Genomic DNA, 144179 nt, shown 5'->3' on the forward strand with positions numbered 1-144179 from the left:
AAATATGTTCTGTAGAATGATAGTTTTCGTTGAGATGTGATGAGGCTACTTTGATGGCTGCACCTGCTGGGTAAAACAGAGGGCTGAATAGAGTTTCAGACTCAGTATCTACGCAAACTGTGAATCTGCTCCACAGTCCATAAACCCAGCAAAGACAAGCCAGATACACCTATTGACTTGAAATCTATTCTGTGTCTAAGTGCTTTTCTTTGCAGGGGTATTTTCCAAAACAGTTTTCTCGCTAAGTTACAATATCATGGACAGAAATAACTGCCATGGGAAGATGGTAATTGTTTTTTATTTTGGTGATTAAATCTTTTCCTAACCATTTAAAAATTCAGCTTGTTCTGAATTGAAGATTTTGTATTTTGTGTGTCCTAATTCAATTAATTTTGAAGTAAGAAGAAAAGCGTTTTCTGCTTATTTTTATCCTGATGCCTACGTCAGGGCTTGAAGCATGACCAGCAGCTCACAGAGGGGTGAGGTTAGTGGGCAAATTACAAGGTGCAGACAATGTAGGAAAGGCCAGGGCTGTGATTTGTTACAGTTTTCCTCACATGAACATCATCATGACAGATGGGTGAGGAAGTATTTTCACACTGATTTGAAGGAGCTTTGAGTCACCATATCTTACCTTAAAGAGAAGATGACTTAAAGAATTTTTGTTGGTGGTGTGGTGGTTTTTTTTTTTCTGTTTTATAGGCAGGCTATGTAATTCTGCATTAAAGTACAAAAGAAACTTAGTGATGTGGCACAATGCCGACTTTTTATGACTGTAGGCTTTTATTACCTAGGAATAAGCTAAGGAGAACAATGAACAAGCTACGTAGCTCTCACCAAGTGACATCTAATAAAGGCTTTATATCTCACTAAGATACCAGTCAAACAAGTTTAAAGAGAATACTTTACTCTTGCACTCCCATCCTGTACTTTTACTAAACATCCCTACACCACAGAAAGGAAAGGTCAGATTTCTCCCGGATGCTTCTGAGGGTGGTTCCAGTGTGGGCAGAGCCGTGCTCATTCCCATCACCTGAGATGGGTGTGAGGGAAACCATCTGCACCAAGCACAACCACCGCAGCAGGTCGGCCGCAGTTTGCAGAATGTCAGCTAAGTCTTTGTGGCACGCAGAGAAGCCCTACCATGTGCTGAGGCCAAATCTGCAGAGTTTAATTCTAATAGAGTTAACTTGCTTATATTTTGAACATCTGTGAAGTCTAATGTGAATTGAATGTTAAGTAAATCAACTTAGTTTATTAGCAGAGCATGGCATACTGCCATTTATTTCGATTCAACTTCTTTTCCACATCACATGCCTTTTGTGTATTTCACACATGCTTGAAAGATACTATTTTTGGAATAGTTTTCAAGGGGGTTGCTATGTTTATGGAACTGATACGTTTTTCCTGAAAATCTGGGTAGTTAGACCCTTGTGTGCAAAGCTCTCACAAACAGAAAAAAATCAAATCAATGAAAGTAAAACAAACCAGAAAATACATCAGTTTAATTAATTTAAAATTCTAACTTTAGGCTGTATTGGGAAGTCTTTTGGGTCAGAAAATAAGAGCTGAAAAATAATAGTAAGAAAAAATCTCCTATTTCTCAAACAATTAAAGCACATGAGCTCTTATTACTGGAGAGCTGAATGTTATGTAGTCTGCATCTCAGACAGAAGTAATTTTAGGAAGAAACTTAGGAGCTTGGGAGTAAGAAATATTTTCTCGCTATTCCTCATATTAAGAAATGAGCAGCTGCTTAAAAATGCTCAATGGTTCGGAATGTCAGCCCTAGCACAGGGATGCAACTTAGTGGAAAGACTCACAGTGAAAATCATCCAGTGCACATCTATGCTTCCGAACCAGTCCCTCCAAAGGCACGCCAGGGTGTTGTGTCACCTGCAAATGGGACATGTTAGCAGGATACAAGGACTTGCTTTTTGCTGGTAGGTCTGAGCGTGCAGACACTTCCAAAGTCTCATTAGGACACCAGTCTTTGGAAAGCTGTGATTACAAACACAGTGTAGTTTGATTTGCTGGCCCGCTTCGCCACAGGGCTGTGATCTTCAGCTCGCTGCTGTTTGGCATGGTAATATACACCTAGAGCTATAGGTTCAATAAATATATCAGAGTTAGATTGTGCCTCAGGGCAAATATTCTGTTGAATCTACTGTCCTTCCTGTTAGGTCTTGTGATGTTTTGCTGTACTCATCTACTCACCCCATAAGACATCCATGTGAGCAGCTCTGCGGTTTTATTTTCATGTTTAAACCAAGTAGCTGTAATCAGCCTTTCTATAACCTAAATTGCAGTTGTTATGACCATATTAAAGTACAACTTTACAGGCTCAGCCTGTAACTCTGCTATTAGAGGTTTAAACCTCAGCGTGGAGAAAGTCTATAATAAAAATGAAGCTGTCTTTCATATCCTGTGATTCAGCACAGCTATATTGGAGAATCGCTGGGTTTTGCATCCTGTGCTGTGACATTTGGGACCTGCCCTGTGAGCGCTGGTGGAAGGCTGCGCTCACCAGCTCAGCATTACAGCTGATACCGCAGGGATGGTGAACCACTGCCTCAGCACTGGCTTGGAGGCAAAGACATGCCGAGTGACTGTGGGGTGGTTGTTAAGGACTCCGCTCATGAACCTCATCAAAAGTGCATTGATTTCAGAGGGAATGTGGTTTTTCAGTTTTTTAGTGTTACTTAGATTAATCCCCAAGACATTCTTATTGTTTAAAGTGATAGTGAAAATATTAAGGATCATGGCGTAAGAAGGTACTAAATGCAGGAACAGAACCTTTTGAGGGCAATAACTTGCCTTATGGCAGCTAGTAGAGCACTACATTACTACTTAAATAAAGATACAGGAATAAATGTTTTATCCCTTATATGCTGTAGGAATAACACTAAGAATGATGTAGGAGTGATCTTTTTAACAGTTTGTTTCTAAAGCACATTTACTTGAGGGTACTTCAGTTTAGTAATTACCTCTCAGTGGTAATTCCTACATTTAAAAGTCACCGTGAATAACCTCTCTTCCTTCTGTTCCAAATATAAGAAGCACAAAACAAGCTTTGCAGTCTGAAAACCTAGGAACCAAACTCTGAAATAGCTCCAGCTGTGACGCCCAGGAAATCAGCCAGTCTGCTTCCAGCTCCTGTGTCATTAAAAACTCCAGCCTATCAATAAAAGGAACAGACGCTTTATTTATCTTCCCAGAGAGTACTGATACACATCTTAAATATCTCTTATTACATCAATACACTGTCAAAGTGAATCCCTTAGTAGTAGTCACTGAAACAGTGACACTGCACCAGTTACTAAAGATGTTCTTAAAGCTATTCTAAAAGTGACACTTGAAAGCAAAGGTCTGATAGCAATTTTTAAATTAGATCAGATTTTTGAACAGGTGGTTGGCAGGTCTGTCTCCCATGCTGATGGAGTTAATGCCTTTGATTCACTAGGCACTATTTTTTCAGTCGTCTTAGAGTAGCATGAAAACTGGTGATTGTTTCTCATAGATCACTTGTTTGCTTGGATTTGGGGGATTCAGGTTTCTTTTTTTCCACTTGCTTCAGGGGTTATGGTAGGAAAGACTTCAGTCATAAGTTTGCTATTTCTTGGTACATCTGGACAATGTATTATTTGATTCAAAAGCTAAATTAAAAATGAGGGGAAAAAAAGCTTCAGTTCAAGTGAAATGCAGGTTTTTTCTGTTTTTTCTGAAAAATAAAATCAGTTTATGTTAATGCAAAATATTTTATTTAGCCTAAATGTTTCACTTAGTAGTTATTTTGTCCTCTAAAATATTTTTAAATGAGAACTTTATTTTCAAGATAAAAACAATGTTTTGATTCGGAAATGTCAAAATAAGCTCTAAATTCTACTTGTTTTTACCCTTAAAGCTATTTTAGCTATTCACAGATTTGAAAAATAATTATTATTTCTCTGAAAATGTTGATGTGAATTTAGGATTTGCATAAAATGCCGTTTTAATGCCTTGCCCTCACGTTTCCAACATAACTGCAGATACACCTAGTATAATAGTAGGGGACTGAATCTTATTTTCTGTCTACGTAAGGCTTGCAAAATGCACATTTCCTAATACATTGCAAGGAAGCATCATAGAAATTGTCCTGATAGGTATCAAATTTAAATGATCTTCTCTTCGTTATCTAATTTATACCATGTACCTCAATTCTATGTCCTGTTTTTTCTCCTCCTTTTGTTTTTATTTTATTTGACACGATTATCATTCAGACTTACCTATTTTAAAAGATCATTTTTAAAGCTAATTTTTTTTCAGATTTTTCTTCTGGTTTTGTAACATAATTTTTTTGTAATAAATATATTCTAAAGCTAAATGATGGCAAGCAATATTTGGACTGACAGAATTTGAAAATACTGAAGTATCTCACCTATGTGTAAGATCATGCTTCTGCTTTTTTGCTTTTTCTAACATAACTACTACTTCAATATAAAAGATATTCAGTTAGAATGTTTCTGATTTGCCTTCAAACTGCATTAGGTTAGCTTTATAATGTAATCTAAAGTCTAGTCTCTGTATACTTATCTCTTTCCTTATACATAGCTATAGCTTTTAAAAAAGACTAGGGAATCTGAATATTAAAATTAAGGTACCTTTATGAGGACTTCATTTCAAAGGCTTTAAGGTTGTCCCATAACTCAAAAATACATTCATAAGTGTGTTATGTATACATAAACAGATATAACTGATATAGAGATTTTAACAGAGGGTGTTTTAAATAATGCTATGAAACAACATAGATGCACAACGTTATTTACTTTTTTTTAAAAGTAATCATAGTTGTGTGTTGGCAGGATTTATTTCACATGATTTTCATAGCATTCCTGGTTATAATTCAGATCAAGATTGCACTTTTATTGTATAGAAACACTTCGGGTTTTGTATAAAACTGGTTGGTTGGACAGAAACCAGCACATCAGACTAAGAAATTATGCTGTGAACTCCAGAATTAGAGAAGCCTGTTACCCTCCCAATGTGTGTCTCTTGGTTGACTGACTTCGGCTTTAAAAAAGATGCAACTTCAAAATAAGGCTTTTCTTGTGACTAATACATTCACCGGGTTTCAGTCTTGGGTGGCTGATATGGGATTCTCTGGTGGCTTATAGGGGGTGGTCTCTTGCTGTTACGTCTCCTTTGATTGTTCTTGCAAGGTCTTTCTTTCTCCTCTCTCTCTCCAACTGTCTATTTTTACAAAACTGGTAGGAACATAATTATTGTTGTAAACTCTCAGGCTGTGTCAAATCTGGTCGAACCAGCTGGCTAGTTTTCAAAAGTCCATGCAGGACAGGAGACAGAGGCACACAGAGACAGGACGATAGCATAAGCTTTCTTGTGTTGGGAATCAGTGAAATCAACAATAGCCACAAACTTTATTTCCTGAGATCCTGTGAATTCTGTAAAGCTGTGTCAGAAGTACTCCAGTTATCCAGCTGAAAAATGCAGTGATGGACTTTTCTGTTCCAACAGATTTCAGTGGCATGCTCTTATAATGGACCCCCTGCCTCTTTGTCACAGCAGCATCTGCTTATTATGCTTGAGAAACCTGGCATGGTCTTGAGCCACCATTTCACACAATTCTACAACGTGGTAACTTCTTTCTTCCCTTGTTCTTTTTCTTTCATGAATTTGCCAATGTGGCAAGCGCCTCAGATGGTTTGGATGCTTCAGGAATGGGGCTTGTAAGGTGAGGAAGGTCTCAAGCGTCTTCTGTTCAGCCTTCCTGGCCATAAAGACTTTTTTTAGTATAGGTTTGAAATTCAACTGCAAATGTTTTACCTTGAGGCTTAGGACATTCTGGAGATTCAAGACTTAAGAGATTCTTCTAATTTTATCTCTAATGTGTCTTGGACCTTTAATGTAAGGAACCCCCCTTAGTTTGCAAAGACCATTAGTAACGTGTGCAGGCAGGCCAGCTGTGCTCAAGGCATTTTCCAGTGGTGTTCCACTGCATTTAACATTTGTGGTTCTGTGGCCAGGGTATGTGGTCAGGGTATTAATTCACAGCATTTCTGGAGAACAGCATCCTGGGTGGGCTGTAGAAGGAAGTGATGGAACTAGTCATTAATTAAATTCTCCCTTCTGCAGACAGCCCTAGCCTTGAAGGACCTGTCTCTTAGTGAACAAGCAGCAAAGAAAATACTGATTTATGGAAGTTAATCCAGCAAGCTGGACACTGATGTGTTATTCACTAGATTGACCCCTCCCTGGAGCTTTGCTTGACAGACTTGTTTGGGAATGGGAGAGGGCAGCTCTCCTATCCTGGAGCTGCTTCTGTTTCTAAAGTTCCACTTCATATCCCATGTTTAAATTTTGCTGTGGCGTAAGTATTACCACAGTGAGAGAGAAGCAGGCAAGCTGAGGACTTGAGTATTGACACCTTGTTAATAGCACTGCTCCGTGTGAAAGCTTTCTAACTAAAGTTTGCTTGCAACAGTGTAGTTTTTACTTACTTGCACTAAAAATAACTCTTGTTAGGATTTGTACTAACAGTAATTGTTTTTCTTGATCGAAGTGCTAGTTATAGGATACGTATTTCATATTAGGCCTATAAAATATATCGTCTTCCAGTAATGGGAGAATTGGGGAGGCTCAGAGGTGGCAATAGCAGGAGAAACAAAAAACAAAGCTGTAGGATTACAGTGTTGCTGTCAGCCCTTTCAACTTGAACTACTGTATTTTTACCAGCTGCTTCTTGAATGTGCTGGGGAGCAGTTTGAGGGAAGAGAAACAGAACCTGGAGCAGGCACGAACTTACCCAAACCACTGTGGCTCCAATTTTAGAAATGAAAATAAATATCGAACATACATATAATCATATACAATGGCAAAGACAGACACAATGACGTCTCAGGCTTTCTCTGTGGTGCTACTGGCATGCAGTAGAGTAATTGCCACATTATCCAGCTCAATTTGAATGGAACTGAGTCAAATTTAATTAGCTCCTGTCTTTAGAGCATTTCTTCACCCACAGTACTTGCAGTCTTTAGGGTCCTGCTGTGCAACTGTCATGTTCTGCACAAAATGCAAGCTGTTAGGGGAATCCCATTATGAAACCTGCCCTAGTTTACCGTTATGTACTATGACTCCTACACTAGCAGTGGTCCAGTTTTTGTTTGTCTCTTTCTTCTAGGATATCTTTACATCCTTATTTCACATGGTACTGCATGGCAGCCTGGCTGGCCCAGCCCTTAAGCCTTGGAAATGTCCTTCATGGATTAGACCATATTTAGACTCTGAGTGTTTTCTTGCAGATTTTTGTTCCATATCTGTCCACAGTCATTGCCACACTGCCTTTACCAAATTACTTGTCACCTCATCTACTCAGAAATTTTTTGCTTCTCATTCATTGATCAAATGCTATTGAACAGTAAATACCATTTTGGATTTTAGTTCTCTTATTTTTGTGAAGAAGTGCTACAAAGTAATAAGTTTAAAATGCTACTTTATTATTTTAGTTTTATGTTTAACCTAAGTACAGTCTTCTAAAATTACAGAACGCTTTCCTAATTCTAATGATAGACGTCACAAAATTGCCCACCAAACTTAAGGAAGGTGCTCTATTTCAAATTCAAAATCGCTGTTCAAATTATACTGAGTATGACTGGAATACTTCCAGAACATTTTAATTACACCTAAATGATAGGAAAATATTTTTTAAAATACAACCTTAAAAATCTACAGAAATAGTTGTGGAACTTTGAATGCTTAATTATTCCTTCTATTCCTGGCTTTTTGCAAAAGTATAAAAAACCCCACTGATTTGTTCTACTTAAAGCTGCTGATGTAGCTCATGTTAAACAGATTAAATACAAATTTGGTGTGACTGCATTTCAAATCACATGGTAAAACTAAAATGTGGATAGAGCAGATAACTGTTAAAGACTAAAACTTCAGAGCATTAAGTTGTGCAATGAATGCTTGAGGTGTGGTTTTGTCTCATGCAGGGCTCTTCAGCTCGGCTGGTCACCAGCTTTAACAACGTGTGACTGTTCCCCCGGCTGTTGAGCCCTCCTTGCTCTGGGAGGGACTTGTTCCTTCTCGGCTGTGTCCTGCCTGGTCAGTTCCAGCAATGGAGAGAGGGAGAGCTTTACCATCCAGCCCCCAGCCAAAGCATTGCTTGCTCAAGTTTTTAAGTTTCTAAAAAGACCTAAGACCAAAATTTTCATGAGTTGATTAAACTATGTTAATGGGGTGATGAGACCAATTTCAAACTTGTTTGGCATAGAACATGTACTTAATGGTTTCTTATCCTCATCTTGAATGAACAGCAGAAATGGAATCCTCCAGTATCAATAAATATTAATTCAGACTATTAAATACATGCCCCATTTTAGCTACATGAATTGTTAAACTGAAGTCTAAAAGGATGGCTGTCCTTACAAGCTGAAAGAATATAAACCATTTAAGAAATAACAGTTTATCTAAGCTCATCTATTTACATATTTATTGGATCTTTCTTACAGTATAATCTCACACCAATAACAGAATATCACTCTCATCCAGATGTCTTGTGAGTCTTTTTCCTTGCTCAGTTCTGTTTTAGACACTCTTTTGAGGTACTCATAGGGAATGTCTCTTGTTCCTTTGTCAACGTTGCCCCCAAAACATAAGTACAGGCAAGTGAGTGCAATAGGAGAGGGATTTGAAACAGTTAAGCCAATACAAGAGTAGTCACAGGAAAATTGTTTCTTTCAGAAGGTGCTTAATCACTCTCTGATGACCATTGAAATTGATTCCGTTTGCACAAACGTGGCTCTAATCAGAGCGAATACTGAAATAAACTGTACCTCAGTGGCCATTTGTACAACTGGCTTTGCACAAGTGCCCTTGGTTTTATTTTTTTTTCTTGGAAACATTTTCCTTTTTGTCTGTCTTAATTAGATTTATGAGGTCGTATACTGCAACACTGATTCCCTTTTTTCCCAAGAAGATTTTGAGCTGCCAAGGTACACCTTGAAACTCCTATTTTTTTATGAGCTTAGATGACACAATGTAGATGCTTCTTGCTCAGTGCAAACCATTTACTTACTCACCGTTGTTTCACCATCTTTCAAGGAAATCACCACAGGCTGAATGTGTCAGGTACTCTTCCCAGGTTTTATTGCAGTTATTTGCTATGATGAAATCATAAAGTACGTCACCTTCTTGCTCAAATTCTGTAGGTCTTTATCTTGAATTCTTCTGATCTTTTAAATAATTTTTTCTGTAAACAATTCTATTCTTTCTTTCACATTGGTTCACCTAGAACGCAATTCAGTCTTTGCTCATTAGAAACCAATCGAGCCTCATAATAGTTGTCCTTCCTAAGCAGCATGGCTAGCCAAAATAGCCTACATGTTTTCCTAGTTAGGATAGGAAATTGTAAGGAAATAAGAGTCCTTTGATGCCATTAAATCTGTTTTCAGGATCTGTGATTGCAGTTCCTGCTTTCTCAAGCATGGGAGAATTCAAAACACAAGAGTATCTTCCTGTTGCAGCCTCTTTCAGCCAGCACCCAGTACAAAGGCCTCTGACTTTCCTGGGCAGGCTTCAGCGCTGCTTTGAGCTTTGTCATTATGTTGTTCCTGGGCTTTGCCTTTATTTCTTCTGAACTGTCTCCTACCTACTGCTGAGCTCCGTGGGCAGCCTGCAGAACCTTCTCTGCTGGTAGTGTTCAAACTGCTGAGCAACCTTGTATTTATCTTTGGTTTGCCAAAGAAACATTTGCTAAGTATTCTTTTGCAGTCCTTATTACTGAAAGATGGTGGTTAAGTCCCGCAATTTCAACCCAAGTGACAAACACTATATGAAGGACTATCTCAGGAGGATGTGGGAGAATGATCACTTCTACTTGTTCCAAATAAGACCTACATATTCTTAACATAAGAAACTTGTTGCTCTTACAGTGAAACTATTTGTATTAAAATTTTATTCAAAATGGTGTTTCCAAGTGCATCTAAGACAGCTAGTGGCAGGTCTTAGTGAAATGCCATTGTCCCTGCAATGTTTGAAAACATAGAAGAAAGCTTCAACAATTTTGTCCCTGCTTTGTATTAGAAAAACAAAGCGTTAGAAAAAAATGTATCATTAATAAGATTTTCTTTTTATTGCAAAATCATTATTAAGGCCAATGTGAAACTGTATCACAGATTTTGAATCAAGTTGTGAGATATTCTGGGTGTTGTAATTCCCAGTTAAGCCAAAGTCAATTGGGATGTTTGGGAGAATGCATAAATTTCACCATTGATTTTAGTAAGAAATCAGTGAAACAATAATTTTAAAAGAGTTAAGTATTTAGACTTCTAAGTAATTGTTACACAATTTGGAAGCAACAGTTACCAAGTATCAGAGCTCTTTAGTGCTCTTCTCATTATTTTGTGTGCTTTTTACATAAGCTCTGTGGAAATAGCTGTGCTAGAACTGGACAGTCATCCAAATTCTGTCTTTAACAGATAAGTTAGAGCCAGTGCTTTTATTCGAACCAACAAACGAGAGAACTGGATACACGCAACACTGCTTGCAAAACTGCAGCTCTTACCGCCTGAGGCTACCGATGACGGGCATCGTTTCCTCCGTCTGGAGGAGCCGCCGTGAGTTACAGCCCGGGGGTGTGCGCGGGAACCCGGCGGGCTCAACCCGGGGCCCTGTGCAGACGTGTGGAAAAACCACGCACTTGCTGGCGGTGCGGGGAGCCGCGCTGCGCGTTTCCCGCGCGGAGGAAGCGGCAGCAGGGGAGTGCGGGCAACCCCGCTGCGTCCCTTTGGTTGGGCTTGATCTGTACCTGATCGGGAGGGGTTAAGAACATGATTTTTAAAAGGAAGAAGGGGGGAGAATTAATGTTTGGCATTGCTGTTGCTTCCGGCTGTCAGAGCCACGATCTCCACCCGGGATCTGTGCTGCTCTGCGGTGAAGCCGTGGCTGTCGCTACCTCCGCCGCGTTAGCCGCCCGGGGTTTGAAAATAGCGCGCAGCGCCGGCAGCTCGGCGCTCACGATCCTTCGGGGACCCGTGTCCCTCCTTCAGCGCCCACCGCCAGCCCTCATCCCGGCGCCCACAGCCGCGGCTGTTCCCCCGGCGGCGGAGCCGGTGAGTGACCCGCACCCCCCGGCGCTGCGCCGCGCTGCCCCGCGCCCACGGCCGCCAGGGGGGACCGGGCAGCGGCTGCCGGCCCCGCGCCCGCCCGCCTCCCGACATGGTATCACCCGAAACCCGTATCCCGCCGTGGCGTGGTATATCCCGGCGCGGGAGGCGCTTCCCCAGGCCGGGCGCGCCCGCCGCCCCCCAGCCCGCTCGTCCCCCGCGCCGAGAGGAACAAGGGCGCGCCCGCCGCTCCCTCTCTTTGTGTGCGAGCAGGCAGCGCCGCGCGGGCGGGCCCGAGACACAGCGCGGCGGAGGGCGCCGGGCAGCGTGAGAGGCGGCGAGCGGCGCGGGCGGGCGGGCGGGCGGCGGTTTGGAGGGCCGCCGCGGGGGCGGGCGGAGGGTGGAGTGAGGAACGCGGGGCGGCGGCGGAGGCAGCGGCGGGTCGGGGGGCGGGGAGGGAGGCAGGCAGGCCGGCCGGCCGGCGGGCGGATAATGATGGCGTGGTGTACGCGGCCGCTGGGCGGCCGGCAGCGCTGAGGGGAAGGAGCAGGCGGGACCCCCGCCCCCAGGTAGGCTGACTCGGGAAGTTTGGGGCGAGGTGCCGGGGCGGCTCTGCCGCGCGCCCCGCAGGCCCCGCAGCGCTGAGGCACCGCCACGGGGGAGCCCCAACTTCGGGCCGAAACTTGGGGCTTCCGCGCAGCGCGGAGGCGCCCGGGCCCCTGCGCCCCGCCGAGCCACCGCTTGTGCGGCGGGGTCCGGCCCGGGCCCAGCCTCCGTGGGCAGCAGGAAGGGCCGGGCGCTGTCCCCCCGCGCTGCCGGGCCCGAAACGGCCGTTGGCGGGAGGGGCGGGCAGCCGGGAGCCGCGGGGGGGTCGCCCGCCGCCGCTGCATCCCGCGCCGGAGCCGCCAGGTCGGTGCAGCTGGGGCTCCGCGTCCCGGCGGACACAATGGGCTTTATCCCGCGGGCAGGTCTCGGGCGGCGTTTCCCACCCCGAGTTTCGGATTCGTGTCACACGCCGGCGAGGCCTCGAGTTAATGGGAACTCTCTCTTTCTGCAGATGGCTTTCCGGATACCGCGATCCGCACCGGGGATAATACCCGATGTGGCCATTTACACGCTTTGATTTCTTTCTCTCCACGTCTGCTCCCCAGCGCTCCATTTCCGTGAGGGTGGGGAGGCTGGCCCAGTGAAAGGCTGCTTTCCGCATCTCCTGGGGGATCGCATCTGCCTGGTGTTGGAGGGTGAAGGCTTTGTGCCTGGGAGCCGTCGTTGCCATTCTTCTTCGGGAGTCGAGGGAGCTTTCTCTCTGACAATGATGAAAACCGAAGGCAAAGGGGAAAGGACTTTAAGAAGTGCTTCCCCACACCGAAATGCCTATAAATCTGATTTCCATGCTATCAAATGCTCTTTTGATGGCATAAACAATCCTGAAAATGCTTCCAACAAAACAGGCTTGCATCAGAAGCTGAGCACCTCTGCCAATGGAGGGGGGAATGACCCACACAGTCGAGGCAGAGCTGCCACTTATGGCAATAGGGTACACAAGATCAAAAATATGTTTCTGCAAATGGGAGGCTCTTCTTCCACACCTTCTTGTGAAAGCAGTCCACCTGCTGAGACCAAGTTAATCAGCCGGGCCACGGCAGCAGAGTACGGACCTTCTCCAGGTAGCCCATCTTTCCTCATTGTCCAAAAAAATAATCTTCTTAATACAAGTACCAGCCCCTGCGGCAGTCCTGTGGATTCGTTGTCTGTGCCTTCCGCTGCTGACAAGGTCATTCGTAGCAACAATGAGGCAGACTTGGACAAAGTTGCCTTGGCAGAAAAGTTTTCAGAGACCAGGAAGCTATTTGAGAGAAATATAAAACAACGCAGCTCAGTGGATAGATACTCCCCCAGCAAATGTGAAAGAAGTGAGGATAAGCGAAGAAGTGGTTCAGCTTCTGATTCCAGCAATGTGGTGGACCACTTCAGTTTTGATGAAGAAGCGAGTCTTCCAGTTACACTGGAGAAAGTTGAACATCAAGGTAATGAGGAGTCGAAGCAGCAACATCCCACTAGTGGTTCCAAATCCTCCTTCCTGAATGCAGGGCCCATTTCAAGGAGGCTGGAAAGCTTTCTGGGCGACAGTGATACTGAAGAATCCAAAGAAATTTCCAAAAATGATAGTCCTTTGAATCAGGACCCTTTGAAAGGCCACTATAGTTTGGATTCATCTGCTGTTGCTGAAGGTTGTCCGGAGGAGGCTGTGTCCACCAAAGTGTCAGTGATCCCCAGAGATGAGCTGAGCGAGGTCCTTGGCAAAGACAAAAGAGAGCAACTGGTACTTGAGAGAAGCCTGTGGGATATGGGCGGTACACCTGGTCAGGAGGCTCAGCGGAGATCAGGTACTGTTCTCTCCCAGGTTTCCCCTGTGGCAGGGACTTGCGCAGAACTGGTTGCACGAGATGAAACCTCAGGGCATGAAAAAGGTTTGGAGAAAGATCACATTGTTCAAGAGGATCAACCACTCAGATGTCAAGTACAGGAAGGCAAGAAGAGCGACTACTCCTTGGATGTAGTAGAAGAGTTTACAGAAGGCAGCGAGACCAATTGGGAGGAAGAAAGAGAGGGGATGTCTGTGAAAGATGGTCCAGTTACACGAGTTCAGGATGTTCTAGAGCAGGAAGGGGATACTGAGGAACAGGAGCAAGTGGTAGAAAAGCAGAGTGAGAACTTCAGTGCTTTCGGCATAGAGAATGCAGCTTTTGATGATGACAGGGATATAGAGCCAGAAAACCAAGGGCCTGAAGGCAAAGAAATTTTAGAGGGAGAGGAGGAGGAGTATATGTATGACAGTGAATATGAGGAGTTTCCTGGACTTTCTGAAGAAGAAGATCCTGAGCCAGACCGAAAAGTCAAATTCTCAACAGCTCCTATAAAGGTAAGGACCTTTGAATTTTTCTTATTTTATTGTTTCACAGTCAGAAGTACCCAGGAAATACATTTTTGTGGTGTTTTTTTCAAAGCCCTAAAACCCCTTAAAATATAAGTTTATAGCTTTTATTCAAAACTAAATGAGAGGGAAGTTATAACCTCTCTGCAAAATTTATAAGTTAGTCACAAGTGATTTGTGAGTCACGGCAGCTTCATGAGCTAGTCAGTATAGCGAAACACCTGAGATTTTACTTAATGGGCATTTGCAGGAACATTAAACTTTTAGGAATAGATGTAAACAAATGTGGTCTTTAATACTTGCCTTTGTTTGTTCAAAATTGAGGCACTCCATTAGGAAGGTTTTTTCCAGTTTTGCTTGTACAAAAGTTCTAAAAAGAACAAAACAAAAACCTCATAGCAGACCTTCAGATTCAACTTCAAACTGGTTTTCAGAAGTAACTGTGAGAAAATATCAAATGTTTTATTCCTTTTATGTAAGATTTTTAGAATTCTCTCTAATAATAGCCATACATGTGTTGTTTGTTTTTTTTACTGGCTTAGTGAACAAGCTGTGTGAGTGTTAACACAATTACTTCGGAGCTATGAAGTTGCAGAAGTAGAACTTACAGGGCAGACTGGATAATGGGTACTGTAAGTTAAAACACTAACGAGTTAGAAAGACTTAGGTGTCTGATCTTCCTCTACCAAAAATACCCACAAAATAAGTCATTCCACAATTCAAACCATGTTTACCTATAGTCTCATTGCAGACTTCAGTTATTCTAGTCCTTCTTAACGTTTGTGAGGAAATTTGGGAGATGCACACCACGATGGAATTGGAAACTGTCCAGACTTTCTCAAGCATGCTTCTCTTCTTCTAGTATTACATGGATGAAAAATAGTGTCTTTAGTAAACAATTTTTACACTTTGTTTCTACGGAGTCAGGACTCATTTTTACTGATCACAGGGATGTAAAAATTCCAAGTCCTGTACTTCCTGCAGTGGAGAGCTGTAATTTCCCAGTTTGTTAAACACATGCCTGTTCTGTACCCCAGAAAATGTTTTGGGTGTGGCAAAATTAAGAGTTTTTTTACGTGTGGGTTTTTTATAGTCTCTCCATAGCTAGACCGACTTTAAATGGGTTTCTTGCAGTTGATGCTGCTTTAGTGGTGACCTGGAGCGCTGAAGAAGAGAGTGCCACGATGGGGAAACTGCATAATGAGTGGTGCGGGCTGTGAGAGAGCCGGAGGGGCATCAGTCCATTTCCTCTCGCATTTGTGCACTGAGTATCTGAGGAGAGTGCTGTGTAGAGTCTACTGTAAATGTGTGTTCGTTGAGTGACTGCTGGTTGCCTGCTGTAGGCAGGGTTTTACTGATCACTGCTGAAATCCTACTGAAGCAGTGGCTCTAACAGACTTTTCCTGCCTTCTCTGTTACGTCTGTGCTAGACTTAGTTCAAACCGTTAGCAGAGATCTCTGTGCCAACTGTGATGGAAGCTCTCCTGGAGACAAACCTCACTTTCTGGTAACTAGCACTGTTCAATTACAGCTGCTTCTCTGAAAGCCACAGGATCCAACCTGTACCAGATCAGCAATTACACAACCAAGAGATGAATGGTTAGTAGAAACTGTTAGCAGTTTTCCATTAAAACTAACATAGTTCTTGCCATAATGCCCCACTTGGATTGGCAGAATAAACTGTACTTAATAGCAATATGATCAGTGAACTTTCTTTATAAGGCCCTAAAATTGAAGCTTGTGCTAGTTGCCTTTATCCCTTTTCAGTGAAACTTGACTATATCTTTTCTATAATGGGTGTAGGGATCTCTTCCTCTATGTCATTTTCAATAGCTTTTTTCCCTCTGTTCCACATGCCGAAGCAATGATTTATTTTCCCTTGTCTGTCTCTTTGTTTCATATTTTCTATGATACTTGGTGGGAATGAGTCCTGGTATATGGTTTTTGGCTTTTGTGTTCTGTAAAATACATCATTCCAACTTCTTGTGCACTTCCCCAGAATTGTTTTTAGTAATGTACATTTAATATCTCATTAACTTTTTAGAAAAATCCCACTCTTACTTCACAGAAGGAAATCTCTCATTTGACTTTTTGCATAGATTTTAGTGCATCTTAAATTGGAAGAGGAAATAAAAATCCTGAATGGTAGCAAAAGATTATTCCTAGTCCCCACCATAGGTCAGAGCAGTACCATAGTGAGAAAGTAGCTTCTTTCTTCAGCTTTATTTAGACTAATAAGTTGGACTGAAATGTGAGTGCCATTCCAGACATCCATAGCCACAGAGAAGGGCTGTGTTTCTTCTCCTCTTGGGCACTCCTGAGAGGCCAGGCTGGCCTTGGCATTCTTGCTGTTTTCCTTCTGCACCTCTTTAGTGATTATGAAGAAACCATCTCTGTCTTTGGCAGTTGCTGTTCAGCAGGTGTCTGGTAGAGTTGGAGAATTCAAAACATGCAAAAGGTGTTTGGGCAAGAAAAAACATCTCCTCAAATCATCAAAGTTCTGCAGCGATGGAGCTCTGATATTTGATGTACCCAAAAGGGAAGCTGGATATGTATGTAGGTAATGGATGTAATTTACACACGGGCACCCTAAAAACAGTGTTTAGGCTGCAGCAGCAAAGAGAACTTGATTAATATCTGTGTTTGGAAGTTTCTAGTTGGTTGTGAAATTGGCAGGGCTTTTCAGTGGAAGGAGACTGTGGAGCTCCCAGGGGATGTGTGAGGGAGCTGTAACACTGTTAGCCCTGCATCTGACCTGTGCTGGAGATTCGTAATTGTTGACATCTGTAGCAGGGCTTAAGAACATAATTTAATCTGATAATTTCAGGAAAGACAGAACATAATTACGCAAATACTCCATTATTTTGAGTTGCTCTATGCCTGTGAAAATAAGCATAGATGAGACTTTTGAAAATAAATGTTTCAGTTCTGTAGAAGATGGTGATAAATGAGGTCTGGGAAGATTTCGTACTTCCAGTGGGTGACCTGACTCTTTTGAGTTCCGCTGCTGTTTGATCTCTGCAAACCTTAAGGAACATTATGTCTCGGTTGCTTGTTTTTCCTGCGGTAGTGAAGAAAGTCATACTGTACAGTTATTAGCAGAACTTCACAGACTGGATTTGTGTTATGGTACATGAGCTATTTTTAGTCTCTTGTTGCCACATATGAAGCCAGTAAGGAATGTAAAGCACACTCAGCTGTCCAAGATATTTGCAAGGGAACTGATTTTGTCTTGAAGTTTTCTAAGTAAACTGTGTAAACAATCAGCATTACAGACAGTGCAAATAATGTCAGGTAACTGTGCTGTCATCCCTTTATATTTGACTTTGCTTTTGTAATGTAAAGGTTAAACTCACTTTCAATTATGTGATTACCTTGAAAGGCTTTAATTAACATAAGTGTAATGACTGACTGCTGTTTGACATTTTTAATTTTGAAATTTTCCATTGGGAAAACAAATGCCTGTTTCCAGTTTGACTTCTTGAGATGATTTTGCTTCTGACTCTGTCAAACTTTGTCCTCAAAACCTTTAATAGCACTGTGACTAAGTTCTGCAATGATTTATGGTGGTTCTTAGAAATTCTGTAGCCCAGGTGAACTGAAAAGATAGTACAGCTGCTATTGGCTTCTGTGTGTTTAATTAGCAGCGTTATCCAGTTTATGTTGCATGGGAGTGTCTGTTCCCACCTTTTTGTGAATGATACTTTCTTTTAAGATTATTAAGCTAAGAACACAGGTTTGGTTTTTTTGTTTTGTATGTGGTTTTGTTTGTTTTTAAAAGGCAAAGAAAAAACCCAAACCTTCCTAAAGCCTTTACTTTTCTATGTGTCACAGTTGAGCTACAAGTTTAAACTTAAATAAGGAAACTGAAAGCAGTTTCATAGCTCTGAAGTTCTGAAGCTCAGTTTATCCCTTGCATCAACATTACAATGTCTGTAACTTAACAGCATAACAACTTTTCTCCATATTTTTATCTCAAACTCTCCATGGTACTTTTCAGCGACTTTTCACAAAAATAACCCTGTTATGTTGTGCTTGCATCTGAGAGTATGACATTTCCTGCTGGCTGACTGAACAGTATGAGCAGGATGTTAAAAACACAGATATTAACTGGAGGAAGAAACATATTTTCATACATGTGAAAATCTTGTTATTTTGTTGTCTTGTGGTTTTTTTGAGGAAAGATAACATTGAAACTCTTATTGAAGTTCCAATTTTCATAGAAGTAAAAAGTTTATTACAGCTGAATGCATTTAATTTTACTATAGATTTACCTTGTTTTAGAAAGTTCTTCATCCCATGTTTCTGATGCCTTTCTGGTCCTTAATATGATTCCATGACCTTTGTTCACCTCTCCAGAAAGGCACTTTCAACTCAAACTTTCTTTGGATTTTTTTTTTTTAATCATGCATCTTCCTTTTTTATTTTTTAGCAAATATTTGATATGCAGGTAGATTGATTTGGCATTTCCAGAGGTTTTGGATGAGAGTCCAGAGGCAGGATATGGGGCTGTAGAGCAGAAATCTAAACCAGAACAGAAAAAGCAAAGAATTTCTTTTTCTATCCTGGCTCACTCTGGAGCAGCTCGACATTGATATCTCAATGTATTTCTAAACAGAATATTCCCTGAGTGCAGTTATATGACATACTAGCTGCCCTGTTTTATGTACTTGATGATACTATAAAACTACAGACAAATAAGAAAACACTGAGGTTATGGGTGCCAGGTGTGGGGACAGTGAGGACAGCAGGTGATAACCTGCCGTCCTCTCTCCTTTTTTTAGTCCCTCCACCTGATAAATTCCTTGCAGTTTCACCTCAATGTGACAGGAAAGAGAGAGATATTTTTAAAGGTAGTCTTAAAATACTGCTTAGTTTGCATCAGGGTTGCAGATTTGTGCCCTCACTGATGGCAGAGCTGCACCTACAGCTTAAAGTTACTTACTCTTTTTGACTTAATGTTAGCTGATCACTTTGCATGTCCAGCCTGTGCTGTTTTGCTCTGAGAACAGCTGTGGGGCACAGGAGGGAGGAAGGGGAGTGAATAGGTGACGCTTGAGGATTTTATGGGAGATGTAGTCAGAAAAAACACTGAGGAGGTGACAGTCAGCAAATGTAAGTGGATTCATAGGAGACAAGTTCATTAGCTCAACTGTTAAGCTGCTGAAAGATTCAGCATCATTTTGATAGTGATTACTGTTATTAGCACCTGAGAATATTTAACCTAGACTCATAAAGAATGAAGAAGCAGTAGTTGAAACTTAGTTGTAGTTTACTTTTTGAGAGATGGAAAAAAAATTATCCCTTTTCATGTCATTCTAACATAAAAGAGAAGCTGAACACTCAGAAGGACATCAGTAAAAAGAAGTGTGCCTCCATTATCTCAGTATGTTTTGTAATCTTGAGATCATAAAGGTGCAGTGTAGCAGTTCTTAACAGGGTTCTTATATTTTTATGGAGTAGTAAAGTATTATTCCAAAAGGCAACATGCAGATTATTTAGGTTTATTTCTCATTTTCCTCTATCACTCTCTGATGTGTCTTGGTACAGCGAGATGATCCTCCTTTTCAGACCCTGGGGAGCTGACCATTACTAGTGACAGTATTGCTGCAGATGAGTTAATAGTTGATCTGGTATGGGAGGGTTATTGTGTTGTTACTTCTTCTCATGACCTTTAGAAAAGAGCCAGGTCAACTATTTTTGTGTTCAGTGTTATTCTTTTGAAGTTCCTTGTACCAGTTTGCTCACTATTTAGATTTGGTCAGGCCAAGATTTTTGTTTTAGTGAATACTAAGTAAACACACATATCTCATTACTCTGGATTGCTAGACTTAAACTGGTGATACCAAGACACCTGTGAAGCTTATAGATGTTCACAGTCAAATCACCTTCTGTGTATACATAGTCTTTCAGGAGGTGAGATTTTTGGGGATGCCTCCACTTTATGTAGTAGTTTTTGCCTCATCTGGTCATATCCTGTTTCTGTATAGTTTGTCTGGCTGTGCCACCTCAGCTGAAATGATGGTGACGTACAGCCAGGTCACAGCAGCGCTCCACTTCCATGGAGGGACAACGTGGATCATCTCTCAACTTCTGCTCTGAATGTTTGAAATGAAATAAAATCAGTGTACCAAATTGGAATGGATGGTTTTCTCTGTCTTCAGTATTTCTTTCATTGGGATTTAAAAATTAAATCCCTGAAAGTAAGTGTTTCTCCTTGTGGAGCACACAGCATAACCTGAAACAGATACAGTGTTGTCTTTCTTGCTCTGTAGCTAGCTCCAGTGCCTTTGCTACTGCAGCAAAATACAGAACTAGAGAATAAATCTTATTGTTTTTATTGAGAATTAAGTAGAGAATAGTGGGTTTGTTTATTATTAAATTATTCATATGAAATTATCTGTACTGTAGATCTGAAGCAAGGTTGCACTTATGCCTTTGTGTAAACTGAGGTGGCTGGGGTGTTTGGTCAGGGCACACAGGGATCAAGTGCAGAAGTGCACGCAGCCTGTTTGTCCGCCTGTTTGGTAACAGAAAATACTACATTGAGTGTAATGGCGTATAATATTAACCTGTTTAACAGCTACCAACCATTCTGAATACTTTTTGAAGAAAAGTAAAAGTCTAGTTGTTTTAAAAAAAGGAAAAGTAATCACGGTATTTCTGTTTGCTGATTGAAAGATTTGGTAGCATGAAATGATTTAAATCTGGTGTAGTCACTTTCACTTAAAATGTAACAGACAGTGATAATAAACTACTAACTGTGCAGCTTTTGGAAACAGAGGGAAGAGTGGTTGGTGGTAACGAGAGGTCTGCTTTAACTGAAGAGGAAGATTGTAACAGTAAACTGTAAAATGTACATTATACTTCAGTCCCACTTCAGTGCTACTGTTTCGAGTGATTGTTCATGTTTGCCTGGGCACTTCACGTTTTGCCAGGTGTCACAGGGGCCATCAGTTGGAAAAGCTGACTCTGTTCACTATTAGATAACTTTCTCTGTGCTGTAGCCTGTGTTTTTGATGTGCAGCTTTACTGAATGTCAGTAAACTCGCATGTTCAAAGTAAGAATTGTGTTTCAGAAGAAATGTGAACCAGATGCAGTGGTCCTTGCTGGGTGGGGTGTCTAGGCAGGGCTGTCGGTGACACCCCAGTGCCTCTCTCAGCCCCTCAGTGTGTCCCACAAATACAGCCGTGTTCCTTCAGAATTGTAAAGTGATGTTGATATTGCTTCCGCTCAGATTGTTTGTGAACTCTTCTGGGCAGTTATTGATTTATTAATCTTACTTTTTAATTACTTTTGTAATATTCTGCTTTTGATCTTGCTCAAAGAAATCTGATCATCTAATAATGAATGGTCGTCTTTGGACTGTGTTTTATGACTTCATAGCAGTTTCGTGTGAACACATGGTGAATTAGTGTCTCCTTTCTGAAGAGTTTACCCCATAACAAAATTAACATTCTGCTAAAACTAACATAGTTCTTTAAGTAGAGCTTTTTATGTGCTGCCAAGAGTTTGCACTAAGTGAGGTACTGTGGTAATGCCATTTTCTGTGATAGCACTAAGATGATACAATGGAGATTTATAGTTCTGTCTGGTAACAGGAACTGAATGGTGGGATCTTCTAGAACAAGGGTGTCAAATGTAATTACATATATACAGTCCTGAAGTGTAACTACTCCTACATTTATACAGTCCTGAAATCACTTTTGGCCCTTTGAAGGCAACTGTGAGGCTGATGGGGCCCCCAGTGAAAATTAGTTTGACAGCCCTGTTGTAGATAGTAACCCGTTAGGGGTTTTTTTGAGTGCTGATCTTGATGATGTTGATGTTAGCACCTTCACAGAAGGAGGCAAACTAAAATTTGCATTTTAAAAGTTATTCCTTTTCCTGGTGTGAGGAATACAGTTTGTTCTATCTCCAAATAAATATACTTGCTTTCCAAGGACTAAGTATATATTTGAAAATTTCCAGTCTTGTGTCTTAACAATTTGATTAAAATAATCCTTAAAAATTCAGTCCTCTGTCAGAACTTTCTTGGATCCAAGTTATTTTTATTCATTCTAAAGAAAAGAGGTCTTGAGTGCAAAAAGAAATTTCTTTTCAGATAGCAGGGTTATGAATCCTTTATTAGCTTGACAGGATCCAGAAGTTACTAATGTTTAAACTTCTGGATATATAGCAAGCTATGGTAAAAGGCTTGTAAAATTCACGTGGTTTCCACAGCAAATTTCATCTTGTTTCTCCTATGTAGAGACAGTGGCTTGTGTTTGCTAAAGCATATGTTTTAAAAATATCACTTGCACACTAATAATTTTACAATCTCTGGCTAGCGGTGGCTTCTAAATAGTAAGATTAGAATTTCTTTTGTCCCTAATGTGTTTGATTCAGTAACTAAACCCCGCCAGACACAGTGCAGGGATGAACGGTATTTAGCTTTCTCATCAGTCTTCTAAACTGAAACTTGTAACTTGTATTATTTATTATCCACATTTTAACTGTGTTTAATATTACTTTCACTACTTGGCAAGAACAACAGTTCTGTGTTTTCTGTGTTAGTATAAACAATTTTACTGTTTCCGTCTCATAAAAATTAATACCATGTTACAATTCTACATATACACAATAAAAATTTCTGTCTTTTGCCCTTGACTCCTTGGCCATTGTTTTTTGGTGTATTCATACTTCTCCTTTTGTTATTGCAGTGTTTGGCTTCTGGTTATATATGAGTTCTGCTTTTCCTCTATTCTTTGTAAATTCATTTTTTGTCCTCAAAATTATTTTTCTGAAGTCAGGGAGTGGGGGTGGGTGGGTTTCTTACTATTTTGAAACAGGTCTATCTGGTCTTAATTGTAAGGTTATGGTTTTTAGACTATTACTTAAGTGTTCTTGCACGCTTCCCATCTGTCACTTTGATAGAAAAGTATGAATTTTTTCTCTTATTGGATTAGTTATATTTCAGATTTTTATTTCAGGTTTCTCTTAAAAAAGCAAGTGTGCATGAATATTAGTAGTCTTCATTTGCATAGATATGTTTGTGCTGTCTTTCTATGAGTAACAACTATAAACATCACTGGAATCTAAGCCACTGCTGATTTTAAATTCTGTGATCCACTCATGGTGGATGATCAATTTCTATGGTTAATTTTATGTCAAAATGGGCAAATTCTGTGAGACTCTCAAGTACGATGCTATTACTTTTGAGTTGGAAAAGTATCTAATAATTTCTAGAAATTCCAGAGATATTTTAGTGCTGGCAGCCTAAGACATGCAGCATATGTAACGCAATATGTTATGATGGTGCAACTTTGCTTCCCCCAGTTTTCCAGCACTTTGTGGTTGTGTAAGGAACCCGTCAGCCCTTTGCTAATGTAATTCTTCAGTAGGTTGTGACCACTTGCGTCATCTTCTGCTTCATTAGACCAACGAATTGTAAAGAATCAAGAAAATACAGTTGTCATTGTCTCCAAAACTAATTGCTACCGTTCTCCAGATTTTGCTCATTCAGTCATTTGATAGTGATCTTTAACGTTTTTGTCATATTATTAATACTAGATCATATGTGCAGTTATAAATAAGCAAACTTTTTTTTTTCATGCCTCAGTATTTGATTTGTTTTTAAGAACTCAAATATTCTCATTAACAAGCTAACATTTGTTTACTCATGAACTTCCTTTTTACTACTAGTCAAGTTATAAGACTAACTTTAAACTATATTTTTGGAGAAATTGTTTTTTCTTTTGGGATGGAAAGGAACCAAACTAGCCTGGTCTTGTTCCAAAGAGAGACTAGTGCTTTATTAAATGCTTCTGCTTCATATCCTATTTACTGATTTGAGGGGATGGGGAGGGAGATTAATTAAAAGAACTTGGCCACCTTTTTCTGATACTGATAGAGTAAGGATACTTGAGACCATTTGGACAGTTTTCTTGTCTATTTTGCATATTTTTCGGTAAAGTTTATGGAAGACAGATACCGTTAAGTGCAACCCTTGTAATTTTTCTGTGTCCAGTTGTTGCCCACTGGTGTCTGTATGGTAGTCCAAAGGAGTTTTTTAGTTTATTTACCTTTATGCAAGACTTAAGAAGAACTTTTCAGGAAGGTTTTATTGGGGGAAACATAAGACTTGTGAGAGTGAGTTTCTTTCTTACCTCTCAGCCAAGTGGATCTAATCCTGCTCACTTACCAGACCATGCCATGGATACAGACTGGACTGCTGTGTGACCATGACATGTTTCTGGAGTAGCCGTTTTGCAGGATTTGGCAGAGAGTTTGTGAAGCTGTCCTCCAGCTGTAGGCTGGCGATGAAGCAGTGCACTCCCCATGGGAAATACTGATTTATATTTATTGTTCTTCAGTAATCTGTTTCAGTAACTGTTTTCCTGTGTCTGAGGCTACTGCCACACAGAGCTAATGCCATAGACTTGTGAATATAAATTCACTGGGAAAATGTTAAATACAGCTAATTAGAGCTCATTTTGTCTTATTTACATGATTGCAGCTACCTGTCTGGGTAGTCTTAGTGGGAAAATGCAAAAGTTGCAAGAACTTAGTAAGCCAGTGTAAATTAACTTTGTGTCAACACTGCGTGTTCTTGATTAGGGAGATGGCTGCTGCAGCAGCAATCTGTTCTTGTCTTACAGTGATGTTGAGTTAAACACTCAGTGCCTGCAAAAACTTAACTTTCTTTTTCAGATAAATTTGAGGTGATGTATTAGTATTATTTTTTTCCTAACTTATGAATTTAAATACAATTAATGAACATGCTGATAAATAAAATTAACCTTGTTACATGTAACTCATTCTTCCTTTCTGGATTTTCGTCTTAGTTCCTGTTTGTTTTTCTTTTATTTTTAAGAATTCAGAAATTCAGCTGGAGCGATTACTAAAAATAGTGATGTATGTAACAAGGCATTTCCCTTTCCTGGGAAACTGCATGATTCCTTTGCAAAACCAGAAAACTACATCTATTTGAAGCCTTGCAATTGGCAGATGGGGGTGGGGAGAGGGAAGAAGAGAGGAAGGAGGATTTGGGGGAACGCCGTCCTTTAAAAAAACAAAGGTAACACTGTACAAAGAGGAGATGACTGATTTCCTTAACTGATTTCTGTTAACTATTTGGTGCGTTGAGAACACAAAAAGTATTTAAGGAATTATTTCAAAACTTCTAAAACGTTACTTCTGTGTAAGCTGGAAGCTGTCTTACAGCAGAAGTATTAAATATATGATTGTTTAGAAAATAGGATCTCTAAAAATAGTATTTTAATTTCTTTACTGGTTTCCTTTCACTTATATCATGTTTGTAAGGGAGTGGGAAAGCACTAAAAAAGTTTTCTGTTACCTTTCTTAGGTTTTCAGTACTTACTCAAATGAAGACTATGACAGACGTAATGAAGAAGTTGACCCTGTCGCAGCCTCAGCTGAGTATGAACTTGAGAAAAGAGTGGAAAAAATGGAAGTGTTTCCTGTGGAAATAGAAAAAGGTACAAATCAAACCTCGAATATTTGCAAGAGTTACTGTGCACACTAAAATAAAACAATTTTGAACTGTATTTTCCTTGAATTTAGGTCTTGAATTTTTAAATGTGTGTTCCAGCTTTCATTTGTGGCTAGTTCTGTTGGCTTTAGTGAACAGGCCTCTACTAAGTGCAAATTGTCATACTTATTGAGGTTGGGAAGGCTACATTACTGAGTGATAGGTCTACACCAAAACATAAAAATCTTGTTAACTCCTTCAGTTATCATGAAGCTTTGAATCTGACAGACAGTTGTAACTAAACAGCAAAAAGCCTTGAAGTAGTATTTAGGTAGATAATATGTTGTAGTTGTCTTGGTGTCTTTTGGTTTGTTTGCTTTAGGGGGTTTTGGTGTTTGTTTTTGTTTGTTTGTTTTTATTAAGTGAATTTTCATATCCTTTGTGTGGCAGGACTTGGAATACTTTGGAACAGCTCACTCCTGCTAAGTGTTACCTCTTGCATTATGTGGCTGATCTTAGATTTTTTTAATCCCTTAGGTGACAGTGGTCTGGGCATCAGTATTATTGGAATGGGAGTTGGTGCTGATCAGGGGCTTGAAAAACTAGGTATCTTTGTAAAAACAATAACAGATGGTGGAGCTGCTCAGCGAGATGGACGGTGAGTTTTTCATTGAATTAATTATGCTTTTTACAAATTTCTAACCAAGCTCAGTTGTTTTCATTGGTTATGCAAAATACTGTGAATAAAAGTACAAAAGCTGAATCCAGCTGAATAAATATTACATTTTTGTTTTATATGAATGTTTTAAAAACAATTTTGTTTTACTTAATATAGGACATTTTTGCAATATAAGTGTAGGTCTGCTTACATCATATATGAGAAAAGCTCAGAATGTGCCCATGTGTAACAGTGCCGCAAAATCATGGTGACATCCCAGAACAGCAGTGTGTAAATAGTATAAAAATATAAAGACAAATACCATGTAAATTTTAATTGGTGATCTGCGTAGTAACCGAGGATCAGGAGATGGTTTTTAAGCAATAAATTTCTCTGAACTCAGAATTTCTTATTATAAATACTAGTGAGTTTTAAGTTATACTTGACACGTCAAAAATCTGTCAAGCCAATTTTTTTTTTTTTAACTGATGCCTAAGCTTTTATTTATTTTGCAGAATTCAAGTAAATGATCAGATTGTTGAGGTTGATGGCATAAGTCTAGTGGGAGTTACTCAGTTCTTTGCAGCAACTGTATTGAAAAACACTAAAGGCACAGTGAGGTATGTATGTTTTCTATGAAGCAATACTTTATTTTTGTCATTTTTCATTAATAGATAATATAAAACCATAATCTGGAAGCTTTACAAAGATGTTGTTGAAGGTGACAGTATCCCAGACTTATTTCTTAAGTATATCTAATTTTTTTTGCTGCAAGATAATTTATTTTTCTTCTCTAGGTTTCTGATTGGGAGAGAGAAGCCGGGGACTCAGAGTGAAGTAGCCCGTCTCATTAGTGAGACCTTAGAGCAAGAGAGATGTCTGTATGAGCAACACTATGTGCATGATGATACAGAGCAGGTAAAACATCATATATACCTACATATTTTTAAAAGTATGTGATTACTACTAAATGCAATAACTCCTGCAAATTGAATGTGTTTTCAATCAAATTGAAATAAAATAAAGGCTAGAACAGGCAACTTGTTAAAAACAGAAAATACAAACTTCATACATTACTATTATCAAGGCACATGATTATCACTACTTGCTATACTTCCAATGTATCAATAATCCAAAAGATACTTTTAAGTATCAGCTGTAGCTTGTTTTATGCATGGCTTACTCAGCTCTTTTTTTGTGGAATTTTGATGAAGGTGCTTGCAGGTCATCTTTAAAAGGTATCATAAGTATAAGAAACTAAAAAGGAATTGTAACTAGTTGAGACAAGTTTTGCAGCTGTTTTTATTCCTTGATTGTGTGCTTTTGTTATTGCTGCTACCAGAATGCCAAGTGTGTGTTACAGAATGTTGTGATTTTCCCTTCTTGTCAGGATGATGACTATGATGACGATGACGATACATATGAGTCACATATACATGGAAAATCTGTAGAAGTTTTTGATCTTCCTGAAAACGAAGATATTGGTTTACCACTGGATATGGAGTCAGCACAGTCTCTTCTTAAATTTAAAGAGGTGTGGTAGCAGTTTCTTGAATATTTATTGTGATGCACTGGGGAACATCTGAACCTTCATGTCCCTCCCATTGTGGTTTTGGGTTTGTTTTCCCAACATCGCCAGTAAAACTCTCTGGTAACTGTTCATTTGAAATATACATATTCTGTAATTTTCTGAACCCAGCTTCCCTATACATATTTGTATTAAATGGGCCTTTGATTTAAATGAAATGTAAAAAAGCTCTTGGAAACAAGCATTGGAACCCAACACCACCTCCCTCCTTCTTATGGCATCCGAACATTGCATTAAATAGTTATGATGCTTCTCCTAGTTCTTCTTTGGCCTATTGGCGTTTAGTTGCTGCATAGTAGAAAGGCTGTAGCTGTGGGGGGAGCATGGGGAGGACAAGTATGTCCATTCTGAATGGTCTCAAGCGTTGTGGCTAGATGTTCTTCAGGAAGACAAGAAATTCACATCTAATCTCTTGCTCTAATCCATGAGGTCTTCTGGGAGATCTCCGCATACATAAAAGCACTTGATTCTGTAGATAGCATGGTTTTGGCTTGGAAGGGTTTTTCAAGTGATCCCTTCTGGGATTTTTTATGGCATATTTTTTGGAAGTAATGAATTTGTAAACCAAATAGTGTTCCAGACTGTGAATCCCAAATTAACATAATTGGAAAATTGGGTTCCCTTTTTCCAAGGTTTTTATAAAGGAGCGTATTTGCTTTATTCAGGTCAGATATTTAAGTGGTGCAGTCTTTGGCATTTAGAGGTTTGGGTTTCTTTGTTTAAGTCTCCATCATTTTCATTCTGGATGAGAAAAATATACTGCAAAGAAACTTTCGTCAGATGCTGTTTGTGCATACATCGGCCTATTTTTTTAAGGGATCAGTATTTTGCAGACTTCCCTAAGTTTGGTCTCTTGATAACATAGACGATGTAGTTGAGTAAGTTGAAATTTCAGGCTATGAATCGCTAGAGAACATTATACAGTTTTTCCAGGTTAGGAAGCATAGTAGCAGGTTACAGCATCGTTTCATAAGTGCTATATTTACTAGGGATACAATTAAATTCTTGTTTAGCATCATTACTGTGCTGTTATTAACATAATATAAATAAAGGATAGTAATGGATTCATTGGTTTTAATGTATGTTTGGTGCACTATGCCTTACAAAAAAAAAAAATTTAAAAATCCCCCCAGGGTTACAGATGGAAATTAAGATACAAGAAATAACTTATACTTGTCAAAAAAGGATGCTTTTGCACACATGTGCTGTTTTCTTAAGGTATGTTAGCAATGATCTTTACATTTGGCTTAGTGTAGCCTTTATCCATTTCTAAAAAGCCTGTGAAGATTTGTGATGTACAGTACCAGGCCTAATTTTAAAACAAAGCCAGCATACTTCTTTCTGAGTGCTGCTAAGTATGAATATTTAGTACTGTTAAATTTTTACTTGATTCTGTGGACCAGTTATCATTGTAAGTGCGTTGCTGCCTTTTCATTCTACTGGCACATTGAAACATTACTTTAACATTCTCACCTTTCTTAATGTATAAACAACAATGTGGGATTTTTAACTATATGTGGTCATGTATTGACTCTTTTTTGTAGCAAATAGAATACTGTGGAACTTTTGGGGGTTTATTTTAACTCTTTTTTTAATAAAAGCTCATGATCACTTCTCTTGTAACTGTCAAATAATTGAGTTGACTTTATGCTACTATAAAAATGGTTTGAGGAAGAGAATCATGGACAAATACTTCAAACTTGCATTTCAGGTGTCATTTTGTGTGTGCTTATACATTTGTTTGTTTGTTTCAGCTGCAATTAAAACACGCAGTAACAATAGCTGAAGTGAATCAACTGAAGGAGAAAGTAAGTTTTCAAGGAATCTTATTTGGTGGTGGGTTTCTTTAAATTTTATTTCTGCCTATGAGTTTTACAAAGAAAAGGCTGAATGCAGAAGGCAGCAATTTGGTGCTTCAGGCTCTGTGTACTCTGTGTTATGCTAGACAGGCATTTCTAAGCTGAAGAGCTGTGCTCAAATTTAAAAAAAACCAAAACACACACACAAAAACCACCGCTGCCATGAGAAAAAGCAACCCCAAAATCCCCCTCTGACGTTATAGAATGAATGCTTCAATATTACTGGTTAGACTAGAACTGAACACAGTGAAGTACTGTATGAAGCAAGCTTCCTAACAAATGCAAGAGCATTTTATTTTCAATGGATGGAACTTGTATTAAATTAGAGCATAGATTTGGCACTTACAGGTAATGGTTTGTGGCTGACTTCCTCTTACCAGAAGGTTATTTCTGTTACCTTGAGTCCCCTCTTTCCCTTCTCAACTTTCTGACCTGCTCTAGGGAAATAATTTTTTCCAGCTTTTATTGGTGAGGATTGTTTCAGCACTTCATCCTTTTCCTGAGGAAGAGTTTCTTGTTCTTTTTGCTGCTTTTTCCACTGATGGAGGTCTGTTGTGGCCTTTTTCTAGAAGTATTTGTTGGACTTCTAAAAAAGCTTTGAAAACACTGGTGTTAGTACAACTTACTGCCCCATTTTTAATTCAAGAAATTCTTGGTCCTTTCAGTGTCTTTGTTCCATCAGCAGGTGATCTTAACTGGCTTAAAAAGCAGTGATTTCCTCAGTGTAAATGGTGTCCCCAAAGAAGGAGTCATGGACAAACTAAGCAGTATCCTGCCTGCTCACTTTTCCAACGCCTGGAGAACTTCACATGTTAACATTCCCTTTTATAATGCAGCTGCTGTCAAGCTGAAGGGGCCCCATCCCTTTCCCTTGTTGAAGGGTTGTTTGGCCTTTCATACATTAGCCCCAGGAAAGCAAACCATGGGTATATCATAATTTATTAGGAAGACCAGTGTCTTACAAACAACTCGTCTCATTAGCTTTGTTGAACAAGCTGTTGGTAACAAGTAGTAGGACTTGTACAGGCTTGTCTTGTACAGATTAAAGATTCTGTATCCAGTTGCCTTTGAAGGTAACTGAAATAGCCCTCTCCAGTGGTATTAAGAGATGGTACAATCTTGAACAAGTCAACATAATCTAACAATAAAGGTCTTACTTGTTTTATCTCTTTAAAAATAAGCAATACTATTGAGGAAGTAGTCAAAGACTCTTGGGTTCAAGTTCTAAACTTACTCTGATTAGCAAGGGTTGGAAGAGTTTATATGATTTCTTTAAAAGTTCAGTGTCTTCTTTTAATATTACTCTTAAGTATTTAATTTTTTTTAGTTATTCTCTACTTAAACACATATAAACAACTGTTTGTTTAATTTCATCTTTTAGTTTAGATTAATTTCTGAAGTATTAATCTTTTCAGTTAAAAATTGCTGAAGCGGAAAAAAACGAATGGAAACTGAGTCGAGCCCAACTTCAGCAAAACTTAGATGAAAGCAAAGAGAAAATTAAAAAGTTAGAGACCTACTGGTTGGAGGCACAGAGTTTATGCAAAGCAGTAAATGAGCATCTTAAAGAAACTCAAGAACAATGTGATGCTCTTGAAAAGAAATACAGCAAGGCCAAGAAATTGGTTAAAGATTACCAACAAAAGTAAGTAATACCAGATCTCTCTTTCTTGGTTGTATATTTTGTACATTATGGGAAAAACTTACAACAATACTGAGGTTTAGAATTTGCTTAACAGACTTTCTTTTAATTTGTCAGAGTTTAAGGAAGCAGTGGGCTATGCATGCTGAATTCTACATGCTTTAAATCACCACCTTCTGGAAAGGTTCTCCAAAAATGTTGATGCTGCTTTTGATTCTAAACTTAGGAAAAGTGATTCAATATTTCAATAACAAATTTTTAAAACAACTTAGTTGAGAAACTGTCATGTGTCTGTTACTTTTGGAAGGACTACTTGAAATTTGGCACAAGGTATTTGGCAATATCTTTTGCTGTTTGTGAAAAATCCTCTTTACTGAGGAAAAAATAAAGAGTTTGGGATCTGTATCCAGCTCATCCAAATGGCAATATGATAATACAGAACACAGCTGTTGCTTTTGGTAGTTACTGTAAATGTATAATTCTCTTGTCTCAAATTTCTCCACTTGCTACTTATTTTTAAAGGCAATTTGGATGATCTTTTGCTTTGTAGTCCGTATCCAGAAATGTTACTTTTCACAGCACATTTCTGTGCTGTTCAGTGAGCACTCTCGTTTTGCCTCTTCTCCCAAGCTTATCTGTGTGGAAGCTCAGAATTACGTTAAGATGACTGCTGAAATGCTGGTTTCCATTTCTTCGCTGTTTAGCAAACTCCCATTACTACTCTGACTGTCCCTGAAGCTTCTGCATTTTGTGTAGATGTTCTACCCTTATTTTCTGGTTTTGTATGTTATTCCATCTGACTTGCAGGAAAAAGCAGCTTTTGTTTCCTTCTTATAATCATTGTGTCTTTTTGTAAAACCCCGCCATTGCAATTTCTGTAGGATGAATCAAGTAGAAACTTGAAATTCAATTTATTTTCCTACAAAGAATTCTACCATAGCTTTTGGAAGGAAATTACTGTGCAAGCATATGTATGTTTGGGAGGAGAGTAAGATGTAATGATGAGAGCCATGCGTATATTTCACGCTTTAAATGTATATGCGACTGACTTGCTGCTTTTAAAGGAAGATGAATGGTTGTAGCTTTGTAGAAAAACTGTTGCAATACATCCTTTTTCACCCCAGAGTAAATGATAGTGTCATGTGTCATATTTTCTTTTGAAGATACTTGAAGCGTACAAATGCATAGTTAATTTTGTGGCATTACAAGACTAATTAATCAGTTATACCTTACAGGCTGATTATTTTTGTTCAGTGTTTACTAACAGAATACTTTTTAGTAAATGCAACTGTGCACACTTGTATTTTATGTATTTTTCTACATTTTTATGTATTACTGCTTCATATATGCTTATATATTTCTATCACCAGAGAAATAGAATTTATGAAGAAAGAAGAGGATCATTCAAGGCTACTTGAAGAGAGAGACCAGAAATATGCAGAACAGCTGAAAATATATCAGGAAAAAGTAAAGCAGTATTACATTTTTAAAGAAACTTCAGCATTCTCAGAGAGTTGTGCCTCACTTCTGAATTTTAATTCTTGCAGATTTCAGAGCTTGAAAGTAAATTAAAAGTATATGAGAGAATGCCATGTATGTTTGGAGGTGACAGCTTATTGGAAGGTGACTGTCAAAGTCCAGGCCAACATAATGAACAATCAAAGATAAGAGAAGAAAATGAAAAAGAAACAGAATCAATAGAAGAAAGACTAAATTCTTTAGATACCTTAATTTCTGGTAAGTAGGTTGTGGCATTTTTCATTTGCATTTAACAAAAATTAGGAGGAGTTATATGTGGAGTATTGTTAAAAGATGTTACATGTTTGCTATTTCCTGCTGACTGGGTAAATGTTTCACCTGAGCCAGTGTGGGTATTTTTTGTGTAGGTCCCCCGACATTTTCAGTATTGCAGTAATGTATTTCTTACATGCTGTGGGAAGTGGGAGATAAATGGAGAGACATCAATCATCACTGTTGCTCAGATTCTCTATTAATGAATGGGGCTAAAACGCTGGGATACATCAGTTAATCCCATTGGTTTTAAGCTATGATTTACACCAAAACTTGGGATGTTTTTTTTTTGTCTTGTGATTTTGTGCCCAGAATGCTATAAAATATCAGATCTTGTTTCAAATGAGATGCATATTAAAAAAAAAAAAAAAAAATTGCAATTGTAATTAAAAATATTTGGTAGGTGCTTATGTACTTTGTAAAGAGTTTCTGTCTTAAAGAACAAGGATAGGAAAGTACATTTTAGGCACAAATTCTTGTCTATTTGAGAAGGAAATTTGTTTTTCAAGCCATAATACAATTATGTCCTGATGGATTTTTTTTTTTTTAATTGAAGAAATTGGGTAGAAATACATTTAAAATTAATTAGAAAATGCTATCATAATATGTTAAAATATTGTAGTGTTATGTAGTATGGTATTTTCGTATATTAATTATTAACAGGTAGAATAATTCTGATTTATCTTCTGAATATTTTTCTGGACAGTGGGCTGGTGAACTTGCTTACCAGGTTGTGATCTTTTTTTTTAAAGTAGTACGTATTTATTGCAGATTTTGATGCTTTTGTTGGAGATACACCCAGATTAGACACCAGTGCTCACAAAGCAAAAGCTCAGCTTGCTTTGAAAGTGAAACGCCAGCCACCTTCTCGATCAAAGCTGAAAGAATCTCTTGGGGCTGGACAACAGACTGCAAATCTACAGGTACCAATATTAGTAGATAAGTATGCATTCAGGAGCCTGACTGTATGTTCAGTTTTATCTGTGTTTGCAATTTTAAGTGTTGTACGTGCTTCATTTAGACTGTGCCAAAGCATCATATTTTTATGCTTTATCAAGTGAAAAACCCTCTTTGGGTTGATATTACATGTGACCTCTGACATGTTCTTTGTGTCACAGTTAATTTGAAGTTAGCAAAGAAGTGTGCAAGCTTGTTGTAATTGTACTTCTACTTGCTGAAAGATTTTGATATAGCAACAGTGGTATGTTGTGAAACAAGTTAGTTACCAAATTTCTTCAAAAACTAAACAGTTCTGAAATGCTTCATTATTCCATAAGTGATCATTTAAGTCCATTAAAAAGTATACCAGTAAAATATTGTAACATGTTTCTGGAAAACAGTTGAAGAATTAAGGTGTACATAGTTGGTAAATGAGACTGACCTACTTCAGTTAGACAGACAGGTGTTTGCATTGATTTGGAATGGCTCAGATGTAACAGGATGTTTCTTACTCAGCCAGAGAAAGATGGTTTGGGATGCGCAGAAACATCTGTATATAGGGATGCATAAAGGAAAGCCTACAAAATCAGCTTAATGTCCTTTAGATGGTATCTACAAGTGATCAAATTAAAATGTTCTGAACTGAAGAGGTTTGTGTGTAGAATAGTACATCTCGAGAGATCAGATGGTATATTATTATCTGTCATGCTTATTCTAAAATAACTTTTGAATTTATTGAAGGATGAGGATTCAGAAGACACTATTCTCAACAGAGAACCTTCCGCTGTGTACCTAACCAAGGCCTTAGAAACAAGCGAAAAAATAACTCTCCCACGCCTGGACAACATAGATCAAAAGAGCGAAAAGCCTGAACAAACAGAAAACATAGAAAGTCCGCTAGAATCAAGTCCTTCTGCTTCCACGCACTCTTCCCCAGTACACAAACCAAACAATGAAAATAGCACAACCACCACTCATTCACCTCCTCCTGAAGAGATGGCTCTAAATTCTCCTCAAGGGTATCCCAAGAATGTCAAGCAAAGAGAAGCAAAGGGGAAAGGGAAAGAGGCCAAGGGTAAGGCTTAAGGGGGTTATTATTCTTTTAATCCTTCAGGGTTCAAGTATTATAAATTTTAGATATAAATTAATATTGAACAATAAACTCCTTTTAGGGAAAATGTTATACTACAAAACTAATTACCTGTTCTAAAACCACTTGTTAACTCTTCAGGAAAGTTTGAAGTTAGCAAAAATGTATGCAGGTTCATTATATGCTATTTTTACTTAATGAAATATTTTGAAACAACAGTAGTATGTTCTGAAATAGGCTTGTCTATCTTTTAATTCCTTCATCTCCAACAAATTAGTCACCAGTTTTCTACAAAACTCGAGATTTTAAAAATAATTTATAGCACCAAGAATCTAAAAGGTGCGTGTAGAATAAATGCGGTTTCAATTAAACAGTTACAGAAAGGAATAGTTCTAAGTCAGTTTGGAAAAAGCTCAAATGTAAAAATCTAGAGAGTCTAAATGGTGTCTTGTAATAAGCTAGAGAGGAGTAGAGTCATTGACTGTGCATAATCAGTAAAGGTCCTACACATTTCTGCAAAACACTTGCCTTTTAAGTGACAATGTAAGTTTGTAGAGTAACGATTTCCTGATTCCCAGAAAAACTCAGTGATGGTTTTGTGCTTCCAGACTTTATCCAGGTTTTTAAACAAGATACAGATTCTGCATGTTATGGGAATTATTCATCTTGCCCTCTGAGGATATTTCTCACTAGGATGAGGTTAAGGGTATTATAATCAGCCTAGTCACTACTTATAATTTTTGATATAAATATTTGTCTTGTTTTCTTATGAATAATTGACAAAGGAATCAGATAAAAAATTTTACAAATGCTTGGTATTTCTTTTAGTCAGCTGGCACAATATATAGAGGCAGGTTATTCTTGCTGTCTTTTCTATACAGGTCAGACAAAACCTTTCTTTTAATACTCTGAAAACAGGATTTGTTTTGTGCTCTCCTCATTCAATGTGTTTCTATAAAGTCTTAAAAATAGTCTCTACTTCCGCTTGTTTAGTTTGTTTTATTTGAAAAAAAAAAAAATTATCAAAACATGTACCTAATATATAAGTGATTTTTACATTCTTTTCTACATTTTTTTGGTGATGGCTGAAGCATTGCAAACATGTTTTGAAATTGGCCGAGTCACTGGAAAAGCTAATTAATGCAGTACATCAAAGATGAGGATTAGTATTGAAGACTCACTCTTTGTAGGCAAAATGACATTAAATGCTACTTTCTGCTGGATTGTTGCTTTCTAACTTTATTTAAATGTCTACCTATTATTTTATTGACATAATCTTTTCTATCACCTTCCCATCCATTCATGAATCAGTCTGTATTTTAACCTACTGTACTGCATTTTAGAAATTACCTCGTCTCTGGAGAGAGAGGTGGAAACAAATGTCAATATTAAAATTAATTCTTCTTGTTTTGTATTTAAGTTGACAGGAAATATAACCAGTTTAACTGGTAGTTATAATTTATTGGATGTTAAATTTTTAGAAAGAGTGGTTATCTAATTAGATGAAGTTCTGATGTTGATCAGCAACTACTTATCAGATATGTCAAAAAAAAAAGGCGGGGACAGGGAGAACCCTCTGACTATTCAACATGTAAACTTTGAGATAACCGTTATATATTTCAGGAAGGATTATTAGGGTGGTGGAAAGCTGTCCTCAGTTTTGTGTAGTAAACGTGATGTTCTGTTTTTTATGATCCTTGAAGGCATCTGTGTACATTACTTCATGTCAGGAGTTGTCTTGAAGGTAGAGTTAAAACCTACTTTTTCTTACAAAAAAGCAGGCTTCATCTCTTTCATAGGCAGCTTAGTTATGAAACACCTGATTTGCAATATGAAACATATTTCAATTATTAAGAAAAATAATCTAGTAGCCTGAGAATTTGAAAGGAAGTATGTTCAGGACTTGCAGTGATCTGTCTCAATCCATGGGAAGAGGTAGGATGATGCTTAAGTTTGTCACTTAATTTCACATAATAATTGAGCAGTTGGAATTGAACATGCTCCCTCTGGTGAAAAATTATATCCTAGGAGGCTGTATTTCAGTTTTGAAAATACGACAGTTTTGGAGGAGTTTCAAAGTCCCAATTATTTCTTTAGAACAGTCACAGTTTGTACACTGTTTCCAAGAAACTCAGCTTGTTGGCTTTGTCCGCTCTCCAGGTGCAGGCTGTCGTGTTGGTCAGGCACACCTCCTGGAGCCAGCAGGTTGCATGTGTAGCCCATGTTCCAAGCTGCTAGCCTGGACTAGCTACTGAACCAGGAAAAATGCAGAAGAAACATCTTACAATACTTCAAGTGTAATAAATTATTATTAAAAGCTGTACTTGCTCAACTGTTGCTTTAAAACTGAGTTTTTCATACATCTTATACTGGTTGTCTAGTTCTTGTATTTTGAAGTTGACATTTTGCAAAAGGAAGAGGTACTTCATTCTAAACCCATCTTAAACTATCTTCTATTTGTAATTCATCGGAGCAAAATACTCTAAGTTTTCTCTTTCTGTAGACAGTACAGAATTACTGTTTATCAAAAGCAATATTTTTGATCAGTCATAAGAAACTGTTGTGTTGCCACTTTTCAATGGTACAGCACAGCCAGAATGATGGGAAAGGCCAACTTACATTGATATGGCTGTAGTATTTCCAGGTAGTATCTGCATGTGTGAATATGAATTTTAACACTGTTACTCAGGTTTTAGTATCTTATTAGAAGCATCATCATTAAGTACTTGAAACTTGCAAGTGTTTTTAGAATAATGTTTTTATTTTTCATTCTTCTATGAAAAACAGAAGAAAAGAAAAATGAAGACAAGGCAGCAGAAACAAATGAAGGAACATCATCAGGGAAGTCCAAAAGGAGATTTCCAGATTTTGGGTAACGTTTTACTTGTATTCATTTGGAAGTAAATAGTTTTCAGTGTTACTTTTGGGAAATACAATGTTCTCTAAATAAAAAAAAAAAAAAGTGGAGGAAATCCAGTAATGCTACTTCATAGCAATGCCCCTGGACAGAATCTTCTTTATCTTGAATTTGTCATGTTGCATTCATGTTTCTACCACATGTGATTTAATTTATCTGTACCTTTTTCCCCTCAAATAATTTATTGGAATTCTTCAGTTCTTATCTGAATACACAATTTCACTATGAATTAAACTGCAAATCCATGTATAGTTTTATGACAAAATACTGTTGGAGCCTAGACTCTAATGTTACATCCTGCTGGCATTGCAGTCTGAAATAGATACCCGTCTTGCCTTAATTCTTTCCACAGTAGAGGTGTCGTTCCGTCAGGTTTGGTGAGCGGCAGTGATGAGCAGATTTATGAATTTCATTTAGAAGAGGGAATTGCGAACAGGGGTGAAACAAAAGTGCAGGCTGCATATTGTTTGGAAATGCAGGGTGGTAACTGAACTCTGGGGATTTGGGAGAGGAGTTGCTCCTTTTTGCAATAGGTCTTGCTCCTTTGGAGCCGGGTTTAAAGCTTGTTGAAGTAGCTAACATCGAGTGCTCAGACTGGTACCACAACAAATAAATCATAATATATAACATTAAAATGAGAACTTAGTTCACACACAGAGATTGTAGTTAGTGACTTAGTTCAAGTCACTCTGTATTGCATATGAACATTCATATAGAAATAAAACTGTGTTCTTCCTCTTGGTTGTATGCACTATATGCTAAGTTTCTTTAGACATTTTCTGTGTTTGTTTTGATTATATGTGGCCTTTAGAGGTATTTTCATAATTCTGCAATGGTTCTTCAATAAAATGTGAATGACAGTACTTCTTTAATTGCATGCATAATCTGCCCTGTGTAACAATGTTAATGTGGGGGTTTGTAACTGTTTAAGTCAATGTTGCATTGTGTAAATGTTGCGGATTAAAAAAGAAGTTGTGCTGTGTAAATGTAAACGCCTAATGAAAATTGGGTTTTTTTCACTTCAGTGGATTACGGAAATCTGGGGGCAAGGGCAAGAAACAAGAAAAAGAAAATCTAAGAGGTTCTCTGGATAGCAGGTACTTGTTTTGTTTAATACGTGTATGCTGCATCCCTAAAATTTTTAATCTGAGAATCTCTTTAAAGATATCACAGAATCGCTGTTTGACCTTAAAGTACATTCAAGTATAACAGTGGCAAAATTCTGTGAAGATTAAGGTAATGATGTGGAGATGAACTAGTAATCTCATGAAGTAAGAAAAATATATAGAATAGTGTAGAGGAAAGAGTAAAGCAGGGTTACATTTTTAAGTGGCTCATAAGATTAACATGTTGTACCCTATCTTAAAAATAAAACTATATTTTGCTTAGGAAGATGAATGTTGAGTAAATTAAGTTAGCAAATTATTTGATAAATTATTATGTGAAATACTGTAAAAGCTCTTAAATTTGTGTTGTTCAATAACTTGAATGATTTTTCATGGATATTTAAAGGCAAGTATCAGTTTTAATTTTAAATATCAAGTGTGCTGTGAAATGGGTAAAAATGAGTGGTGTGTGTTTTGACTTTGTTGTGGGGGGGCTGTTTATGGGGCAGGGTGGGGTTTTTTGCTGTTCTTGTTTAAATATAATTTAATCTATTTATTTCAGAGGTTCCCGAGAACTGTTGGAGGACTCTGGCAACAATCTCTCTGCATCAGATTCAGATTCCCCTGTTCCTACGTGCATGCCTTTCTCTTGGTTTGGAGACAGCCACAAAGAGCCTCAGGTTTCTAGTAGCAGCCTGCACGTTATTCAGAGTGGGCAGGACAGTTCTGAACATGGTCAAGAGAAGAATAGAAGCAAGGTAAAGATGACTGATTTGTGCTTTGAATATTTAAGCGTTGTGTCTTGGTAAAGTAAAACATCAGTGTGAGTGTTCCCATTGCCTCTTGTTCAGTCGAAGCATCAGTGGAGGCTGTTCAGTCTGAAGCAGCATCTAAGGAACAATCACAGTGTGTTTTTTCACTGGTTTATAATGGTAAAAGTAGCACTGGATTTAGGACAGTATAGTTTTAAAAGCCAGATTTGTTTCGCTGTCTAATACTTGGAGGAAGTGTACATAAATAGAGGTCAGCTTCCCAGGCAGCTGGCCAACCAGTTCTTAATATACTGGTATGTAGGGGTGCATGAATATAGTGTCCTTGTTTTCATTAACTAATTTAGTATTGAAACCCAAGAGACACATCTGCAGAACACTCTCTCTTCTAGGAAACTGCTTCTGAGTAACTGATAATGTTCTCATAATTTAAAGCCTTTTAACCAGATCTTAAGAGTGAGGCTACAGGTGTGTAACCATAAAGTTCTCATCCTTACGGTTTAAACTATTAGAAAGAAATGGCTGTAAGAAGTAAAAAGTTTAATGTGTCCACTGTCTAAATATTTTGTTAAAACCTATTTCAGTGTAAGACTGTTACTAACAGTCTTATTAAATTACCTTCACTCTTGTTTCCTTTGGATTTTGTCAGGTTCAAAATTGTAGCTAGTGGAGTAACCTCATAAGCTAGGTTTATTCTTGAGTTTCACACTTTTTCTTCTCTTTGGTTGTTTAAAATATCTTTTCACTTTTCCGTTTTCTTCTGTGTTATTATTTTAGAGAGAAATGAGTTACAAATCTAGAATAAAAATTTGCTGGGTTGTAGTCCATGAAGTCGCTGATACTTTGCATAGATGGCAGATAACAAGAAGTTGGCTTTCCATGTTTCCAGATGCTGATTGCACTAAAATGCTGTTATAATACTTTTTTTTTTTTAAATTTTCTTCTGTTTTCTTAATGTGAATTTACATTCCCTGTGACACAGCAGTAAGCTGTCTGCATACATAGTTTGTAAAAAATAGAGTGGTTTTAGAACCATACAATATGTTACTGTAACACAGGAACTTGAGAAGAGTTTTTTAATCTCTGAAGTGTTATAGAATGACACTTTAGAGAATGCTGTCCAGTGTGTGTGAGTCTTGTGTATTTATACCTCCTGCATTGCTTGCTTCTCTGGAAGCATGTAGTGGCCAAAGAATGTTTCTGTAAATAACCCCAGGATCTTGGGACTACAAGATCTATGTTGAAGGGGGTAGGCAGACACTTTGGTACAATTTTTGGCTAAAGAGGAGTGCATGGTTGATCACTTAATAGGCTGCAGCAAAGCTATCAAGAGATGGTTTTCATATAGATAAACATTCTGTGGTTCAGCTTTCAAAATCGTTGGTTCAGAAGAACTCACTGGTCCCCTCTTCACTCTTTCTTTCTGTCTGATTCAAATAATTTTTCTGAGTATAGTATATTGTTCCACTGCTGCATTTCTGTTGTAAGCACCTATAATGTGCTTAATCACCCCTTTATGTGTTTATATGGACAATCTTTTTGGCAATTAAAAAGGTATCAGTCTTACCAGATTGATCACTCCCTTTCCACATTGCCCTGAAATAATAGCCTTTTCTTCTCATCATTGTATACTTTAAGTTGATAATCCAGCTGTTTCCTTGCATATTGTTTTATTTTTTGTTTCCTTCTCATGCTCCAGTATGTAATTGCTACTTCCCCCTCTTTTCCTTATTTCCAGTTGCAAAGAACACACAAGTCTTCAGCCATATTCCCGCTTTGTAAAATGGTAGAAAGTTGACCCTGTTAAAGAATGGATTCTCATGCATTAAATGATCCTAAAATCGTACTCAGCCTCCCCAAAGTCAGGCTATTTTTACTTTGCAACATTTGGGGTCTTTTATAAAGAAGGTAGCTACTGCTCGGAATGGCTCTTTGTGGATCTTAACCTGCAGTTGATCATTAAGTCTGCGTTACAGTAACAAGGTTCTGGCTGATAAACCTTGCTGTGAAAAAAACATTAAAACTGAGAAAGAAATGTGCTTGACCACTCAGCAGTGAGTCTTGTTACTTAAGCAAAATACCAGCAGGTTTAAAATCACCCTCCCAGAATTTAAGGAAAGAACCCTCCTTTTTGTTGGTGTGAAGTCCATAATATTTCTTGCTTTTATGGCTGTAGTATCCCATATCACCAGGTTGAAAGCATTTCTTAAAGGGCAGGTTAAAAGTAGAAACCCTAAAATAAGAACTTTGTCATGTAAAAATCTCTGACTGTTTTATTGAGTCTTTCACACTGTGTATAATTTTTGTAGTTGTGTTTTAATATTGATGGTGTAAGGAATGTAATTATATTTAACTTTTTTTTCTTTCTGCAAAATTCGCCTCTTCAAGTTACTTAAAATGATACTGAAATTAGTCGTAAACTTGTAATTTGGCAAAGTAATGAATCAACTTCTTTTTGCTGGTGAAAAATGGGAAAACAAAAACTAAAATCTTGTAATCTGAGTGTTTGCAGACTGCTTAACCTTACACAGTTCTTAAATTAGTCCCTTTATATAATCAGCCCTTTGAATTAGTCCCATTCTCTGATACAATACAAACACATACATACTGTTCATATTTATTAATTTTCCAGGGTGTTATTTAGCTTCTGTAGACTTGTATGCAGCGTTTCATTTTTGGTACAAAGAACACTGTGGTGTAAACTGTTTATATCCAAGTATCTTAAACCTTAGGAAGCATACCTATAAAACCTTTTCTATCCAAATTGTGTGTTCTTCAATAACAAAAAAATCTTTGCAACTGGCTCTAAATCCTTAAAAGGAAATTACTACTACTTTAAACGAAATAGGAGCAGGGGAAGGAGAAAACATTACAACTGGTGCTGAGATGCTTTACTTCTAGCTATGTTTTTTTCATATTTTTTCTAAGGTCTTATTAAATATTTTTCTCAAATATCCTGTCTTTTTTTTTTTTTTTTTTTTGGTACAATTTTGTTTCTTAATTGTTCTCACTTATTCTGCAAAGGTAGGAGAAGTGAACGTAGGCTGACTAAAATAAAAGCTCCTAAGTTAATTTTCAGGTTGGGTTGAACTTGAATTTGAGAATAGGGTGACAGATAAAGTAGTCTGTTGTTTCTGGTAATACTTTTTACATCTAAAAGATTGAACAAGTCCGTGAAATGAAATTAATCAAAAGATCTACATGTTAAATAGAATACCATTTTTCAGTTGTGCACAGTATTACACGCTTCGAAGAGGTAGCAGGAAAACTCAAGTTGTGGTTTGGTTTTTCTGCGTTTGTTTGTTTGTTTGTTTGTTTTTTGGGGGGCAGGCATTTTGTTGGTTGTCTTGGTTTTATTTTGTGTTTTGTGTTTGTGGGTTGGTTTTTGTTTGTTTGTTTGTTTGTGGGTGTGTGTTTTGGTTTTGCTGTTTGGTTTTGTTGGTTTTTGTTGGTTTTTTTTGAGACTGGAAATGTACATCAGTAATTTAGGGTGAAAGGGAGTGCAAAGTTCAAGTATCCACCCCAAAACCAAAAATAGAATAATTTAGAAAATTTAGAGTTTGGGTTAAACTGAAATCAGAACAAAAATACAGAAGTGCTCAATGAAGACAACTGCAAAAACATAGTTCTCTTATAGGGGCATAAGTTACTGGAGAAAAATCTGTTTAATGTCAGGTTAATTTAGGATCTCAGATTATTTATACATATATATGATATGGCATCCTTACAAAGTATAGTTAGCTGATTGGAGACTTAAAGAAAATAATGGTAAATAATTGCTTACTGTTTGTAGGCAACAAGGTAGCGTTGAGAAATAAATTTTGGAAAGACAACAGTGGGAGGCATGCTTTTGACAGAATTATTGTTCACTCACTAAAGAAGAATAACATAGAGGTCAGGATCTTTGTTGGATCTGGAGGTAATCAAATTTGAAAGTATTATGGGAAACACATTATTTGAAGCATTTTCTTACCAAACCTGCTGTGAAGTTCTCAGTTTTGGCATCCGGATTTTTTCACAGTCTTCAGCTTGAGGCACAGGCTGCTCAGATAGCCGGCCTGAGCTTGTACAAGTCCTGGCTGCTGGATGAGTTTGAACTAAGATCCTGCTGCTTTTAGATGCTAAGGCAGGAGTACAGATCCAAAAGCTTCCGTTAAATGCAAACTAAGTGTAATAACTGAATGTAAACAGTAAATGCTATTAAGATTTTACATTATTTCAATATGACAGTTCTTACACTAGTTGTATTTCTAACCTGATTTTTACTTTGTTATCTAATTATTGTGTTTTTAAGAAATTAATAGTACTTAATTTGTTAAAAGAATACATTTGTCAAAATCTTTTATTTCAGAAGAATCTGCCATTTTTTAAATAATTCAGGCTGTCAAACTGCGTAATTACTGTAGATTTACAGTGTTAAACCGTTTTAAAAAGACATCTGAGTGGTTGTTTAACTTCTAAATTTTTTATTATAGTGTTTTTACAATATTTAGTACTTCAACTATAAGATTTTCACATAGTTTTATACAGTTCATTTATTATAAAAATTCTTCTAAAGGTATCTTACATCTATGCGGTATTTTTCATATCAAGGTAAATTTCAGATGGCATGATTGTGTGCCTCAAAAAGCAGCCACCTCAGAATTGAATCACAGAATAGTTTGGGTTGGAAAGGACCTTCAAAGGTCATCTGGTCCAACCCCCCTGCAATGGGCAGGGACATCTTCAACCAGATCAGGTTGCTCATTGCCCCGTCCAGCCTGACCATGAGTATCTCCAGGGATGGGGCATCCAGCTGTTAAAGGAAGCTGTTAAAATGAACAGAAATACAATACAGTATCATAAATCAGATTATAAAGTTTTAGGAAGGCTTGTCCTTAGGCAAGCTCTACATTCTCTGTTCATGATCTAATTTAAACCCTGATCTGCAAACTGCCGAAAGCTTCTAGCTACTCCAATTCTCAATGTACGTCAGCAAAGACAGCCTATTTGTTCTACTACAGTGGTTTGGTAGTGGGCAACTATGAAGTGTAAGCCTAGTTCTCATGTTCAGAAACTTTTTGCGTTTTGGGGGCACTTTGGTGCCATGGGAACCTTAATGACCATAAACAATTAGGACTTTGATTTTTATCTCGCCAACCAGAACAGCACCTTCTGAAGCATGTTCATAGTGCTTGTGTAGGTTTCAGTTGAATACAAACTCAGCATGAATAATCTGCCAAACTGAATCATAAATTGCTTCTCCCCGAGTGTGGTGTGCCTGCTGAAAGACTAATCGCATGTATTTTCTTACGTACTTTAACACAATTTCAGGTCATGACTGATTCTCCACACAATGTGCTCTTATTGGAGGTATTGCTTTAAATTTGTTATGGTGGTTTTGAATTCAGAAGTTTAACAAAAACAAGTCAGATGCTTGATGTAGTGAGTGCATTTCATATGTGATATAAAGATAACTGAGTCATAGTATTTTTTTATCAAAATTGAAAATTACTAGAATGTCACCTTATGACCTGCTTTTCCAAGAAGTGAGTTAATAAAACGTTATTTCCACTTGTTTGCAGAGTAGAATTGTCATAGATGATACATACCATAGCAAGCCAAGTTGTGAACTTTCAGGGTTAGTGACAGAACCAAATCTGTCAGGTCGTTCACACACTTTAACCTTCTCTTCAAATGAGGTGAGTTTCAAAGTGTGTATATGTGTCTTGTTAATGTTGTTGTTCACACTAGAGCATGTTTAACAGAAACAGATTTGTGTAATGTGAAACTAGACCGCTATTTCCATATTTTCATGTTGAAGAGCATTGTAAAGATTCCTAAGCTTTAACTGAACTAAGGACATGGACTAACAGATGCCATGTTAGCCTTTGTGTTCTGATCTTAGTTATATCATAAAAAATGGAATGAACTCTCTCTGATCAAATTGCAGTTTTAAATTGTATATACAACACCTTTCTGCTCCAGTAATTCAAAGCAACTTCCTGGATGAATGAAAACTGCAGCATTTTTGATCTTACCTTCACATCAGTGTAGGTTTGTCTTACCATGAAATTTCATCTAAATTAAAAACAAACAAAAAGGAAACAACAACAAAAATACACACCAAAAAATTGAACCAGAGCCCAAAACAATGCAGAATGAAGTGGTTCTGATATATAGCTAGAAACTTAGATACCTGGAAGTCCATGTTCATTCCCCTGGAAAACTAACTCCTTTGCCTGCTAGTGGAACCTGAAGTCCACACTTTGGTAACATTCTGAGATACTGCCTCATTTGGTGTTTGACTGATGGATGTCTTGATAAATGGAATCCTTTAGAGACTGGAGTCATCATTAACAGCTGAACACAGTCATCTTCCAGATGCAAGTTAGAGGACTAACCAAACTGATAGTGATAAGGTTTGAAGAAAATATTAAATGGTGGCTTATGAATGTAGGAGTTCTTTAGCTATTTTAAACCAGACTTTGGTGAAAATCTTAAAATATTCCAGTAATATATAGAAAGTCAGAACAGTCTTAAAACAGTGCTATAAGTCACTAACAAAAATCTGAGATGTCAAAAATCATCTAACTAGTTTACAGGTTTCAGTAGTGGATTAATTTCTTGTGGGATTTTATCAGTGATGACAGTCATTGGTCTAAGGGAAACCAGAGGAACTCCAGTTAGTATGTGCTCCCTGCAGTTTTTTAAATGTAGTGGTTCATGAACACAGTAAGTGTTTCTAAAATCTTCAAGCAGTATAGATCTCATAAGATTTTAGTGAGGCTAAATCTCTTTTTGAAGGTTGTTCTTTGGTCAGCGTTACAGCTTTCAGTAAACTGCTGGTTATAAAACTTGGAGAAATGTTGTCTATTAAAACCTGTGCATGTGTACAGTGATGATTCTGGTGTATTCCTTAGTTCATATATTGCTTATGCATGTGAACAATGAGAGTTGTTTTGTACCTCTTCAGTAATTATATTGGTTACCAGGGCCTGTTCTGAGAATAATGATAAACTCTGAGCTGTTTTCTCTTCTGGAAAGGCTGTGTGTGTGGGAAGAAAAATAGGTAGTTCTATTCTTGGGGTTTGTTTAATTAATAGTATAATACATTGTGATCTAGAAAAAAAAAAAGTAACTGATCTTGTAGCAATTTTTGATATTTCACATCCTTAACTTAAGCTCTTCACAAATATGATTTCGATCAGGTGCTTCTTGTTTGGATGGGTTCAGAAAAATCCAGCAGATACCATGCTAGCCAGTGTGACAAGCCCTGCTTTCAGAGGAACGGGCTACTGCCTGCTGCCCTGCAAATCCTGAGTTGTTAGAAGACTAGAGATGGAAACACCTCTTAGAAGGCCAGGCAGGAGCAGCACTGCAGGGTCTGCCTCTGCTGGGTGGGTTCTCAGGCACTTTGGGGAAGCGATGGCTGCTGAGAGCTGGGTTGGTGGCAGCCAGCTGGTTAGAGCACAGGCAGCTGTGCTCGCAGCAGGTTAGCGAGCTCGCTGCTAATCCCTCCTACCCTGGTAAAGCTTTTAATATGCTCAATGGTGTGAAGGCATTTGTTTTTTCTTGGGTTTTGTATTTTTGTCTTTAGAACCTTCAGTATTTCTGGACTTGCTTTCTGAGTCACCTGTGTGTTTTCTCATGCTTCCATACTGTATAAATAGTTTTAGTTCAGCTCTCTGAATTTGCAGCTGATGTTTTCTGTGTGTGGTGGCTGTTTTGATGACTGTAACTCTGATGTGCAAACAGCTTGGGACAGTCCTTCTGCCTCTGGAAGGACAGTAAAACTAGGAAAAAAAAATTATGTAGATATATTACTCAATGAACAATAAGCATTACTCAAAAATCAGTGTTAATCCTATTCTTCTACACTTTTCACTTTCCTATTCATATTCTGAAAAAAAAAATAGTTACAGATGTGCTTTTCCTTTGTGCAGTAGTGAAAAATTCAAATTATACAGGATTAAATATCTTCCTGTTCACCTTCACTTCTATAAGGAGACGATGTCTAAATGTTTGTTTAACAGATTCAGTTTTTGCTACAACTTACTCTGGTTTTAGGGTTGTGTCTTTCCCAATATGAAGTAGGAGGGGTATGTTAGCAACTGATGATGCTGAAAGCATAGACTGGAGTTAGTAGCTCAGTCTGGAGGACTCCTCCGTGGGACAGTCTGTAGCTGCTCTGGTCTGTGCTGTTTGGAGGAACCGGTGCAGAGAGTGCCCTGACTTGTGTCAGGGACTGCGTTCCCCTGGCGAAATGAATGAATCTGGGCCTCTTTGTTTGGCAGGAGTGCACCTTCTTCGAGTACTTACACTCTGAAATTACAGAAGCAAAGTTGCCTGGCTAGCACATTTTACATAAAACTATTGAGTAAGTTCTATTCCATAAAACTATTCCAGTAAGTTCTGACTGGAATAAAACATTCTACACATTTCTCAGTGTAAAGGAGATATATACAGATATAGAGATACATATGGCCCCTCAAACGATAGAAGTAGATATGTATTAAAGAGAGATATATGTTGCCACAGATATATATTTATATATATTTAGTATTTTTTGCTGCTGATAGACCACACACAACTCTGAGATAGAGGTCAAACTTGAAATGTATGAAGTTTCTTTTTTTTTTGTGTATTATTCATGAACACTTGCTAGTATGAGACAAAGTTACCAGTGGATACTTTGTATTATACAATCAGGTTGAGGAGTACTGTTATCTAAAATTATTTAAATTTTGAAATTCCTTTACTAATTTATGCAATGGATTTTCTTTCTCTAAGCAAAGCATCTCAAGCTTGTCTTCATACAGGTGCAGTATAGAGCACTTCAGGCAAAATTTCTTCTAGAGCCCTTCACTGTTATTTTGTGAAAATTACTATTCTTCTTTTGAACATCAGAAAGGTGTATGTGTTCACACTTGTTATATCTACGCAGCCATTTTAATTTGGACTGATAGTTCATTTTTTGAAGTAAATCTCCTGATTGTCCCCACCTGCCTTACTTTGATTCATCTTGGAAATGAAATAAGATGTGCTCCAGCAGTGGTCCTAGCGCATCATAGCTGCTGGTGGCCATTGAGTCTGTGTGACCAGGCTGGAGCTATTTGGAAGTGAAAATCCTTTGAAGTGCTCATAGTATGGATTTTAGTACCTCAGCACAAACTATTCTGCTTTACAAACTTGCTCCTTTTTATCCGCACTACCTCCTAATGTAACCATTGTCCTTTGTTTCACAGACCAGGGAAAGCAAAACCACTTCTAATTAATGTCGTCCTCTGATACATCAGAAATTTTAAATTGTATTTGTTCCACCTCAGATGTGTTCCATGTTGCACTCCCAGATCCAGTTCACTGTGTGATTGGATCGTGTGACAGGCCTGCGTCTCACTACCTTTCACTTGCAATCGCCAGAGTTATTTTGTTACATTCAATCAACTCTCCCAAATTTTTCATCAAGGTCCGGGAGTTGTAGTTGTTCACCTGAAACTTACATGGTTATCTCTTAAATTCATCACTAGGAAGACACTTATTGCCATGTTTTGTTTACAAATGACATGTGTAAGGCTCCCTGGAAAAAATGGGCATGCTTTCTACTGTTTTGTAAATATCTTTGCTAAGGAGTAGAAGCTGCCTAGTGGAGCAGCCCATAAGTCCAGTGCAGCCTGGACTCAATCGTGAGCTAGCAATAGATCATTTTGGATAGTTATAAAAGTTCAGGTAACTCTGATGTTACTGATTCAAGTATCGCACTAAAATCTCTTCTGCGCAGACACTGAGCCCTTTTTTATGTAGCTTTTCTTTTGTGATGAAGTAATAGAGTGCTTCAGGATGAACAGCAGTACCTTTTTCCCTCAGAAGCCAACTGAAATTGAAGCAGGGAGCTTCAAAAGCTGTGAGCTGGCAATGTGTGTTTCCAGTGGAAGGCTGCAAGCTCTTATGTTTCTGAAATGGTCTTCTACTCGACAGACCCTTTAAAATGTTGACATGATGGCATTGGATGAAAGAATAAACAGTCCTCTCTATTTAGAAAAGTACCCAATTTAGTAAAACTGTACCTAGAACTGTCATCAGTTTTACTACTAGAACTGGTTTTATTCTGTATTTCCTTCACTTAACAATAATCAATAATACAGTTGAAGAGCTTCTTGGTTCTTCTTGGTGCTGTGTCAGGCAGTATCTAGCATTAGGACTGAGCTACGTTAACTCACTAACTGAGGAAGCTTGCTCACTCATTGGATACACTGAATTTAAGCCAATGCTTTGCTATATATAATTTCTTAGGGAAAACCATTTATGTTTTCTATTTCTGACTTAGTTTGTGTTGAATGTTGTAGTGTGTTTTTGTTTAGCATGCTCCTAGACAAACAGACTATAAACTGATCTCAACAACTTCAGTCCTCTCAGAGCCAGAATATGTTTAAAAATGCAGTTTGTTAATCAAACTCAATTAGCAACTGGAATTCAACATACAGTCAAGTAAAACATGCCTTACAGCCTTACTTTTCTCAATTGGTTAGGCATTAGATGATGAATTTACAACCACAGGAAAGCAAAATCAATGGCACAGTAGACCTATTTCTGAATGGACCACTCAGCAAGTCTGCCACTGGTTAATGGGAATGAACATGGAGCAGTACATCACCGAGTTCACAGCCATGAACGTGGATGGGCAGCAGTTAATGCAGCTCGACAGTGAGAAGTTAAAGGTATGGTAATATCCCCAGATAGACTTGTAACTGTATAAATTTCTCCGCTTATTCAGACATATTTTTAACCTACAAAGTCTATTTTCCTGTTTTGATGGCTTTTTAAGGGATAGAGTTTTGGTTTTGAAATACTTGGAGACTATACAGCGAGATGAGAATTTAGTAATTGATTGAATAATTAAAGACAATCCATTTTTAATCAGAAAAATACCAAGTATTTCTTCCTTGTTTGTATCTTGAAGAAATCGAAGTAAGCATAATTCCCCAAAGGGGCTTGATACATCTGTCATCAATCTCAGCATAAGGTCACATCAAAACAAGATCTGGCCAACTTGAATGCATAGAACTGCAGGATCCAGTTTTGGAAATCTCTCTCCTCCACATCTCTTCAAATGGGAAGGCTAATAGTGACCTTTTAAATGCTTTTGGTTTTTACTCCTGCTGAAAACATCTATTCTTTCTTTTGAGCCTTTTCTTGCCTCTGGAAGACACATGGTATGGATACCTTATAGTACTATGAAATTCTCTGATTTTCTTTCTCATTAGATTACCAGACTGCATTTTGGATGAGCAAGATGTGTGAATAAATTGAGGCTCATTGGTCTATCCTGGCATAAGGCAAATTATTTTTAATGATCAATAGTAGGATTTGAGTGTTGTAGAAGGAAAATGTGTCCAACTTCAGTCTCTAAAATACATCTGCATTTTAGAATAAATGTGCAACATTAAATGTCCTGTATTTTTTTAAATAAATATTTCCTTGGACACAGAGGAAATAGTTGTTACTAGTCTGTCAAATGACTGTCTCTATTTGGGGAACTTCGGATGTTGATGCTTAAAGCATAATTTACACCTTATGCCAGAGTTCCATAGCGTGTGACCAAGTGCTGTCCTTAATTTGGAATCAGGTAGTGCCACCTGCTGATCAAAAATCATAGTGTACCATTTACTTACTGAATATACTTTTTAATAATACACTTTAAAATCCTTAATATTAAAAATTAAAGAGTGGTTACTGAATATAAATTCTTCTTGTATAAAAGGAGCTAGAAAAATATTTTTAAACTACTACTTATGCTGTTTGCTGGAAATTCTCAGGTGTGAACTGATGTGTAAAAGGGAATGAGCAGCTGTTACTTCACAAGAGTAGGCCCTTGATTCCTCACCTTGTTACCCAGATGATAACTTATCATGCTTTTGAGGACTTAGGCTTTTATTTTTCAAATAAACAGACTAGCTTGCAGCAAAGTGAGTAACACTTTAATTTGTTCATGATGAGGTATTTTTATTTTTTCTTTCTTTTTCCCCCCCCTCAAAGGCTTTGGGAGTTTCCAGTCAAAATGACCGATCAACAATAAAGAAAAAAATCAAGGATATTAGAAAAACGCAAGAAAAACTGGAAAAGCAGAAGGAAAAGGTTCAAAAGAAGGAGAGAGAAGTTCGCAAGACTGGCAGAGTGGTAACCACTCTTGAATCAAGCTGCTAAAATGACCCTGTTTTATTTTAGCGCAGATTTGCTTCATCTTGAGGAAGTTCAGCAGATTTGTATATAATTGTACAATTGAGGGAGGAGGGAAAGTGCAACAGTTTAACATGGTAGGTGGTTTTTTACTTTTTAATTATGGTCCCTCTCCATTACAACCCAATAAAATGAAATGTTTTCAGTATTCGTATTCCTAGTTGACTCTGCCTGTACTAATAGACAATAATTTAACTTTCTGCCTTAAGTAATATTTGTGCTTCTAAGACCTCATATGCCCTTTTCATTGAAATTGATGTTTGTGAAAAGTAGAATACTGTGTTAAAAATCATTCCACTATTAGTCAACTAGCATTTGATAGAGTTGAATTTGATAGAGGGACAATAGAAAAATCCTGCCAACAAATCCAATCTGTGACAGTCTGTTTATGTTGCCACTGAAGATGTATAGTAAAAATTAAGTTTAAGAAAACAGTAATGTCAAATTAATTTAAAAAGAAAGCATGTATTTCAAATTTATGGATTATTTTGTTTAAATTCTTGTATTTCTGGGATTTTCATTCAAGGTTCACTGTAGTAGCACATTGCTTTTGCATTCTATATGTTGCGATTTACTGGGAAAATAACAAGAAGTATTAAGTAGTTTTCACAAACTACATATATTGAGCATAATATTAAGTTTTCTGTACACTACCCAGATGGTGTTGGGACAAGGTTTAAACCTATAAATAAGATCTTTTTTAAACTATTTTTCCTAAATAATACATAGTTTTCTAGATTTATGCTACGAATAAGATCAATTTGCAATACATGTATTTCTCTTTTCTACCTGCTACAAGATTTTTGCGGACCAAATTTATATATTTGCTAATTTTAAACTCTACTGTTTTTCAAACTTAAAATACTGAGGGAAGAATTGTAAGAAAAATTATCACTGAAGCACTGGGTTTCTGCATTGTATTTAAATGTTCAATTGTAGACTACAGGTTATTTTTCTTTAAAGGAGGATTTGATTCTCAGAATAGTTTAGAACATGAATTGGTGTTTTGTATATTTACATACTATTTTCTAGAGATACTACAACAGCACTTCCTTTAATTAGATAATTCCAGAAATATAGACTAGTTTAAACATCAATTCCACCATAGAATAGACTAGAACAAAACTTACATTATTCATTTATGTGGACCAAGTTCTCCTTTAAATCTATGGACTGTTTTTCATTTTAATTAAATGAATGAACTTCACTGTTGGTGTTTCACAGTTTTTTTTTTTTGTATAAATGTCTTACGAATTTCAGCAACAGGACTGTGTGGAAATGCTCCTGCACACTATGCATTTCCAAAATAAAGTTTGAAAATCTTGGTAATAATTGCATTTTAAAAGAGGTTCAATTTTCAGGGGTTTTTTGCATTAAGAAACCATTCTTTGGTCAAGACTTAACTTACTTTGTTTCCAGTAGCTTTGAGTTTGTGCTCCAAACTTACAGACCTCGAGCCTGAGAGGAATGCTGCCATAGTGCTAACAGACAAGAGAATGAGAAGTATGGAATGATCAAATGCTTAGGGTCGCACATGTAAAACCCCTCCGATTAGCTCAGTCAAGGAAGTTTATTTCTCAGTTAAGTGCTCTCAGCTAGAACAGGGACTATTGATACAATCATGAATTACCTTTTTCCTTTAAGCCTACTAAACTGAATGTTGCACCCTGTGAAGAGTTTGTTTCTCAGGCAGGAGACTATTGGAAATAATGGTTTCAAAGGTTTGCTTGTGTGCAGAGCCCTTGTAGTTAAATGGGGGTCACAGCAGGGAGGATAAACTCACCTGGCACCTGAGTGTGAGAACATTATCACAGACCACAGCATTTAACATCTGTCAGGTACTAAAGGAGGAGGCTGGCTCCATGAAACTAGCTCAGTACCAAGCCACAAAATCACCCAACTGAAAGTTTAATTTTTACAATATTAATAGTTTTAATGAATAAATGTAGTGATTCTTTCAAAAATGTATGTTAACACAAACCAAGATTAATTTTACAGTGCAAGACAGTTCATTTGCATACAAAACTATTAATCTCAGCATTTGGATAGCTGAGCTAGTATACCAGTTTTCTACAGTGATTCACTTCAACCTAGCCAAGTGTGTTAGCAGTGACTTCAGTACAGTAATGAAACTACTAAGCAAAAAAATTCTTCTGAACTTCTATTTAAATCAAAAGCAATCAAAGATCAAACTTATAAGTAGGGTTAAACATTGTAAACCAAAACATTACTACATTTGTGTTTTCACCACAATCACATGGGGTGGCAGGTGAGGAGATAGATATAAAGATAATTACACAGCAAGCTGTACTACTAATCAGAATTCAATTGGTAGCTAGCTGAGAGCATGAAAAGTTTTATTTCAATAATACCATACGAAAAACTTCATAGACTTTCTAGAAAACAGTGTTAGATTTTTTTTTTGAAACATCTCTTGTAGTTGTCAGATACCAAAAATCAGATACTAAAATCAGTTCCTTTAAGTTAGTTAAACATTTCCAAGTTGACGTGAAAGCTAGAACGTTCAGCTTCAGAGTTGAGTTTTTTAAAATCCCTTGCTGTAGTTTCTAGCCTCAGTTTAGCAAAAGCAATAGCTGCAGGCATTCCCTCTAAGTTTTGTACAGGCCTCATTTTACAACATATGGAATTTTCACATACATCCTCTTGCAGGGTTGAAGAAAAGCACAGCTAGAGATTCTCCTCACTCGTAGCCGTGCAGGTTGAGAGGTATGCCAGCCACCACCTCGCATTCTCGTAAAGAAGATGAACAGGCCCTCTCGGAGGGCCCACAAGCTTGAGTAGAGCAGGTAACTGTACTGTTCTGGTGGCAATTAAGCTAGATTAATCCTCCCTCCGTGTGTTAGTTTAACAGTGTATATTCTGTAAACTACTCCTGTTAAAGTGACCTACATGAGCTTGACCAGGGCATAAAACCATTTTCTTGTTATGCAGAACTAGGCTGGGGAGGTTGCACGTGATGATCTTTAATCTGGCTCAGCTACAACTAGAATAGCATTACTTAAATTTCTAACATACCAGCTATTCCCTTCACTCTGGTATCTCGCCTTCTACTGTGTGCAGAGCTAATAAACTAGAAAAATTTAGGCATATTATTTCTGAGAGGGATTCAGCATGTCTGCTACAGAACAAAAGTCACAGAATTACATGCAATCAATTAACTGAGAAAGGCTTAGTTATTGATGTCTTTAACTGTATCACTCTTAAAATAGGGATTAGGCTGCAACATAGATGTTTATGATTTGAACAAAGGTGGCACAATAGGCATTAAAAGAAGTTGAATCCTTTATTAAAATAGGACTTTGTACCTGATACATTATACTCATTCCTTTCTGTCTTCCCTGTATGTTTTGACAGTTTGCCTTTGACTGATAAAGACATTCTGCTTACCTCATTTATTCTGTAGTGTGACTTCCAGTAACTACAGAAATGAGGCCAGAAGCATCTCACAAATGTATTTTCAAAACCTGTTAATTCCACTTTTTAATAAATACTCCTGAGAAGGTAGTTTCTATTGTCAAAGTAATAAAAATGCCCTGAGGGCAAATTTTAAAAATCTGTTTATTAAAGTAGTTTCCATTTACAGCTGTAACCTGATATACCTCAGAATCTGAGATCTCAGTAGGGCTAGAACACTGATACTATGTTTTGGTATTACCTACAGAAATACAAGCAAATGCGAGATAGCATCTTTAATATACACAACCCAACACTACCTGCTAATTCACAATGATCATGGCAAAAGAAGTTTTTCAGATGTATTAAATATGCACTTTACAACCAAACAATTATGACTAATAACATATACCTGAGATACCTTATACCAGTGGTAGCAGCTAGAACTAAATTTTTTTTTCTTTTGCTTATTTTTAATCCCTACAGACCTAAGTGTGATTTCTACAGCTGCAAAAAACCTTGATGTAAGCAAAATATCTAACTTTGCAAAATTAGGCTTCAGCATGCTTAAGTAAAAGAATAGGAAGTGCCATACAGGTGCAAATGTATAGCAATGAGTTCCTCCAGATTTCTTACATGAGTTTTTCATTAATAATGGAAATATGCACTGGTGAGCTTTTTCAATAGTTCTTCTATTAAAACAATTTTGTAATTATATGAATTAATACATTTCTCACCAGATGTGATACAGATTGCATTTGTCCCTACAAAACCAAAATAACTGCTTCTTTGACTTCACTTAGCTACTGCAAGTAGTCATAAATAGAAAGTGGAACAAATTAAGTGTGACCTTCTCGCTTAAAATTTAAAAGTATGTACGGGTTTGGAGGTTTTCTTAGGTTTTGTTTGATGTTTTGTTTTTAAATTCCAGAAAAAGAATAATTACATTGAACCTTTTGTTACTCCACTTACAGTTATCTTCACATATCAAATGTGGCTCAGCATCTTGGTGTAAATCAGGTCTTTTAAATTCCCTTTACAGACATATCTACTTCTTACAAACTGTTGAGGAAAATGCTATATACTGCGAAAAGTGGTCATGTCTTTTGGCTCACTGCTTGGCACACACCAATCATCTGCTTCGTGGTTTCCTTTATAATGTTTCCAGGCTGCTTTGTTGTACACAGGGAGTCTTTCAATTGATTCTGTTGATAAGGCCTGTAAGTAGAGAAGACTGTAGCTGACAATTCTTTTAATCAAAGTTACAGTAACAGATCAAGGATTTCCATTAGCAGTTGAATTAGAGTTGCTGATAAATTTTAAATAGTAAAGTGTTGCATCATACCTTTATGTAAATAACTGCATCTGTACCATAGCCTTCTAAGGAATACAGTTTCAGGTCTCCTTGGAAATACTGTGCATACAGACGTGATATGGGTAAGCCATAACCAAATCCAGCCTGGTACAGGAGAAAAAGTGTATTTTCATTAATTGCATCAAGCCGTGGTGGTTTTGGTAAATAGACAAACTAAGCACATGATGTTTGACAGGAAGGGAAGTTGTTCAAATGTAAACTTTTATGCCCCACAGAACTATTATAGAGCCCAGAAACAGAAGAATGCATGGATGACTGTGATTATGAGAAAATTGTTTTATTCCTTTGTCAGACAGGGCTGCTACACAACACTTCTTGTATTATGGTTGCTTTCTCAAGAAGAGATGACACCATTAGAGAAAACCACACTGAGTCAGTCTCTCTTATGCATCATGGAGCTGCTAATCTTGTAATATGAATACTGAGTACTTCAGTCAGATACAGTTCATCATGGGGATATGTAAAAAAGGTCCAAGAAGCAACATCTATGAATTTGTAGCTTTTACTAAAATTCTGTCTAGCCCTGTTTCAAGTAGCTGGACATAGCCCTGAAGTGTTAAGTACATATATATATATATATATTTTTTTTTGTCTACTAAATTTTAGAGGTAATGTCTCAACATACAGGACACTTCTCTTTAAAGACCTAGTGTTTAATGAGTTGCACAGTCATCCAGATGCAGAACACTATACATTTATAAAACACATTCTGAATGATGCAGTGTGAGAGAATACATTCAGGAAAGCTGTTCAGAGCTTCTTATGGAGAGCCAAGGCTTTATTTCTTGTGCATCTATTAAGTTCACACAAAACCAAAGTAGCTACTTTGTATGCCCTCTCACATTTGCGTTACCTTCATCCTTGCAGGGGGATGGTACAACTGACTGCACAGTACAAATAATACTATGGACTTGATCCAAAATCATTGCTATAATTATTTTTCCTTTAGTTTAGTTGCCACAACAAGAATTCAGGGTCCTGTCCTTACTGCAGTACATGCAGCATAGGTAAGTGTTCTGCTTTAGGTATCTGATCTTTATATTTGGTACAAAAAACCAGAATCTTGAGCAAGTTTAAATAGTTTTTGGTATTTCAGGATTTTATGCAATTTTCCAGTTATTTTCAGAAAAATATTTGAATTAAGCTATAATATTCAAATGGTGATACTCGTATCTATAAAATCAGTACACCATAGCTTTGGCTAAGTGGTTTCTTTTGTGACAATTAAACATATCCAAGATGACATGGTATAAAAGATTCGCATACCAAAGGTGTAGCTCGTGATGTCTCAACGCGTGGACGTGGTGCTGTTGAATACATGTAGTTGAACAGTCTATCAATTTTCCTCATAGGAACACCTCCACCACGATCACGCATCTGGAACAAGAAGGAACATGTAGCATTATGTCCCTGAATACATTTTATAAAAAGACAACTTCTTTCAAACAGTGATCCAGAGAAAGTTCAGGTAAAACATAATATAAAGTTGTCTGTATTCAATTGTGGGTTTTCTTAAAGTCTCATCTCTGAGCTACAGCAATGACCAGAGAGAGAATGAATCCTTTCATCCCTTAACCCAAAACTTTTAAATAAAATACTACCATAAGAAGCATTCATAACCTCCTGGAAGCAAGAAAGTTCTACTTGTATATTACTTTAACCTTGTTCCTAACTCAGTTTTGTCTGAAATCAGTATCTATACCTACTAATTTTAGCAAATGCCAGGTTCTGTGTATTTTTATCTCAATTTCTCAGGAACAATGCCAGTTAAATACAATCTATTAAAACCTGTTACTGAAGAAGTAAGTCAGAACAACTGTTTTACCACAGTTTTGTCAGAGCTATGAAAAAGCCAGTGCTTGCAGTTGGTCTTTGAAATCCAACATGGGTGTTGTACAGAGGAAAAAGAAATTACTCTGCAAACTGTACTTCAGGGAGGTTTGATTTGCATGGAATATACAACTTCTTTCCCCTTTTTTTTCACTGCGTCACATCTTTATAGCTCTGTCATTTTCATGTACAAAATGCTGATATTACAATTCTGTAAAGATGCTACTTTGCTTATAAGCTAGGCATGACATGAATGTGACAAAAGCACAGAATTCTTTTGGAGAGCCTTCAGTGTGACCGCAACCTCTTCATAATTTCCTACAGACTCAGTAGTATGTGAAATTCCATAACGGTCTTGTTACTTGCAACTACATCATTACATACAATCTATTTTTGTAACCAGATCACCAGCTAAAGTTCGTAATACACTGCCTATGACAAGGTAAAAAAAAAACTATTCAAAATACTTTTCAAAAACAGTGGGTACCTTCACAGTTAAATCCTCGTTTCCCAATGTGACGTATACATGAATTGGAGGATAAATGCATCGATCAGCATGATGTTCCATGGTGGCTCTCATCGCATTCTGCAATTTTCAAGTACAACTTAAATCCTGTTGTTACTGTTTTGGTATGTTATCTTAAAATATCAATTTAGAAGAGTTATTTTTGTCATATATTTCAGAAACAGGACAAACATACATGGTTTTAGAGCACTTTTAGATACTTATTCAGTATCAGTATGTAGTTTATTAGAATAGACACCAAATAGTTAATTTTTTAGAACAATATTTTAATGTACAGTTTTATTTGTACAATTCTTTATAATGCATAGTACATGCAATATGACACGAAGAGCAAGAAAATCTAGAATTGAACTGCTTGATGAAAGCTCTATAGAACCTGTTGCACCTTATACTAAATTTTAAGATGTCCCCAGAATTTTATATCTTATTCTCACTTGCTTTATTAACTAATGTTTTTATACATTTTAACTTTCTTTTTGAGAAAGCTGTCTACTCAAGAAGGTGTTGGATGTACTCAGTGGCAAGGCAAAGGAGATACATCTTCCAAAGCTGTTCATTTTCTTTGCAGTTACTGTTTGTCTAAATAGTACAATTTAGGTACCTTCCTGCAGTTGAACAGCAACAGGTTTTAACTTGCAAAAACACACTGCTATTTAGAATTGGTTCAAAAGTCAAACAAATACAATCTCAGTAAACAAAGAAGTATAAAAGAATTGTATAAGTAGACAGACCTTGAAAAGTTCAAAAACCATGTGATAGAGATGTGATGGCACATACACCACTTGCATGGGCTGTCCTGGTGACTTAACTGGAGAAAAGAGTCAATTAAATAGCGAACCACATATGTTTTATTCATTCCTGTAGTTATTTAAAATGTGTATTTGTACTGTTGAAAGAATTTACAAGCAAAGCGAATTTGAACAAAATCTTTTGAAAAGTTGTATGTTAATCAGAAGCCATAGTCCGGATTTTCAAATTTGCTTGTTGCATTAGAAATTAATCTTAAAATCCACTGTGGCATCACTGATTAGGTCATATAATAGTTGCTTTCTAATACCTCTAAGGAGGTTATCATGAAGACAGAGTCAGGCTCTTCAGGTGGTGGGGAGGACAAGAAGCAAATAAGGTGAAATAACAGAGGTTTATACTGGATATAGACAAAAACTGTTTCACCATGGCAGTTAAGCATCAAACCAGGCTGCCCAGAGATGTTACGTAGTCATCGTCCTTGAAGGACTTGCAAGACCAAACTGGATAAAGCTTTGAGCAACTTGGTCTGACCTCACAGCTGTCCCTGCTTTGAGCAGGAGGTCAAGCTAGAAGCCTTCTGAGGTCCCTCCCAACCCAAATTATCTTATGATCCTGTAATGCACCAAATAGTAACTACAGCACAACCTGTTCTTGGATTAATTGAGACATTAGCTGATTTCAAACAAGAAACCCTAAAAAAATATATAGACAGTTCTGTCTAAAAATACTGGTCTCGCTTTCAAACATTTAAAAAGAAATTCTAGAAAATACATCATGGGAACATGTTCATTATATCAAAAATTAAGGAAAGGTTGCTCAGAAAATTCTTCTGGCTCTTAAGGTCCTTTCAGTTCACCAGACTGCGTTAGTGACCAGGGCTTTATGAACATAAATGTCAAAGATGAGTGATGTCAAAAGATCTAGAACAAATTATGTACCCAGCAAAAATATAAAAGCTGGGGGCAGGGGGTGGTGGAAATAATGGGCTCCACTCTCAGCTGTCGGCAAGGAATGTGCATGTGGCCTGGATCAGGTTTAACTCACCTTCACAATTCACTGAGCAAAAGGTCAGTCCTTTTATAAAAAATGAACTATTTGGTCTGGCTTCTGGAACCCATTCACCTCAGTATAGAGAATTAGCTAGTATGACTGATAGTTTCTTACAAATGATTTTTGTGTTGTGCTCTAAAGACGGAGAGAGGTAAACCCTTTAACCTAGATACGGAATGACAGGTTTTGTACAGTAGGAAGAAAAGATCTGTAAGGTGTAGTCAAGGCAACACTGTCTGCCTTTAACTTCACAGGCCACATTACTGTGGTTGCACTTTGGCTTTTGTAATTACTTGTAGAAGCAGTTTTGATTGCTTGTTTTTGTAGGCTGGTCTGAACTTGGCATTTAGTATCTTGAAAAGTACTCTAATGAGTAGTGTCAGAAAGGCTCTTTAGCATTCAGCAAGAACTATGAGGACAATAGCTGCCCTCTGAGTTCACAGCAACACGGCTGTAAACTGTTTTCAAGTCACAGCCAATGGTTTCAAATAATTTTTACCACAACTTGAGTGGACTATATCTAACTACAGCTACAAGAACATGATAGCTGAATAAGCAAGAGAAACTAGAATGGAATGTTTAGTATAAATCTTAAAAGTATCCTAAGAAATGCAGAGTGTGAGATGCAATAGACAGTGTAGGGTAAAGACATAGAAGAAACCTTAATGGGGGGAAGGAAGCTGCTAAAATCTGTTACTTCAACAGCTGTAGTGTCAAAATCCTTTCTACTGATTTCAGTTTTCTAATTAAAGGGAGGAATAGGGAAAGCCTTCTGCCGGATTAAAAACAAAAACAAACACACCCCCCCCCCCCAACAGTAGATATAGAGAATGCATTATCTATATGGAAAGTGGACGGAAAACACTTCACCATCAGCTACTTTAGAAGAAGCCATCGTTATGTCTGAGATTGCCTCATCCCATATTCACTTACCATTCAGCTCTTCAAGGATGAGTTCTGGAGAGCTCATGTAATACAAATCACAAAGTGTCTTGGCACTCTCATAGCCATCTATAATAAAAAGACAGAAAGTTACATTTCCCTCTTCACTTTTTTTTTTAATCCTTTACAGTTTGCCAAAAATAACCCCCAAAAAACAAGAACGAAAACACTGTAGATGTGGACTCTCAGGGAGATTTGGTATTTTCTTAGAAAAAATTGGTCTATTGGGAAAAGCGACAAAATTTTATTACACTTTAAATCAAAACTTCTGCTCTAGGCATGAAAGAACTAACAGTATATGTATATCAAGATGTGCATTGGCTCTCAGTATAGACATTCATGTAAGTTTTCAGGATTCTTGTTCATCTGCTGAATTTACCTCTAATAACTTCAACAACATTGCAGCTAGGATCAATGCTTCCAATGTGTTTTGGATGAGCTGGATTCAATTTCCCACCAAACAGCAAAGCTGCCAAAAAGAAAATATTATTTAATACCTAATTTTATAATTTTAGTTTGTGTCTTCATTTTTGCTAAACAGAAATTTATAGGCAACCTATAATTCCGATCTTCACCATACCTGAAAGCCTACTGTTAATATTTTAAGAACTGTATTGAGTTTAGTAAAGCAAACTGTGAACTCCTAAGAAGCATTTAAGTACATATTAAGTCATTAAAAATGAAAAGTAAGTATACTGATGCAGTACAGGTATCATTTGCCCTCTTTTCAACACTGGCACTTACAGTGTTGATTAAGGAGCATTCTAATTGAAATGCGACTCATGTAGAAACGGTCTAAAAAATACTGCACGTTCTGTGAGGTCACTGGATCAATGCCAAAGCTCTCCTTGTACTCCACTACTCCTTGAGCCATCGTAGGAATTACATCATTGTGTCGATTCCGGATTTTTATGACAGTATCTGTAAAACTAAAATTAATACATTGTTAGTATTTCATTCTCAAGTTGATTTAATACTGGCAAACAGAGTATCTGCCTACAAAAATGAGGACAGTTATGTACAGAAATATCACAGGTCTGCCTATAGCAGTGAGACAAGTCAGTCTTTAGAGAATATTTCAAGCAACTAACATCAAAACAATCTGTCTTCAATCATTCTCTACTGTTTACAAAATCATTATTTTGTAAATTATTTTGTAAATCTTCATTACTGCCAAGAAAAAGAGAAGACTGCCACCATTTTCATGCAGATCATCCCGTGCCTGCCAAATGGCAGTTATTGTCAGCCAGTGATGACCAAACCTACTCTACAGGTGAAAAGCTCCATACATCAGTTCCAACATTACAAGTAAGGAACTGGTAAACATTTGGTCAAGTTTAATGTATTCATAGCTTCTTCATGTAACAAAAAAAAAGACCTGACCAGAACGATACAGTGTAAAAGTGCTTTGTTTCATGTTTTAATGTACCGTCCTTGTAGGGACAGGGGATAACATTACTGCAGTTCTTATGTAAAGATTGGAGATAGCTGAAATTTTTCTTAAGCTATCATTTTCTTGCCAATCCTTATACATAATATTAACATAATATTAATATATGTGACAGCAAATCCTTACCTATTAACAACCCCTGAATCTTCTGAACTTTTGTCTTTAAAGTCAAGGATCTCCTGAAGACTTTGGACATACCTTTAAACAAAAGAAACATGACAAAGACCAATTCTAGTATTTTCCCCCAGATCCCTTCAGGTAGCAATTTATGGTCTACCAAGGCTGCTTATTTCAGATCACTGTATTTGATATATCCCATTGACCTATTCCCCGTGAATTTTGTTAGATCTTTTTGAATCTGTTAATGATGTTTTCTTCTAAAATTTCCAGAGCAATGAATTCCACAATTTAATTAGAATGCATAGAAGATCATCCTTGTGCTTTAAACCCAGTAGGTGATCACTTATTTGCAGCCCCAGCTAGTTCCTGTTATTAGAAAATCTTCCCAGCTTGTTCATGATTTAAGTATTTCTGCCATCCCTTTCCTTAGATGTGTATTTTCTAAGCTGAAGAATTCTATTTGGTTTCTCCTCATGCAGAAAATGTTCCAACCCTCTGATTATCCCTCTTGGTCTTTTCTGTTCAGGATAGAGTGACTAAAACTGCATGCAATTCAGGGGAATAATGGGCTAACACAGTGGTACAACTGTATTCCTCCCCATTTGTTACTTAGTTCCTAACACTATTTGCCTTCTTGCCCATCAACTGACACATTCAAATATCCCCAGTAGCATCAAAATGTCTTTTTCCATTGTAAGCAAGCAAGTATACAGGGGGAGGAGGCTCCACCCCATGCTCTGCTTTGCATTTGTCCAAGTGAAATTAATTTCCTATTTGATCCATATCATTTAGTATCACAAGAATTTAAGCATTTGTGTTTCAAGAGCCTTTGTCTTCATTAATAGCTCTTTTTATATTAGTCACCTAATCAATACCACTTCTTCACTGGCAGATTTTCTGTTCTCTTAAAAGATTTTCCAGATAGCCCTGTGCCTTTAGCAGTTGCCAAGCAATCTATTTGTTTTGCTTTCATCTTACAAGTTTTGTCTCACTATGTGTAAGTTCCTTACTTGAAAGCAAATTTTACTTTACAAAGGATGTCTTTTTTATTTTAATACCACTGTATTCTTTCTGGTTTAAATATTTTGGCTCTGGGAGCTTCCTGTTGCTCTTCCTTTGTATTTCCCACACCTTTACTCTTAATCTGCAATAACCTGTCTTTTAAATGGTTTCAACTAAGTTTTGCAAGTATATTTTGCATTAGGCTGCTTCTGTTGGTTTCTTCAACTAGCTTCTTCATTTTAGGTAATTCTCCTATTAAACATTGTTCTGGTGGATTTTTGGTTTTACTGAATTATCATACATAACTATCTGCAGTAGTTAATTATTTTTAATTCCCTTTGGGGTTCTCTAATTGCTTCTAAAGATTTTTTTCCATGTTTGCTTATTTAGTTTCTGTTCTGATTTGTGTCATATTGGGATGTTCACTCAGTCCAAGTAAGTGATGTTCATGTAATGAGCACATGAAACGTATTTTCTATAGAACAGAGTTATTCCTCCAATTTGTGTACATGCAGAAGGTCACCCTTAAAGGTACGAAATGATGTTGTTCTTACCAGCTCTGCACCAGCTGGACTGAAGGTGTTTTGAGGAGGTTGTCTGGAAGCAGGCTTATTTCCTTCATTATGTTTGCCAGTCTCACAGGCAACTCTTGTCGCAGAAACATAAATGAAGTCTTTTCACAAGCATTTTCAGATCCTAAGACCAAAATAAATATATGACAACATCAGAATAAAGTCAGCACTCATGGTAGAGAACTACACAAACTCTTACTTTCTGTGGTAAAAGGTCTGTGGTTTGTTTTTAAAGTTGACTCAGCCGGTCTGGTAAGGTAATGTTTCTTTCATGGCAGCAGCTGGCTTACAGTTCAAAATGTAAATTCATATTGAAACCTACCAACCCTGTTATCATAACAAGAATCTTCGATACATAAAGAGTAACTTGTGCAATAGTTGCAGACCCATGCTATTCAACTTTAAATATTGCCCTTACCCATGTAAATTGTTCATTTTATTTGCAGCAAACACTGACTGTAATGAGCACCGGTCAAACAGTATGTCATTCTGAGTGTGTCAGAGCAGCAAATTAAACCAGCACAGGAAACTATGGGAGGGATGCTTGAGAAAGTATCATGGTCCCATACACCCTGCTGGATCACTGATCTTACTGAATTACCATAAATTCTGTGATATTTTTTCACTTTCAGCTAAATCTGTTGTAGTTTAAATGCACTGTCTTACAGGAACAGAAGACAGATTAATGAAGTCACATAAACACTGAGAGATAAGTGAAAGTAGGACAGCTACTGTGCCTTGTCATCACAGGAGTAGTTCTCACATACATTTTCAATTTTTTTACATTTTTAAAAGCTAGAAGCTAAATTACTTCACCTGTTGATAAGTGATTTGCCCTTTTATAAGGACAGGTGTGATCTGTGTGAGTGACAACTGTATGTGGTTATTAGGATCTATATCTAAATTTCCCCCCACAACGGTTGACTTAGTAGGTGAGAAAGGAGAGTGTGGAATGGGGAAGATGCTAAGGAATGCTGTACTTCATTCTCAGCCAGACTTGTTTCTAGACTTCTAGAGTGTCATGTCAACAGCATCGGGACTTACTAACCTGTCCATCTGCTGCAGTGAAGTACATACCTCAGGCTTGGTGTTTCACAACAGGTAACTCCTAAAAATTAACTCTGGTGTTTCTGCTCTGTTCACTCCTTCTGTTTGGCAAGGGGCAGTTGGGGAAGAAGATTAAAGGAGGGGAAATGGAAAAAGAAGCAGCTGGAGTAGGGTCTTAAACACGAAGAATCTTCATCAAATTGAAATGGAGTAGTTTAGTTTAATACAACCGGACTCAGATATGTCATAAAGGACACTGATCAGAGAATGTCAGTTAACTTAATAAAAAAGTAAATAGCTTATAAGAAGTTCCTCCCCAGTGACACCAGTTATACATTGTCTACATCTGACCTCTGCGCAGAACAGCTCATTCTTCTCCCTAGTCAGAATGCATTTTGGACATGACTGTTACTGGCCTTTCCCTTTTCACAGGTAGAATTCCATTAACAAATCAGATTGAAGGTATTAGAATTAAACTATAATCTTCACATGCCTCAGATACTCAGCAAATGTCATTTTACAAATTACTTCTGTATCTGGAGGCTGTATCTTCACAATCCTGGGTCAAATGTGGAAGACAGCTTAGGGTAAGCAAGACTTCAGTGAATGGGCAAATGACTTTGTTTCCCTGTGCAGAGAATGGATACAGTCCTAGAGAAAGTACTGTGCACCTATAACCCAAGGTGTGACTGATGGATGTGATCCAGGCCTATGTTTGCCTATGGAATATTTTGTTTCCTACATCGAAGCCTGGAGGAACTAGAAGCAGACTTTTTTGTTTTTAAAGTTAGCATTACCAGATTTTATGATTTTCTTTTTGACTGCTCTCACTCTAGTGAAAGGAGCTAAAAAAATCCCCAATGAAAACACTATCAGATTATAATGGCTCCAGAATATCTTACAAACACCATCTCAATGTTGCACTCTTCCTTTTTTTTGCCTTTGTTATTAGTTTTACTGTCTCTTATTAAACCACTAAGCAAAAGGCAGGGGGAAGTTTTCAAGATTACCTTGTGTTCAGGTACTAACAGCAAAAAAGTAGCCTGACTTTTGGCATTAGGAAATACTGTGCCTTGAAAATAAAACACTGATTTTAAAGTAAGCATTATTTTATCGGTGTTCTAGTAGTAAAATAATACAGGTCACAGGGAGCTCCAAATTGCAACATTCTTTGCTTAAAAGTATGGTAGCGACAGAATATATGTCGGGACATATATATGTGAATATATGTTTTACTCCTGTAAAAACGTGGAGTTTTAAATGTTGGATATATTTCATTACAATAGATGGATGAAGTGACAGTGGCTAGTTAAGATGAACTTTTCTTTGTAAGTCTTCCTACTTATACAAAGTCTGGAGCCTAAGGATGAGTTGTTAGTTATGTTTTACTTACAAAAATGTAAAAAAACAATAGCTAGTTAAATATTTATATACAACAGTCATGTGCATGAGAGTGCTTTGGGTACAGAAACAAAATGTATTATAGTATGGCTCCATCCGCAGGCTTTGAAAAGGTTTCTCAGTGTGACTTACAAGACCTTCTCTATGTAGTCTTTGCTTTGAAGCAGAACAGAACAATTCACGTGATCCGTTCTGTCACCAAGCAGCCAGTCAAACCTGGGAGCACTAGGAGTAGTTTTAGGACACAGTGTAAGACCAGAACCAGTTTACTCCTGTTGGAGGCTGGATTCCTAGTTCTCCGGGATGGCTGCTGATGTGTGTGTCGCTCTCCTCTCACCCCAAACCAGCAGCCTGTGGTTAGGTGTTTCTGCAGGGCGCACACGTGTGACTGACAAGTGCTGATTGTCTCAGCCCCTCGGCGCCAGATGAGGTTCAACGTTTCACGTGTCCGATAAGCCCTAAAAGGCTGCGTGATGAGAGCTTGCCAAGGGCTTAACAAACCTCACCTGGGTCACCTTGTTAGCAGTACCAATTGTCATAACTATCCCCACCCTCTTCCCCAGCGCTGCAAGCGTTGCAGGAAAACAACAAGCTACTTTTGCAATGCCCAAAACTGCGAGTTTTCAGCGAAATGTCAACCTTGCCACCATTCCAGGCTCCAGGGAAGGAGCCAACTGGGCTCCCTTCTCCGGGGAGGAAGCGGAGCCATGTCTGCCCCAAAGGGCGGCGCTGGGCACGCGGCGGGGGCAGGGGCAGCTCGCGGCCGCGCCGGAGCCGCGCGCTCCGCTCCTCACGGCACGTGCGGGCGGTGCGGGCCGCGCCGGGACCCGCGGGGACTCACCGAAGTCCAGGAACTGCTTCATAGAGAGCGGCGAAGGGGAGAAGCGCGAGTAGAAGTCCACCTGCTGCGGGATGCTGCCCGGGGAGGCGCCGCGCAGGAGGGCGCGTAGCAGCCTCATGGCGCCGCTCTCGTCCCTCACAGCGCGGCTCAGCCCGGCTCCGCCGCCATTTCCCGCCACGCCAGCTCCCCCGGCCCAGGCCGCGGCCTCCTCCGCCGCACGACCGGGAGGAGGTGCCCGAGGAGGTGGGCGTCTCCGCCCGGCCCAGCCCCACGCAGCGGCGGCGGGGCGGCTCCGAGGGAGCGGGGCGGGGGCGCCCCGAGCAGCCCGGCCCCGCGGGCAGGGTCGCAGCCCCTGAGGCGGCCGCGCAGCTGTCCGGAGCCTCGGCCGATCGCCGCGGGAGGGCGGCGGCCCGTTCCAGGAGGAGCCCAGCCTCGGACAGGTACGGTGGCGGTACTCGGGCCGGGGGGTGTCCCTGCCTTCCTGGTGAAGAGCTGCGGGGCGGGAGGCCGTGAGGGGACCGGCGGCCGTGAGGGGACCGGCGGCAGCGGCCCCGCGGCGGGGCTGAGGGGATGGGGGCCGGGACCGGGACCAAACCAAAAAAAGGCAGTTAACAGTTATTATAAGCATTTCTGATAAACTTACTACAGTGTAGATATTGACTTCTGTAATTCAGAATTGTGTACAATACCATACACTACTGGATATGGCTCTGGATCATTTGCTTCTGTTATTGTGGATGCTTGTATTTGCTCCATAAATTTTTCTTGTGAAATCAACTCTTAAATGTTTATTGGTTTCCTTTAAACATGCCTTGTATCCATGGCTTATCCCTGACCCTATAGATGTCCAGGGATGGATATCTGGTGGCCTCTGCTAGAGCAGGAATCATATTGCTATTTCTGTCACATTAATCTGTTCGGTGCTTTGTTGGATTGCTTGGAGCCTCTCATTAGACAGATGAAGATACCATAGTGTATTAAGGGGTTGTTTTGGTTTTTTTTTTTTTTATGTTGCATTGAAATACAGAAAACATTGATTCAGTCTGCCTACAGAGGCAATTTTCTGAGCAGTAACTGCACTGATAATATGTAAGAATGAAACAGTAGTTCAGGATTAGACTGCTTCATCTGCTTTATAATCAGACTGGACCTTTGTCTTGTGCCAAAAGTGCATGGCTGCTTCTGTTGTGGTTAGGGAACAGTGGCTAATGGGGTGAACAAACAGCTTGTGTGTCTCTGCAAGGCTTCTACAAAGAGGTTACTCACAGGTTTTGCTTTATTTCTGCTTGTAGGCTGCTCCCAGAAGCACCAAGTAACGGTTTATGTCACTTAAGTTTGTAATGGTTTAGGGCTCCTACCTATGAATTGCTGTGCTTAAAACTGTTTTATGGTGGCCTCTTAGTTGTGAGCCAGCACTCTTTTAAGGCAGTGCCTACAAGCAGTGAGTTGGGTATTTGTTGCAATTTCTTATGATGGCTCCTGACTGACTTCATCTTTTATGCCTTTACATTACTGTCTCAATGCCTGATGTCTCAGCTCACAGGCATGCCTTAAAAACTGGCCTACTGCCTAAAGTTATCTTTGGACAGCAGTCCCCAGCCAGAAGATGTGACAAAGGCTGTCAGAGGCTAAATGAATCATTGTACTTTAAACTGGAGCCCATTCTCAATAGTGTAAACAGTGAGCACTTGTCTCAGGGGAAAATTATGCAGCATGAGCAGTCACAGAAGTAACTGTGGAGAACAGATTGTGATAATTCATTAAATGCTGTGTTCAGAGCAGAACAAGCCCTCTCTGTTTACCTAAAGGTGTTTTCTTGGTCTTGTTTAAGTTGCTGATCAGAGAGGGATCCATGTAAACATGTTCTGTTAAAATATTGGAGAATATTTTGAATTCTCTTTCTCTCTCCCTATCTGTTTTTAAAACCTGTTTCTGTCATTGATGATTTTCTGGGGTGTTGTGGTTTAATGCCAGCATCAAAGACTACGATAGCTGCTTGCTTACTCCCCACCAAGTAGGGGAGAGAACTGAAAGGAAAGGGAGAAACTCATGGGTAAGGCCACCTGCAAAAGGCCAAACTAACAGAAATCCAGAATGGATCTAACTAGCTGGAAAGGCCAACTCCAGTTATATACTGAGCATGATGCTAATGGTAGGGAATATTTTCATTGATCAGCCTGGATGTCAGTCAAGGTCACCCCATCTGTGCTCCCCAGCTGCCTCCCACCTGCAGATAGAGAGCCCAGAAAGACCTTGATCTCCCTGACAACAGCCAAGATATCAGCAAGTTTTTACATTATATCAAATGCCAAACACTAGAAAATCACTGAGAGAAAATAAGCTAGCTTTTCTCAGGCAAAACATGGGAAACCTAGCATGTTATCACAGTCTTCTCATACTAAATCCAAAACAAACACCATCCTAGCTGTGAAAAAGAAGAGTTTCTAACTGCATGAAAACTAACTCTGTTTCAGTCAAACCATCACATGGGGACTTACTCTGATTGGATCCGGTGCAAAACTAGCTGGAGTTTCTGATTTGCTAATTTCTATAAATTCTTATATAAACCAAAAAGGAGAAATGTTTTATTTGTTGCCATTTGGCATTTTTCTACTCATTCCTGCTTATTGGTGCTCCTAAAATTATAATACACCTGGATACATAAACGGGACAGAACAAATCAAGAATTCAAGATAATAGTGTAGCATTTAGTTTTAATCTTAAGCAATTACATTTTTTTTTTTGCTTTCAATTTAAAATTTAACATGGCATTTAAGGTTTAATAAGATAATTTGAAGCATTGCATTCTTGCAGTGTGTTCCATAGAAAGAGTTCTTGATTTGTTAAGGTGATGCTACAGATAAGCCGTTACTCGAAATCACAGTTGCTGCATGTCCTGGTGCACCTATTTTTTTCCCCCGTCTTTCTTTTCCACTCTTTCCTCCAAAATAGGTGCATTATAGGTTAAGAAGAAGAAGTGAAGTTGCCTGGTACAGATATCCGTAGAATAGCTCTCTCTTTCAGTGGTTAATATGCTTTGCTCTGATGCCTGTGCAGTCATCTGTTCCATCTATCCATGTCTCTTTTCAATTTGTGTACTTACTCTGCCCGAAGGTTTGGTTTTGTTCTTAGGTTTTTATCAGTAAGTTTAGGTGCTTTTGCTATGCTAGGAAATGTTCTTAAGGTTACATTGCTTTGATACAGCTTTGGTTTCTTTTTTTGCAGGAATAGAAATAAAAAGATATAAAAATGGCAACAAAGTTGATAAGAATATAGAGAGGTTTCTGTGTGAGTTGACAGTCTGTAGCAGGTTCAAGAAAAACATAGAGATGGGCTCTTTTCTATTCAGTGTATAATTAAACTTTGGAGTTTGTGAATTTTTGCTATGTACTACTTCATGACTCGAGATCAGAAGGCAGTTGGAGAAATTCTGTAATTGATTGTCCTGGATAGCTTTTTCTTCAATGGGAAAATATACTAGATAGCTACTGAAGTTGAGCACTAACTTTTTGTGGGACCAGGAAGGGCAAAGAACAGTCATCCCACTGCTTAACTATTGGCTGTTGTCAGAGGTGCGATGCTGATTTGGGTGATCTGGTCTAGTCCAAGATGGCTATTTTAAGTTATTCCTCCTTGCTAAACTGGAATCAGCTACAGGCTGTCTCATAAGGTGGCTGGCAATGGTACGCTTCTCAGGTCTGTAGTATTGAAATAAATAACTTACGCTTTTTCTATGGATAAACAACATTTAATCCAATTCCTTGTATTCCGTAAAAACGTGTTCATTAGAGCATAAGCAAAACAGCGCTGGGTGCGCGGAGGATTCACTCTGCCCAACACGCACACTCTTAACAATAAGAAGTGTGCTTAAATACAGTATGGTATTACATATTCATAATGACCCCAGAAACACCTATACATATTCATGACCTTTCCTGCTTTTTATTAAAAGGAGTCTCAGATAACCATTTACATATTCCCCTCCTTGACCCTCCCCTGTTGCGCCTGCGCAATGTCACTTGGTGAATTTGAGGAAGAGTCTTTAGGGGTCTTTGGATGAAGGCTCCTTCAGCTTCGTCACAGTGGACTTTCTACCTTTGGCTCATTAGGAGGAACTGGCTGGAATCCAATCTACCAAACTGACTGGAACCAGACTGGTACCTCCTTTTTGCTGTAAATCTTGGTCTATCTTGTCTCCTCAAGGTTGCAGCTGGTGCTGTAAAACTTCTTATCTCGGCATTTAATGAAGTCCTGTTGGTTGTTTTTTAGCACAATTAGTTACATACAGCTCTAAACTAGATATTAATTATGTGGTTTAAAATGTTAGCTTGTTAGTAGGCCCTTATTATATAGTTGCTTGACCCTTAAAATGTTAGTTCACTCTATCAATATAACTTCCTAAAAAAGTTTCATAACTTTTTACATAGAACTTAACCACCTTTCCCTTTTCCAAGTTCAGAGTCTGTGCCTCATTTAGTTATATCCGTAAACATTAAACATCTTAGCACGAATCACAACTGCATTTTTTCACAGTATTAACTGTTGGCCTCTATTTCAAGAAACCAAGCAATATCCTACAAACATTTATTTTAATCCATTTAGCAGCTGCATTATTTCATATGCTCCTGGCAAAAGTATTCGACTGTTCTCTCCCTTCCTCCCTTATCTACTGGAGACAAAGAGACTGAGAGATCAATGGCAAGGGGGATATATGTTGTTCTGTGGTAGCTGGGTAAGCAGCAGCAAAGACAGTTTTGCTTGTTAGAAACAGTTATCTGCCTGGATCTTTGAGGCAGGTGCAACCCTGAAGAGGTGCTGCTTGCAAACCACCATTTTGCAGAGCTAAGAAATGAAGGAAGAAAGGGATCTGTCTTTGAATATGGCAAATGCAAACTGCATGTCCCCCAGCCCTGTACAGTGACAATATCACAGCCTGGCTAGGGATTAAGGCCAATTTCTGTGGCAGCTTCTCAGGGTAAGGGTTGCTGTGCTTTTATCAAGATAGTCATGGTTAGGACTCCAGTAAGGCTTATGAGGTTATAAAAGGTGTATACTATGAATCCAGGGCCTGGGAAGACAAATGGACAGGTAAAGGAAGCCACTGTAGGGAAATACACAGCCCCCATTTCTTCTTATCATGCAGGGCTGTGTTACCTGACAAGCCAGCGAAGCAGGGCCTGTGACTCCAACACTGGCTGTTTCTCACAGTTTGTTCTCCCCAGTTTTGCAAACCACCAGCCGGCACTCTCACTAGCTCTGTGCTGGGGGAAGTTATTTCAGTTGTTTGCACATGAGCAGCTTTCTGGTTCTGTGTAGTCTGTTTATTTTAAGACATGCTGCTGCAGTGATGGTTAGCGTTGTAACCTGGGTGCTTCAAACAGCGACTGGTGCTTTAGTGCCACTTTGAAAAGCTTCCCTTCGCCTCATGTGCCTGTTCCTGATGTTCTGAGCACTCTGTTCCAGCTCTTCTTCCACACAGAACTTCTGGGCATCTTACTTTTCTTGTAAGATATGTCTTCTGTGCTATGACATAAGACCTATGGGGAGAGGCTGAGGGAGCTGGGGTTGTTTAGTCTGGAGAAGAGGAGGCTTAGAGGTGACCTCATCACTCTCTATAACTACCTGAAGGGAAGTTATAGCCAGGTGGGGATTGGTCTTTTCTCCCAGGCAGTCAGCAATAGGACAAGGGGGCATGGGCTTAAACTCTGCCAGGGGAAATTTAGGCTGGATATTAGAAAGAAATTCTTTATAGAGAGAGTGGTCAGGCATTGGAACGGCTGCCCAGGGAGGTGGTGGACTCGCCATCCCTGGAGGTTTTTAAAGTGAGGTTGAACATGGCACTTAGTGCCATGATCTAGTAAACAGACTAGAGTTGGACCAAGGGTTGGACTCGATGATCTCTGAGGTCTTTTCCAACCCAGTCGATTCTGTGACAGTTAAATATAAGTGAAGGTATTACAGTTTAGTAGCATTCTGTTTATGTACCTTAGGCTATATAGTATATGTATATATTATATATACACACTCTCTCTCTACAGTGCAAACATTGTACATTATGTTTTTTGTATGTGCATATATACATATATAGCATAGTTACACTGTGTATATAGTATATACTAGTCTAGTATTATATGTGTCTAGTATATGTGAGCATATATGAAACTTCATGTCCTATATTTGTACTGTATTGCCTATGATCAGCTACTTAACTGTTCTCCTAGTCCATACTTTGTCTTGTTATGGACAAATGTTTGTGGGTATAGTTATGTAAATAATTGTTTAGTAAAAGCTGGTTCGGTCCACACCTTTTTGCTCTGATGGATCTAGCAGCATCTCCCAGTTCTAGTCCTAGAAGTTTCTTGGCTGCAACACCAAACATTGGTCTAGCAGGTATCCTCCTAACCCTTATCTTCAGGCCTTTTTACATCAAAAAGCCTTTCAGCAAAATGTCAGCAAAGCATCCTGTGAGGGTTAACACCCTAAAAATTTAGATAAACCACAGGTTTTCTCTGTTTTTGTGGAGGGGGAAGCAGTCCTGCATCTTTTTGGCTTTTCTGTATTGTTCTGTAGATCTGAAGCTGTACACTCTCATGTAATTGACTGTCAGATCAAACTTCCACTGGTCAACAGGGTATGTGAGGTCCTTGACTAACATGGGGGATGTACCCATCACCCCAGTCACGGAAGCGAAGCTTTTAGAAGGCAGCTTGCCTTGAGAGGGCCCTGCGCAGCAGGAGGGAGCTGTGGAGGGACAGAGCAGCTCTGTCCCATGGTGCTCTGCCATAGCCTGCCCTGCTAGACTCCATGCTGGACTCTTACCAATGCTGGGGACAGCAGCAGGCAGCTGCAAGTGTGAGATTGTGTGTTATCAGCTCCTGCAGCTGCTGTTTCTGCCCTTTGCATGGGGGAGTTCAGCTTGCTCGTATAGTGAACTTAGCTGTAGCTACCTCAGTTAATTATAAGAAATCATGATTACCAGAGCAATGTTTAATTAAAAAAAAACTCACTTTATTTCACACTCCTATACAAATATCCACAGGTAATTTCTAATCATGGAATGATGCATTGTTAGCCAGTATAAAAAAAGTTTGAGATAAAAGTATACTAGTGACATGACTTCTTCAAGAACTTTCAGTTTGACACTGCTAAGACATTCACGTTCTTAGGCAAGGGCCACATTCTGCTTTTAAATCCAAGGCCATTTTGTCAAAGTTCTTGGCCCCTGATGCTGCTGAACCTTTCAGCAAATAACCTAGAGTTTTGAAAGCTCAAAAACTTAGCAAAATACATGTGTAAATGTTCATAAAATTGGGCTCACAACATACTGAGAGTATTCATTGGGAGGAAGAAGAGTGTCAATGCACTTTGTATAATGATAACTTTTTAGGTGAACACACCTACCAAGAAGGTATGTTCAAAGATAATAATAAAAATAAGACACTTGACAACTGCCCTCCTGGCAGGTTTTTACCCTATGAGGGGAAAAAGTACCAAGAGGTTTTTGCATAGCTCAAATTACTAGCAATTAAAACATGCATACTTTTTGAGCAGAATATTGTTTCACATGGAATAAACAATTGTGAACTAAATCTTCATTCTTAAATAGTACCAACACTTTAGAACATGGCTAAAAAAGTAAACTCTTTAAATAGTTTTATCGGTTATGTTACAATAACTAGATTGCTGATAAACACAACAATGTGATTCTACTTTTATCCACATTCAGGTATTCAAGACGATTCAGTAGTCTCAACGTGGATCAGCTCCGATCCTCGTAGTTCAGGTAAGCTGGGCTTTATAGCCTCCTTCAAGTGCTGTGTAACAGTTGCAGTAGTCAATGCCTTTTGCTAAACAGGACATCCTTATGAAGCTGGGAAGCAGTTTCCGGAGAGCCTCTCACTTTCTTGCACTAAGTACAAAACTGTATCTAAAAACCCTACTTTTCCTTGGTGTCCAAATCATTAAATAGTCTGATGTAATATACAAATCATGTTACAAAACCTGATAATTCCTGTTGCATAAAGTTACAAGTATCAGGAAAAAAAGCCCCCATACACATCATTGGAAGAAATATTTACATTTTTAGAAAGCATTGGCACCTTCAGTAATTTATTAAAATTCAATGAAAGCCTCAGGTCTCACAATCTGAAGTTCAAAGACACAGTGGATTTGAAGGTTCAGTTAAGTCTTTGGCCTAGCAGTTAGTCAAAGACAATGATTTATAACAAAAATAAATACAAATATGACTAAAATATATATATACAAAAAGTACATCTAATATTCAAGCCTCTCTTTTAAAAAAACCTGTGTATATTTGTTGTGAGCAAGAATCGCACAATCCGATCTTTAAAAAAAAAGCAATATGACCTATTGCACATGTAATTTAAGATGATGCTTTTTGTTAAGCCGTAACTACTGCAGCAGGCAAGGCTTATGACTAAAGTAGATTTGCGGGTCTTCAGACTATACTTGAATGAAGTGTGTTAAGGCCACTGTGTGTTTATAATGGATTATGTGTTGAGGGAAGGATGGAGAACCTTATCTTAACCTTAACCATGCATTCATTGCATACCTGTGATCACAGGAAAAGGTCTGCCATAGTGGTTTTGCATAATTTTGCAGAAAAGACCCCAAATCAATACAGTATCTTCTAAAATGTGAGTTAGATTTGAAGGGGAAAAGAGGCAGTCTGGAAATTAAATAATGCAAATAAAGTCTGAAGCAATTTTAACTGTGCAAACAAAAGCCTCAAAGTAAGTAGTAATATCTACAATCAAACGGTGAATGTCCATAGTGTTCATAGGTCTAACTCCATCAGTATTCCGTTAATTAAAGCATTAACCTCTATCTGAAATTCGTGGATTGAAATAATTTTTCCCTAAGAGTAACTTTCATTTTCATTCCATTTTGTGAACCACTGTTTTGTCTCAAGGTCTTTGTATTTCCCATCTTTGATCTCTCGCTCTTCTTTTCGAATTCTTACAGCATGATATCGGGGGACACTGTCTTCGTACCTAGAACGCTGGAAGAACCCACACTGGGGCAGAGAAGAGAAAGAACAAGTTAGGTTTAAGTTGCTGCCAAAGTACTACAACTGTAGAGGCAGTACATTCTTCCTTTGCACAGACATACAGGTAAGAATATCGAAAACAAAAAGCTGTAGGCCAAAAATGTAGCGAGCCAGCAGGTCTCTGTTAGTTATTCCATCAGCAGCTTAAGAAAAAAGGCACAGTCTGACAATCTGGCAATCTACTACCTTAAAAATACTCCCTCTGCTAACTTTCTAAATTTGTTTTGCAAGTCACATAAGTCGTCTTTATAAATCTATTAATTCATATCATAATTTAATGCTACACGAAGTAGTAGCTACAGTTCAGGAAAGCTTGCTTCTCCTGAACCACAGGTAAGAATGTATTATACTTCAGTATCTTCCTGTATGGTGATGTGATTTACCTTTAAAACCCACAGAAAGATTTCCAGGGCCTTCAAGACGTTACACTAGGGCCTTGTTTTTCAAAGCACCATCTCAACTGATTAACTATTGAGGAGTGGACAGAAATTAATTTTCAAACCAAAATGGAGTTATGGCCACAGTGTTACAAAGATGATGATTGGTAGACACTCAGCTTTACATGCTTATGGGTCACTGATATCAAGATTGAGGTTAACAGATATTGTGCCATCCAGCTGTCATTAGATACTGCTAGGAAAAACAGAAAAGTTAAAGTGGTAATGTTCATAGTATTTGGGGTGGTGGGGATTTTTTGTTGGAACTGAATTTAAAAAGAAAATATATCAAAGCACAGACCCAATCTGTAGCCATCTCTTGGTTAAGATTTCATTAAACACTGTTCTGACATATTTTAGTTAAGAATTCCTCCCCACTCCCTCATCCCAAGCATCACTTATAATGTACATGCATATTGTATCTTAAGTTGAATAAAGGTTGCTAGAAGCATAAATCATCATGCATCTAGTGGCTTCAGCAGAGGAAAAGTGTGTTCCTAGAAAAGTATATCTTAGGATTGAAGGAAAACAGATGTTTCCACAGCATTTAAATTCTTATTATGAAAACCCCTTTCCTTATAAGCAACATCTTTCAGCATGCACTAGAAGTTAGTAAAGCAAGTTTATCATCCATGTAGTCTTAGCTTTAAATCTTCACTCAGCAGTGTTGACTACCATCTCTCAAGCTTAAAAACTTACTTGCACTTTTAAAACATAAAAAAGAAAAGACTAAAAACCACTGCAACAGATCAAGATGTTTTCTAAAGAAATAAATAAAAACTTTTTAAACCAAGGCAAACATCTGTGTTTGTTCACGTGCACCAAAAGCTGAAAATCTATCAACAGAATGAGCAAGAGAGTACAATAGTTTGAAATCCAAAAGTTAATAGAACATAAGCAGTAAAAGGTTCATAGTTAGCCACCGCACCCATAGCATGTGCCACAGCTAAAAATTAAAAAATATCATCCATTACCAATTACAGAAGTAGATCAATACTATGCATCGGAAGTAAGCCTCTCTTTATCAGATGGCTGAGCATGGATCTCAGCCTTGTGATATGTGGCATCGTAATGATCTTTCTTATTTCTCTTGAAGAAACCACACTACAAGGAAGCAAGGTATTTAGTCAATTTTTGTAGACTGGAAGAAGTCAAAGCTATTAAAACTGACTTAAATGAACTCTGAACTATCTTCCCATTATCCCTTCACAGGCTTGTTGCCAAAAAAAAAAAAAAAAAAAAAAAAAAAAGTCACAAGAAATCTGTTTCTAGATCTGAGAACTTCCTGGACTCACTCCATCTGTAAAATAATAGAATAACCTGTGGTAAAGAATATTGTTTTCCATGTGTTTTGCTACACTTGTAATGATGTCCATAGCAACTAAAGCTGGCTGTGAAGATCAGAAAGAAGTCTATACAGAAACCTGTTTGTGGACTAGTGCACAGGACAGACAAAAACACAGGGTAGAGCAACACTGAGTACTGCTTTGACCTGTCCAACACAGGCATGTTTTAAACCAATCATGTAACTGTCTCTGAAATATAATGTTTGTCCTTCATAAGACCACTCAGTGTTTGTCATCAAAAGAAGCATTTCAAACTGTGTGTGCGTCTGAAAATGTGTGTATTTTCATGTGCAGTAAAACACTAGTATTTGTAAACCAACATTCATCAGGAAGATTTGCAGCTGGTGTTGGGCATTTATCAGAAAATAAGGAAGTCTGAACTATCAGGTCAGAGGTAACCTGCAGCAAATAGCAGCTCCTCAGCAAAGCCAATTGCTGCAGTTTCTCCAGAAGAAAGTGACAGATAGGATAGTCCTTGTCACCTCTCCTTTCTGAATAACCACCTGCTATTCTACCTGCTTATACCTGTAAAAACTAAGAACAAAAGGACAGCCCTGTTACACTTAGAACCACAATTAGCTGTAAAAATGCCAAGAGTAGTTAGAAAAATAGGTACTTCATTTTTTTATTTTGCAAATTATTTCCCTATTATACACACTTATCTATTCCTTTAGGATTTCTAAGGCAAGAAGCCAATCCTACAGAAAATGACCACCACACTTGGCTATATATTATTTCTGTATCTTTTGGTTTTCATCTACTATCCATTTAATGGTATTTCTAACATGACAAGAACAAAGCCCTGCTGAAACATTTGCAGACAATTCACATGAAGTTTCATACCTAACTGCAGAAGCCTCAGTTAGCTGTATCCACCAGTATCAAAGTAAGTATGGTCTCTGAATATTTGTCTCCAGTTTTGCCCAGAGTTCAAAATACTTCCTTTCAAGGATGTGCAAACAGAAAAATATCATAACAAGTCTCCCCGTGTAACCATTCTCATTCCAAATGCTGCAAAACTGAGAAACTGATAAAGGTAATGTTTGGGCAGTTTTGCTCTGTTTGGAGTCCCAAAACCAAATCAAAATACTTACTCATTTGCTTAATTATTTTGCTATCTAGTCAGTTGTAGACCAGGGAATGTAAAATAACCAGATGAATAAAAACTCACCTTCCATAGTAAGAATACCAACAGTGCCAGCATCAGTATTCCAGCAAAAATAGCCACCGCGATGATCCACCAAGGCACTCCTGTGTACAGTGCTACTGGTTTTGCAGGGAAGACAGTAACACGCACCTAAAGGAGAGAAAATATGTGATGATGGAAAGAGCATTTCAGAAGCATCCATGTTTAATATAAAGCTACAAATTATACAGTTATCTCTTTTCTGACAAGATGTCTTCTCTCTCCCATCTTTAAAATGTTTTGGAAGAAAAAGTTCTGACTGGTATCGTTCCAATATGGTAGTGGATTTTTCCAACCCGATTAAAGGTAAAAATGGTCCAAAATTCAGAACTCAGTTAAAAAGCTAAACTTTTACCTACTTTTGGTTTTAAATGGTTTAATTTTTTTCCAGCCATTGAGGTAAGCTGGAAACATCACAATCATAACATATAGTTAGAATTAAAAGATTGGCCTACCTGAGCAACTTCATTTGTGAGTTTAACATTCTTAGCTGCAGCAGGAACACTGATTGAAGCCCTAACAAGAATGTCCAGGTAGTTCATTTTTGAGTATTCCTGTTCCATAATAAAATATGGACGTTAGACACAGAACAGAAAAAAAAACCCCTGACCTTCCCCAAATGGCAGGTAAGAGAACTTACTTCTAAGAAAGTACTGTTCCACAGTCTGGAACGCAGCACAAGAGAGGCCTTGCTGTCTAAGCCCTTGAGGGGACATTTTATATCCACACAGCGTGCATTCACATTGCAGTCCTGCAATTACAAATTTCTACATGTAAATAAAAACACACCCTCACAGATTGTTTAAGCATCCCTCCCCACCCCCAAATTAAAAATTGGATTATATGCATCAATATTTATGTGCAAGACCCAAAACCTGTTTGTACTGACAGCACAGTCAATAAAGATGCTATAACCTGTTTATTTTAATGTAGATAACTATGCAGAAATTCTTTCCTATTTCTCTCTTCGGTAGATAATCTAAATGATCAAATTTTTAAATAATTGATACTTGGATATAAGATAAAAATAAAGAGCAAAGAGATACCTTCTTTCACCCAGCCAAACTCAGAAAAGCCCTCTTACAAGTGCAGTAGGAGGCATCTGACTAGACTAGTTGATGCTTACCAAGGTCTTGTATTTTCTTTCTGAGAACAAAGAAAATGTTTTGCTGTCTGTGATCTGCTTCTCTGCAACCTCACGTTTCCTTCGTGAGTTCCGGGATTCCTATGGGGGGGAGAGGAGGAAGAGTAAGAGCTCAGTGAGTGTCTTCTCGTTCCAAGATCAGCATGAGCGACATCATTACATATCCCTTACATATTACATACATAACCACATTTATTGCCAGTAACAGAGTCAGGAAAATCACTAGAATTTTAGATTACCTAAAGAAAGGTTAACTGACTTTTAATAGGTCTGGGGGGTTTTAGATTTACACAGCTTTCAGTGCTACTTCCATTTTTGTTCTATATAAATGGTATGAATGTTACTATGCTAAAAGAATAAGATGCATCTTTCTTGAACTGTATATTAATTACATGCACTGAAAGTTTTATTAACTGGTGTAGTGACCTGACAAGAATGGGTTTATGTGCATCCAGTTTTAATGGTGAAAATTAAAACTCCCAAATGATCTTAAGATTATATGAAAAAAACCATTATGAAAATGAAGGCTCAGGGTTTAGGAAAAAAATCTTACTGGATAGGCACAATGAAGGGCTATGAAACTTGCTTGATAACTCAGAAGTGAATTTAAGTGAAAGCCCTTTCTGTTTAAAAAGAAAAAATCCATGCAATTCCCACAGGCTGGGGAGATATTTACTGGTTTGTATTGTTTTCTGTGTAAGACCTCAATGCAATATCAATCGTGCTTATGAAATTTGTTAAGAGAGCATATGACAATGGTGCCCATTGCAAAAACAGTGACTACGACACAGAATCCATCCTTTAGCATGTTACCCTCATTAGCTGTTATGAAGTCTACTAACAAGCTTAACCCTTGATACATGGCTCATGTGGTGTGTTTCTGAGCTGCTGAAGACACACACACACATACCCACACCCCAACAAAAAAAATATATATATTCTTCTGGAGGCAAGCTCTTATGCCCACTATCACATGGGAACGTACCGCAACATGCAAACTATTTATTTCATTCTCAGGTTGACAGGAGACTTTTTCCAAGCCTTTGGAATCTATTTTCATCAAATAAAGCAGCCATTTGCCATTACTAATTTCTTTCGGCCATTGGATGTCCAGAGAAGCAGTACCAAATGTTTTCAGTGGTCTGCCCAAGTTAGTTACCTGTTAAAACAAACATTCTTTAAACTGTGAAATACTTTTTAAAGAGATTTGCTTCTCAATTTAAGGTGTTATTGACTTGGGCAAGTTTTAAGCATGTAGCTAACAGGAAATCTAAAAGCTGATGAAAGACAATTGAAACAGAGCATAAAGACAGAGCATATACTGAATCTAATGCACTTGGATAGCAAGTTAATACAGAGTTTAAACGTATAAGGATTAAAATTCCCTACCATGAACTGTAAGCTGTTGATTTTTAAGATGTTAATTTTTAGAAATCTGTCTTCATGTGAAACAACAATAACTCCAATTTAGAGTTAACAAATCATTCAGTTACATAACTGAGGCAAATTGCAAGTCTATGCGGAACTCTGACATAGAAAGATAACCAGCTCTTGCTCTCCTTAGTCTGGAAGTTGTTTCCCAACCTATTTTTTTGCTTTCTTAGTGTTACTGTTCATGACAGCAAGCTCTAAAACACCTTCTATCTGCTTCTAGTTTAATACACACATGCAGGCACCAAAGGAAGTACAGGATTGACAGAGATGGACTTCAGTCCTGACAAACTACTATGTACAAAGACAGCAAGGCTTGCCTTAATGACATAGAAAAAGCAATTCTCTTGCTGATAAACAGAGTTGTTACAGAACCAGAATCGTCTCTCTTAGCCTTCTCCTTGATTTATTAATTAGGCAGAAGACCAAAAGAGTGAACTAGACACAGACATTCTGCAGTGTCATTGCGTACCTGCTCAACGCTGCACGCACTAAGTGCCCACCCTGTCTGGCTGTGTGCACAGATCACCCCTGGGCTGCTGGGTTTAGGCTTTGACCCCTGCCTGTGTGGGGTTTTATGCCGTACAACTGACTGCAAGGGCTGCGCTGAAGAACAACGTGCACAGCCAGCCTCAGGCCACTTCCTCAAAATATGATCGTAAAACCTCAAGACCTAAAGAAGCTCCAGTCTGCAGTCACACTGCATGATCTGATCAGGAAGTCAGGATTTTGGGACAAGAAAAGCCAATTTTAAAATCAGCAACTTTTCCAAGTGTTCATATGCATGAAGAGAGAAGCTGTTCATTTGAGTAAAAGCAGTTGTTGGCATTAATCTAAATTACTCACTCTGAATTCGTACTCTATGAGGTTTCCAATATGCTCTTCAGATTTCACAGCACTCTCACCAACGATGTTGCCTCCAAAATACACCTGAGAAGGCTTAGCAACTCTGTTCAGGTGGGGGTGGGGAAGGACAATAACTGGATTTTAATGAAGTCTGCAGCAAAACTGTCATCCCCAGCCCTCTCCATTTGTTATGCTATCAATACTTACCCAGTGAGTGATAAAAGCAATTCAAGAACCACTTTAGCACTAGCTGTAATTGGAGTCGAATTAACTTGAGTGCTTGTTCTACAATGAAAAGGGAACAGTGCTGTTTATTTTACAAATCTAGCAGGTTTCACTTTACTATTAAATTGCTTTTGTGAACAGAACAAATTCATTCCAAATGTTTACAACTGTATATGAAAACATGCATGTGCACGCACACACAAAGAAAACTTACGTTTCCAACTTCAGATTAATATCCAAGTCTGTTGTATCAACATTAACTTTAGTGGTGCTCAAGATGAGATAAAAGGTTACCTAGACAAGAAGATCCATGAAATGCATAAACATTTATGAAATATAACAATATATGCAATATTATAGAAATAAATCATCAAGCTCTAGAGTTAAAAAGACAGATCCAAATCAAATTTCCAGTTATGACACACAGAAACAAACTGCAGTCAAGAATAAAATTTTATAACTTGAATAAAATAGGTGCAACTTACATTTGAATTTCTTTTGAAAGGATTTCCAAGTTCACATTCTGCTTGAGAACCATTTTGGTTAGCACCACACGTTAGCTGTTTTTCCTGATTAAACAGAATACATTTAGAAGTAAAAATGAGCTGAAAATATTTTTTAAATTTAATATCTTTTATCTTAAAAATACTTACAGGATAACCCCTCATCTCCCTGAATGCAGAATACGTCAGACTGTCGGGAAAAGTTGCGATCAGTTTAGCTTCATATGCATCCTCACCGTCTTTTTGTGGATTTTTTGGATCAGATGGACTGTTTGTCACTGTTATTTCCAGGGCAATATCCTTCTGATCTTTCAGAACAAGTACTGGTGTGCCGTTTTCACTACAGAAACAGAGTGCACAGGGTCGTGTGCATTAGGAAAACAAATGCATGTGAAAGTTTGCTTCTTACTACAGTTTACCAAATGTAACGCCCCTTATTAGGGAATAATTACTGTAAGACCATGAACACATGAATGGTCATAGGGTTTTTTTCCAAAAACCAGTATTTTGTCACAAAGTGCCCAGCAGTTAACAGGGTGTAACAGGCTGAAACACGTCTCAAGTAATCAAGAGTTTATAGTATTTCTGAACCAGCACTTGCATCTGGCTCATGTTTAATGGTGATGAATTTTCTCTGAATAAATCTACAGACCTTCTTTTTTCTTGTAAAACAGATGTGAGTTTGGCTTCCAAGTCAGCCTGTGGCACTCACAGCTAAAGGTAACCAGTCTGCTGACACTACATGAACAAACTTCCTTTTGTTTTTTCACACGTCCTTTCCAGTTTGAGCAGCCCTCCCGGGAGGAGGCACAGTGGCTGTTAGGGGAGCGTTATGGTGAAATGACTTCTCTGTCACTGCTTGTCTTACACTACTAGACTACAGCATATTATGTTGTCATACTCGCAATCAAATTTAATCTTAAAAATAGTTAACAGTAGCACACAAAATAAACTACTGGAGGGCTGGTTCAGCATCTCATTTCTCTGGCAGTTAGAAACATTTTTTCTAACTTGTAGCCCACACCTGCACAAGTTGGGGCCACTTTGTATCCATGTAAACTCTGTACCACTACTTCTCTTCCAGAGCTCACTCCCACTGCCCCACGATCCCCACGCTGCACAGAGCCCCGTTTGCTAGTGTCATGGAACAAAGCTGCTCTGTCTCCCAAAACTCTGTCCTAAAAGTACTTCTAAGCACTTGTTAAGAATCTGAATTCTAGCAATGCATTAATCAAGGCTTACATTGGTAAATAAGTAAACCTGTCTTCATTTCCTTCTCGACTACAAAACCGGTACTGAAGTTTCAGATTGCTGTGACATTCATTGTCTTCTCCACATCCTTCTTTTAAGAACTCCACCTAAATCAAACCAAAACACTTTCACTGCATGCCACATGATAACAGCGTAAAACAACATTTCTGACATGCACCACATGAAGCATCTACAGGAAACTCAGAGACACTTTCCTGAACAGAGTAAGCTTTTAACATCTTCTCACCTGTCAAGGGTTTTTCTTTATGAGACACAGCCCTTGATGCTGACAATTTAAAACTTTACATGTGACTAAGAGGCAGAGTGAGATAATTCTAAGTGAGAGGTACACTTCTAATGAGGAAGAACATCCTTGAGTGTGACTCTTCAATGAGTGAGCGTTGAGGAAATGAGATCTCTTACCTGAGATATTCCCTTTCTTTTATATCACTGCTGCAGTGCTCTAATGCTCTACAGCATCCTAACCATAGAAGAATTAGAAAGTACATAATTTTGTGATGTGGGACAAGTGTTCATAGCAGGAGAATATGGATTTCCATTTTTAATCAAAAGTACATTTCCTCCTAAACTTGTTGGGGAGAGGAAAAAAGCCTAGCAACTATACCATCTTCACTTTTGTTGCAAAAGAAACACAGGATCTAGTTCATAACATTTTGTAACAAGTTCATAACAAAATATAAAATACAAGCCAGTATGAGTTCAGTGCTACCCCAGTTATTTCCTTTGATCATAATTTAGCTTTCTAAGTCTTTAAAATTCAGTGATTTGTCAAAGATTTATGGGAAAAATTGTATGAAAGACTTACTTTTGTGGTCTTTGTTTCTGATTCATTTGAATTTAGAATTGGTATAAGATCTGGAAGTGCTCTCTCTTTTCTTGTGGATGCTGAGCTAGACTCCAGGCCAGCAATTTTAACACTCACTGATACTGGGATGGGGCGTAGCTTATCTTTAATCTTTTCCTGTTAAAATATTTTAAATGGCATAATTAGTGTACAGTGCAGAGAAAAAAACACCACAAAGACTGGCTTTTGATATACATTTTAGAACAGCAGTAAAGCAAAATCTTTGCTGCTACATTCTGCAGTGTTAAAACTACCTCTTGTACAGAAACCCAACATTGTTTTTAAATGCACAAAAACACAAGTTTGGTTTTGGTTTTGGTTTTTTGTCTGGCTTCCTGATCTGATGATTTCTCTCACCGTTAAGAATTCCTAGGAACAACAGATGGTAACTCAGGCAAATGAAATTCACACTATGACAGGAAAACACCACGCTTGCTTTCTGTTGCGTAAGCTGAAGCTCTTTACTTTGCTGTGGTCAGAAGCAGCCTTGGAGGCTCGTTGCTGCTGAGCCACAGAGAATTTGTTGAGCTCCTGCAGCAATGCGACCTCCAAGGGCCAGCGCTGCAGCCAAGTCGGAGCGAACACACCAAGCTTGCTCGTCCTGCCCATTCATCCCCTCCAGAACCTGGGGGTGAAAACTGTTTTCCTAGCCAGTCACACTGAAATTCTGTAACAATTAGTTCTGCTGGAAACAGCTCTCCATTTTTGCTGTTCATTCCCTCTGTATTGGTGTGAATTAGTTCAGCTCTGTTGACCCCACAGCACACTGCAGTAGCTACAACCGCTATTCATCCTTTGTACAAAAGGGAACAGGAAGAAGCAGCATGTGTGCAGGGAATAGTAAGGTACTACTTAACTACGGTTGTTTTCTAGTTTTGAAGCTTTATATTGCATGTGACTTTTGAGTTACACACAAAGGTACCAGGAGCCTGAAAAAAAGAGCATGCTTTTGTTTTACATGGATCTAAATGAAGAACAAATAAAATACTTTGCCTTACCTGCAGTACAAGCTTTGTTGTCACACACTCCCTTGAGTTCTGCCCCCTTAGGGTTGTACTTGCAGTGAACTGATCAGACAGGTGGTCTTTAAACCGTACCCTAGATGGCAGGCCTAACTGCCTCCTCTCATTTTCTGCTTCAAATGTATAGTTGATCTCTAGGATAAAGAAATAAAGTAGGTAATCATTAAAAAATTATTTAAAAGAACTTTAATTTCTCCAAGTTTGATCTCTACAACATTATTCTAGAAGACTCTTTCAGCCAGTGCTGGGCTTCACAAACTGTTTTCAGTTCCTTAGAAAACTTTCCCCATCTGTCAGTTTTGTCCCTCTTCAGTCGAGGGCCAGGTGCCCTGGGCATGGATCTAAAGGAAAGCTCTGAACTAAGGCCTGTATTGCAGCAGCAGCCCGTTCCCTTGAGCAGCCTGCAGAGCTGGCTGAGCTGTGATTGCCGCTGGAGCCAGCAGAGGGCTGAGACACAACACTGCCGATACTGACCTTGGTTCCTGGTTTGTCCCAGCCCGCAGGATTTTGAGGTCAAGGTACACTTTTAATGCTGAAAGCAAAAGCTTGAGTAGAGCTTTCTAGTTGTATGCTGAGGCATGTTTTAATAGATGTGAACTCTGCATTAATCATCTCTGCATTCACTGAGCTAAGTCAGCGTTGCAAGGCTGGGAGCAGCACCCAGTGTGCCAGATCTTGGAGTGTGCAGACGGGCACTGTGAGCTGCCTGCTTGACCTGTTGAAGGGCCAGGACCTTATTCACGCACATCCTGTGGATTTTACAAGTAACTGAGAAACTAAAAACAACACAGAAGGAGGTCTGGGCTTAAAATTCTTCTCATTTCCTCTCAAAACCCTACAGATCTTTCTGAGGTGTAGTAAAAGCAGCGTTGTAGCAAGACAAAATAGGAGACAGGAGAAACTAATGCTTTACATTTTTAACTATATTTATGGCACAGTCTTCCAGACTCCTATTAATATAAAGACTTTTCATTTCAGTTACTGATTTCCACAAAACCATTTTCATGAATACAGAACACTCTTTTATAGGGTAAGTCTCCAATAAGAAATAATGCTTACTAATGATAAATAAAATGAGGGTTTAAAACTAACCTAAGAGGCAAAATGTTTTCATCTGTATGGCAGCCATTTGCTCAGTGGCCATTATATTATCTAGAAAGCTTCAGTTCAGTCTGTCATCCACAGAACTTCCTAACACACCAGCATGACACTGAATACATTATTCTAAATACAAGGAGTGCAATAGCTGATATCACAGTCACAGTCTGCAAAGAGTCACTATAATTTGAGTACTACTCTTCCATGATATGCTCGAAAGAAAAAACAAAAGAGAAGCCACGGGACAAACACATAAAAATATTTATCTTCAAAACTTACTTATTCTCGGATTTAAATCACTGGGGTTTGCAGTATATTGAAAACATGCTCTCACATCCATCCTGTAAAAAGTGCCAAGAAATTAATATTAACTTTAATACGGCATGGGCCAACAGAATGAAAAGTTTTAATAACCCATTGACTGATATTATCAGTCCTATGACTGTGTTTTTCATGCTCGAACAGTAATTTGCTGCTTACTAAACTCAATTACAAATCAAGAAAAAAATGCTAATAATCAATAAGAAAAACTATTTTCTGGCATTTGCTTTTACATCTCTACTCACGAGAAAGCTGTTCCAAGTTAAGATATTTGTAAGTGTTAGAAGCCTTAAGTGGCAAAGTGACATTCATTTTCAAAAAGGGACATGATGAACAGCACATATTGCACACCTTGTCTTTAGTACAGTAGTCACAGCAAATTCAGGAAGTCAAAATGATGAAATGTAAATACATTTAACCTGCATGACTGTCATATCCCTTCACTTTGACATCATCACTGTCTGAATGAATTTTGACAACAGAAAACTCAATACACTGAGGCTTCCGCTGTTATAATTTTTTAAAAATTTACCATATTTCACTAGGGTCCTCAGGGTTCTTTTTCTTTAGGTCAATTCTGTCAGGCTGTACTGTAATGCTCCTTCTAATGCTTATCACAGGCCGAGATCTTCATTTGAGGGAAAAATGGGGAATTAAAAAAGAAGCGGGGGGGAAAGGAAAAGTTTCTGTTAAGATAAAGGAAACAATTCATGTGAATCCCAGATGCCATATCCATGCCTGCACTGATTTGCAACAGAGACACCCCATTAAACACAAAGTTTGTCTTTTATAATGGTTAGAAACAAAAGAAAACTACTTAAAGCTACACAAAGCAAGTAAAAAAATGACTACAGCTGTATTCAGTGCCTGACAGGAAGCAGAGTGTATTAATGTGAGGTTGGGGTTGTCATTTTATACTCATAAAAAGCAGAAAATTCAAAGCAATGGTTTCCAACCCAAAGCTAATCCAGCTCCTGTGAACAACTGTAGGTACTACAGTTCATGCACATTAATGTTCACAACAGCTTCCACGTGCAGCCAGGGGGGCTGTGGGAAACGAGATTTTCATTTCCCGTCTCCTCCACACGTGGGCTGTAACCGTAATTCAGCCTGACAACTTTTCCTTTCTCTTCCTTTTTGGTAGGGACAAGAAAGGACAGTTCACATGAACAAATAATGAGCTGACTCTGTTCTCATCAAAGCATTTAAGGATTGTTTAAAATGCCCCATAAGCCACCCCCTCCTTTTCTAGCAAAAGCAAATGTCTTTTAGCTGGGCCACCCCTTTCACTGCTCCTCACCATAAAGGTTTCCGTTCTCACCTTTGTAGATGTTTTTGTACTGCCCTTATCAGCAAATTATTAAGGCTCCTTTTGAGTCAGCAGAACACTTCATAATCTAACTAATTACCGTTCATCTACTCTGTTCTCTTCCCCACACAGTATTAGTTGCTTTTGCTGAGTGCTGTTTCAGTGTATTTAAGAACATTCCAACTACATACACAGATACGGTATCGTAAGAGATGGGATCATAAAAAAATTGTGGGAAACGTCATTCTGCCTGAAAGGCAGAGTTGTTTTTCATCCCCAAGATTGAGATAACCAGTAGTGGAGTTTCTGCTCCCCTTCCTTTGGGACCTGACAGAAACCACCACAGACTTGAACTTGATGCAGGATGCACAGCTCTGATGAGGGAACAGGCCTCTTCCTGCTCATTACCAGTGATTCAACATGACAGTACATTGAACTGGGAAAAAGCAGAGGTCTGTAAAAGACTGTAACCTCATGCCTAATTAAGGCATGTGCTACAGCAATCCAAAGGATTCTGTTTGCAAGCGCTTCCTCACAGCTGTTTCCTGGACCCCACTGCAACCTCAGCAAGGCCGTACCCCTCACTGCTTCTGGATCCTCCCTTATGAAATAGGGGGTTTGTTTTGTTTCACTCAATCTTCAATAAAGCAGGATTAGATTTATATAACACTAGCAAACAAAAGCTCTAGCAAATGTATCCGTTAAACTTTTCTTTTCACCCTTAATTCCATCAAAGGACAGTGGGCGTGCAAGTAAGTTACCACAGGGCAAAGCTGAGGTACAGTTACACTGCACACATCAGCGCTCCAACTCACTGTCCAACATTCACCCTTCTGCCCTGTATTTATTGCAGGGATAAGAGAGGGATGAAAAAAAACAATTTTGTGAATTAAAAAAAATACCCTGCAGAATTTCAAACTTCTAGAAGAAAAAAATACACTCCAGGCCAAATAGCGTTTTGTTACTTCCAAGCAGTTTGTTTTTAAAAAACTAAAACCAAACCCTTAGTGTAATTAGTTACAGTTCTGTATATAATACCTGAACACAGATACAGAATCTGAAAGGGAACCAACAGCAATATCAGGGTAGGAATTTTTATCCAGGTCCATGTTTCCAGCAATAGAATAACCAAAGAAATGGGTGCCTGTTTTTTCACCATCAAGAATCTAAAGAGCAAACAGATTGAGGGAATTCAGACATTTCAAAGCTGTAACAGTATAATACGTAACAAGTAAATATCATTGTCTTATGGCCAGGAAAAGAAAAAAGGAGACAGAAGGTAATAGGGCCTCTGTGTTGAGGTAAATGTCACTGAAGTGCCAAGATTGTTTTTCTTCCAGCAAGTTACTTTGTGATACCAATGAGTAAAAGAAAGGGCTGTTTTACATAGAAATGTTTCCAAGCTTATCTTCGTTCATAATATTTATGCAGTAGAGGCACTTGAAACTGAAAACATTCTGGCAAGTATTCTAACAGTGTTCTAGAAGTGTAATCAAGTTCCCTTCTCACCTTGCAGACTGAACAGTTATCCTCAAGAAAAAAAACCAAAAAGGCATAAGCAACTTTAATTAAAAAGTGGAGTAGAAGTAGTGAAAGAGAAAATGAAGAAACTATTTTCAAACCCCCAAATTTCTTCAAAAAAAAAAAAAAAAGTACACTTCTATATGCCTTTTTTCTTTCATATATGTTAGTGGCGCCAAATGACTGCTCCAGAAGGAAAGATGTGTATTAAAATCAATTACTCCTAATCTTTCTGGTCAGCAGTGCAATCTTTGAAGAGTCTTGTAGCTTTTCTGCAACTTTTTTTTTTATTATGTGCAAGACTAATTACATATAGTAAAGGTTATTTCATTACCTGTGCTGGTTTTGTATTTATTCCATTCTTGGATCCATGATAAAGGTATACTTTGCCAAAACCATCATAGGGAGCCCCTACTGCAATATCTGTTGAAAATAAGTTGCAACACCTAAAATCATTCTTGCTCGTTCTGCAGCTTGCAGTCATAAGGGTAAGATGTGCCAAGTCTGGCATCAGCAAAAAAAGTCACATACATTTTTACTGGAATTGTTTTCTGCTCACCTGGATATCCATCTTGATTAATGTCCCCAACATTTTCAACTGCAAGACCAAACATGGAGTCAGTGGTTCCATTTAAGCGAACAGGTTTTACTCCTTCCCATTTGCCTTGCCGGTTAATGTAGATGTACACAGCACCACCAATATCGCCACTTCTGTCAAAGTACTGCGGGGCTCCGACAACAATGTCTTGCCATCTTAGAATTAAAGAAAAAAACAAAAAACCCAGTGCTTTTACAGAAGAACCGTGAAAAATACCTGATGAGCTCAGACTGGTCTGGAGGTCAGCCAGCCAGAGAGCTGCTGAACAAAGACTAAAAGCACATTAAACTGGTTGAGCAACAACAGCTCCACTGGTACTACAACCGGATTACAGTCCCTTCATGACAGACACACAAGGATGTGCTAGGGCCTGCTTTGGGTGTGACATTTACTTCTTCTTTCTTTGTTTACACAATTGTTTAAATCTAAATAAAACTCTTCTACAATTAGAAATGTAGACTGTGTCCTCACTGTTCCTGTGAGATGTTGCCACTTCCTCCAGCAAAATATGGAAGATGGGATTTGGCATTCCTTGTATTTCTAACATCAAAAACCAAAGCAGAAACAAACCAGATCACCATCCTTCGTTACATGGGCAGCAGGAGTTAACCAAGGCCATACCCGTCACTGTTGAGATCCACGACAGCAACATCATAGCCAAAAGAAGAGGCCAGTCCTTCCCCCTCAAACATGTGCTCCAGTGAAAGTGCTCTCTGATTCTTCTCTTTTTTCAGTAAAACAACTGCTCCACTGTGGTTGGCTCTTGGGGCACCAGACACAAAAGTCATCTCATCTTGGGAGACAATTCCTTTACCAGAGTCCAAAGAGAAACCTTTAACAGAGGAAGAAACAAAATATAAACAAACAAACTTATGGCTTGCATTGTTAATAGCAAAAATAAATTCCCCTACTATATTAAAGTGGTATATTGAATAGAAGGTTTAACTAAACCAGAACATGATATACTGAGAAGTCTCCATTTCTATTTGGATCAGCGGATGCATGTTTACAAATCTACACTTCTCTGAACATGACATTTAAGTATTTTCCCCACAAAACTATTATTTCATTGCTCGCTCAGATCTACTTTTCACGGACACCAAATACAAGATCATGACTAGACCTTACCACTTGAATATAGCTCAAGTATTTCACGTCCGGATAAATTATTGTAAAACTTCCTAAGTACAAGTCAATGCCATGCAATTGCAACATGCAAAGTGTGCAGCACAAGCACAGTATTTTATATGAGTGATGTATACAGTATTTGAGAATCACCTTACACAGCAATGGTGAAATTGGCGATTTTGATTTAATGCAGCCCTGAAGGACATGTTCAAACAAATTTAGTCTTACGAATTCTTTATAAAAGTCAATACATTTAAAAAAAACCCAACATTAAAAACTGAGTTAATAGAATATAGTGCATATACCCACACATCCAATGACGGCCAAAGTAGCAAGTTACACACATTGTAAGGAAGAAAGCTACCAGCCAGCATGTAAACGTCTCCCTTCTGAAACACTTCACCACTAGTGTGGAAATTCTCAATTACAGCAATTCACAATGAGACAGTTTCAGAAAAATTCGGAGAGTCCCATCTGAGGGAGGGATGAGAGGCTCTGGAGAAACACGTGACAAATCAGAGCTTCTCTGAAGCCAGGTTATTTTGCAAGCTACTCTTCATCTGAATCCCTGTTTTTACATGCTTCTACTTGGAATGTATTTGAAATGGGGAGGGATGGAGGGGAGAGAATCATGTCAAATGTCTGGAGATTATGTCTGACCAGATGCTGCCACCACAAATGGCCACAAACCTAAGTAGCTATTCATCATTACATCCTCCGATTTGTCCACCTGTGTGCCAGGAGGCAAAGTTTTGTACACAAACTGATCTGGGTGAGTATCAGATACAGCTGTCAAAAATAGAAGACCTGTAAACAGGAGTGAAAGATTGAAGAGAAAATAAAGTAGTTAAGCGAAGCAGCTATAATCATGCTTATTTCCTGCCTGAACATGGAGAACAGCAATGCCAGTGGACAACGGGCTGGCCTGGAAGTGGTTTTGATTGTGACAAAGGCAGCATTTACGTTTAGGAGATAAATGCATTTATTCTGAAACTGCAAAAAGTCAGTTTTACTCTGTTCACAGCAAGAGACACCTCCACAACGCTCCTCTCCTTACCAATTCTTAGTTCACCAGAAAAGGCTATCAGCTTGTCGTTTTAATGTAAGCTCTTATGACTTCTTTTTTTATTCACCCAGTAATTACTGCTCATATTTAAAGGAAATTTATGTTCTGTTTTTTCTAAGAGATACATAGCTCTAAGTTGGCCATCATCTTGACTTGCTTTTACTTTTTACATTAGCAATGCCCCTCCTATCTCTTCAGCTTTCTACCACACACACGAATTCCAGTTTCAAGTTATCAAAATTGTATTCATTGCATATGCCAAAAGCAGTGGATCAATACACCACAGAAATCTGCACTAGAACAGAAGGTTCTTTACACTTGAGGCCTTTCCAATAATGCAACGTAGCCTTTTATCTGCACAAACATATCTCGCTGGGATACAGTAACAGCCACTGGCCTAAGGACATATTTCGGCTTTTGTGTGAGCACAAAGTGCAAAAGCCTCACCTCCTACAACATACACACACACACTTAAATTACAAACACTAGTCCTGTTATGGTACTTTAAAGGCCTGGGAAAAGGACACTGCAGTTTTAAAAACTTTAAGAATAAAAACTTGCACTCACCTACCAGGAGAAAGACACTGTGGTCTGAACAGGAACTCAAATTTTCATAAATCCTCTGACACCACGTGGCAGAGACCTTGTGCCAAAGGATCCATACACCGTACTTACCATTAGAGCAATTATAATCACCCCCTGCGCATCTGCAGGTTCTCATCACAGCTCTTCTAGGTACATCAGCAGAGCATCATCTTATACTTAAAACTGGACCATAAAGGTGGAGGGAGATGTCAGTTATCCAAAACAGTTAACACATTATAGGGTCCACAAATGAGGGATTTTCTGCTCCCATTTCGTATCATTGCACCAGGCTGAGATCACAAATGGTTAAGAAGCCTAAAGAGATTTACCACATGTACTTAATCCTACCTAAGTAACTGTTAGCTGGAACAGGAACTAGATTCTTATCTTGGCGGCTCTCATCACCAACTTCGTAAGGCCCATCATCAAAGATACCCAGATCATAAAATGTCTCATTCCTTTGCTCTGCACGAACCACCCCTGAAGAAATGAAATGATAAAATAAAAGCTAATGAATGGTAAGGGAGAAAAACTAACATAAATGCTTTCCAACTAATATTAATTACAATGAATGAGACAATGACTGCTGCTTAAATGGGACAAACACAAAAATAGTGCACTGGGTGAAAGTGTTTTCAAAAGGCAATGAATCTGTAAGTTCTACCTGTGTGCCAGAATCTCACACTGCTCTACAGAAAGGCCATGCAATGATCTGGAAAACACGGGATACTAGCAAATTCTCAACAAAAACATGGGACCGACTTTTTCAGAAACCACCCTCATCCCACAGATCTTGAACTCATTAATCTTCTCTTAAAAGAGAGGTAAGTACACAGGAAAATAAACAAACCAACAAATCTACTGTTCAGCTGTGACAAACACCAGTGATGTATTTATAAAACATTATATAAGGGGAAAAGCTATTGTTTGAAAAAAAAAAGTGTGCTTCCCTTTTATCAACAGGCATATTTAACATTTTGGCAAGCACAAACGTGTTTTTCTACAATACAAAAGAGTGCTCTTATGACTGATACACTGTCATAGCGCTTCTCTGCAATTACAGTAAAACAGTGTCTGAACTCAATATGCTGTTTCAGCTTGGTCAGATTTTGTTGACAGATACATGGAAGATTAAGTTTTCACTGAAGTACACCCTGTGCCAGAGCTTAACTCAAAGATTTTGCATGGTTCATATAGCAGGCACAGGTGTACAAGGGGAAAAAAACTAATGGTTCCAGGCTCAGATGTTCTGAAGAGGGAAGTATTTACAGCTGTTGGTGTAATGAAGCGCAATGGGAAAAATCGCTTTAAGACAAAAGAGACAGAGCTGGGCATTTAGATACTTCTCAATAGAAACTAACAGACAAAATCTATGGCGTGTTTTCCCCTTAAGTTTTGGAATATCTCCTATATGATATAGAGTACTTGGCTCTTATTCAGACAGATTATCCATAGAATTTTACGTGGATATCCACGGGCCATGGGTATGAACACATGCAGTACTGCTCTGTTCAGTCATCTCCCTGTCATCCTCCAGGGAAGTGCGACTTTCCACAGACTTCATAAAGAACAAAGCAGAGAATACTGCAAGATAAACAAAGATCTCAATGCAGCTATCTAACATCTGCTCAAATGCAGGAAAAAAGGCTGGTCAAATAACTTTAAAATAATTTAGTAATTTGTTCAGTTTGGAAGTCTAAAAGCAAGCACTCAATTCCACCATAAGATTAAGACGAATAAGGGAAAAATTTGCTGTACATATGTGCAACGGTCTGTTATCCATTTGTAAGTGCTCCCTCAAAGATACTTAAAGGAACTTCAGAAAATATTTTTGATACAGGAGCATAGCATTTAGTGAAAACAGGGCAAAATCATTAGGATGCAACCCTTGGGAGTAATCTCAGAGGAAACGGGGAGGGTAGGCAGGAAGGAAGCCAGGTCGTACCTTTCCAATTGTAAGTGCCTGGAGCACCAATCACAATATAATGATAGTCTCTAGTAAAAGTAGCAGCAACACCTTGCTGACAGGAACCAAACTTCTCATGGCCTCTTAAACGACCATCACAAAAACTCCATGCTCCATCATCCATATCATCCTTAATAGTGAGATCCTGTCTCAGTAAATAGCACCTTCCAATGATATCCCGGGTTTCCTGCACTGTGTTTACATACTGCCTTTTCTCATAGCGATGTGCACATGTCTGCAAGACAGAAGAAATAGTAAGTGATGCTTTCGGTATGTTTGTATGCAAGTCATCAAAGCAGGTTGGTCTCTAGCAATACTTCAGACTAGCAATGCTGTAAGTCACCTTGTAGACACATCTGTGTTGCAATGCACAGACAGTCCGCTGTTCCCCATGGGCAACATGCGGGAAAGGCTGGGCATCTATGGATACAAGTCACAGCAACCAGTTTCATGGCCAAGGAAGGTTCAATGGCTAAGTCCCTCTACTCTGTGGGATTTAGATTTTTTTAGCCGTAAAGCCTTTCCTGATACTTAACCCCTCTCTTTCAAGAGGTGAGGAGAGAACCACGCTATCTCTCACAAAGAAGTGGCTGTGTTTCCCTGCAGCTGTCAGAGTTAAATGACTTACACACTTGTGCAGGACACGAGAAGGTAGTTCAACCACCATCTACCTCAGACTATTCACAACTCACTCCTTCCAGAAAAGTGCCACAAAGTAGAGGCTGAAAGCTTTTCCAGCAAAGGGGAGAGATATCCACTTCCTATGTTGCATGTTCCACATATGGGATAACTGTCACTGGGACACAGCAGCTGCATGGAGCATAACCTGTTCCTTAACCTTTTAGACTGTTCACCTGGAAACAGAATTCCAATCAAATATTTAACGCAAAGGATGAAGAGCCACCGTGTTAAGTGACGTAACCACCAAACCACTGTAAAAATAGGTGGAATAATCAAACTCCTTTGCCAGCAGTGGTTTTTGGGGAACCAGATTGCAGTAGGTGTGTGACAAGCACAAGCAAGCCAGGTTTCTCAGCTAACATACTCTTCTCAGGCTTAAATATTAAGCAAACACCCAGAGGCTCCACGCTTAGAGCACTGCAGCACTGCCCTGCTGCACAGTGACCTTCAGGCTGCCCACACCTCCTCTAGTAAGTGCATTTCCCATTTACGACGTACAAAGAAAAGTTCTTTCTCAGAAAATGCAAGACAGCATTAGTTAATGATAAATTATTCAATGAGCAGGACCCTCTTCCATCTGCTATTCCCCACTTCAGGTTCTGAGGCAGACTGAAGCAAGCTATTACTGCCTCTATGTCCTTAAATAACTCCAGATTCACACCCTGAAGCTGCCTGCCTCCAGTTCGGGAAGCAGTGACATTAACCTGCAAGAATATAATTAGATGAGGAAGTTTCACTGCACACCCATTTTATGATGTAGCTGGTATCCTTCAGCACCATGAGCGGCTTCTTTAACTGAGAAAGCACTGAAAAAGTAGCATTCTTTGGTAACTCCTGTATTGTATAAAATAAATAATATTTCTGTATTGTATAAAATAAAGAATAACTACTAAGTCTTACTGCAGTGCAATGGCTACATTCATTCATAGGAGCAAACCAGCCAAAGTCCCTGATTAAAGTTTAAGTGAGCTACTTTTACAACCTTACCACATTATCTTTCCTATTTCTGTAGCTAGTAATATCTAAAAGAATGAATGTGTTTATCAGAAAAAAAAATCGTGAACACCCTGAAAATGAATTGTCCATGCTAGATGGTTGTTACAAAGAATATAAAGAAAGCCTAACTCACAGTTAGAAAAATTATTTAAAGCTTTTACAATCTCAAGTGTCTTACTTTGCCAGAGACATTTAAGTCCTTATTTACAAAAAAGCACAGGAGTAAACATAGGAAAGTTACCATTCAGACAGACACATAGAAATGCAGACCATTCCGAACATTTACCATCAATCCAAAATGTTTCTATAAGTTAGTCCTTTAGACTTACCACCACATTTCCTCCTGGCCCCTGACTTTGGACAGTTACACCCATCCATTGGTCTTCTTTACTTTCCATGCTCGGGTCAGCTGCAAAGTATCAAAATACAGCTCCAAATATTAACAGCTAACTACTTGTTTTCTCTCCTTTTATTTTTTGAAGCCCCTGTCGGGACAGGCACTTCATACAGTACGTGAGACAGTCTGCAGGTGGCAGTGTCTGTACATTTTATCACTTGACAACATCCATTTCATTAAACACTTGTAGCGTATTACTTCACGTCATATCAATTTACAAAAGAATAAGAACATCCAGATCTACCAAGATTTAAGCATCTCATGCTATCTTAGCAATTAAGCTACAACTTATTCTGATGTAAATCAAGTTACATATACATCCATAGAAGCAGCTGGTCGATACGCTGCCTTTGGAAAGGACTACATCAAATAAGAAAAAGCAGACAACTGTTTCAATCCAAAACAAAAGCGCTGAAGAACTTACTCTTTTCATCAAATATGACGCGTGTGCAGCGTGTGTTTGAAGATGCAATGTCACAGCTGTACAGCCCTCCTGTTCTGTTGGCTTGTTGGGATGGAAAGGCCTTTTCCCGAGGAGCTCCAACCAGCAACCTTCAGGGAAACAGAAATCATTCCAGATCAGCAGAGGTTGTGTTAGGAAAAGGAAGGCAACATAATCAGGAAGTGTTTTCACCACATTGCTAGAGGTTTGACGTGCAAACATTTGAAGGTGGATCAAAAGCTACATCAGCACACTGTTCCTTTAAAAAAAAGGGGCGGCGCTATAAAGCAGTAATAGTTCTGCACTTATTGGACATGCAAACCAGTAAATGTATTGTTACTATTGCTATTATTGCTGCAACATTCACTGCAAGGAGTTGATAAAAATGTTTTTTCTAGTGTCTGTCAGTTTCACAAAAACCATCCTAAACCATCCTTCTGTCAGGGAGTCAAACGAGCTATTTTTTGCCTTACTAGAAACTCTTGGTAAGGGTGGGAAAAGTATTGTTACTAAAATGACTCCAAGCCTCCAAAGCAGTGAATAAAAGTGCTTTCAGGCATTCTTCTAGTTTGACACCAGTCCTGTGCCACTGTTGAGCCAAATTTACAGGCACCTTAATACCTCTGACCTGAGAAGCACGGCAAGATCCCTCCTGGCCCAAGTGTTTGCTGAACTGTTGCAGGCTCCGTGCAGACTCGCACTCCCCCTCTCCGCTCTTTTGGCCAGAAACTCCATTTTGAAGCTGAAAATGTTTTTCTCCCAACAGATCTCTCACCAAGAGCAGGCCATTCCCACAAAGGACTTATTTCTCCTATAAAAAAGGCCGCTTGAACAAGCCCTCATTAGGCACTGTGCTGGTAACCAATGTGAAGGTTATTTTAAAAAGAGAATAAAGCAATTTGTTTTCCTGTATCAACTGCCCCCCGTGAGTATTATCACAAAATCACCAGTAGACATATTTACTCGCAAAATAAGGGGTTTCAGCCAAAAAAATTCTCTCATTGTCCAGTTTTCTCTGAAGCATCACACACACACAAAGAACAGCTGCCTCTCCAGCTGCTGAAACTAATAACCAGTATGCAACAGTTTACGGAAGAAACAAGAAACATCATGCTCAGCTGAAAAAACAAGGACAAGAGAACAGCACGTGGACAGGTGCAACACAGCAGGTACAGTGGGGGGTGGATGCTGAACCAGACTCCATGTGCTTCCTGGCCCTGCTACAAAACATCTGAAAGAGGAGACCCCTGACACCACGGTGTCCAGGAGGGCAAAGCTGGTACTACAGTTGTACCCACGAGATGAAGAAGAACTCGGATCCCCCATTAAGGCTTCAGCTGTAGAGTTTTGCTCTTGAGAGAAAAGCTCTTCTGCATGCTTGATAGTGGCAGTGGGACAAAGCACACTGCTGCCCCTCAGAATGCTTTTCTTACTAAAAACGAGACCCACTTTTATTCATATCTAACAGTTAAGACTGGATCAGCTAAGATCAAAACATAATTTTTGTTATTACAAAAATGTTTACTCAATGTCACTAGTGAGATGCAAAATGAAATGGATGTATTCTAAGAAAACATACGTTTTTTAAAAGCAGAAAATGACATCTGTACTGTGAAACAGCCCAAATTTTCACCATTTTTATAGAAATAAATTCTCCCACAATCCATAACTTGCCTTCATGAAGGTAACATCCTGAATGGTGAAACCTTCAGGTAAAATATTTGCTTTTGAATGATACATATATAAAATCAGGACAACCAGTGTGGGTGGGTTTTGGTTTAAAGTGTTTCCTTCTTTTCCCCCTACACATGTCTGGCATCTTTTTCAAAGATTTTTTCAGAAACACAGCACTCATCACAAGAGTTTGTAATCTAAACAACCACGCTTTTAGAAAGGCCATTAATAACTTCATTTTCTAATTTTGGCAACAGTGCATTTAACTCTAATCTCTTAGAGTAATTCTTCTGCAAAGCATCTGTTTCTGAGCTATTCCTAACATGGGAATAGATAAATTTTCTCCCAGTTTTGTTATCCCCCAGGGAAAGACAGACAAGGTTTATTTCTTCTCTCTCTCGGTTGTTTTCTTTTTAACATTAACAACCATAAATTTAAGAAAGTAGAGGCACTGATTTCCTATAGAAATTTTTATTATTTCTACATTTTCATTCAAGGCTTGGGGAATAAAAATGATGTATTGAATTTCACTTAAAAGGAAATTTGATCAGAAATCTTTTGTTTCAATATTATGAACACAAATAAAAGCTTCTGGAATTGAAATACTTAATCTGGTTTAATTCACCCATCTGCACACAACTGAGAGCAGTGGTGCTCGATCAGGAAAATTACAGCCCTGTTCTTTTCTGTGGGATAGCCAGGCTACATCCACGTCCCAGCCAAATGATACCTTTTACAATACCCCATGATGTGACCACAATCTTGGTGACAATTCAGCTGAAGGGAAGACCTGCTGAGGCATCAGGGAATAAACAGCATCACCAACAGAAAACGAAGTGGAAAGATGTGACATCTGACATAAGATGTCCGAAATATTCAATGGCATCTCAAACAAACACCTGTTGAGATCAACAGATGAACAATGCAATTGTTCAGTCTTCTTTTAAAAAGAAGTGTCCATCCAACATGATCTCAAAGGAAACAGATGACCTTAGCTTTTGCCCAGTGCCCAAACTGCCATCCAAATCTTGCATAAGTTATTTTCTCCTAATTTTGCATATGTTATTTTTCACTGTAAACAAAGTATTTCATAGTAGACTTATTTAAAACCCTCCAGACTTCAAAGAACTTTTGTCAGGAATCCCGTCACCGTTCAAGGCTCATCAAACATAAGAATCTTTAATCCTGTTGGGCACATCACTGCAAGTCCTTATTCACAACACAGTACAACAGTAGCACAAACTATGTACAGGCGCTCGCCAAGGATCAGATCAGTTAGGTAGATACTATGGTAAATACTGAAATGCATTTTCAAGTAGCAGCCAAAGATGTGTTAAGAAGTGGTGTAACTCCTTTGTACTTCTTCACTACTTATCTGCCCCAAAGACCACACCAGAGAAGACTAAACTGAAGGTTCCAGGTTCTGCACCACATGAGGATTATAAACATTACAAGGATTATCAGCAGTATTAGGATTGTAAGTAAGAAAGTCACATGCATCTAACCTTTGTCTGAGTCAATCAAGCAAAACATAAAAATCCCATCAAGTACATTGTGACTTGTGATCAACGGAGCTGCTATTCACCATGCCTACTGTTCAAGATGTACATTTGAAAAATCAGAATTCTATTACAGAAGCCAAATTAGTTCACTTATGAAAGTGTGCACAAAACTAAGGATGTACAACACGGAGCCTGCACCAGTGTGAATTTCAGCATGACTGCAGCAGCCCAAATGAATCAGTTTGTATGCTGAGCTGTGCTACGTGCTCAGCAGAGTCCTTCCAGACTGAGGACACATTCCAGTCATTACTGTATAGCTACTTATTTGGCTGTGTTTTAATAAAAGAATTTTAATCAAGTTTGAGCTCATTACACCAAAAATGGGTTAGGTTTTTCTGCAGCTATGCATGTTCTGTTTTAGCTTTCCCAGTGGCAAGCAAAACCTTTCTGCAAAAGGGAAGAAGTAAGGGGATGAGGAGATGCTCTCCCAGCTATTGGTATCTCCTTTATTCGCAGATGAAACACTAAGATTAAAACCAAGTAACTTGCTCCGCAAACGAAGACTGACAAAACTAAGGTTTTCATTTCTCTCCAGCTCTGATCACCGTACGACTCATTTTATTCAGTGGACTTCTCCCTGAAGGTGGGGGAGGGCTACAGTCACTACTTTCAATTCAGGTCTCAATGCCCAAAGTCAGGCTCCAGGATCCATACTTAGCTACCAAAGTAATGCCCCAACTGTCAAGACTGCAGAGTCAAAGATGAAAACCTCAGAAACTCTGACATGCGGACATTTTCTATCCCACGGCAAGTTCACCTTATTACTATGGAGGGAACAGAAGCTCAGCCGTACAACACACTGAACGTGTTTGAGCACCAGTTCCTGTTGGAGCCTTAGCTTTTTATTATTTTAGCTATGATTATGTAGCATCTAATGCTTAGCATATGAGCTAAAATTCAGACACACAAAAAAAATCATGATTTCTCATGTAAATTACAGAATCAGATGCTTCATACTACTTGAATCCTGATTTTCCCCATTCATCTAGCTTTAATATGTACTATAAACTGATTAAGTTTTCCCTGAGCCAATCAGACTGCAGGGATGTTAAATAAACTTCTACTAATAGTTAATTACATTCCTATAGATTGACAGAAGTGTCTATCACATGACAATGCTGGAAAAAAATCAGAATTCTCTCATACTCTGGCACAAAACTATAATGCTCATAATAAAAACATGTGCTTTCCAATTTCAAACTAAAATTCTAATTTCAAACCAAATAAATCACTCCTGTTGCTCTATTGGTCAGAATGAGATTAATTATTGCTTCATCTTAATTACTTCTTGGAGATACACGATAATGACTGAGGTCCCACTGCCAATTATGAGCATCTGCTGGTTTCCAGGGACAGATTTACTCTCTTACAACCCCAGATTCATGCCAAATTTGAGATAATCCTTTAGGATTAGAGCTCCAGGACTGGTATGTAACACCAGTTTCACTAATTGACCTCACTGAGATGCAGTTTTGGCTCAGGTGGATGGTGCTGCATTGCACAGAATCCAGTGACCCCAGCTGTACCTGCATGTGTGAGCTGCAGCTAAACTGTGCAATGGGGATGGGCATGAGCCCCCCCGAGAGAGAGGGACTACCACAGCACAACATCCCCCATAACCCTGGGGCACAGCTACACCCACCCCACCTCACTGCAACATTACGTTACACCTGAACCGAACAGCTGAGGCAAGAAAAACTCCATTTCATCAGTTACACTGAGCACAACTCAAACCCCAGGAAGGGCATCAAGATATCTTACTGACTTGATCTAGATCTGGACCAGACCTTTGGAAAACTGTACGACACAAACATACTTTATAAACCCACACATCTCAAAGAAGTGAGAGGAGATGGGAACTCAAAGCCCACAGTCAGGCAGGCACCAGGCCTCAGTTTATTGACTGCTGCTGACCAGTACTCAGCAAGAACAGTCTGGTGACAATCAAGAAGAAAGGCTGTAATTTAATCAAAAGTAGCCCCAAAAGAGTTATTAGAATTCAAAGCCAAACACACTAGAAATAACTTTCCATTTTAAATGATAATACAGAGTATTAAGCAGCAGGGTGCAGATTTTTAAACCTTCCCTACCTTTCATTGGTAATTCTTGAGAATTTTAGTAGGTGGCTGTGGCTCCTTCTCAGTTAATGAAAACAACAGTGAGAACTGGAAGGAGTTTCTGCTCACAGCTATCTGAACTCCCGCCAGCATTGCTCATGGAACTACCCTGGTCGCTTCCAAAAGGAAAGCTGCAGTTCAGATGAGAAAACCATATCAAAAGAAATCCATAAAACCTTCAAGCTCCTGGAAGTATTCCCTCACTCCGCAGTGAAATTCTTTTCCTCATGGTACAGAACTATCTAAGGACACCATACAATTTTCACAACACACTTCAGAGAGGAAAAATATCAGCGATTCATTACAGTTCTGTTTTGCAATAAACACTTACTCAAAAGAAGTCAAGTCAAAGGAGGGAGAATATCTTCAACGTTTGTTGAAAGCAAATCCTGTTCATCAAAGTAAGAGGCTTCCATCGAGTAAATGACATTTTGATTTAAACAAATACAAAAAATACCACAGTCTGCACTGAGCTCAGATACTCTGCTATCGCCTAAAGCTTTCTTCATTCCTTAAATTCTTTCCTTTTCCATGGTATCTTCTACCCCAAACAAGGCACCATATCTTTGCCATCCTTACTTTACAAGTAGCAGCCAACACATGAATAGTGCCAGCTCTGAGCTTTAACAGACTGGAGTAGAAATCACTGAAAGTGTTTCCTGGGTAACAAACCATTAGCCATTTCCACATATAGGCGGAATAAAATAGTCAGTGGTGTAAGTAATTACCAATTTTGCAACCTTCATTGAGCACAAATGTCCAATTTAACGTTGCTGTTCTCACATAACAATGCTGCCACCGCAGACTTTGCACTTCATTGTGTTTTCAGAAAGACTGCAAATACACAAAGGGGGCACATTTGGAAAATGATGAAGCTAAATGCTATAAAACTTCTTCCATCTCTGGCCAGACAGGTAGACTCCTGTATCCTTTTCCTCTCACACTCCCAGAACTTGCTTGCAAAGATTTTTCCTGGATTGAACAAAATGAAGAAATTAGACTAACTACCACTAATTCATATTTAGATAGAATTTTGCTACCAAAACAGTAGGCACAGTCAGTAGTCACCTATCAAATGTTTAAAACCTCCAGGCAGAGACCCCTAAGCTCATTGTGCATGTCTGGAGAGCTCTCCACTGGAGATATGTTTTCAGGCCTCTGCACTGGTTTGGTCTCAACAGTTTTTAAACTTCAGAAAAGGGGAGGATAGAAGCATCTCAACCCTCACAACATTCCAACATAACTAAAGTCAGTCAACAGGACAGACCACGTGTTCAAATACTGGTGGCACCACCTCTGCTTTGTGCTTGGATTTGGCTTCTCACAACAGAAACAAGTCCCAGGACAGGAGCACCACGGACTAACGAGCACAGAGCCTGTCCCTCCATAGACACAGGCTGCTAACAGGGACGGGAGCTGAACCACGAGACTGGGTTGCTCCAAAAAAATCCCTCTCCCTGCAAAAGCCAGTAACTTGGTCAGCAGGGAATTTGTTTGTGACACTTTCTGAAGAGATACCCATCACTGCAGCCTGTTACTAACAGCTACTCCAAGTGACTGATGACTCTCCTAATCTGCTACTCCATATTTAGATTTTCTAACTACGACTGCAAAGCCATGGACAAGTACACCATTAATCTCTGTTGCCTGGAGGCTTGGCACTTGAAGGACTGTGATTTTCATTTTATTTATTAATTTTAGGAAGTAGATTATGACAGAAGCTAGGAAAATAAGCCAAAAGCAGCATAAGCACCAGGGCAAGCTACTACAAAACAAAACTGGAACTACAAAGATACCTGTTGTTCTGGAAAGGCCACTTACTGACTTTCTGAAAGTCACATGGAAAATTAAACCCTTTTCCCTCATAGTCCAGAGCCCAGTCTGTACGGATTTGACATCGGTTTTGCGCATCTCATTTTCATTGGTAGAAAGCATTTTTCTTACAAGAAATGGTACAGTCTGTTCCAAAGTTGTGTTTCAAAATACAGTTTTCTATTTCAGACACCACTCTCTGGCTTTAACCAGGAGATAGACCTCACATTTCTCATATTGTCAAATAGCAAGTGCAACCTGTATAATACTCCGAGTTTTAGTTTCTTCCTCACAAGCTATACATCTCACCAGATTTAGAAGAAAGAACAATGACCCATGCTAGGAACAGATCTGAGCATGAAGTGATACTGTAAAACATGTATTAGACACTTTAATTATTATATATTATAAACTCATGGAAAAAAAATAAAGGATTTTCACTCAGATTTTCTAACATGGCAGTGCCTGTTGCTGCATGAAATCCTCTTACAACATGGGGTGACAAGTGTGCCTTTTAACAAATCAAATTCAGGAGCCGAGGCGCTAGCACTCCCAGCCCAGCCCTTGCCCATAGCCACCTTGTCCACACCGGGCTCCCTGGAACCACGCGAGTCCCACCGCGGCCAGCCAGGCACAACCCAGCCCCTCTCAGAGGGTGAGCTGGGGCACAGGCCCCCACAGCAGCAGGACCAGGGAGCAAGAGCAGCAACAAAGCAGGAGAGAGCCAGCAGTCCCAGCTCCCCGCAGGCACAGAAGGAGCGAAGTGTCCCTCCCTGCCACCCCACACTGCAACCTCGCTCTCACGCCAGCAGCCCCATGCATTGCAGCCCTGGCCCGTCTCGCCCAGCGCTGCCCCGGCTCCTGCAGGGAAACAGCCTGGAAAGAACTGGCTGCTGGTGCTGCTGTAAACAGCGGTGAGTTGGTGCTGTGATCACAGTTTTGGGGACATGCTCACTCTACAGACTCCAGTAAGCAAGTGCATGACAAATTGGGAATTACTGCCTCCTGCACCAGGACTGCTGCCCATACATGTCATAGAAAACCTCTGAATTTGGATTTAAACTTCATATTTGCAGGGCTTGTCTTTGTACTGCCCCTAAACATGTCATCTCCATTTGAAGTTCATGAAAAATGAAAGGAGTATCACATCATCTATTAGGTACATGTTTTAGAAAATGAATGTGGAAATAATCAAAATATGGAAACAGTTGCTCAGCCTTTTTTTTTTTTTCCAAAAAGCAATCTGAAAGTGCAGTGCTCCCAGTCAGTATTAGAAGGCACTACTTGTTAGAGAGGTAACAACCGTAACAGGCACATACTGTTCATCGATATGCCAAAAGCCTTTTTTTTTTTAAGTTGCAGGAATTTTAATACAGTGCAGAGCAAATATTTAGGCTGAAATGTCATTCCTCTATTTCCTTCACTGAATTAAGTACATCGATTTCATTTACGACCATAATTAAACCATTAAAATGCATGAAAGAAGTACAGCAAAAGGGACAGACCTTTCACTCCAGAACCAATGGACAATACAACATGTTAAAGCAACTAATCCCACAGCCCTGCCACACTGGAAGAGCAACGGCTCCCCAGGCTAAGCCAAGCTGTGGTTCCTTCACCCATATATCCAATTTATGAGATGACTCCTGCTCCTTCTTTTCCTTCTTCGTAGCACAAAAAAACAAGACAGGGAAAAACCTCTTCCACTAGATACACAACTGCAGAAATGTTAATATGTGTCTCTGGCAGATTCACTGTCTGAACCAAAGCAGTTCATCCCATTCAGCTAAAACGCACCAGCCAGAGCCCCAGCAGGAAGCTCACCCAGGCCAGACCAGCACTGGCACTGGGAGCCAAGCTGTGCCCTTCCAGCTGACACCCAAACCTGCAGCACCAGGGAGCCATCCTGCAGGGACAGGCTGAAGAGCTCTGCCTGCACAGAAAGCCATGTACCCTCCCGATATGTCCTCCCTAGTAGATGTTTCAGAGAATGAGTACACAAACAACTAGCAAACACACACTTCAACAGCCAAAAGTCACTTGCACACTAAACCACAGATTTCAAGTTATGCTTTTGGTCTTAAAACCATCACAGCCCTGGGTTAAACGCATATAAAGGATCCACAGTTTGAGTAAGGCTTTTCTGCAAGTCATGAACTTAATTACAAAAGCAGATGTGTCACTGGGTACATGTACTGACACATAGTCCCTCCACTCCTTCAAATTAACTGAAAACACAGGCATTCAAATCACTTGGAAGAACTTCAGTAGGTATTTTTGTAGGAGGACCAAGTCGAACAAATGCTCATGCCACTTAGACACTTAAGGAGCCTTTTTTTTATGTTCCACGCAGATACCGAAACACTGATCAAACAGATCAACAGAAATAAATCATACATTCACAAAAAAGTTCTCCATATACACACTTGTGGAAGAAGCAATTCTATCTTACTATGAGTAGGAATGTACAAACTATGAATTTCAAACAGCTTGCAAATCCTGAGAACAAAATTCTTCTGTTTGCAAAATAACTTACATTTGAGACTATGCCAAGAAACCCACTGCATTCTCTTCCGACCGCTCCCCCTCCACAAAAACACAATTTTTACATGACTCTCCTCACACTTTTTTTCCATCTTTCACCACTCCCCACATTCTCACTTGAACAGAACCTGGAATTAATTATTTGTTTTAAAGTATTTTAACACCCTGTATTCCTGTAGATGGAAAGTTGCGCAAACAGCATTTCAGCTATTACTAGGACTGGATCTGACCTGACAACAGCGAAGTATTCTTCCACTATATGCAGGAATATATTAATAGCTTGGCTGGGAAGAGAGAGAAACCTACTTCTTTAGCAATATTCTGGGGCTACGCTACATAATCATCAAACATTTCTTTAGCAGAAACGTAAGTCAAGTGGATTAAAAGTTTACAGGGACTTGCATAACTATGCCATATTTTTCATAGCAGCTACAAAAGTCGGCTATATAAGAAAAAAAAAAAGCAACAAATTTATTTTAGCATCTTTGGCCAAGAAAATAACGTGATTCTCACTTAGGGTTTGTTTCACACTAAAAAAACATGGATATTTATATATAAGCTGTGATCTCTTTCCACATGTTCTGCTAGACATGACCAAGTTCAAGAGCTAGCAGATTTAACCACTATGCAGCTTGGGCAGCATCAAGGACAAAGTGCAAAGCTAACTAATCTTTACAATTCCCATACAGGAGTAACACAAAAAGAGGGATGCAGAAAATTCAACTACCCTCACCAATAATGTGCTTGCTATCAGTAACAGCTGGCTGCCACTTCTGAGCACTTCCAGGATAAACATGCATTGCCCTCAGACCTTCGACCTGTGCATGTGCTGCTGAGCAAACAATCTCAGGCATTACAGGGATGAGTCGTTCCCAGCATATTTGCAATCTTGTTTTGCTTTGTTTTTAAAGATTTTTCTTATAGACCTACTTTTGAGGAGGATACCAATGCCAGCTGAAGCAGGTAGAAGCTAAGCACATTTACTTCCATTTGAAAAATTGCCTTTGTCATCCCACTGAAAAGGAAATAACCCTCAGTCTCTGTAAGAAAGCCTGCCATTCCTACAGACACTATCAGCAAACCTGATTAACAACAATGCTGATCATTCCTATTTGGTGTCCCTTGTTTCTCAAAGATCTCCAAACTCCTTGGAAACAGAAAACAAATACAAAGAAGAATACAGCTGAAAAGTAACCTAGAAACTTGATAGCTGACAGTGAAATCCAACGCAGGTTCCATATGTGTTACCCTGGAGGGACCCAAGTACATTTTTATACTGTAGATAGCATCTAGATATGGAGCATCCCATGAACCCCTTTTGCTTCTGTTCTTGGTCCTGCAGACCTGTCACTTCTAAACTGTCAAGACATCCTCACACAGGTACAACTGCTCAAAGGAAATCCATATTGGGAAATTACATATTTTTAGACACGGTTCTGTAAGAGGAAACAAGAACAGCCAATGGTCCAGAATCAAAAACAGTGCATACTAGCTCTAGAAATCACAATGCAAGAACCAGTACCATTTGCCTTTTACTATTGTTTTGATACAAAATCTAATCATAGGTACTTCACAGCAGAATACATCCGGCATGCTTTTGTAGTTTAACTCCAGCTATCAACTAGGACCACGCAGCCACTTATTCATGCTGCTGCCCAAGTGGGATGGGGAAAGAGAATCGGAAAGGGGAAAAAAAAACCCAAAATACAACAACAAAACCATCATGGGTTGAGATAAGAACAGTTTAATAGGACAGCAAAGAAACTGGGGGGAGGGGGCGGGAAACACAGAATATTCAAAAGAAGTGATGTGCAATGCAATTCCCGAGCAGGAGTATTTGCCCCCTGCCAACTCCAGTTTACATACTGAGCATGAGGTCCTATGGTAAGGAATATCCCTGTGGCCGGCCTGGGTCAGCTGTCCCGGCTTTGCCTACTCCCAGCTTCTTGTGCATGTGGTAGAGCATGGGAAGATGAAAAGGCCTTGACTATCTAGCAATAACCAAAACATCAGACTATTATCAAGATTCTTCTCATACTTAATCCAAAACACAGCACTATACCAACTGCTAGAAAGAAAATTAACTCTACCCAACTGACACCAGGACACCTGCTTTTTAAACTAAACTTCAAGTCTCTTCTCCAAAGGAATAGTTAGGGAATTGTCAAAATACTCTTGATACATTAAACCCAAGGGACATGCATCTTACCAAACATACATTACATTTGATGCTAAAGTTATGAAGGGAGACTTATTAACCTATGGTTCGGTTCACTTATTTTTTATATACTGGATAATTCCATTTGAAATGGAAGTGAGACTTTCTTCCACATTCATGTTTGCTCTTCTAGGCTATATTCTACTGCCATTATTTTCAAAGCATAACTTCCTTCCAACAATATCCAATGCTAACACATGAGTTATTCAACATTTCCAGACCATTTTGTATACTTCTTTCTTCAAATATCCCTGTGCCTCCTACTGTACCTACCTTGTTAAGTACAACTATGAGGTATTAATTTTCTGTCTAACATTTTACAGTACAGACCATCATCTGCTCATTCAATAATAGGTATTTTTGCTCACTTGTTTCTAAATAGCCCTTTCCCTAATCTATGTCTTGTCTTTTCCACAGAACATGTCCCCAAAATGTGACATTTTTACAGTTATGGCTAAAATTATTCATCCAGCCTCAGGCTGCTTCTGTAACATTTAAACAACAGCTGATTTTAAACACCAGTTTTTCTGCAATTAATGAGGTATCTATCTCCTGTGAAAAACTTCACAGATTGCATCCCTCGCAAAACTGACAGTTGCTCTGGCACACATGGAAAGGGGTTTGGATAGAGTTTAACAGAGGAGAAATGAATGACCCATGCTGACTAGTGAACAATTTACTGCTGGAACACACCAGGCAGCCCAATGAACTGATTTGGGAAATGTTCTGGTTTATTTTGCAGAGAATCCAGACAGCAACAAATTAGAGTAGCAAACCATTCTTCTCTGCTTGCTATCCTTTAAGAAAAAACATTTATGAGAAGTCAGCCTACCTGTCCTGCTTCTGCTTAAGTTCTTCTGTTATTTACAAACTAACATTAGCAGCATCAGTAACATACACCACACAGAACATTGCAGTCACCTTAGCAAGCACCCCAAGAGTGATTTTGTGCTTATCTTCACTCCCCTTTTACAATTAAAGAAATAACATCACTATAAATCATGTTGACATTTTTGGATTTAAGAGCCTACACAACTGCAGAAATTTATTAAAAGGCAGTCAATAGTAAAGAGACTTCTCAGAAACTTAATTTTTTTTTTTTTTTATTAAATAAAAACACTTAATTTGATGGTCATACTACAAAGATTTATGTTTGTCTTGTAGAGTTACAGACTGGATTCATCAAATAGTCCAGGTGCAGATTGATGGGGTTAGCCAGTATTTCTGAAGAAGACACAACACACACTATTATTTCTTGCCGTGGTACAAGACATTTTTCAACTAGATCACAACAAAAAAACCTATGAATTAGGACTCTCTACACAAGTGAATGGTATTTTTAACCGCAGATAATGCAGTACATAAAACTCTACATCTAGATTAAGACTAATCCATTCCTGATGTTATGGTTGCCTTACAGTTTATTCTTTAAGTATATGCCACCTTAAAGAGTTTTATTCACCATCAAGGCAGCCAACACAAGAGTGAAACTGATACAGAAATTGTATATCTTATAATAATAATAACACAGCTGCGCCTCTGTGTCCAACTCTACCAGTACATCTCAACTCTCTGTGCACACCTGTTGGAAAGCTCTTCGCTGCTCTCAAGACCTCAAAATTTTTAGAACACGAACACAGAAAGCAGAGGAAAACCATGTCCTCAAATAAAAATGCTAATTTTTTCTATTTCAGATCACAGATAATATAACAATACAGTACTTCCTTTAATTTCCCTGTTGCATAAGGACTCCTGGCACGTCTGTCCCAGATCTGCTGCTTCAGAACAGAGCCAGCACACAGAAACCAGGCCTCATGTTGTACACACTGTATACTTCAGTGGTTTGCTCTACACCCCTGCAACTTGACCAATACTCTGTCTCCCACGCTTTCTGGCCTTCTGCAGCTGACAGGGTCACGTTTTAAGTCTAAAGAGCACCATACATTTTCTCGTGCCAGCCAGACCGTAGGATGGGGACAGCGATGTCCTTCAAGCAGCTGTCTGCTAGCTGCAGGTTTCAGGATGCCGGTGCCCAGCCAGGCTCGCTGCTTCGCTCAGCTGCAGCCTGCACAGCTGGGAAGCGGGGCAGAGCACACACACAGCACGCTGGCCCCAGTCAGCACCCCACCTCTTGCTGCATGAAGGGAAGGCCAGAGAAAAGATGCTTCTCCAGCTCACTCCCACCTCAGGTTTTAGATGGTAAGTAGTTATGCTCTTCAAACACACTTTAGCCCATCCAACTTACAACTACAGTTCTCAAACCGAACTGTACATCAGAATAAGAAGGTACAGGATGATTTCTTCCCCACAATATTTAGAGCAAACACTGTTAAGGATTACAACTCCTTTTCACAGTGGAATACCTCACGGACAGTTTCACTGAAGGTTTTATGTCAGACACACACACAGATACATCTACTTTGCCTATTTCTGTGTGTCTACATCAGCTTAATTTGAAAAGCAAGAGAATAGTTGCTGATCTAACTGTAAGCCCTCCCCCAAACACTTCTCTGCCCAGCCTTTGGACATCATTAAGCAAAGCTGTCAGGACCCACAGTCCCTGCCCTCAAGAACACAACAATTTGTCAAGGAGAATGCTTTTCTTTTGTCCTTAACTCATATTTTGTGCAGCTCATTAGTTTTCATTCACTTCACTAAAGAGAAAAGCCTTTCTCCTTCTTCCTGAGAGCAAGGTCTGTGCTTGCCTCCATTGTGTTGTTTTGTTCCAGTCACACTATTTTAACCTTGCTAGTGTTAAGAGGATGCAAGATTCAGTTTTTTATTTGTTTCTGAGACACATCTAATACTTTGGCCACAAAAGAGTTCGCTTGGCTAGCATATGCTGTGTTCATCAGGGTTGATTTACATCCTAGTATCACTTACTAAGAACTACCTGGTATAAATTCCATCCTTTTAGAAACGGATGAGTACAACAGACTTGGACCAAAGGAATTTAAAGCAATTTTGGTTAATTGAGCCATCATGCTCTTGGAATGGCTTGGCAGGTCCATGTTTTACACGGAGTAACAGCTTACAGAACACCCTTCTTTTTCCAAACATACAGCCTGAGGAGACAGGAATTTGTGTCTCCACAAATTTCCATTCACATCTATTGAGACACTTAAAAATAAGAAAGCATAAGCCAAAATGCTTCTAAACCTGTCATCACCTCTACCCTGTAAATGTTATGCTCTAGCGACCCCACCGAAGATGTGGTACCTCTTACATTAGAAGCTGATTCATCAATCAGGCTCAGCATCGGTAAAAACAAAAAGCTATTAAACCAAGGAGCTGTATCAGGTATAAGCATCTTCCAGTAAGAGTATAACAATTTTATGAGCTGTAATTGAAGCTGATAGCCTAGGCTGTTTCTCAAAGCTGGAGTCTTTACACAAGGCCATTTATCATCACTGCTGACAAAAGGCATACACTACAGTCCTTACTCATGGAAGGGTCCCACTAACACAGCAATGAATTTAGTTAATAACACCAGCATAAATAACACATGTACCACAGGGGTATTTAAGATTCTTATGCATTTACAGGTGACCACGGGGCAGGGGGAAAGCAGAATCTGAAAAGTATATGACCTCTTGAAAAACACGTTTCTCAGGGGGATAGAGGACTGGGATAAGAGGTTTGCCACTTCCCAGGTGGGAAGGTCAGCTTTACACTACGAACATGTCACACCAGTTAACGCTGCAGCACAGCTGAACCTGTGAACTCACACAGCTAATGGCAAAGGCCTGTACTGTAGCGTATTCCCTGCTCATTGCAGGGGGGTTGGACTAGAAGACCTTTAAAGGTCCCTTCCAGACCATAATATTCTATGATTCTCTCTCTTCCCTGACGCAGCCTTTTTAGAGTCACCTGGAATAAACTGTCCTGGTAGAAGCACATTTTTGCTGTATGACAGGACTTAACTAGTTCCGTGCAGGGTTTGCTCTTTTTCTACACTGATGAAAGTGATTACACCAGTGCAACTTCTAGTTGCTCAGTATACAGCTCAATGCTTCATTTCATCCTTCTTCCCTTAATAGAGTTCTGCAGGACTGAGTGCACAATTCTTTCCATTCCTTTGAGGAAAACAACAACAATCAAACAAACAAACAATGCTGACCTATTATTTTACACCCACAAGAATGGGAGTCAGATAGTGACAATTGTATGACAGTTTCCAATCTCTTGTACACCTGACATGCAAACCACAGATAACTCACAGCACAGCTCACACTTGGTACTGAGAAAAAGCTTGCCTTCCGCAGTTTGACTCCACCTATAGCAATTCTACATTCTTCCCTCTTATGCAATGTAAATTTATCTTCTCACTTATTTCACCCATGATATTAGTATGATGGATCTTCTTTTTACAAATCTTTCCCCTACTACTACAGGGAAACAAACTACTACTACTCCCTCCTCTTTCCCAGCTTCATTTGACCCTGACATGTGCCACAGGACATGTACTTTAAACATAGACAAACTCTTCTACTATAAAGAATCAAGAAAGTAATCAAGCATGTTAAGCATATTATCCAAGAGCTTGCATAAACAAAACCAGAGAGACACTCAGGGAAAAAAAAAACACAACAATAACAAAATCACTTAGTGCAATGAGACAGTACAGACACAGTCTTAAAAAATAAAAGAAAGAAAAAAGGAAAATTAATAGTACCTTTTTTCCTTTTTTTTTTTAATTGACACAATAACTAAAGACCAGTCATTATCAAAGTGTTAAATCCTGAAGATGTAAATATGGACTATCATTAATTCAGTCCACCTGAAGTCTGAATTACACTACACCACCTCTACAAGCAGAAATCGTCATTTTCCACTGCAGACCAGCACAATCCAGCTCTTTTGTTACCGGAGCAAAGTGTCTATGAGCACAAGCCCTCGGTCAACACAGAATTACTGGCTAAATGCCACAGGGGATGCACTGCAGCAGTGCAGCAGTGTCAGCAGCCCTCCTGACCAAAGGCAATTTTGTTATGTATTGATATAATAGCTCACAGCAGAGATGTGCAGCATCAGCAAAACGTGGCACAAGTAAAATATGCTGCAGATTTTAGTACTTTATGGCTGCTAATGGTCAGTGCAGTCCTGATATAAAGTGCCTATCCACAGCTTTCAACCACACAGTTTTTTAGCTGATGAGAAGATCTTGAACATTGATTACTACAATCTCATCCTTATTTGCCTTAAACAATAAGAAGCTTACATTAATTCAGCTCCATACTTCTACTGAAAATAATAACAGAATTATTTGCAAGTAAAGTTATACACAAATTAAGGTATTCTTGGAGCTTATGTTTTAATTCAAGGCATTTGCTTAAATTGTTGTGAATTACAACCAAAAAGGACGGGAATGGACCTACTGGACATGTTACATGGAGTATATGGACAAATATACCATTTATATATATTATATATATAAAAGTACACGTATGTGACTACGCTCACTATATATAAAGTATCTAGTAATAATATATCTATTATAACAGTAACATATTTAAAATATATAGTCACTAATATATATAGCAAGTGTAGTCCTCATTTACAGATGACAGATACACTCTCATTCTCCATTCTCACCACATTACTCCCATGGCTAATGCTGTTCCCAAGTCTCAGGCCCCTTCAAGTTTCAGACCTTCTTCCAGTGTGCAGACAAAATGCAGTGCCATTGTGTCACCACTCCCTCGCAAAACCAGACCTCCCTTATTTTTGTCATATTGACAGATTAAAAACCAGTCTTATACAGGGCAACAAGCCCAGCTCTCTTAGTGCTCCATTAGCCTTTTCTGCTACCAGACTCACTGTGCTTGACAATGAACCAGAACTGCACACAGAAATCCAGGCAGGCTGCCCTTAGTACCTCCAGCGTTAATGCTCCCCTGATGCACATTCAGACTGCATTCAGCTGTTTTTCACACCCACATGCCATTAGCACTCCACTTTCAGTCACTGCAAAGCAAAAAAGTCGTTCTCCTCTTCAACTGACCAACTTTCCAACTTTTCTCACCAACAGAAATTCACAAAGAAAAACAAAATCCTGTTACTACTCCATACCCTTATACTCAGTACCATTTACAATGTCAGTCAAAGCAGCTCCTGTACCCATACTGTTGGGAGTTAAGTCATTCCTCATTAGCAAACATGGCATTAGTAGCTAACTCAAAGCTAATATGTAATCCACAGTATCCTGTGACTAAGAAAGGTGATCAAAAGCAAATACCAAATTTAATTAAAGGTTATTTCAGCTGTACCTTTATTTGTCACACTTCCTAGACTTTCTCCACCCTCATCTTTATAGAGGATTTTTATAATGCTTAACACTGAATTATCGACTGTGAGGAAGGGGGAACCATTTCACTTAAGAACCACTTAAGCGAGGCAAGAGAAAAATCACACGTCATTTAGTTTGTTTTACCAAGCCTTGCTCCAAGCCACAGACTAAAACAGCCCTTGAATAGAATTCACATATTTCACCTTCTCTCATTTGCTTTTTTTTCCAAGGACTGACTGATCTTGCTCATGTCTGTTACAAATCATTTTTAATTCTGTAAAACTGGAGGGGTAAGAGGGCACTCAGGCTGACAGGTTTTTTTGGAATGGAGGTTCTTGCCAGATTAGAACCCAAGTGTCACTTTTAATTAAGTTTCAATGATGAAATGGGGTCTGTGTATTTTTGGCAACTACTTAACAGTGTTCACACTCAAACTGTAACTGAGCTTTGAAGTTAGCATCCATTTGAGAAGAAGGGATAAAATAAATACTCCTATCTGACTGAGAGATAGCTGCACATAAAACCACTTTTGCAGTAGAGATAAGACACAGACCAAAATGCAGTTGGGAATGTTGGGGTATTGGACTCCTGAGAACAAACTACTAGAATTCCTGCTGTTACAGATAACGGGCAGCATATAGGCATTAGACATACTTGTTTCTCAGTAGGAGACCTCAGTATGACCTCCATTCCCATAACTTTCCGCCTTCGCTGGGCATCCGACAGCAGACACCATTTGTTCCACCTATAAAGAGTCAAGCTATTTAGAAACTACAGATGGTTCTCCATGGAACAGGTCACACAAATGGTTCTGTATTAGTTCAATAAGATTCATTTTTACCTGATATGAGTGTGCAGCCTAACATGGGAGGCTTCACTTCAAGTTTCCCCACCAAAACTCCCATTTGTTTCATGAGACACAACTTCAACCGAGCAAAACGCCTCTCTGTCCCTATGAAAAATAGTTACATTTTGGCATGTTTAATGTCTTGTTCTCTACAGACATACACCACTGTTCTTATAGACATTAAAATGATGCTCAAAGAGACTATAACATGCCTGTGTGATGTAAAAGGTCCCATTCCAAGAGTACTATACCCAGCAGCTACGCAGGGTAGCACTCACATTCATTATGCTGAAACTCATGAATAGATTTTTTAAATGGCCAAACTGTCTCATACTCAGAAGTACACATCACCATAAAATGCAGTTTCTCTAGTATGGTTTTGTCTCTATTAGCAACCCTTGCTTTTCATGAAAGCCTGGATTCAGAAAGCTATGTCAAGGCAGACAGCATCTGGCTCTGCTCTGTCCCCAGACTTGGATTGCCTGAGGAAGCACTTACTATACATACAATGCAGAACTTTCATGCTAATAATCTCTGAAGCATTTCAGCCAAATATTACAGACTAGTTTGAAAACTGTGACTACTCTTGTGTTTCTACTGACTTCTCAGTAATTGGATTTCTGTCTCTGCATATTCTGACACACACATTCTACCAGTACTGACAATACAATGGGAAACTAACAAGTGTCAGGAACTGCTTTCTTAGTAAAACTGAGACCAATGCAATAGTATTGTCAAGACTTAAGATATTAAGACCGCTGAAAATGAGCTCACAGATTTGTTTTTCATTGTTTAGGATACCATAGATCATTTTATCTACCAGACAGAAGACAGAACATGGATATTTGTGATTTATACTCCTTTACACACTGTAATTTCTATGAAATCACACGGAACACAAGTGTGAGCAAAATGGGACCACAGGATTTTAAACTAAGTTTATGAGCTAACTTTACTAAGGATACAATTTCTTTCCAGTTTCCTTCTCCCATTTACTCTATATGGACTACAAAGGATGCCATTTCTTTCCAGCTTCCTTCTCCCATTAACTTTACATGGATTATGGGCTCATCTTTTCCCTTAAATTAAAACTGAATACTTGGGGAAGGGACATTTATTTAATAACAATGCCTTATAGAAGACACACTCCATCCAGCACTACTGGATAGAGCAGGGTCAGGCACTGCTCAGATACAGTTAGGAAGACACAAGGATCCTGAAAACGTACTAAGAAAACTTACTTCGCTTTCTCAGCTTCCCAAAAGGAGTTCCTAGCTTCCACCCATAAGCCACTAGCATTTATTTATTTCTCCCGTCTTCCTTGTGCCACCTCCCACCTGCGCTACTGGGCAGGTTTCATCTTGAACAGCAGCCCCTGCGTTACCCGAGGCCGGATACACACAGGAAGAACCAACCCCACAGCCCGGACAGGCACCCGCAGGCCCGGGGCACCGGCGGAGCAGGTCGGCGCCGCCCCGGGCTCCAGCCTCCGCGGGCACAGCCTCGGGACACCGCCGGGGGGTCGCGCAAGAGCCCGCTGTGGCGGCCGAGGCGGGAAAGTTTCCCAGCGGGTGCTGCCGATCGCTTGCCCCCCTCCCGCCCCAGCTCCCCGCAGGCCACCGGGGAGGGCGGGGCTGCACCTCGCTCCGCGCACGCTTCCGCCGCTCCGCCCGGGCGCACGCTGCCTCGGGGCGGCCTGCGGCGCCGCAGCGCCCCGCGGCAGGTGCCGCCCCGTCCCGCCGAGAGGCTTCTCCGCCGGCCCCTGCCCCGCAGGGCGCCCCGCCGCCCGGCCCCACTCCCCGCCGCAAGCGGGCGGCCGGCCACCAGGTGGGGGCTGGCGGTCCCGGCCCGCCGCCAGGGGACGTTTCCCGGCGGTGCAAGGGAGGAGGGACCCCGCAGGCGGCCCGGGAGCACTTACAGCCGTTTCTCCTGCGGCTGCAGCTGCCGGTGCATGGCCAGGGAGAAGCCGAAGAGGCTGCCCGGCTCCCCACGCCGGCTGATCACGTTGTCCGTGTCCAGGTTGAAGGCGCCGGCCATCCCCGGCAGGAGGGACAGGTAGAAGAGAAGCGCGGCCGCCATCTGTTCCTGCCGGCCACGGGAACCCGCCGCCGAGCCGCCAAGCACCGCCGCTCCCCGCGCTGAGGGCGCCCGTTGTGCCCCGCCGGCTCCGCGCATCGTGACGGAGCCCGCCCCGCCCCGCCCTCCCCGCCCTGCGCCGCCGCGGGCTGCCCGGCCCCCAAGCGGCAGCTCCCTGCCGAGGAGCCCTGCGCCTCCGCCGCGGGGGCGACGGGCATCGCCCGGCACAAAATGTGCCGCGGGAAAGGCGGCCAAGGGCCCCGCCCCGCCCGCGGGGAGACGGCCGCGTCACCAGGACCGGGGCTTTACAACGGAAAATGAAGCCGTGCGGGGGCGGGTCACGGCCGCAGGTGAGGGCCGGGCCGCGGGCACCGGCGGTGGGAAGGGCAGAGACCCGCCACGGGGCACAGTGAGACCTGGTACCGCTGCGGGTGATGCTCAGCGGCAGGTCAAGGTACTGACCATGTGCACAAACACCTTCTGAAATGCTCTAAGGTCGATACAGAGCTACACTATATGCTTCTCATAGTCAGTCTGTATTCCCCAAACACAAGCATCATGAAAAAAAAAAAAGTGCATCTCTGTTTTCCAGACTCTTCAGACAGCTCATGAGGACAGAGACTCAAGACTACATACAAGCAGTCTTTAAATCGCATTCCTCTAGTATCTCCTATCTCTGAACAGATCTGAGAATTTCCTACCCCTACCTGTTAAGTGTTTGAAAACAATATGTGGGTTTGGATTCCAAATTATTTTATCTCATGCTTTCACCCATAACTCCAAAAGGGTATTTGCAAGCGCATCTCAATGCACTTCATCCACCTGAGCGAGAGACTGTAACACAGTGTCTTGGTTTAGTGAAGCAGATGTAAGATTTTAAAACCTCACAAGTGCCGAGCAATATGACAATATTCTATTTTTCTTCTCAACCAATATCCTGGATACAAAGGGAGCAACTTCTCTTCTCACACAAGAGATTCCAGAAAAAGTGAGGAAGGAGCAATATGTTGATACTCCAAATAACTCCTTCTGGAAAAATACTCTGTTCCCATGGAGTTAATCCAGGCTACTTTTTCCACAGTAATTATTCTAGGATAACTCCATGTATAGGCAAGTCTTTGGCTCAAGTCCAAAACACCCTTGATCAAGAGGAAAAAAATGCACCAGAAATGTGTATCTAATGTGGAAACAAAGCATTTTGTTAAATTAGGCTCCCAAATACTTATTGTCAACAGAGTTCCTTCCCTGCTTGCTCTTCGTGCCCAACTCATTCAAAACCTTAATCCAGCGTTCAATCACTTCACAGTCACTGCCACGGCAAAAAACTGTAGTGGCATAAACATTGCCCTACAGTTTCACTAAAGGACCATAAGAGGGAAAATATCCCAGACTAATTACAAGAAAGTAGGCTTACTACAATCCATGTATTTCACAGTCATTAGTAAAGATTTGAAAACAAGTATTTTAAAATAGCTGTTCCAAAGTTGCTTTAGCAGTTTGCCCTTTGGGGCCATTTAAACTTGCATGCTTATAATACTTGCACAGTAACTATAGTTACTTTAAGTAACGCTTGTACTCAGTAACTCGTGTAAGGAGTCACAGAAATACTTTCTGAGTACTTTCAGAGCCATCTGAACGATACTGGCATGTTAGGTTCATCCGGCTTCTCACTCTCCAACCAGCGCTGCCTGGACATGTTGTACCTGTTTGTTGTTATCCACAGAGGCTGCTGAGGGGAGACAAGAGTTTTCTCATCTCTAGATGCAGTAACAAGCATTCCAAGACATAGTTCTATTAAAACCTGTCTCAAGTGACCACAGCAGGAACAACAAAAATAGACCATATACAGGGTGGAGCAAAACTGCATACAACAGCTTAGAGTTACCTTGAATGGTCTCTCATGATTTTGTACGATTTCCATTTGCTCTAGATGAGGAGAGAAAAAAAAAAAATTAAATGTCAGTTTCCTTCCTTTGCTCTTCCTCCAAAACAAACGCACTGTGGGTTATCTATAACTAACACATACTTCAGGAATTCCTCTTTTGTACCATCCCTGTATAAAGGGGAACCAAGATTAGGTATGATTACCAATTAAACGTGAGCACTCTGCTATGCATAATACCAAGTGATTCCAAAAAAGGCAACGGCCAGATCAAAGCTGTCTTTTTTGTAACAATCACTCTGCTATTGCCGGGTTTTCAGGCTGTCTGCTTATTAACGGTGTTTTGATACTCAGCCAAAGGGCTACAAGGTGTTTGCCTGCTGTGTCTACATATTGAGCAAGCCTTAGCGCCAGCAATGCTTTCCTCCTCCATACAACCACGTAGTTAATTATAAAAAACTTCTGGAAAATAGAAAAGGTGGGATGGAAAACCTAGAGCTTGGCAAGACATTTTAGGCTTTCCCTATAAGGAAGGCAAGGCACAATGCTTTATATTTCTGAACTTTTATCATTTATATGAACAAAACATACTATCTGAAGAAACACAACTTGTGGGTACTCAGCTGTGCAGCTCTAATGCAGTACATCTAATGGTCCTTAAAAGCCAAAATATGTAAACATCCCCTTCCCATTTAATTTTTAAAAAGGGCTCGATTTTATAATTGATGTAATTCCAGATGAAAAATTATACAGGCCAAAAAGGTTTGGTTCACTGAACAAGTTGTAAAGCTATACAGTTGTCTCAGTTCAGAAACAAACTAGTTCTAAGCGCTAGTAACATGGATCAAACTTGTGGGTGGTTTCTCCTGAATGCAATACACATACTATTTTTAGAACTGCACGTTCTTCAGATTATTTACATTTATTGAACGGATGCATCTCAACAGCTACAATAAACAGTTGAATTTTTATGCAGCCAGGCTATCAGACTATTTTTGCTAGTATATCCTCTGTGGCTGCTCTTGGTTCTCTCTTAAAAATTATGTTAGGACTAGCAAACAGCACCACAGGAGATAAAGGTGCTTGTGGCAGTTGCACACGCTCCTGAGATTCGGAGCCCTCAATGGGGCAGTTGATGGCTCTTTAGCACCTTTTGTGCCCCACTGTTCCCGTCCCCACATACACAGCTAGGGTGGTACCGAGGTGCCAGTCACCCGGGACAGGGTGACTTCACCTCCACCCAGCTGCAGGGGCAGGAGGGGTGGGACCCTCAGTTAATTGACAGAGTCCTTAACAAAGGACATGCCCAGACTAGCTGCGAAGCTTCTGGATATTGTGTTAAAGCCCACAGCCAGATCTAACCAGGCTATACAACAGGGCCCCCGCTGAAGGCCCCCTTGGAGTGGTATTCTCAGAAGAGTGGGTCTGTGAACTGGAGCCCTTCCCTTAGACTGAGACACCGTCTAAGGGACTTCCCGGGACCGAGAGTGCCTCACCTCCTCTTGTGGTGAGTGGTTATTTACTGGATATATCCTTGAATGAGTCCTTGCCTAACCCAGGCAAGTGTGAGCTCTCGCCTAACCCAAGCAAGTGATTATTTCTTGTGGGTACCCTGGAGTCAGAGGCCCTGGTTTTCATCTTTTGAGTGTATGAGTGCACGTTGTGGATCCTCATTATTCTTATGTGGTCATGCCCCAATAATCTCCTCAACTGATATCCAAACCTGTATTTTCTGTTGTCGGAGTGCTAAATAACTGTATAAACCCTGTTTCTAGTCGGTTTATTGGCTACACTTTTTTGGCTAGAATAAAGTGTGTTTTGGAACTTGTTGTGTGCCTACAATTGATTTTTGGGGTGCCTCCATGACAGCAGTTACAGTGGTAAGTAAGACTAACTGCTCAATGCCATGGTAGCATGATTGCTCTGAACAGTCTAGAAACCAGGGCATTAAAATAGTTATATTTACACACTTGATATTCTGAACTAGGCAGAATTGACACTCATCATATCATTTATAACTAAATGAAGCATGTCTCAGGCTCTCCTTACCACCTTTTCAGAAGGATTCCTAAGATACAGCTTTTTTCACTTGTTGCTATATTTAAATCAGCTTAACTATAGTTGCAGATAAAGATGTTACTATGATTTTGTAACTTTTATTTTTCTCTTTGATGTCTAAAACAACTATGGACATAATTTTGCCATTCTTTACTGCCTTGCAAAGTAAAAATATTTTACTTCTATAGACAAACTGTTTAGAATTTCACAGGATATTCCAGGTCTTTAAGTCAGAGCTTTTAACATTTAGTGTCATGGCCTTAACTTAATGTTTCTATGTAATATGCAAAGTATTACACAGACAAAAATACAAGTTGGAAGAAATAGTTCAGATGCAGATTTTTGGCTAATAGTGCAACCAGTGTTATATAGGAGTTCCTTAAGACTTTTACAACGAGATAATATTTTTTCCAAAGTTGTCAGGTACATTCCTTAAGTAGTTTCAGAATGACCAGCCTGGACTGTTTGAAGAGTAAACATCTTTGTAAACATACTTGGAGGCACTTTATGAGTGTAACTGGGCATAAACCAGAGAAATGCTGCTGACAAATGGGAACTTAATCCCCGTAGTTTGGATTGCTGTGGGAGGAATTAAGGCTGTTCCTTCAAAGCTACTGATAGCTAAAGCATAAAACTGCAGTAATTTTGAACGTATGATTGTATTCTAATTCACTGGCCACATCCATCACTATGTAGGATTCCCCTCCCAGTAAGGGCAGCCTAAGCTTACACATCCTTACAGACATCACAGGCTCCTTTTGCAGCCCCATTTTGTGGCACTCTCATCAAGACGTATCTCCCCACGTCTCTTCTGTCACCATAGATGAAACTTGTAGCATTGACTGGACTTGTCTATACCATGCATGCTCCTTGATCTACAACACTGTCCTGCTCATGAAGCCTTGCTTGTCTTGTACCACTGTTGACCAGGGCAGAGGGACATAACCCATTACCAGATGCAAACTCTGGGGCAATTTCAGCCAACCTTCCCTCAGTATCTGTCTATGTGTACAACTTCCAGACAATTTGGGCCAAAGCAGTCAACTCTTCTAACAGAGGAGATTAAAAATAAGCAACACAGGTGCTGGCAGGGAGCGGGCGAGAAAGAGAAAAGGTTTACAAGCAAGATACTCATAGGATCTCTCTGGACACTCTCACCGGGAACTCAGGAACCAATATGAACCTTCACAGGACACATTTTAACTCCATTAAGAGCCATAAATAATCACTGTTCATGGGAAAACAAACAAACAAAATAAACACAAACAAATAAACAACACCCACCACTTTTGTTCTCCTAGCTCAAACAGACTCTGACTAAAGAATCTTTGGCCATCACCCAAAGCACAACTCCACACAACTTCAATGGCACTTACCTCCAAGAGCTGCACTGGGTGCTGGACACACAGGACCTGGCCCTGGGTCAGAGTCTGCAAAGCACAAGATGAGGAATTACAGTCACTTGAGGAATCTGGTCTCTAGAACACTATCTAGCTTATTGTAACAGCACAGCATAGCTGAGGCCCCCAACTGCCCTTGCAGCAAACTAGTGGAAGCAGCTGCTTGGTCATTACCACTCTTGTTACACCTGTTCCCCCATCAGGTCCTGGATCAGACCCAGCTGTGAGGGCAACCAGCTTGCTGTTTGGCTTCCACACAGGAGGTAAAGCCCGGTGAGAGTTTGCACGGAAGTTTCCAGTGACTGACAAGAACCATGCAAAGAAAAAACATGCAACCAACTTCCCCCCAGTTCCTCCCCACTCCCCCCCAAAAAAAAAAAATCCACAAACCAAAATCCAAGCTGGGATTACTCATGACTTTGAGATCCTGATCAGCAATCTGACTTGACTTTTTTTAATAGGTGTAAGTTTTTTGATAGTCACCATCTATAACAATTTTACCATTTTGGTACTACAGCCACCTCATTCACACATGCCAACCAAACCACGTCTGCCACTGATTCAACAGCACCTGTGTTCATGACATGTTTAAACACGGCTTTCAGAACACTGCAGACAAAGCCAGCAGAGGCTGCTTCTCTGGACAGGGTCTGAATCTAACAGCCCTGGAAAGATCCCTCCTCTACTTCTTTATTTTTCTTTGCCAATAGAAGTAATTTCTATTTTCTTTTTTGAAATAAAAATAAATGTAACAAATGTATTCACTTTTTACTTTAGATTAACATCCTGGTTTCTGAAGAACAAAATGGACAAGCTAGAATTGAGCACCACAGTCATGTTTTTTTACTTTGTTTGGATCACCATTTTAAACTATTTCTTTTCTGAGCAATATCTAGTTTTAATTAATCTTAGTCTTTTTAATCAATCTATAAAGAACAAATCCAGTCTTTTGTTGTCGTAAATCTCACTCACTAACAATGATGAAATGTTAGATATGCGAAGGCTGAGAAAAAAAATCCTAAATAGAATCTGTAAAGGCCCAAATCCACTCAGGGTTTGAGGTACTGTCCACAAGAAATTCAGGTTGCTCTCTCCCTGCTTCACCTGGTTGTGAATAGCAGTTACATGGAAGCAAACGACACTGTAGTTCTCACAAGCTCCCAGCTGAAGAAATGCAGCCTTTAGCTTCTGGAGCTTCAGAAACTCAAATTAAGAATATGTGTTATCCAAGGAAGAATTTTTTAAAATACCATTTCTTTATCCAAGCACTAACCATTTACCTCCACCAAAGGAAAAAGACTGAGGACTGTCTATATATGCAGTATTTTCCAATTAACTGCTTCTGCTTAATTATTAAACAACTACATTAAGCTTAACAGGAAGATTTTTTTTTTTTTTTTTAAATTCCAGAATAAGACTTCTCACATGAGTTAATCAGGAACAATTTCATGTTTAAACAAGCACGACAGAAGTATTCATAGAAAAAGAATGAGCTCCTCTGCAATTCCAGTTTTATTCAATGAAAAGATTCATTGCACGATGCTGCCATGACCAGGCAGGCTTAGTGAGTGAACTGCAAATCTAATCAGTTTGGCAAAGGGTTTTATGGAAGCTGCTGTGCTGGCTTCACTGCCTTCAAGTGATTTGTTCCTTTGTTCATGTGTTGCAAACAACTAAAATCCCGAGCCAGGAAGGAAAGTGCAAACTTTAATATTGTATTGGAAAGGTTTCAAATGCAGTTTTGAATTTTGTACTCATTATGTATTCAGTTTTCTCACTATTTCCCCCCATCTTTCTAAACATCTAAATTTCAAGTGTTCTTCCTAGGAAAAGGCAAAATGACTTGTGCCTTGTAAGCAAGCAATATTTAAGGCACTGAGTTTTAAACAATTACTCCAATAACGTCATAAATTGGTATGAGATTTATGGCACTAATATATTTCTGTACACTGTAACTACTCTAATGTTTATTTTCAGACCATCACCTGCTTGGTCATTCTCTTCAGATTAATTCTGTCAGATCCTGAGAGTTCTAAAAATGAGGTTTTGAACTTTTGTATGGTATTCCCATTTAAACAAGCTCAGTCTTTTATGCGGTAAGAGAAACTTTTCTAAAATACACATTATAACAACTATTCTCTTCAAATGCAACCAAGAGTCCCTGTGTGTGTGTGCTGGGAGGTCTCTGCCTTGATTATTTATATGTCTCTCACACAAGCAGTCTCAAAGAGAACACCCCAAATCTATCCAAGCTCATTCCATACATTTGGGAACATGAACAACTGCGGAAGGTAAAATGATACAATCTGGGATAGATTCTCTCACTTTTCACTAGGGCTGTACTTTTCCTATAATTTCTTGCATGGCACACATATATTTCTTTCTTTAGAAAGACAAATAGTATGTTTTCCAGCATACAAGCAACTAAACTTCTGTAAATTTCTGACCACACTGAGTGAAATGCATGCATTGGTTCTTATTGCTCAACTTCTTCTAAAGTCAATCAGCATCTCCAAGGATCAAGGTCCACTTTTGAGCAATCCAACAGTTTAATTGGCAGTTAGATCAAGGCATAATGATTTGCTTCTTGAGTGCAAATAAACGTACACTGACCCATTTTACTGTGGATCTGTTCTTAGCATTAATCAAATAAAATGCAGTTATACTACAGTAACAAGATGTTTTCCACACAGAACTATCTTAAAGCATTTTCATTCTTCCTCTGTGATGTACAGCAGTATTGTAATTGCCATTTCACAGTGGAAAAGACTGATGGCCTACTTAAGGACAAGGACTGCTCCAGTATCACAGAGGAAAGCTGCAGCATAACCCACAGCTAGACCTGGTTTCTGGATTCTCTCTCCTTCTCTGCCTTGCCATAAAAACCCTATCTATATCTGAAAAAATCCCAAGTTTGCTTCTGTACAGCTATCAGCTGCTAAGCTGGGATACCAGAACATATGCACATTTGGCTGGCAATCCTCACCCTTTGAATAACATGTGTTAGTAAAATTCATGCTCCATTGTAGGTGAGCACTGTAATATCCCTCATGAAGCTCTCTGTCTCTGGGAACTTTTGTAGTACATTGTGGATTGCAGCTGTACTTATCAGAGAATAAGTGTTTGGTAACAAAAAACTTCTGTTCCACTTTATCACTTCATTTTCACATAATATTTAAAAACTCAAAGAGTTTTCTCTGTTCCTCTCCAACCTTGAACATGCCAGTTTTAAAGCCTTTTACTGTCCCCCTTGGAGCCAATGGACCATTGCTGGGAGAAGAAACCGATTTGTCTGTATTTGTGGAAATGCAATTACCAGATCTGCCAGGTATGCCGCAGCTAGAAAAGAAATCTGAGCAGATGAGTGTTCTGCAGGCAATAAACAACAATTAACAGATGTTACAAGCACTTGCTGACCAACTGCACATGGCAGGCAAGCACCGTGCCGTGGGATCAGGTCATGGTACAAGCCTGTGCCTGCCAACAGCGACTGCAAGCCATTTGGATCCTGTGTTCCTGAGGCTGCACGCCAAGTTTATTTCAGCCTCAGGATGCCAAGATGACAGCTGCTTTGAGGGAAGAATTGGGATATCAATCTTATGGGGAAAGTCTGCATCACTCAACAATCTGTTTGGGGTCAGAAAAAGAATCTATTACCCAAGTAGGCAGTTTGCAGACATGCATAACCATTAACCATAGCCTGCATGCAAAAGCACAAGTATGGATAAAGCACAGGAATTAATATTGAAGTCAATTAAGAAGGCTTCCCTAGGTGTGCATGTAACAGACTGGCCTTATCTAGAAGCCAAAACATTGTGGTGAAGTAGGAACATAAAATACTGTACTGTAGATAAGAAAATGTTAAGCACATTTGAAATAATACTCCTATAGCATTATGTAGTCTTAATATCAAATTGCCATATTGCTTAGCAGCAGTTCTCAAATTTCTTGTACATGTTTAGTATTGCTGCGTGCATAGCCTTATTCCAATTTTGTTTTCATTGTAATAGAAGACATATTTGCAATTTACTTCAATTTGAACAGCAGCTTTTTGCTAAAGTTTATGATAGGGAATGCTGCATAGTTTCAATGTATTCCTTCTGTTATTTTGTAATTCTTGCTGCATGTACATAATCATAAAGTGATATGTTACTTTCAACTACAGTGCCCTGCTCCCTATCTACATTTAGTCTATTGCTATTTGAGGTACAAAGGGGAAAGAAAGCAGTATGCCACAGTCCACTGGAAGAGTTATTTTAACACATACTTGATTTGTAAAGTACCTGAGTTCTTTCCTCTTTAGTGGGTAACATCACACACTGTATTGAAATAACTTGGGTACCTAAAAGCAGTCCAATCATGGCAATACAGATGTATCTTCACAGATGCCGTGGTAAGCCTACATTCCAGTACCTTAAACTAGGTCATGAAGGTCCACCCTACCACAGACCTGCCCTCTGCAAACCCCTCAAAAGGTTTTCCTTGCTCTGCTGGCTAAAGGTGCATTTTCCTAAGGGGCATGGGAGCGCACTGTCAGGTACAGGTTGCTGCTGTGCCCCAGACGGTGTGGGACTGCGCTCTGCAGACAAACAGCAGCTCTGACGAGGCTGCCATGGCTCTTGCCTCATTTCCTTTTTCTTTATCCAACACTTCCTTAGCCTTTCTGGAACATCTGAATAACATTTATTCCTGCAGAATGTGTACACTTTGGCCCTGCATAGATCCACACTGTAATGCTCATAACGTGTCTGTAAGTTTTTACTTTAAAGGTACCCTGAGTCAGGGAAAAAATAAATATTAGAAAAATCTTAAGTATCAAGCCTCTTTATTATTCTGGCATCCCAAAACATAAGACTTCCAGTTCTTAGTATAAGGAATGTTTTACTCTGGTTAGCATGAGGTTAATACCTACCCAGATTCTTTTCTTTTTTATTATTATTAGTAAGTCAACAGCAGCTTTTAGTATCTTGCAAGACAAGTTTCAACAAAGCTGCAGTATGATTTTTTCTGTGATAAATAAATCAAGACAAGAACATATGCCCACACAGAGCCACCACAATCAATTCACAAGAGAGGAAAGATGTTAGCAATCTCTGTTGCACCATTCTTTATTTTTATCCCAAAGATCAAGATCCACTGAGGAAGAGAGGGCATGGTCTGTGAAGAAACTAAGAGAAGGGTTTTGATTTGCCCCCAAAAGAGAGAGAATGCATTACCTTTACCACAAATCACCCTCTCTAGCGATTTTCCCAGTGTGGATGTGTCCAAAAGGTAGCCACAGCTGGGAAAGTCTCATTAATAGCAACATAGCTTCATTGGCAACAGTGCTCCATGGGTGAGATGGCAGGAGGCACTGGTTGGATTCTTGGCCTTCTCTAAACCTTGCAGTCTGCAAAGTTCAAAGTTAGAGCTGTGATTTATTGAAGGGACAGGGTGAATATTCACCTTTCTTAATAGACCAATATTTATAAGCCAATACTTAGCCTTACATTTGGTCTATTTTACTCAATTAACCAAATACTGAGACCAAGGTCTCAACAGGACCCTGGCAGAGTTTCACCAACTGGAGCTCCCCTCCTTCCCCAGCAATTATAACACTATCAGCATTATAATTTTAATTTTATGAAATAACAGACATACTGACTCAGAAAAAAGTACAGCTAGCCCAATATCCTGCCTAACAGTTGTAAGCAGTAGTCACCTGAAAGAGTACTCCTTCTCTTACCCTTTCCTGCTGGTACCCTACAGGTTACGGACTTTATCCATGGGCTCATTCAGACCACTGTATTTATTGACACTTTCTAATTTATATAATCTGCTTTATATTTATATTATTGGCCTCTACAGCAACTGTGGAATCTCAATAAGCAATTAAAATTGTGCACTGTGTGAAAATTGACTTTCTGCTTCAAACTCCCCTGTCCAATAGCTTTGCTATGTACCCACTGTATCATATGGTCAAAAGTGAATGAACACCCCTTAGCTGACTTACTCATGATTTCATACACTTGTGTCATTCCCCACTTCAGACATCTGTTTCCACACAGGAGACTCCTTGTCCAATTCATATCTCAAATAGAAATCATTCTACATTTCTGAAAATTTTGGGCATTCTTTGCACTTTTATCATTCTACTATATGCCTTTTGAGATAGAATTGTCAGAACACCACACAACACTCAAGATGCAGCAGAGACATGGACTCACAGCAGTAGCATCATTATACACTCTGTTTCATATGGTATTCCATTCATAATTCCTAACTTTCTAATTCCCTTTTTGACTGCTACTAAACACTGAGATGATAGCAAACTTGCCGTAGGAAGATCAAGATCCTGAATGGAACAAATAAATTCAGAGTCCATTCTTTAGTTCAAGCATATTGCTTTGTACAGTACAGCCCTTAGTCTTGCCTTTTTATACATTTATACAGCAAACCTTTTCATTAGAACCAGCTTTAATTTCGACCCACAAGTAATTTTATAGAGGCTGCAAACACTATCTCCCTAATACATCCCTGCTTAGGTCTTTAAACATGGGAAACAGCCTACATCCCTCTGGGATCTCTCTCTGTGAAAAATATGTATTCCTCCCATTTTCTTCAGCCAGCTCTTAAACTACAAAAGGATCTTCTCTTTATTGCATACCAGTTTAAGTTCTCAAGGGCTTAAAGCAACTGGAAAATCCAAGGAGGTTGTGACAACTGACTCATCTTTTTATCTATAGGCTTGTTGCCTTCTTGAAAGAATTCCAAAAGACATGATGTCCCTTTGCAAGCTTCATATTTTCCATGTGTCCCCTAATACTGTTCTCATCACAATTCCTATCATGTTCCTGGCTTAGTTTCTGTAATTCTCCCAAGCATCCTATTCCAAACTGTTCTCAAATGTGCTCTCCTTTATTCTTCTGCTACCATGATAAATGATGGTTAAAATTCAATTTTGGGGCAGTTCAGCAATTTCATACATACAATCCTTCAAATTTCAAGAGCAGTAAATCCATATAAAACTCAGCATTAAGAAAATACTGAATCAACTGATGATGCACTAAGCAAACAGGATGAGCATACACACACACAGAATCTTTACTTCCATGTACATAATTATGCACTTGTGTGCTGTTGGAACATGTGCAATTGCCAAACCAGAACCTAAGAACAGCAGGCTGCTATTTCTTATCTCCAGTTTTACTAAGTTGTAGCCACATGTCTGCCCTTCAGAAGGTTACAAATATCTCCTGATCACCCCATCCTCCAAATTACCAGCCAGGCTGCAAGTCTCCCTAGTATAAATAAGGCCAAATGCACTCGCTCTTTTGAAGCAGGCTGCTGGTAGCAATTGCCTCATTGTTACAATTCAACCAGCAGCATCAAAATCCTCCTAGAAGGCAGGAATCCGTGAAAATTCCTTCAATTTCCATGGGCCCCTGCTCATCCTCCAGCAATGACATCAGTAAAAAAGGTCATTTTTCAAGCAACACTGATCTTCTGAATTCTCCATAACTTCATAGCTCAGCACTATCATTTCCTGTTTCATGATGAGAACTTGGGCAACCCCTGTGCACTTGTTATCCACATAGCACTTCAAGAAAATTCTAAAATATTTTTTGAAAATGTATGCATCGCTTTTGTGTTAAAGAAGCTGCATGACTACAGTAAGCCAACACCTAAATATTTGTGTGCCTTGTCTCCACATGCCTTCATTAGAGAGACATAACCTCAGGTGTTATTTATATGAATGCACATTCATAGCAATAAAATTCTTGGCAGTTCCATATTATCATACTTACAAAACTGCCTAGGTAACTGCAGACTCCTGGTTGAGCAATAACCTTCCAATGGATGAACCTCTGTCACCACAATAGAAAAGGGTTCTCAGCATAGACTCTAAATCTCTACATAAACAGGTATGCTTTTTCTAAGACTAGGAAAGTTCTCCTCTTGCACTGAAAAGGATGGTACTTAACCACTGAAGTTCCACTGTAGTGTTATCTAGTCAACATACTTCTAATTCTAATCTATAATATCCAACGCAGTATTTCATCATAATCTATAACATTCAGAAACTGCACCCAACAGAATGAATCTGTACTTTAAGCAGCACATTTCCACTTACTTGCAACCTACACATTGCATATTTGACCCTTTTCAACTTTACAGGACTTAAGAATTAATTATGCAGAATGGAAGTTAACTGTTCAAAGGTGTAAAAAGCAGTTTATTTTAAAATCTGTAGCTCAGAAATGTTGCTTTTAACTGTAGAAAACCTGAAGATTTTTTCCACAAAGTACTAATAGAAATAAAAGTGGAATGGGTTTTTCAGATCTAAACAGAAAGAATGCTTATATGTTTCTAAGGAACAACAAGAAAGATGAGCTAGGACAGAGGTAACAGAAAGTACACTTTAAAAGCATTTTCTTTGCACTAGTTGCTGCAAATAGTTTATTTACCTGAAAAGTACAGTTCTAGAACTTCTTAAAAAAAAAAAAAACCTCTTTTCTTTAGAGGGAAAAGAGTAATGAATCTGTCCATGCAGCACTCTCACTTGCCCAAATACTGTGTAATATCCTCCCCCTCAGCAGGGGTGATGAGATAGAGACTAGAAAGGAACTAAAAAAGTTGTACGCAGTGCCCAGCCTAGCATCTCTGATGCAAATGTGCCATAACATGCATTAAACCCTGGGACATTTCAACTAGGAGATGCAACAGGTAGTAGCTTCTGGGTCACCTGCTTGGTGACACTGGTGGCACCATAGAAGCCACTCTCCTCCAGCCTTCCAGTAAAAGAAAGTGCAACACACTGAGAAAGACTTTTTCCTCGCCCAAATATCATGCCCTGTCGTGAACCACAGAAACACAACTAACCCAAGAGAGCAATAGACCTCATTCCTTTTTCTAACTAGTGGCAGTGTCTCTTCCTTCTATTGTATTTGACATACCAGAGCTTTGCTTATGGCCATATTAAAATGCATAGCCAGTTCTGCATCCACAGTCCTGTTATTTTGGGAAAAATAGGTTCTTTTGTATCTTTCTTTCTCCTCACTATTCTGATAACTCAGCTTTGTAGGTGGTAGCTGCAGGTACTTGGCAAGTTTTACCGTCTTTACGTATAGCCTGATATCACTTTCATTTTCTATTTAACCTTGGACAAGTCTTCACAAAAGGATGAAACCAAAGACCCAATTTCAGGGTGATGCACGTAGCTCTGGTTCTACAATATTTCTATCCCATGAGGTTAGCTTTCAGGCACTTTTCTAAGCTTTGAATTTCATATGAGGAGCAGAAACAAATGAACTGTCATGATGCATCACATTTCTAAATCACATCATATAATCCGTGAGAAGAATTAGTAGAAATCAAGTTTTGTTTCAGTATTATTATGAGCTCACCCTCATTTGTTTTACAGAAATAGTGGCAGGTTTTGAATGAAAGTGTGGGAGGAATGTGCAGCACTCTTGTGACAGATAGGCCATTTCAGTGATCTAATTTTAAAAGAAACTAAGTCAATGAAATACAGGGAAGAGCAAACGTGAAGGAAATTTCACTGAGGCACATTTTGAAAAGGAGAGCTCTATAGCCCACTTTGAAAAGAAATCCATTATGGTATAATTTGGAAGCCACTTTCCCTATAATTTTGAGATTGAATGAGAAGTTGCTATGTTACAGTATTGTTTGAGAACGTATGTATTCTGTGCTAGAAAAGGAGATATAAATTGAAATTATTTATTTAAGTTTGTCAGTCCTCAGATCTCAGCAACACATACCAAGAGATATCCATGATCCAAAACCAAAAACCCTATTCATTTCAGATATTTTTTTTTTCCTTCGTCACTTATTTCCTGAAATTCCCGAGGTTAAATGGGATGATTTCTTATCTGGCCTGTGCAATGGCATGGAGCACACAAAAAAAACTTGACAGGAAGCATCTGACAAAGATCATCTCTGGCAAAGAAGTGGGACTATGCCATTCCTAAGATAGTACACAGGGACTTTGTTACTGAATGCCTCAAGTAACAGCATGAAAAGGCTTTTTAAAATTGTCCTTGGGACACATGGAGAAAGTCTGGAATATTTATTCTAATCATATTCTTCATTTTAATCTCAAAAATGTCAGTGGCAGGTCCAGATTCCCTGGTTGCAGCACAGAGATTTCTCAGGAAGATTTAGGTATTGCTTAGTCAAGATTATGCTTAAATTTCACCCTTTTTTCCCCCTCCAGAAGTTAATTTTAATTCAGCGGAGCTAATTTCCATTCTGTTTATTCTTAGACTCTTAATATTTAAAACAATGAAAATCACAAATGTAAGTTAAACAAAAGATACCAACAGCCCACCAGTCCATGAACAACCATAGATCACCTCAGATCTTCTCTGCATAATTATGCTTGAAAAAGGAAAACTCTTCAGGCTTGGCTAAAAAAAACTGTGAATTAAATCAAGCAGGATGAGTGAAAAACAAAGTTATGACACTCCTTGGCACTCACTGGAGAAGCAAGAGGGGAGATAACACGACCAATCCATGCCCCATCTCACATAAGAAACCTTTTCCCCACAGTCGCTCTGCATCTCCCCACACAAACACTCCTTCCCAAAGGGGACTCCCATCTCTTGCCTTTCCCCTCTTTCACTTTTGTAATTACTGGGGGTGGGGGTAACTTATTTCTCTAGTGTAGTTGAAGGTTTCCTCCTTATCTAAGCCCTCTCTGGGGTGGCAGACAGGATAGGGACCCTCCTGCAGCTGTTCAACACCTCTTGCCCATGAGTGGGTTGGATTCGGGAGGACAGCAGGGACTGGATCCACATAAGTCCCCCAGATAACTGTGCTCCTCAGGCAGCACCAAATTTCCCTCAGCACTCACACCAGCACGATCGGCATGTACCAGAAGCATGTTGCTGGCCTTCCCCATCCTGTGCCTTTGGGTCAGGGTGCCAAATGCATGCCTTTCCTCCCAAGCAAAAGCAGTGCATGAGAAAAACAAAACACTTGGTATTCTGCTCTAGTCCCAGCACAAGACATGAGGGAGGCACCTCCAGGGCTGCCAGCACTGTGGCTGTTCACCATGTATCCCTGAGTACTGGGAAGCAGGAGGAAGGCAGTGGGACTGGAACTGGTTCAAAGGCCAACTTCACGATCTGCAAAGTCAGGGGTGGAGCAGGGACTAAGGGAAAAGGAGAGCAGTCCAGGCAAGACTGAGCAGCCTGAAAAATATACCCAAAAAATCAAAGCCTATTAAGAGCTGCAATTTCTCAGTTCCCACTCTCCATTGCTAGGGGCCCTGCTTGTGGCTAAGAGGTGACAGTAGACTCCTCTGAGCAGAGGGACTGCTCCTCTCTGACCCCTGCACCCTCCCAGCTATGCCAGCTGGAACTGGCAGGAGGAACCCGCAGGAACTGGGCGCTCCAGCCAGGACCCCACAGCTGCCGCACCGACAGGTGGGAAAGGCACACAGGCAATCCGTGCTGGCCCTGGGCTGTACAGGCGAGCTGCACTGCACAGCATCCGCCAGCTATTAATAAATACGAGTGAAACCAAATGCCTCTGCTTCAACTTCTCCAACCCCTAGTTCCAGCGCAGGAGCTGCCCCATCCAAGCATACAATTCTTGAGGATTTAGCAAGCTCAGTGTTACAGCCACAGCAAGATGTGGGATTAGGCAGTCTGAGGATTTAACAAAGTGAATTTTGTTGCTGTTTGAACCATCGTATAACACACAAAGCCAATTACACTTGCACGATAGTACCTTACCCACTAACACAGCCCTTAGGTTTTTGCATCTATCTGTCTTCCATCCTACTCAATACATACAGCTTCATATCTGCTGACATCCTTCTGCATCACAGTAGTCCCTGACCTGTTGACTTACAACGCACAAGACAACAAACCTCTTCCCTGAGTTTGCACAGACCACCTCTGAGGTCAGGAAGCGTTTGCATGGACACAGCAGTCTGACTGCAAAGACACAGACATGACAACAAACACCATATTAGACATGCTCCAAACATTGTCCTTGTAAACCAACAGACAATCAAACAACTCAACAAAATAAGGATTATGGAGAAAAGGCTCTATTGTTTGTAAAACTGAAAAATGACATTCCATAAACCAAAGACTTTTCCCTGTTTTCTGCAGCATAGGCAGAGTTTCAAGTCTCCTCATGAAACTCTGGAATAAATATTCTTTATTATTCTGCCACCTTAGTAGATATTTTGGGGACTGAATTACATGGAATATTCCACACATAATGTCTTGCTAGCAGATATTAATTTCATAAAACTCCAGTGCAGTACACTGCCACATGGAGGTAAACTCTTGCAAACCAAATACAATGGTATTATAGGGATGTAGAAGAATCATCATTCCATCTGATACACGAGAAACTCTTAAAAAGCTTTACAGCGAAAATAATCAGTCTTTGTAATTGTTTCACTCTTTAAAGGTTTGGAGTTGCCTTGTTTCCTTTCAAGTGCCCAAAAACTCTAGAGGGGAAGCAGTTGTTTCCTGCATACCAAAACGCTTTGTCATTTACCCCAAAAAAACTGCCTGAAAGAGTTGCTAACATTTTATTTCCCCTCCTCTCCAAATAAAGATGTAAAAGAAGTTGGTCTGTATCCTCCATCCTCTCATTCAGCTTTTGACACTGATCAATCCACTTTCAGCAGCCAGTTCTCCCCTAAACAGCAGAAGGGGACGTGTTTTGAATTTCCAATTGACTTTCCAACTGTGAAGCTGCTCCCTCCTCCCCCACCACATTTAGCAGGATATGTTTACAGGTCCTTGCAGGAGCGGCTTGGGCCACAAGGACACAAATGCCACTGGCAGGGAACTTGTGATGCAGGAACCCTGTGTGGTATCTCCAACATGGTATTCGAGGAGCGATGCAACAGGGACAGTCAAGAAACTGCTCAGAAAAGCAGGTCACTTGATCTCTTCTGAGAAACCACTGATCTCCCAGAGTCATATATTAGTGGATATAACTGGTTTTTGTAGAGCTCAAGAACATGATGGAAAATATCAGTGAAAGTTTTTCTTAACTCCCAAGGGCACCTTCTGCACAACCTGTCTTCACAGAGGTGGAAGAGGCTGCCTCTCCACATGGCAGCACTACACCTTACCACATCCTTATTTTGTCCTCAACTACTGGTTTTCACTGTTGATACTAGGCTTGCTCACCCATTTACACACCTCTGCTAGTACCATGCGGCAAAGCAGATTCAGCCCTTGGAGCTTCAGGGAAAACCCTGAAGAAAATGCAGGAGAAATGGAGTAACTGGGTACCTACTGATGTCATGATACACCATGAAGCCCCCAAGTGCCACTCTTGCATGGACCTCTGATCTCACCTGAAGTATTCTGCTTTTTATTCCTCTGTTCTTTCTCTATAGTCTCACTGTATGCAATGCATATCCAGCTGCACAAACCCCTCACTCTGAAAGAAAATAAATAACAGAGCCACAGCATCTGACCAGCAGACAGCCACCTGGCCATGCAAGCATGCAAATTTCTTGGCAGAGTATGGATTCTAATGCACAGCTTTACTAGCACAGGAAAGAAATGTAATAATTCAATAAACTGATATCTTCCAACAGCTAATGGGAACTGCCGGCTGGTGTCTTGAGACAAGGACAAAGACAGCAGCGTTTCTTGCAGTGGCCACATACAGCACCACTACGGAGGCTCGGGTGACTTCAGCACAATAATGCTGATAATGAGCTTGCGGTGGTGCAGATGATCACACATGGATGAGCATTCAATTACTCATCCCGTGGTTAACACACAGTGAAAGCAAATACTATAGCCATTCAGGCCTGCGTGAATTTCATTTCATAATGTGCCATTAAATCTCCATCAAATAATGACAGCTTTGTCCCAAAGGCTGAGGCTGAGCAGGGGGTGGCCCATCTCATCTTGCAGAGCCTGTGGAAGCCCAGCTCAGGCTCTCACCTGCTGATGTGGAGGTACCACCACCTACCCCAGGCAGGACCTGAAGCGGTGACTTTAAGATGAAAATCTTCCTAGTCCATTCCCTGCCCCAAATATCCTCCCAGCCTTACAGACCAGATGCAGCTACTACAGCTCAGCAGCCTCAGAAATAAAGAAACCCCCTGTGAATTCCTGAAACACATTTTTCAATTTTTTTTTAAGAGCTAGTTCAACAGATCGGCATTTTTATCACACAGATGTGAAACAAGTGTAGTTAGTGTGGGAAAATTTTGTAATGGAACAAAACTATTTCTAGTACTCTTGCCACAACCGGTGAAGCTACATTTAAAAATCAATTCAAGGACACTCATGGTTAAACATACCATCAGCAACAGCTCCACTTCCTTGTGAAGATGGGTCCCTAGAAAAAATGGTATTTTCAAGGATCCTTATGTGTCTAAATAGGCAGATAAATTCTTTGAAGATTTTCTTAAGGACCGAAACAATGAAAGAGCTTAATTACTCTTGACAACAAGCTAAACTTTAAATCAAAGTTCAATGCCCAAACACTCGAGCACTTTGTAAAACATACTTTGTATCTGTCAGCATATTTAGGCATCTGTATATATTGAAGATATACCATCTCTGCAATGTTGCAATATCATACCTGTCAACTGTATTCTTAAATAAAGACATTTCTTACTGTCCTCACCAAAATTAAGATTCATGACAGAAGTTTAAATATTATTAATAAATCAGATTATTTTAAAAAAACCTTTTCACTGCTTGAAGAGTAGATTATTCCATTTACTAGGATGTAGTTTTCAAAAGGTAAAAAATCATATTTAAAAGAAAAAATATATATCCACAGGTATTTTTTCCTAAGTCAATTCCTTCAGAGCTGCTGCAAGCCGTGCTTTAAAATTCTCTAAGCTTTGCCATAAAAGTTTTTGGGGAAGGAGATGGCAGAAGTGTGACTGAGCTTGCAGACCTAATTTCTGCTCCTAAACTGTTGACCCAATATAAAGTGAAAACAGTTTCCATTTGGTAACTGTAGGTAGGCTGCCCCAGCTCTGCTGTAGAAATAAACCCAGGCTCAACTCTGACCTGTGATATTTGAAATCAAACTCTGTGATTCAGGTCTGTTGCTATTTTGTGACCCACAAAAATTCAGGCACTTACACCAACCCCCATGTAACTATTTCAGCATAGAATCTGAAAGGGGCAAAGCAGAAGAAAACCCAAAATTAGCGTTTCCAGCTTCTTGTCTCAGTCACTTCTGCAACTGGAACCAGTTTAAGATGAAAGCTTTCAAGGTACCTAATTTTTCAGAAAGAGTTTACCACCAGCCCTGCCCAGCTCAGTCCTGGGAACTACAGAGGGCAAATGTGGATGGAGACTCCACAGCCTGACCATATTGGAGAAAGGAGGTGGACCAGCTGACCTGGGAACTGGCATGCAGAACCTGCTCATGAGTTTCTAAATTCTAAAAAACTTGAAAATGTTAAAAAAAAATAAAATTTGGAAAACTCTTTTTAAACTTCAAAATAAATTAAAAAAAAAAAAATTGCAACAAGTTACCATCAGAAAGTAAGATGGTTGCTACAACCAGTTTTAGAAACTGCTAACATAGACCCTAAGCACAGAACACAGCAACATTTCTAGAGGGCAACTATACTGAACTCAAACCATCTGATTGAACCTGGGAACCATTTCTGAAAACAGAAAGATGCTTTTACCCCAGCTTGAATCAGGATATCAGTTTTCATAGGGATGGAGACAGCATAATGGCTACTACCACTAAAAATAAATAAATAAATAAATAAATAAATAAAAATCTTCACCTATATAGTTAAAATCTGAGCTCCTCAGTTTGTGCTGGGCTTCTGATTGCAACCATCCCCACATCTGCAGCGTCATGGGGGAAGGGGGGCAGTAAAATGGACACAGGAGTCATATGCATGACAATCTAAACTAGAGTCAGCACCCTTCAACCCCCCAGTTTCAGCATGAAAAGGAAAAAATAATTCGGCATCTGTGTAAATGCATTTTGCATTTGTTGATGTATATTTCACAAATTTGCAGATACTTTGAAGTAAAAATATCATCGCAATGGTTGTAGAACAAATTTGCAACTGTACAGATAAAAAACCCTACATGCTGGCCAAGGACCCAGCAGCAAGCATTTAGGGAATGGATTCCTTGGAATTGAGCATTCATAATCCAGTGCCTACTGTGCATTCACTCCCTTCAATGGCTATGGTAATTAGGTTGTCTCATGTTATTGTGACCTACAATCTATCTATGGAGACACTCTAGGGGAGCTCTGGGTCCTAAATCTACTAATTTCACATTGAGAAAGACCCAAGCATTACAACAATGCTGAATTGATATGCAGAACATTCAGACAATTTTAAACACTTGAATCATTGTCCTTAGATGTAAAAAGATCAGGGCTTCCTTCAAGCCCACATTGTGCAAATTCACTGGGTGTGTCACGTTACACTGAAGGCATGTTTGCCGAAATGCAAAATGCGACTGGGCCATGGAAGTGGTAGTTGATTAAGTGGAAAATAAGGAGCCTTGGGCACAATGACCTTTATAAACCACGCACAAAATTTAAACTGAGATTTACAGCAAACTCTTCTGGTCAGTTTTTCTATGCTGACAGAAAATAGGATATACGTTAGTTTGTTTTATAAAATACAAACTTCTTAAGAAATTTTGCTCAATCACCTAGCTTCTAGCTTTAGCAATATAGTACCATTTGATTCAATCCTAATAAACAGTCCAGACAAAGCTACAGTCCAGTAATAACATCACGTTAAATAGTTCCTCGGTGCCTCAGTATTTGCAGTTCTGCATGACTTAATAGCATGGTCTCAGTCTCCTCATACATTATAGCTGATTGGGTAATCATATGGAAACTTTGCAAACAAGTTTCCCGTTTAGGGCAGAGCATCAACCCAGGTCAGACAACCTACAGTCTAATTCTGTATGAAAGATTTTGGGGATCTTCTTACCATCCCCATTACTCAAATCTAACCAAAGTGCCATTTCTTAGAGACGGGTCATTGCAAGCAAATATTCCCTATCACTTTCTGGACATTGACAGATGAGCTCCGGAGGGCCTTGCAGCAGCTGCTCTTTAGGACATGGCAAACCTGCTTTCCTAGCCCTTCACCGGCAGCATAAGCTAGTGCAGCAGCCTGGGAACTGGAGAAGGGAGGCAGAAGTACACGTTCCCTCTTCTGCCCTGCTAAAGAATGGAAAATAACTGTCAAACTGCCTCAGCAAGATTTGCCACATCTTCCAGAGCCCTTATTAATGCAATAAATACATTTTTGGGAGGGTTAAAAAAAGAAAAAAAAGAAAAAACAAACACAAATCACTGCCACAGTGAATGCTTAAAATTACATCCTATGAGTTAGATTGAATACAAAGTATGTACAGGTTCTTCACTGAGAAAACAGAATGTATTTATCTTTTTAATTGAATCTAGCCATAAAAATGATCCTGTTAAGTAGATTAGAAATCTGATGTACTGGGCCCCCATGTGGTTTGCCTTTAATATTTATGCATTCAATTACTGTTTTTGAAAAGCAGGAATTACTCATTGCAACCCTAATGCTATATTTATTCAGGATTTAGGCCTATTTTAAGATTAGACCTGACTTAATTGTACCAAGCTATCAGCGATGTTGGAGTCAGACTACTGAAACTGATTATCTGCCTGATATTTGCATTCTGGAAATCTGTGAAGAGGAAAAAAAAAAAAAAAAAAAAAAGTATAGTTTGTCTTGCTACTGCTGGAATAAAATCAGAGGATGTCTGAGGAGTCCAAAAAGCAGTTGTATCCAGGTGCTCCAGTAGAGTATTTGTTTATTGATGGAAAAAGTTAAAACATTAAAACTGTTCTAATAAAAAAAAGAGGTATGAC

General features: G+C 39.3%; 3 protein-coding genes and 1 long non-coding RNA gene across 7 annotated transcripts; 2 read left to right on the forward strand and 2 right to left on the reverse strand.

Moving 5' to 3' along the window:
* Nucleotides 1-12417: 12417 nt before the first annotated feature.
* Nucleotides 12418-52057, forward strand: LOC308041752 (neurabin-1-like; the record flags this gene model as incomplete). The annotated part of the gene is made up of 18 exons (XM_080346657.1): nt 12418-14028; nt 25389-25521; nt 26052-26172; nt 26688-26792; nt 26970-27090; nt 27563-27706; nt 29515-29568; nt 31035-31264; nt 32632-32728; nt 32809-32998; nt 33824-33975; nt 34733-35066; nt 37869-37953; nt 39024-39095; nt 39667-39862; nt 45439-45555; nt 50383-50571; nt 51890-52057. 18 exons carry the CDS (start codon nt 12418-12420, stop codon nt 52055-52057), a joined length of 4119 nt encoding a protein of 1372 aa, XP_080202783.1.
* A 1584-nt stretch (nt 52058-53641) lies between these two features.
* Nucleotides 53642-68541, reverse strand: PDK1 (pyruvate dehydrogenase kinase 1). The gene is made up of 11 exons (XM_080346388.1): nt 68411-68541; nt 65104-65245; nt 63554-63625; nt 62722-62906; nt 62357-62446; nt 61969-62046; nt 59967-60043; nt 59197-59295; nt 58146-58256; nt 56850-56963; nt 53642-56722 (listed from the first exon to the last, which is right to left on the reverse strand). The coding sequence occupies exons 1-11, from the start codon at nt 68526-68528 to the stop codon at nt 56582-56584; spliced, it is 1227 nt and encodes a 408-aa protein (XP_080202514.1). The 5' UTR covers nt 68529-68541; the 3' UTR covers nt 53642-56581.
* Nucleotides 68542-68713: 172 nt separating this feature from the next.
* On the forward strand, nt 68714-85248 carry LOC308041604. Of its 4 annotated transcripts, none has more exons than XR_013922255.1 (4): nt 68714-68850; nt 76137-76193; nt 77396-77544; nt 84751-85248. It is a non-coding gene; the product is annotated as an uncharacterized lncRNA (long non-coding RNA). The 4 variants fall into 4 exon arrangements; XR_013922256.1 differs by lacking the exon at nt 84751-85248 and adding an exon at nt 79938-80840; XR_013922257.1 differs by lacking the exon at nt 84751-85248 and adding an exon at nt 79130-79481.
* Nucleotides 77100-99915, reverse strand: ITGA6 (integrin subunit alpha 6). Its single transcript, XM_080346389.1, has 24 exons — nt 99827-99915; nt 99335-99414; nt 97308-97563; nt 95711-95842; nt 93205-93415; nt 92545-92738; nt 92320-92408; nt 91503-91630; nt 89688-89783; nt 89114-89175; nt 87713-87870; nt 86676-86831; nt 85841-85956; nt 84749-84938; nt 84581-84664; nt 84310-84389; nt 84078-84155; nt 83871-83973; nt 82579-82752; nt 81576-81674; nt 81090-81200; nt 80905-81003; nt 80435-80560; nt 77100-77447 (listed from the first exon to the last, which is right to left on the reverse strand). Exons 2-24 carry the CDS (start codon nt 99401-99403, stop codon nt 77289-77291), a joined length of 2970 nt encoding a protein of 989 aa, XP_080202515.1. The 5' UTR covers nt 99404-99414; nt 99827-99915; the 3' UTR covers nt 77100-77288.
* Between the last annotated feature and the right edge of the window lie 44264 nt (nt 99916-144179).

Source organism: Nesoenas mayeri (assembly GCF_963082525.1).
Source record: "Nesoenas mayeri genome assembly, chromosome: 6".
NCBI classification, from domain to species: Eukaryota; Metazoa; Chordata; class Aves; order Columbiformes; family Columbidae; genus Nesoenas; species Nesoenas mayeri.

What these genes read in the sequence shown, in the direction of transcription:
- PDK1 (XM_080346388.1), bottom strand. Translation starts at nt 68,528, where the DNA reads ATGAGGCTGCTACGCGCCCTCCTGCGCGGCGCCTCCCCGGGCAGCATC. An exon ending in GATTCAGGGGTTGTTAATAG is followed by an intron (nt 62,907 to 63,553) that starts GTAAGGATTTGC and finishes TATTAATTTTAG; the next exon opens with TTTTACAGATACTGTCATAA. An exon ending in CATCCTTGAAGAGCTGAATG is followed by an intron (nt 60,044 to 61,968) that starts GTAAGTGAATAT and finishes TCTTTTCTCCAG; the next exon opens with TTAAGTCACCAGGACAGCCC.
- ITGA6 (XM_080346389.1), bottom strand. Translation starts at nt 99,403, where the DNA reads ATGGAAAGTAAAGAAGACCAATGGATGGGTGTAACTGTCCAAAGTCAG. An exon ending in GGCCAGGAGGAAATGTGGTG is followed by an intron (nt 97,564 to 99,334) that starts GTAAGTCTAAAG and finishes TCTGTCTTGCAG; the next exon opens with ACATGTGCACATCGCTATGA. An exon ending in TGATTTAAATCCGAGAATAA is followed by an intron (nt 87,871 to 89,113) that starts GTAAGTTTTGAA and finishes TCTTTATCCTAG; the next exon opens with AGATCAACTATACATTTGAA.